This window comes from Pan paniscus, chromosome 1, assembly GCF_029289425.2.
Source record: "Pan paniscus chromosome 1, NHGRI_mPanPan1-v2.0_pri, whole genome shotgun sequence".
Lineage (NCBI taxonomy): Eukaryota > Metazoa > Chordata > Mammalia > Primates > Hominidae > Pan > Pan paniscus.
The window spans coordinates 214,650,967-214,793,673 of record NC_073249.2 but is presented as its reverse complement, the minus strand read 5'-3'; the positions used below and the strand labels follow the sequence as shown (position 1 = coordinate 214,793,673).

The 142,707-nt window shown below is 45.2% G+C and overlaps 6 protein-coding genes, 1 non-coding gene and 1 pseudogene across 8 annotated transcripts; 5 read left to right on the top strand and 3 right to left on the bottom strand.

The window, feature by feature from the left end:
* Positions 1-13,449: 13,449 nt before the first annotated feature.
* Positions 13,450-17,453, top strand: LOC129393928 (PRAME family member 11-like). Its single transcript, XM_055098134.2, has 3 exons — positions 13,450-13,757; positions 14,538-15,119; positions 16,865-17,453. Exons 1-3 carry the CDS (start codon positions 13,465-13,467, stop codon positions 17,424-17,426), a joined length of 1,437 nt encoding a protein of 478 aa, XP_054954109.2. The 5' UTR covers positions 13,450-13,464; the 3' UTR covers positions 17,427-17,453.
* Positions 17,454-45,960: 28,507 nt separating this feature from the next.
* LOC117976383 (PRAME family member 1) lies at positions 45,961-48,740 on the bottom strand. Of its 2 annotated transcripts, XM_034941166.3 has the most exons (3): positions 48,454-48,740; positions 47,464-48,042; positions 45,961-46,519 (listed from the first exon to the last, which is right to left on the bottom strand). In XM_034941166.3, exons 1-3 carry the CDS (start codon positions 48,738-48,740, stop codon positions 45,961-45,963), a joined length of 1,425 nt encoding a protein of 474 aa, XP_034797057.3. The 2 variants fall into 2 exon arrangements, with proteins under 2 accessions (XP_034797057.3, XP_034797085.2); XM_034941194.2 differs by lacking the exons at positions 47,464-48,042; positions 48,454-48,740 and adding an exon at positions 46,988-47,118.
* A 13,040-nt stretch (positions 48,741-61,780) lies between these two features.
* Positions 61,781-64,601, top strand: LOC129393911 (endogenous retrovirus group K member 104 Rec protein-like; annotated as a pseudogene).
* A 7,457-nt stretch (positions 64,602-72,058) lies between these two features.
* LOC134728971 (PRAME family member 18-like) lies at positions 72,059-77,615 on the bottom strand. Its single transcript, XM_063596232.1, has 3 exons — positions 74,686-77,615; positions 73,721-74,299; positions 72,059-72,593 (listed from the first exon to the last, which is right to left on the bottom strand). Exons 1-3 carry the CDS (start codon positions 74,970-74,972, stop codon positions 72,059-72,061), a joined length of 1,401 nt encoding a protein of 466 aa, XP_063452302.1. The 5' UTR covers positions 74,973-77,615.
* A 6,761-nt stretch (positions 77,616-84,376) lies between these two features.
* LOC134728968 (PRAME family member 17-like) lies at positions 84,377-88,076 on the top strand. Its single transcript, XM_063596230.1, is given in 3 exon segments — positions 84,377-84,729; positions 85,126-85,701; positions 86,725-88,076. Coding segments are annotated over 3 exon segments (1,422 nt in total). The 5' UTR covers positions 84,377-84,442; the 3' UTR covers positions 87,284-88,076.
* Positions 88,077-97,913: 9,837 nt separating this feature from the next.
* LOC134728967 (PRAME family member 15-like) lies at positions 97,914-101,927 on the top strand. Its single transcript, XM_063596227.1, has 3 exons — positions 97,914-98,221; positions 98,885-99,466; positions 101,215-101,927. The coding sequence occupies exons 1-3, from the start codon at positions 97,929-97,931 to the stop codon at positions 101,774-101,776; spliced, it is 1,437 nt and encodes a 478-aa protein (XP_063452297.1). The 5' UTR covers positions 97,914-97,928; the 3' UTR covers positions 101,777-101,927.
* A 6,021-nt stretch (positions 101,928-107,948) lies between these two features.
* Positions 107,949-108,055, bottom strand: LOC134730059 (U6 spliceosomal RNA). The gene has a single exon (XR_010111696.1). It is a non-coding gene; the product is annotated as a U6 spliceosomal RNA (small nuclear RNA).
* Positions 108,056-133,095: 25,040 nt separating this feature from the next.
* LOC134729815 (PRAME family member 10-like) lies at positions 133,096-141,196 on the top strand. Its single transcript, XM_063601853.1, has 3 exons — positions 133,096-133,382; positions 133,779-134,357; positions 135,469-141,196. Exons 1-3 carry the CDS (start codon positions 133,096-133,098, stop codon positions 136,052-136,054), a joined length of 1,452 nt encoding a protein of 483 aa, XP_063457923.1. The 3' UTR covers positions 136,055-141,196.
* The last annotated feature ends 1,511 nt before the right edge of the window (positions 141,197-142,707 follow it).

Sequence of the window (142,707 nt, the reverse complement as noted above, 5' to 3'; positions counted from 1 at the left end):
ATCTCAGGTACTTGGGAGGCTGAGGCAGGAGAAACAGTTGAACCCGAGAGGTGGAGGTTGCATTGAGCCAAGATAGCACCTTTGCACTCCAGCCTGGCCACAGAGCAAGACTCCATCTCCAAAAAATACTACTAATAATAATTATAACAGCATGTCCATTCACTCTCCAAAGTGTCCAGGACTGGACAATTAATTGTGAGGCCCTCTTCTCTAGCACCCTACGCTATAGCATATATGTGGATTAAAATAAATACACATAAAAATGCAAGTATATATTCTATATACTTTCCATATACTTATATTATATAAGGTCACATGCAAATTCAAGGCTAGCTCAAAGAGTAGAGTGGCTATATATGGAAAGGGGAGTGGAAGTGAATAATGGTAATAAAAGGAAACAGATAGATATAGATATAAATATGAATAAGTAGACATACACATATATAGCTGCAAGAAAGGGGGTTGTCATGGACCAATGATGACAGTGAGCCGTGTAAAAAGGCTAAAATTCTTGTGATTGTGTTTCCATTTTCAGGATGAGTTGTAGCTTACCTTTTTAGAAAGGCTGATGATGCAGTCATAGCAAATAAGTGATTATAAAATGTGTTTCCTTTCTAGGGCAATTCTGGAGAAATCTCTAATGGTAGGAGAATTCAGTTTACTGGGTAGGTTATCACACAGATAAAATTTTACAGATCCAATGACACTAGCATTAACTTCATTGTCCTTGGTATTCTATAAAGGTTGAGTGAACAAATGGTATCTCTAAACTAAAATTAGCTAAACTGACAAAGAAAATTGGATTATTATTATTTATTTTTGAGACAGAGTCTCTGTTGCCCAGGCTGGAGTACAGTGGTGCTACATTGGCTCACTGCAACCTCTGCCTCCCGGGTTCAAGGGGTTCTCCTGCCTCAGCAACCTACATAGCTGGGATTACAGGCACACACCACCACACCCAGCTAATTTTTGAATTTTTGGCAGAAGCGGGGTTTCGCCATGTTGGCCAGGTTGGTCTCGAACCCCTGACATCGGGATCTGCCTGCCTCGGCCTCCTAAAGTGCTGGGATTAGAGGCGTCAGCCAGCACACCTGGCCGAATCTTTTTTGCTTTTCTCAAAGATGGTGTCATAGTATTGGGTTCCATGCACTTAAGAGAGTGATCCCATCATTCAGTAACAATATGAATCAATACTGCAAGACCTTGATGCAGAATTTCAAAGACTATTTCCAGTAGGTGAAGGAGACTTTCAGTGATGCTTAGATCTTCCTGCCGTAGCATTTGGAGATTGCATTCTTTAGAAATGACACCAAGGGAAATCTGAGCATGAGCAGCAATGGATGGGACCGTACCAGATGACTGAAACGTAAAGATATCCGAGGAAAAGCCTTCCCTAGAAGCAGACATCATCACCTGGTAGACAGCTTTTCCAAGACAATGGAGCAAGACTCCATTTGATCTTCTTCCATTGACTGAGACTTGGTTTTGTTTTGTATTAACACAAAATTCTCAAACCTGTATTTTATATTGTTAGGTACTTTCACCACTCAAAGCAAACACTTTCTAAGGTCTCCTGTTCAAAATGTAGCCACTCTCATTAACCAAAGCAATTGCTGGCTATGGAGTCATTTACATGAAAGGGAAGGATCACAAATAATAGTAGAACCTGCTCTCATACACAGTTGGGTAGGAATTGAGGATGCTAACTTCATGATAAGGTTTGTTATCCTTCCTTTGGAAGGTTGGTTAATATTGATAATTAAATGACTTGGTACTGAGAACAAGCTATAGGTGGAAATGGGTGGCCTATGACTATTATTGATTTCAGTACTGGTAATTTATCTCTATGCCTAGAAAACATTAGTGTAACTGGGTCTAACCTAGATAGTGTTCCAGACTCCCACTGGAATCAAGTTCTTTGGTTTGACACGCATTATGTAGATGGGAATGCTATAGATATCGACATAGACATAGAGTCAGAACATGACCATGTTACCCTCTGCCATATAATCAGAGAACTTAGTGAAACTAGGCACTGGTTCACTGGAAACTCTAGAGGCAAATAGAATGCATCTATAGCTCTACTGTATGAAATAATAGTTTTATTTACTGGATGCATCAATACTCAGGACATATTTGGAGAGGAAACTATTCTTTCTTCAATGGAGATGGCATGCAAGGATTACCTTATAAAACACACAGAAATGTTTTTTCTTCCCACCCCAATTCCAACCATTACCGTGCAACCTGTTGTCAATAGACGTTAAGGCAGTTGAGGCAGAAATAATTAAATAAAGCTTCATTGGAAGCTAAATGTCAGGATCGACTTGGAAGACACACACTGACAAAATCAGTGTTTTCCAAAGTCTGTTACAAGTTGGAATGCTTTTATAAGAAAGGTTGAAAGAAGGGAATGGGACTCCTCCTATCAGTTGTTTTTTTTTTTTTTTAATTTTCTTTTGTTTTATCCTGGCAAGGCTCTAATAGAGTTGAGCTTTTTTGTTTTTGTTTTTTCCATTGGAAGGGACAATACAGAGGTTACAATCATTGACTTTAGATGACAACATGACAGGCAAAAATATTTTCCTTGCAAGACAACCAGCAAAACTTCACGATCAGAATCAAATCAGTGTCCTTCTCAGTGTCACTGGGTGAAGCCTTCATCAGTACTTGAAGAGTCTCAGGCACTCATGAAGTCAAGATCAGATTCTTTACTCAGGGACAGGATGTAAGCCAATCATAAGACCTTCCACAGATGATTAATTTGGAAGTCTACCTAATGTGACCTGCAGGTTTTCACTGGCAATATGCAGGTGCAGATATGACAAAGAATAATCCTGACCTTCATATCACCCCTAGCTGATGAGGATTGGGATTCTTTTGTCCCTTTCTCTCCATAAAACCAGGTTACTCATCTTGTGTGGCAACAAAATATATGGTCTACTTAACAGAGAAAGAGACTCCACAGAAAAAAAAAAGGATTTTTATTATGAAATGAGCAAAGCCATGGGAATAGATGTGAGATTATTCGGGGAGGTAAAGGAAGACAAAGGTTTTGAAAGGAAAAATGAGGAGAATTACATAAAGTTTTTTGAAAGACTCATTCTTGGTCACAAGTATGAAAACCAAGGGAGCCTCAGTGCAATGTTGGAAGGATTCCTCCTCCACCCTCTCAATAACCCCCAACACATTTACCAACTCTTCGTTCACTCCCAGGATTCCATTAAAACACCCAGCTCAACACTGAGCAGCCTCCACCTTCACTTCCCTTTATAATTTTGACATAAATTTGTTACAGGACCATCAGGTTCCTATGCCTGCTGCACAGTAGCTTACCAATATTCTGAGACAGCAGGGTTTGCAGCACAAAGTTTAATGATCACAAGGTGGCTGAATGAGAAGCTGGGAGGAGATCCTCAAATTCATCGCCCCAAGGAGTACTGAGGGTTTCCAGTGGATCCTGGATAGCAAGGGGCTGGAAAGTTGGTGTAGTTTGATGGCAATAAGAGGTATGAAGTTATCACCAAGTCAGAATGGCATTCTTTGGTGAGTGGATGCCTTGCAGGGCCCTTCAGATCAGCTCGCATCAGTAGTTTCACTGACATGCAGAACCTGAAAGAATATCTCAAATGAAAAAGTGAATGTTTCACAATGCTTAAATTGCTGTCTGCAGCGTAGTTAAGGGGAATTGTAGTCTAAGTTCTACATGATTTTGGGACAGTAGGCTGCCAGCAACCATGAGGAAGCAGGTCAGAGGGCAAGCTGACCTCCTGGTGAATGCTGAATGCGCTGCAAGCTTGGTTTGTTTTTGTTCCTCCCCCTCTCTTTTTCACTGATTAAATTTATAAAGTTTAGAGATATGGTTTCAATTTCTTCCAGACAAGCCTTAACCTAAGCCGTGAGACCACTCAAGCCCTCAGTGGCACCTCTCTTCCACCAGCATGAGCAAATAAATTGCTACCTTAGGTGATATAAAACCCACAAGACCATTCGATATATGGAGAATTTTTTTCCTGATTTTGTAGGGATGACTCCTCTGTTTTTATAAAGCTGTTTTAACTATAAAACAATTTTATAATTTTAATGTGGCCAAAGATCTCCCAACACTACTTTCAGGTTTTATTTTTCTGTCTAATATCCGGAACAGATCAAACCCTTCCCTGCCTCAAACTCAGGACTATATAAGTCATATATCAGTAAAATTCCATCAGTGTTTGTGGAGTTCATGAATGAATGAATTCTTTTTTTTTTTTTTTTTTTTTTTTGGACAAAGTCTACCTCTGTCACCCAGAACTGTGTGAAATGGTGCAATCTTGGCTCACTGCAACCATTGCCTCCTGGATTCAAGCGATTCTCCCACCTCAGCCTCCTGAGTAGCTGGATTACAGGCACCTGCCATCATGCCAGGCTAATTTTTGTATTTTTGTAGAGATGGGGTTTCACCATGTTGGCCTTGCAGGTCTTGATCGCCTGACCTCAGGTGATCCAGCCAACTTGGACTCTCAAAGTGCAGGGATTACAGGTGTGAGCCACCTCACCCGGCCTTTAATGAGTGAATTCTTGATTTCCACCCTATTCCTAACACTGTCAATTTCTTGATTCATTAACTTAATATGGATACCTGATATGAATGGATATCTGATTCAATCCAGTAATCTGGGGACAGCCAAAAACCCAATCAAGATTAACTGGGTGGAGCTTCAGAAATGCAATCAGATAGCACTTTTTGACTGGAAGCAAGCACTGAATACATGTAGGGGTGTGGGTGGGAGTTGTGATTAGAAAGATCAATAAAAGTTTCTGAAGACCCACAGGAGAGACCCAAAGTCTTCAAGTCTGGAGTTCCTGCTTGGTTCTTCCTGAGGTCTAAGCACGCTGCAAACTCAGTCCAGATCTAGTAAGTCACTCATTTCTGGAAGGACACTCCCATCTGACCTATAGTCAGCCGGTCTCGGACGGGGACAGTGCAGCCTATGATGGCACCGAGCTATTTCTGTCTTTTTTATATATTCCAGCTAACTGGGAGACTGAGGCAGGAGAATCACTTGAACAGGGAGGCAGAGGTTGCAGTGAGCCGAGATCGCACCATTGCACTCCAGCCTGGAAAACAAGAGTGAAACCCCATCTCAAAAAAAAATTAATAAATAAATACATTATAAATAAATTAATTAATTAATGCTTTAAAGAAAAAAGAAATAAACTTTGCCTACAAGTTTCATATGCAATTGAATACCTCTTAAATTTTGATGTGAACCGACCAGGCATGGTGGCTGAGGCCTGTAATCCCAGCACTTTGGGAGGCCGAGGCGGGCAGACCACGAAGTCAGGAGATTGAATCCATCCTAGTTAACATGGTGAAACCCCGTCTTTACTAAAAATACAAAAAATTAGCCAGGTGTAGTGGCATGCACCTGTAGTCCCGGCTATTTAGGAGGCTGAGGCAGGAAAATTGCTTGAACCGGGGAGGCAGAGGTCGAAGTGAGCTGAGATCGTGCCACTGCATTCCAGCCTGGTGATGGAGCGAGACTCCATCTCAAAAAATAAATGAATAAAATAAATAAATCAATAAAAATATTGTGACAGGAACCAACATTGCTCAACTTGTACACTAATGTCTTACAAAATCCTTTCCTTGTCACCTTCAAATCTCCATTTCAAATGCTACACTCTGCAAAACTTTACCACTTTGTTGCCATTTCCTGATGATGGAGAAGACAATACATGTGTGTGTGGCATCAGAACTATTGACTCCTCCTATTGATGTTTAAGATATTCCATTACACAAACCTGGGTTCATACTTTTTGTTGATAGATCTTATGCCAAAAATGTAGGCAAAAAATGCCAAGCAGGAAATGCTATCAGTTCTGAAGATGAATTCATAGAGATGGAAATTCTTTCAGAATTTATTTTTCCAGCTTTTTTCTTTGTTTGTTTGTTCCTTTGCGTTTGTTCGTTTTCAGACGGAGTCTCGCTCTGTCACCAAGTTGGAGAGCAGTGGTGAAATCTTGGCTGACTGCAACCTCCTCCTTCTGAGTTCAAGCGACTCTCCTGCCTCAGTCTCTTGAGTAGCTAGGATTATGGGTGGGTGCCAATATGCTCAGCTAATTTTTGTATTTTTAGCAGAGACAGGGTTTCACCATGTTGGCTAGGATGGTCTCAATTTTTTGGCATCGTGATCTACCTGCCTTGGCCTGAAGTGCTGGGATAACAGGTGTGAGCCACCACCGTGCCCGGCCTTTTTTTTTTTTTTCTTTTGAGATGGAGTCTCACTCTATTGCCCGGGCTGGGAATGGGACTCCTCCTATCAATTATTTTTTTAAATTTTCTTTTGTTTTATTGACCTGACAAGGGTCAAATAGAGTTGAGTTTTTGTTTTTGTTTTTTCCATTGGAAGGGACAAACAGAGGTTACAATCATTGGCTTTAGATGACAAGATAAAAGAATAAAACATATTCCTTGCAAGACAACCAGCAAACTTCATGATCAGCATCAAATCAGTGCCTTCTCACTGTCAGTGGGTGGAAGCCTTCATCAATACTTGTAGAGTTTGAGGCACTCATGAACTCACGATCAGACTCTTTACTCAGGGACAGGATGTAAGTCAAGCAAAAGACCTTCCACAGGTGGTGAATTTGGAAGCCTGCCCAATGTGACCTGCAAGTTTTCACTGGCAATATGCAGGTGCAGATATGACAAAGAATAACCATGACCTTTACATCACCCCCAGCTGTTGAGGAATGGGATCCTTTTGACCCTTTCTGTCCAGAGAACCAGGTTGCGAATCTTGTGTGGCAACAACATATATGGTCTACTTAACAGAGAAGAAGACTCTGTAAAAAAAAATGTTTATTATGAAGTAAGCAAAGAAATGGGAATAGATGTGAGATTATTTGGGGAGATAAAGGAAGTTGAAGGTTTTGAAAGGAAAAATAAGGAGGATTATACAAATTGTTTTGAAAGACTCATACTTGGTCATAAGGATTAAAACCAAAAGGGCATCAGTGCAATGTTAGATAGATTCCTCTTACACCCACTCAATAACCCCCAACATGTTCAGCAAGTCTTAGTTCACTCCCAGGTTCCCATTAAAAACCCAGCTCAACCCTGACCAGCTCCACCATCACTTCCCATTTGTAATTTTCACATGACTTTATTACAGGACCATCAGTTTCCTATGCCTGCTGCACAGTAGCTTAGCAATATTCTGAGACAGCAGGGTTTGCAGCAGAGAGTTTAATGATCACAAGGTGGCTGAATGAGAAGCTAGGAGGAGATCCTCAAATTCATCTCCCCAAGGAGTACTGAGGGTTTCCAGTGGATGCTGGATAGCAAGGGGCCGGAAAGTTGGGGTAGCGGTAAGAGGGAAGAAGTCAACAGGATGTAGAAACTGCATTCTTTGGTGAGTTGGTGCATTGCAGGGCCCTTCGGATCAGCTGGCATCAGTAGTTTCACTGACATGCAGAACCTGAAAGAATATCTCAGATGAAAAAGTTAATGTTTTGCAATGCTTGAATCGTTGTCTGCAGGGAAGCTATGGGGAACTGTAATCTAAGGTCTATATGATTTTGGAACAGTAGGCTGCCAGCAACCATGAGGAACCAGGTCAGAGAGCAAGAAGACGTCCTGATGAATGTGGAATGTGTTGCAAGCTTGGTTTATTTTTGTTTCTCTCCCTCCCTTCTTCACTGATTAAATTTATAAAGTTTATCGATGTGGTTTCAATTTCTTCCAAAGAAGGCTTAACCTAAGCCCTGAGACCACTCACGCCCTCAGTGGCACCTCTCCTCCACCAGAACGAGCATGTAATCTGCTACCTTAGGTTATACAAAATCCCGAAGACCATTCAATACATTGAGATTTTCATTCTGATTTCGTAGGGATGACTCCTCTGTTTTTATAAAGCTTTTTAAAGTATAAAGCATTTTTATGTTTTGATGTGGCCAAGGATCTCCTAACACCACTACTTTCAGATTTTATTTTTCTGTCTAATGTCGGAAACAGATCAAATCCTTCCCTGCCTCACACTCAAGACTATGAAGTTCACATATTAGTAAAATACCATCAGTGTTTGTGGAGTTCATGAATGAATGATTTTTTTATTTTTTGACAGAATGTCCCTCTGTCACCCAGACTGGAGTGCAGTGGCACAATTCTGGCTCACTGCAACCATTGCCTCCTGGGTTCAAGCAATTCTCCTGCCTCAGCCTCCCAAGTAGCTGGGTTTCAGGCACCTGCCATCATGCCCAGCTAATTTTTGTATTTTTGTATTTTTGTAGAGACGGGGTTTCACCTTTTTGACCTGGCTCCTCTTGAACCCCTGACATCAGGTGATTTACTCACCTTGTCCTTCCAAAGTGCTGGAATTACAGGTATGAGCCACCTCGCCCACCCTTGAATGAAAGTATTCTTGACTTTTACCCTATCCCTAACACTGTCAATTTCTTGCTTCACGAACTGAATATATATATATGATATGAATGGATATCTGACTCAATCCATTAATCTGGGGAGAGCCAAAAACCCAATCAGGATTAACTGGGTGGAGCTTCACAAACGTAATCAGATATTGCTTTTTGATTGGAAGCTAGCAGCGGATATGTGAAGGGGCGTGGGTGGGAGTTGTGATTAGAAAGGTCAATAAAAGCTTCTAAAGACCCACAGGAGAGACCCAAAGTCTTCAAGCCTGGAGTTCCTGCCTGGTTCTTCCTGAGGTCTGAGCACCTTCTAAACTACATCCAGATCTGGTAAGTCACTAATTTCTGTAAGGACACTCCCATCTAACCTACAGTCAGTCGGTCTGGGATGGTGACAGTGCAGCCTACGATGGCACAGAGCTATATCCTGTCCTTTTTTTCTTCATATGAACAATTTGAAGCTTTGAATGTTTTCCTCTAAATGCAGTTCTGTCTTTATTTCAAAAAAGTTGATTGTGCTTTGGTTGATGCCATTTTAAAATTCTTGAAGGGAGCAGTGACTCATGCCTTTAACCCCAACACTTTTGGAGGCCAAAATGGGAGGATCATTTCAGCCCAGGGGTTTGAGACCAACCTGGGCAACATGACAAAAACCCTCCTCTACACAACGTTTTTTTTTTTTTGAGGGTGGGGATGGAGTCTCACTGTGTTGCCCAGACTGGAGTGCAGTGGCACGATCTCAACTCACTGCAACCTTTACTTCCCGGGTTCAAGCAATTCTCATGCCTCAGTCTCCATCCTCAGAAGCTGGTGTCACAGACATCTGAAACCATGCCTGGCTAAGTTTTGTATTTTTAGTAGAGGTGGGGTTTCACCACGCTGGCCAGGTTGGTCTCAAACACCTGACCTCAAGTGATCCACCTGCCTTGGCCTCCCAAAGTGCTGGGATTACAGCTGTGAGTCACTGGTGCTTGGCCTCTACTTTTTATTTTAATTAGCCGAGCACGGCGGCATGCATCTGTAGTCCCAGCTATTTGGGTGGCTGGTGTGGGAGAATCACTTGAGCCCAGAAGGGTGAGGCTGCAGTGAGCCATGCTCACACCACTGCTGTACTCCAGCCTGGGCAAAAGAGAGAGACCCTGTCCAAAAAACAAAAACAAAATCAATCAAAAAGGATCTTTGACCTTAATTTTAAACCAATCACATCCTCTTCCACCCAAATGGAGACATGGGTGTGGGGGTGCATGCCTGTAATCCCAGCTACGTGGAAGGCTGAAACATGAGAACTGCTTGAATCTCTGAGGTGGAGGTTACAGTGAGCTGAGATGGCACCGCTGTACTCCAGCCTGGGCGACAAAGTGAGACTTAGCTTCACCCACACCAAAAAAATATTAGATTATACCACCCAGGTGATCATTAGATACATGAAGATTTCTACTGTGTTTTCTTAGGGACTGTCATCTCTGTCTTTGAAAACTGTTTTAACTCTGAAATATTTTGATAAATTTGACGTGGCCAAGGATCCCTCAACAAAGATACTTTCAAGTTTTTTCTTTCTGTCTAATATCAGGAAGAGATTCAACCCTTCCCTATCTCACACTCAGGACTGTGAAGGACACATATTAGTAAAACTCCATGTTTGTGGAGGGAATCAGTGAAGGAGTCCTGGACTTTCACCCTAACCCTAAATCTTTCACTTTGATGGATGAATATCTAATTCCATCAGCAAATCTGGAAGAAACCCAAAAATCCAATCAGGATTAACTGGGTAGAAGTCGAATCAAATGTAGTTCTCTTTCTCTCTTTTTTCTTTTTCTTTTTTTCTTTTTTTTTCTTTTTTTTTTTTTTTTTGAATCTAGCGTATTTTCCTGGCTGGAGTTCACTGGTGTATTGTCAGCTCACTGCAACCTCTGCCTCCTGGGTTCAAGTGATCCTCCTGCCTCAGCCTCCCTAGTAGCTTGGACTATAGGCGCAGACCACCGCAACTGGCTAATTTTTGTAATTTTAGTAGAGGTAGGGTTTTACCATGTTGGCCAGGCTTGTCTCAAACTCCTGACTTCAGATAATCCACCTGCCTCTGCCTCCCAGAGTGCTGGGATTACAGGTGTGAGCCACTTCGTCTGGCCTTGAATGAATGTATTCTTGTCTTCTACCCTATACCTAACACTGTCAATTTCTTGCTTCATGAAGTGAATATAGATATGTGATATGAATGGACATCTGATTCAATCCGGTAATCTGGGGAGAGCCAAAAACCCAATCAGGATTAACTGGGTGGAGCTTCACAAATGCAATCAGATATCATTTTCTGATTGGAAGCTAGCAGCGGATACGTGGAGGGGTGTGGGTGGGAGTTGTGATTAGAAAGGTCAATAAAAGCTTCTAAAGACCCACAGGAGAGACCCAAAGTCTTCAAGCCTGGAGTTCCTGCCTGGTTCTTCCTGAGGTCTGAGCACCTTCTAAACTACATCCAGATCTGGTAAGTCACTAATTTCTGTAAGGACACTCCCATCTGACCTAGAGTCAGTCGGTCTGGGATGGTGACAGTGCAGCCAACGATGGCACAGAGCTATATCCTGTCCTTTTTTTTTTTTTATATGAACAATTTGAGGCTTTGAATTTTTTCCTCTAAATGCAGTTCTGTCTTTATTTCAAAAAAGTTGATTGTGCTTTGGTTTAGGTCATTTCAAAATTCTTGAAGGGAGCAGTGACACATGCCTTTAACCCCAACACTTTTGGAGGCCAAAGTGGGAGGATCATTTCAGCCCAGGGGTTTGAGACCAACCTGGGTAACATGACAAAAACCCTCCTCTACACAGTGTTTTTTTTTTTTGAGGGTGGGGATGGAGTCTCACTGTGTTGCCCAGACTGGAGTGTAGTGGCATGATCTCAACTCACTGCAACCTTTACCTCCCGGGTTCCAGCAATTCTCATGCGTCAGTCTCCATCCTCAGAAGCTGGTGTCACAGACATCTGAAACCATGCCTGGCTAAGTTTTGTATTTTTAGTAGAGGTGGCGTTTCACCATGCTGGCCAGATTGGTCTTGAACACCTGACCTCAAGTGATCCACCTGCCTTGGCCTCCCAAAGTGCTGGGATTACAGCTGTGAGTCACTGGTGCTTGGCCTCTAATTTTTTTTTTTTTTTAATTAGCCGAGCATGGTGACATGCATCTGCAGTCCCAGCTATTTGGGTGGCTGGTGTGGGAGAATCACTGGAGCCCAGAAGATTGAGGCTGCAGTGAGCCATGCTCATACCACTGCTGTACTCCAGCCTGGGCAAAAGAGAGAGACCCTGTCCAAAAAACAAAAACAAAATCAATCAAAAAGGATCTTTGACCTTAATTTTAAACCAATCACATCCTCTTCCACCCAAATGGAGACATGGCTGTGGGGGGTGCATGCCTGTAGTCCCAGCTACGTGGAAGGCTGAAGCATGAGAATTGGTTGAATCTTGGAGGCTGAGGTAACAGTGAGCCGAGATGACACCACTGCACTCTAGCCTGGCCGGTGAAGTGAGATTCAGCTCCCTCAACACCGAAAAGAATTTCGCCACCTAGGTGATCTTTGGATATATGAAGATTTCTACTGTGTTTTCTTAGGGACTGTCATCTCTGTCTTTGAAAACTGTTTTAACTCTGAAATATTTTGATAAATTTGACGTGGCCAAGGATCCCTCAGCAAAGATACTTTCAAGTTTTCTTTCTTTCTGTCTAATATCAGCAAGAGGTTCAACCCTTCCCTATCTCACACTCAGGACTTTGAAGGACACATATTAGTAAAACTCCATGTTTGTGAAGGGAATCAGTGAATGAGTCCTGGACTTTCACCCTATCCCTAAATCTTTCATTTTGATGGATGAATATCTAATTCGATCAGTTAATATTTAAGAAAGTCAAAAATCCAAACAGGATTAACTGTGTAGAGATTAAGAATTCTAATCAAATGTAGCTCTCTCTGTCTCTCTGTTCAATCTAGCCTATTTCCCAGGCTGGAGTGGAGTGATATAATGTCAGCTCACTGCAACTTCTGCCTCCTGGGTTCAAGCGATCCTCCTACCTCAGCCTCCCTATTAGCTTGGACTACAGGCGGAGACCACTGCATCTCACTGAAATTTTCAATAATGAGGCTGGGGCGGAGGGTCACACCTATAATCCCAGTATCTTGGGAGGCCAAGAGGGGTAGATTGCTTGAGACTAGGAGTTGAAGACCAGCTTGGAAAACATAGCGAAATCCACTGTCTTTACAAAAAGTCAGAAAATAAAAGATGAGCTGGGTGTGGTGATGCATAACTGTGGTCCCAGCTACTTGAGAGGCTGAGGAGGAAGAATCCTTTGAGCTGGGAAGTCAAGGCTGCACTGAGCTGTGATCCCACCACTACACTCCAGGCTGGGTGACAGAGCAAGACCCTGTCAGAAAGAGAGTGAGAGAGGGAGAGAGAGAAAGAGAGAGAGAATGAGAGAAGGGATACAGGGAAAGAAGACAAGAAAGAAAGAAGGGAGAGAGAGGGGGAAAAAAAGAAAGAAGGGAGGGAGAGAGGGAAAGAAGGAAAGAAGAAAGAGAGAGAAAGAGAAAGCAAGCTTAAATAATGAAAAGAAAACAAATAGAACCTGTTCTAGGGATGCCCCATGAATGTTCCCAACAAGCTTATTTGTAGGAACTGAAAATGTGGGCATGTAGGCTTGTGACACTCCCATTCCCATTGTTTTAGAAACTTAAGGAATTAGTAATTTCCCCCAATGGTAGGAGGGGTTCGCTTTCATGTTCCTCCACACTCACTAGTCACTGGATGGAACACTGGATAGAAAGGAAGGGCTAGTGGTGGCCCTGCTTCCTCACTGCTTCGGAGATGCTCATGCTGATGCAGCAGAGGCAGAATGCTGGCTTAATGGCCACTGAGTACAGAGCAGAATTGGAGTAAACTGAGGGCTCTTTCACCATTGCCAGAGCAGTGACTTTGGCCCTGGGAGAAGATGAGATTGCATGGGCTTGTCCTGAGAGTGATGCCTTTTCTCTGGGTTTGTCCTCTGGAAGTTTTCCCTGCAGATTCATGAAGATGAGCATCTGGACTCCACCCAGACTCCTGGAGCTTGCGGGGCGGAACCTGCTGAGGGATCAAGCCTTGGCCATGTCCACCCTGGAGGAGCTGCCCACGGAACTTTTCCCCCCACTGTTCATGGAGGCCTTCAGCAGGAGACGCTGTGAGGCCCTGAAGCTGATGGTGCAGGCTTGGCCCTTCCGCCGCCTCCCTCTGAGGCCTCTGATAACGATGCCTTGTCTGGAGGCCTTCCAAGCCGTGCTCGATGGGCTTGATGCACTGCTTACCCAAGGGGTTCGTCCCAGGTGAGGTGGCCCAGGTGGGCTGGTGGGGAGGGCCCAGGTGTCCAACAGAAGGAACAGCTGGGTCATGAGAAGTGAGGAGGCCCAAAGGGGGGATAGTGGTGGTGAGGAAGCTGAGAGGACTTGGCCATTCACCAGCTCCTCAGGGAAAGCACTGCTCACCACACAAGGTCCATGGAGGTAACAGGAACCTCTCCTCTAATGGCACTGAAAGGCACCATGAAAAGTGAGAACTGGGCCGGGCACGGTGGCTCACAATGTAATCCCAGCACATTGCGAGGCTGAGGTCAAGAGTTGGAGGCCAGCCTGTCCAACATGGTAAACCCCAACTCTACTAAAAATACTAAAATTAGCTGGGCATTGTGGTGGGTTCCTGTAATCCCAGCACATTGGGAGGCTGAGGTCAAGAGTTGGAGGCCAGCCTGTCCAACATGGTAAACCCCAACTCTACTAAAAATACTAAAATTAGCTGGGCATGGTGGTGGGTTCCTGTAATCCCAGCTACTTGTGAGATTGAGGCAGGAGAATCATTTGAACCCGGGAAGCAGAGGTTGCAGTGAGGTGACCTCACACCACTGCACTCCAGCCTGGGTGACAGAGGGAGACTTGGTCTCAAAAAAAAAAAAAAAATGTGGAAGTGGGCAGGATCCAAGGGGAAAACAGGGTGAAGAAAAGTCAGAGAGGGACAAGAAGCAGGGAGGGGAGGAGCTGCTATCCAGGATGTAGAGTTTAAGTTCAGAAATGAGTTCTGAAATTCTCAGTCTCACCTCTATTTTCCCACAGGAGGTGTAAACTTCAAGTGCTGGATTTACAGGATGTCTGTGAGAACTTCTGGATGGTTTGGTCTGAAGCTATGGCCCATGGGTGCTTCCTCAATGCCAAGAGGAACAAAAAACCAGTGCAGGACTGTCCAAGGATGAGAGGACGGCAGCCCTTGACTGTGTTCATAGAACTTTGGCTCAAAAACAGGACTCTGGATGAATACCTCACCTGCCTCCTTCTATGGGTCAAGCAGAGGAGAGATTTACTGCACCTGTGCTGTAAGAAGCTGAAAATTTTGGGAATGCCCTTCCGCAATATCAGAAGCATCCTGAAAATGGTGAACCTAGACTGTATCCAGGAGGTGGAAGTGAATTGCAAGTGGGTACTGCCCATCCTGACACAGTTTACCCCATACCTGGGCCACATGAGGAATCTTCAGAAGCTCGTTCTCTCCCACATGGATGTCTCTCGCTACGTTTCCCCAGAGCAGAAGAAGGAGATTGTTACCCAGTTCACCACTCAGTTCCTCAAGCTGCGCTGCCTCCAAAAGCTTTATATGAACTCTGTTTCTTTCCTCGAAGGCCACCTGGACCAGCTGCTTAGGTGAGGGAGAGTGGTGAGCTTTCTCTGCAGACCACAGCAGAGCCTGTTACAGTAAACACTAGTGGGCATCTACTGTGAGCCAGCCTATGAGGATGAAACAGTGAAGGGGATACTAGAATGTCCATGCATTGTCCTGTTGGCGGCCCTGTCCTGAAATGGGTATCATGCAACCCTCCCAATAGAGGCAGAGGGATCAGCTAGGGGAGATGCTATAGGGAGGCTGCCATGCTAGGAAGCTAGCTACTGGGGGGTTCAGATCTAGTGAGGGTGCCTTTCTGAATTCTTCCTGAGGACGTGTGTCTAAGTTAAGATGAGGAAAATTGGCCAGGGGCGGTGGCTCATGCCTGTAATCCTAGCACTTTGGGAGTCTGAGGCAAGAGGATAGCTTGAGCCTAGGAGTTTAAGACTAGTCTGGGTAACATACCAAGACCCCTGTCAGAAATGAATAAATAAAAGTAAAAACAAACAAGATAACTTTTTTTTTCTGAGATGGATTTTCACTTTGATGGTCCAGGCTAGAGTGCAGTTGTGACATCTCAGCTCGCAGCAACTTCTGCCTCACAGGTTCAAGCGATTCTCCTGCCTCAGCCTCCTGAGTACCTGGGATTACCGGTGTGGGCCACCACACCTGGCTAATTTTTATATTTTAAGTAGAGACAGGGTTTCACCATGTTGGCCAGGCTATTCTCCAACTCCTGATTTCAAGTGATCCACCCACCTTGAACTCCCAAAGTGCTGGGATTATAGGCGAGAGCTACCACGCCCAGCCAACAAGATAATTTTTAAGAAGATGATGTGAAGTAGGGAAGTGAAGTGGGCACTGAAGAGGGGAATGCTCAGCAAACCTGCACATGTCAGAAAATCAGCTTTGTGCCCCACAGTTTGGTGAACATGAATGATCCCATCTCTAATTCCCTGTTGTCAAAGTTTCTTTTGAGCTCCAGGTAAATTAATTACCTAGGAAATGTATGATTCTGAAACAGAGGGTCAGGGAGCAGGCACAAAGAATGGTGAAAGTGATAGATGGTTTGCTGATGATACAGGCGTGTCAGGGACGCCTGCAGCCCGCCCACCCCAGCTGATGTTGCAGGATCCTGTCTGGGTTTGTCCTTTATGCCTGCATCTCCACTGGGCTCCTGTGGCCCAGGGATGTGGTTTTCTGCCTGACAGATGAGGAAAGGGAGCTTTAGGGATTCTGTGAACTTGATCCATTCCTATAAATGATGGTGAAATGACTCAGCCTCAAATGGAATTATTTTTTCTCCTTTTTTTTTTTTAATAGAGTCCCGCTCTGTCACCTAGGCTGGAGTGTAGTGGCATGATCTCTGCTCACTGCAACCTACACCTCCTGGGTTCAAGCGATTCTCCTCCCTCAGCTTCCCAAGTAGCTGGAATTGCAGGCTCCCGCCACCACACCTGGCTAATTTTTGGATTTTTAGTAGAGAGGAGGTTTTGCCATGTTCACCAGGCTGGTCTCAAACTCCTGATCTCAAGGAATCCACCAGTCTCAGCCTCCCAAAGTTCTGGGATTACAGGTGTGAGTTACTGGGCCGGGTCTAAAGTGGAATTGACCTCGGTGGCAAAGCTCTTCATCACGCATCATCCTAAGTGTTGACCATCAGGCCATGAGAATGATCCTGGACTTGGGCAAAATGGTCTCCATCCATTACCTTGAAGCCATTCCCCACCACCCTCCACTCACCCCTATGATTCCGGAGAATTAACTTCTTGCTCTCTCTCCCCAGCTGTCTGAAGACCTCGTTAAAGGTCCTCGCAATAACTAACTGTGTGCTTTTGGAATCAGACTTGAAGCATCTATCCCAGTGCCCGAGTATCAGTCAACTAAAGACCCTGGACCTGAGTGGCATCAGACTGACCAATTTCAGTCTTGTGCCTCTCCAAATTCTCCTAGAAAAAGTTGCAGCCACCCTTGAGTACCTGAATTTAGATGACTGTGGCATCGTAGACTCCCAAGTCAACGCCATCCTGCCTGCCCTGAGCCGCTGCTTTGAGCTCAACACCTTCAGCTTCTGTGGAAATCCCATCTCCATGGCCACCCTGGAGAACCTGCTGAGCCACACAATCATACTCAAAAACTTATGCCTGGAGCTGTATCCTGCCCCGCGGGAAAGTTATGGTGCTGATGGTACTCTCTGCTGGAGCAGATTTGCTCAAATTAGGGCTGAGCTGTTGAAGAGAGTGAGGGACTTCAGGCACCCCAAGAGGATCTTGTTCTGTACTGACAACTGCCCTGACCGTGACGACAGGTCATTTTATGACCTGGAGGCAGATCAAGACTGCTGTTGAATGCCTGCCTATTTGGATGGATATGTCAAACGCTTTCTTCTGGACACTTGGAAACTAAAACCTAGGTCTTAGGTACATCCTAAAGGGATCACAGAACCCATCGTTTCACACATGGGCTCTGAAAGTGGGAAAGGAAAGGTGATCAAGCAGGGGCAGGACTTGGGGGAAATGTTGCCATGGATTCGATGGGACTTTGGGAAACTGTATCCTGTAGAGTCGAAAATGGGAATCTGAATGTCTAGAGTGGAATTCAGGCTTGAGAATACATGAGGGAGTTACTCTTGCATGGATGGTTGTAAAGAAACAATCAGAAATAAAGGAAAACTGAGCAGAATCTGTCTGGTGCCGTCTATTATTAAGTAACCTGTTTTCCAGTTTAAGCCTCAGGAATCTTCAGTTATTGATGGAAAAAACAAAAGGCACTGACTGAGTTGTCCAATCAATAAGATGCAGCCCAAGAAAATCAAGGCATTTAAATGAAATTTGGTTATTGTAACCAGTTTCCTCCCATTCTTTTATTTGAGACAGAGTTTCACTCTTGTTGCCCAGGCTGGAGTTTAGAGTGCAATGGTGCCATCTCAGCTGACTGCAACCTCCACCTGGGGTTTAAATGATTCTCCTGCCTCAGCCTCCCAGGTAGCTGGGATTACAAGCATGCACCACCATGCCCAGCTAATTTGTGTATGTTTAGTAGAGACAGGGTTTCCTCACTATGTTGGCCAGGCTGGTCTCAAACTCCTGACTTTGGGTGATTCATGCAAGTAGGCCTACCAAAATGCTGGGATTACAGGTGTGAGCCACTGTGTCAGGCTTTTTTTTGTTTTTGTTTTTTAAAGGTCTCCTGTCACTCAGGCTACAGTGCAGTGGCACAATCATACCTCATTGCAGCCTCAATTTCCTGGGTTCAAGCGATCTTCCCACCTCAGCCTCCTGAGTAGCTAGGACTACAGCTGTGTGAGCCACCACACCTGGATACATTTTTTTAGTAGAGACAAGGCCTCGCTGTCTTCCCCAGGCTGATCTGGAACTCCTGAGCTTGTGATTCTCCTGCCTTGGCCTCCCAAAATGCAGGGAGTATAGGCGTGGACCACCACGCTTGGCTTGGCCTCCTCCAGTTCTTCACTTCTTTAGATGTCTGTTAACTCCTTGTTAGTTACTGTGACTGTTCAGTGGGTTAATACACACTAGGTGAACACCAAAGGCCTGGAACATTACTGGGCAAGAACAGTGAGCCAATCCACACGGAAAGCACCTTCTTCTCAGGGTCTTTCACCGCTAGCCAGATGCTGAGACCCTGCCCACTCCTTGTGAGTCTCCACATGCTTCCAGAAGCCTTAGTTGGTGGATGTCAGCTTCACTGCACAAGGAGCCACTCTCTTCCCGCTGCCCTGGAAGGGGATGTCCATATTGTGTATTGGCTGGAGACTCTGGGCAGCATCAACCCTTGCTTGTTCTCCTGATGACCAGCAGCCCTTCTTAAACTGGTTGTAGCCAGTAAAGACAGCCACATTCCCTTTAAGTAAAATACTAAAACTATACAGGCATGTAACACTTTTTAAATATTTCCATCTGACATTTTAAAAGTTACATCTTTTTGGGGAGCTAGGTCAGATTGATGAGAGATTTTCTCATAACACCTCCCCTCTCTCCCTATCAAGGAAGAGACTAGTGCAGCGTGTTCTGGAATCTGACATCATCAAAGGGTGGATAACGATCAAGTGCCTGAGGGTGATGAGTGACCTTCCCTGTGCTGAGGAAGCCTGCATAATGGGCACCCAAGTGAAGGATCCTGCTGAGTACTCAGGGGCTGGTGTTGCTGTCAGGGATGTTAGCCAAGAGCCTCAGCTTCCTGTAAAATGAGGATGATGATGTCCAACAGCTTATAGGACCTTGGTAGGATCCAATGAGATGGTTCATGTTTAGGGCTTGGCATGGGGTCTGGCATACAGTAAGATCAATACATCTTGTTCTTTTTTCTCTTCTCAGCAGAAGTCCCAGCATTTTTCATCTTTCAATCTCACCTCCTTTTCCTGATAATAGAGAGGCAACAAGAACTCAGGGCATGCAATGGGGCTCAACTTCTACTCTCTGCCACAATTTCATCATGATTCCCCCAAAGAGCAGAGCCCCAGGAGCCAGCAGGGGGCAGGATGGGCATTTCTGGACTGGATTCATTCATAATAAGATCAAAATTTCCAATCCGTAAGTCTCGGGAGCCATCTGCTGATAGATCCGACCAGATGGTATAATTGAGTGTTGCAAGGATTATATTTTATGGTGTTTTTAAAAATTTACTATTATGAGCCAGGTGCAGTGGCTCATGCCTGTAATTCCAGCACTTTGGGAGGCTGAGGCAGGTGGATCACCTGAGGTCGGGAGTTTGAGACCAGCCTGACCAACATGAAGAAACCCCTTCTCTACTTAAAATTCAAAAAATAGCCAGGTGTGGTGGCGCACGTCTGTAATTGCAGCTACTTGATAGGCTGAGGCGGGAGAATTGTTTGAACCTGGGAGGTGGAGGTTGCGGTGAGCTCAGACTGAGCCATTGCACTCCAGCCTGGGCAACAGTAGCAAAACTCCGTCTCAAAAAAAAGATAAAATAAAATTTATTATTATGGCCGGGCATGGTGTCTCACACCTCTAATCCCAGCACTTTGGAGGCCAAGGCAGCCTCGGGATTTTGAGACCAGCCTTGCCAACATGGTGAAACCCCGTCTCTACTAAAAATACACAAAATTTGCTGGGAGTGGTGGCATTCGCCTGTAATCCCAGGTATTCAGGAGGCTGAGGCAGGACAATCACTTGAACCCGGGAGGTGAGGGTTGCAATGAGACGATATCGCACCACTGCACTCCAGCCTGGGCGACAGAGCATGAAAAAAAATTTACTATAGTGTGAATACTATTAGAGTATAAATATTTGTGTTGTAATTTACGTATATGAAAGATTAGAACTTTTAAAGAATGCAACGTGATATTTTAAGAATGGTTAATGGCCAGGTGTGGTGGTTCATGCCTGTATTCCTGGCACTTTGGGAGGCCGAGGTGGGTAGATCACGAGGTCAGGAGTTCCAGACCAGCCTGGCCAACATGATGAAACCCCGTCTCTACGAAAAATACAAAAAATTAGCCTGGCGTGGTGACAGGCGCCTGTAATCCCAGATAGTCAGGAGGCTGAGGCAAGAGAATCGCTTGAACCTGCGAGGCAAAGGTTGCAGTGAGCTGAGAATGCACCACTGCACTCCAGCCTGGGTGAAAGAGGAAGACTCCGTCCCAAGGAGGGTGAGAAAAAGAATACTTAACTTGGTTTGAAATGTCAAAACAAATGAGATTTTGAAAACTAATTTTAAAGACACTGAACAATAATCATTTCTTCTTTAAAATGTATTTAGAACAACACAATTTTAGCTTTGAAAGGAAACATTACGGTTTTTAAAAATCTTGAGTTTATTTCATTTTATTTTATTTTGAGACAAGGTCTCACTCTGTCGTCCAGATAGGAGTGCAGTGGCATGATCACGGCTCACTGCAGCCTTGACCTCCTAGGCTCAGGTGATCTCCCTGCCTCCGTCCCCCTGGTAGCTGGAACGACAGGCATGCACCATCATGCCTGGCTTATTTTTGTATTCTTAGTGAAGACCAGGTTTCACCATGTTGCCCAGACTGGTCTTGAAATTCTGGGCTCAAGCAATCCACCTGCCTCGGCCTCCTAAATTGCTGGGAGTGAGCCCTTATAGGCATGAGCCACCGCACCCAGCCTTGAGTTTATTTATTTATTTATTTTGGAGATGGAGTCTCACTCTTTCACCCAGGCTGGAGTGCAGTGGTACGATCTCAGTTCACTGCAACCTCTGCCTCCAGGGTTCGAGCAATTCTCCTGTGTCAGCCTCCAGAGTAGCTGGGATTACAGGCATGCACCACCACACCTGGATAATTTTTGTATTATAATTATTATTATTTTTTAGTAGAGACAGGGTTTGTCATTTTAGTCAGGCTGATCTCGAACCCCTGACCTCAGGTGATCCACCCGCCTCGGCTTCCCAAAATGCTACGACTATAGACGTGAGCCACCACGCCCAGCCTTTTTTCTTCTTTATGGCAGCTTTAGATTCACAGAAAACTAAGCAGAAACTGCAGAGTTCTCATCTACCTTCTTCCCCCTTCAATACACAGCACCCCCACAGGATCAGCACCCACACCAGCACAGAGCATTCGTCACAACCAATGAGCCACAGGGACACATCATTATCACCCAATGTCCATAGTTCACATGAGGGATCATTGCTGGTTTTGTACATTCTATGGATTTTAACAAAGGGATAATGACATGTATCCACCATTAGAGCATCATGGAGAGTAGTTTTCTTTCCGTAAAAGTCCTCTGTCCTCTTCCCATTCATCCCATTGTACTCCCAACCCCTCACAACCACTGGGCTTTCTACTATCTCCATAGAAAAAGGCAAATGTCTGACAGGATGAATCTTTTCAGGTTGCCTTCTTTCACTTGTACAATAACATGCATTTAGGAATCTTTCATGTCTTTTTAAGGCTTCATAATAATTCACTGACTGGATGGATCAGTTTGCTTATCCAGTCACTGACTGAAGGCCAACTTGCTAGCTTCCAGGTTTTGGCGATTATGAATAAGCTGCTGTAAACATCCAGGTGTGCGTTTACTCATTTCATTAAATATCCAGGAGCATGATTACGGAATTGTAGGGGTATGGTATGTTTGACAATGATTTCTTCTTTCTTGACAATCTCACTTGTTCGATATTGCTGCTAAAGGTCAGGAACTTTGTCTCCATCATCCTGTGTTCCCACTGCTGAGCATGGAACGTGGCACTTGGTAGCAAATGCTGTTGACCACGTGATGCATGGAAACGTTTATCATTGGTATAGTCACTAAATTGCTACCTTGGCGACCTCAACATTAGCTCACTACCAATAATATAAATAAATTGGATTATGGAAAAAATGGCCCTTGTGATACTGTGGATACTCCATGTGTATCATGAAAGTCCAGCAATTGACCAGGCACAGTGGCTCACATCTGTAATCCCAGCACTTTCAGAGACTAAGGTGGGTGGATCACTTCAGTCAGGAGTTCGAGACCAGTCTGGCCAACATGATGAAACCCTTTCTCTATTAAAGACACAAAAATTAACTAGGGGGTTGAGCCAAGATGGCCGAATAGGAACAGCTCCAGTCTACAGCTCCCAGCATGAACAGTGCAGAAGACGGGTGATTTCTGCATTTCCAACTGAGGTGCCAGGTTCATCTCAATGGAGAGTGTCAGAAAGTGGGTGCAGGACAGTGGGTGCAGTGCACCGAGCGTGAGCCAAAGCAGGGCAAGGCATTGCCTCTCCTGGGAAGGGCAAGGGGTCAGGGAATTCCCTTTCTTAGTCAAAGAAAGCAGTGACAGACGGCACCTGGAAATTCGGGTCACTCCCACCCTAATACTGCACTTTTCCAATGGTCTTAGCAAATGGCACACCAGGAGATTTTATCCCATGCCTGGCTCAGAGGGTCCTATGCCCATGGAGCCTCACTTATTGCTAGCACAGCAATCTGAGATGAAACTGCAAGGCAGCAACAAGGCTGGGTGAGGGGCGCCTGCCATTGCCGAGGCTTGAGTAGGTAGACAAAGCAGCCAGGAGGCTGGAACTGGGTGGAGCCCACTGCAGCTCATGGAGGCCTGCCTGCCTCTGTAGACTCCACTTCTGGGGGCCGGGCATTGCCAAACAAAAGGCAGCAGAATCCTCTGCAGACTTAAATGTCCCTGTCTGACAGCTTTGAAGAGAATAGTGGTTCTCCCAGCATGCGGCTGGAGATCTGAGAACGGACAGACTGCCTCCTCAAGTGGGTCCCTGACCCCCGAGTAGCCTAACTGGGAGGCACAGACCAGTAGGGGCAGACTGACACCTCACATGGCCAGGTACTCCTCTGAGACAAAATTTCCAGAGGAACGATCAGGCAGCAATATTTGCTGTTCACCAATATTCGCTGTTCTGCAGCCTCTTCTGCTGATACCCAGGCAAACAAGTTCTGGAGTGGACCTCCAGCAAACTCCAACAGACCTGCAGCTGAGGGTCCTGACTGTTAGAAGGAAAACTAACAAGCAGAAAGGACATCCACACCAAAACCCCATCTGTACGTCAGCATCATCAAAGACCAAAGGTAGATAAAACCACAAAGATGGGGAAAAACAGAGCAGAAAAATGGGAAACTCTAAAAATCAGAGTGCCTCTCCTCCTCCAAAGGAACGCAGCTCCTCACCAGCAATGGAACAAAGCTGGATGGAGAAGGACTTTGATGAGTTGAGAGAAGAAGACTTCAGATGATCAAACTACTCTGAGCTAAAGGAGGAAGTTCGAACTCATGGCAAAGAAGTCAAAAACCTTGAAAAAAAAATTAGAAGAATGGCTAACTAAAATAACCAATGCAGAGAATTCCTTGAAGGACCTGATGGAGTTGAAAACCATGGCACGAGAACTACGTGACAAATGTACAAGCCTCAGTAGCTGATTCAATCAACTGGAAGAAAGGGTATTAGTGATGGAAGATCAAATGAATGAAATGAAGTGAGAAGAGAAGTTCAGAGAAAAAAGAATAAAAGGAAATGAACAAAGCCTCCAAGAAATATGGGACTATGTGAAAAGACCAAATCTATATCTGACTGGTGTACCTGAAAGTGATGGGGAGAATGGAACCAAGCTGGAAAACACTCTTCAGGATATTATCCAGCAGAACTTTCCCAATCTAGCAAGGCAGGCCAACATTCAAATTCAGGAAATACAGAGAATGCCACAAAGATACTCGTTGAGAAGAGCAACTCCAAGACACATAATTGTCAGATTCACCAAAGTTGAAATGAAGGAAAAAATGTTAAGGGCAACCAGAGAGAAAGGTCGGGTTACCCACAAAGGGAAGCCCATCAGACTAACAGCGGATCTCTCAGCAGAAACTTTACAAGCCAGAAGAGAGTGGAGGCCAATATTCAACATTCTTAAAGAAAATAATTTTCAACCCAGAATTTCATATGCAACCAAACTAAGCTTCATAAGTGAAGGAGAAATAAATTCCTTTACAGACAAGCAAATGCTGAGAGATTTTGTCACCACCAGGCCTGCCCTACAAGAGCTCCTGAAGGAAGCGCTGAACATGGAAAGGAACAACTGGTACCAGCCACTTCAAAAACATGCCAAATTGTAAAGACCATCGAGGCTAGGAAGAAACTGCATCAACTAACGAGCAAAATAACCAGCTAACATCATAATGACAGGATCAAATTCACACATAACAATATTAACCTAAAATGTAAATGGGCTAAATGCTCCAATTAAAAGACACAGACTGGCAAATTGGATAAAGAGTCAAGACCCATCAGTGTGCTGTATTCAGGAAACCCATCTGATGTGCAGAGACACACATAGGCTCAAAATAATGGGATGGAGGAAGATCTTCCAAGCAAATGGAAAACACAAAAAGGCAGGAGTTGCAATCCTAGTCTTGGATAAAACAGACTTTAAACCAACAAAGATCAAAAGAGACAAACAAGGCCATTACATCATGGTAAAGGGATCAATTCAACAAGAAGAGCTAACTATCCTAAATATAGATGCACCCAATACAGGAGCACCCAGATTCATAAAGCAAGTCCTTAGAGACGTACAAAGAGACTTAGACTCCCACACAATAATAATGGGAGACTTCAACACCCCACTGTCAACATTAGACACATCAATGAGACAGAAAGTTAACAAGGATATACAAGAATTGAACTCAGCTCTGCACCAAGTGAACCTAATAGACATCTACAGAACTCACCATCCAAAATCATCAGAATATACATTCTTCTCAGCACCACACTGCACTTATTCCAAAAATTGACCACATAGTTGGAAGCAAAGCACTCCTCAGCAAATGTAAGAGAACAGAAATTATAACAAACTGTCTCTCAGGCCACAGCGCAATCAAACTAGAACTCAGGATTAAGAAACTCACTCAGTGTGTGATGTTCCCTTTCCTGTGTCCATGTGTTCTCGTTGTTCAATTCCCAGCTATGAGTGAGAACATGCAGTGTTTGTTTTTTTGCGCTTGTGATAGTTTGCTGAGAATGATGGTTTCCAGCTTCATCCATGTCCCTACAAAGGACATGAACTCATCATTTTTTATGGCTGCATAGGATACCATTAGGAGGTATACCTAAGGCTAAATGACGATTTAATGGGTGCAGCACATCAACATGGCACATGTATACATATGTAACAAACCTGCACGTTGTTCACATGTACCCTAAAGCTTAAAGCATAATAATAATAATAAAAGAGACTCACTCAAAACTGCTCAACTACTTGGAAATTGAACAACCTGCTCCTGAATGACTACTGGGTACATAACGAAATGAAGACAGAAATAAAGACATTCTTTGAAACCAATGAGAAAAAAGACACAACATACCAGAATCTCTGGGACACATTCAAAGCAGTGTGTAGAGGGAAATTTATAGCACTAAATGCCCACAAGAGAAAGCAGGAAAGATCTAAAATGGACAACCTAACATCACAATTAAAAGAACTAGAGAAGCAAGGGCAAACATATTCAAAAGCTAGTAGAAAGCAAGAAATAGCTAAGATCAGAGCAGACCTGAAGGAAATAGAGACACAAAAAACCCTTCAAAAAATCAATGAATCCAGGAGTTGGTTTTTTGAAATGATCAACAGAATTGATAGACTGCTAGCAAGACTAATAAAGAAGAAAAGAGAGAAGAATCAAATAGATGCAATAAAAAATGATAAAGGGCATATCACCACGGATCCCACAGAAATACAAACTACCATCAGAGAATACTATAAACACCTCTATGCAAATAAACTAGAAAATCTAGAAGAAATGGATTAATTCCTCGACACATACACCCTCCCATGACTAAACCAGGAAGAAGGTGAATCCCTGAATAGATCCATAACAGGCTCTGAAATTGAGGCAATAATTAATAGCTTACCAACCAAAAAAAGTCCAGGACCAGATGGATTCACAGTCGAATTCTACCAGAGGTACAAGGAGGAGCTGGTACCATTCCTTCTGAAACTATTCCAATCAATAGAAAAAGAGGGAATACTCCCTAACTCATTTTATGAGGCCAGCATCATCCTGATACCAAAGCCTGGCAGAGACACAACAAAAAAAGAGAATTTTAGACCAATATCCCTGATGAACATCGATGCAAAAATCCTCAATAAAATACTGGCAAACTGAATCCAGCAGCACATCAACAAGCTTATCCACCATGATCAAGTGGGCTTCATCCCTGGGATGCAAGTCTGGTTCAGCATGTGAAAATCAATAAACAGAATCCAGCATGTAAATAGAACCAACAACAAAAACCATATGATTATCTCAATAGATGCAGAAAAGACATTCGACAAAATTCAAAATCCTTCATGCCAAAAACTCTCAGTAACTTAGGTATTGATGGGACATATCTCAAGATAATAAGAGCCATCTATGAAAAACCCACAGCCAATATCATACTGAATGGACAAAAATGGGAAGCATTCCCTTTGAAAACTGGCACAAGACAGGGATGCCCTCTCTCACCACTCCTATTCAACAAAGTGTTGAAAGTTCTGGCCAGGGCAATCAGGCAGGAGAAGGAAATAAAGGATATTCAATTAGGAAAAGAAGAAGTCAAATTGTCCCTCTTTGCAGATGACATGATTGTATATCTAGAAAATCCCATCGTCTCAGCCCAAAATCTCCTTAAGCTGATAGGCAACTTCAGCAAAGTTTCAGGATACAAAATCAATGTGCAAAGTCACAAGCATTCTTATACACCAATAATAGACAAACAGAGAGCCAAATCATGAGTGAACTCCCATTCACAATAGCTTCAAAGAGAATAAAATACCTAGGAATCCAACTTACAAGGGATGTGAAGGACCTCTTCAAGGAGAACTACAAACCACTGCTCAATGAAATAAAAGAGGATACAAACAAATGGAAGAACATTCCACGCTCATGGGTAGGAAGAATCAATATCGTGAAAATGGCCATACTGCCCAAGGAAATTTAAAGATTCAATGCCATCCCCATCAAGCTACCAAGGACTTTCCTCACAGAATTGGAAAAAACTACTTTAAAGTTCATATGGAACCAAAAAAGAGCCCATATAGCCAAGTCAATCCTAAGCCAAAAGAATAAAGCTGGAGGCATCATGCTACCTGACTTCAAACTATACTACAAGGCTACAGTAACCAAAACAGCATGGTACTGGTACCAAAACAGAGATATAGACCAATGGAACAGAACAGAGCCCTCAGAAATAATGCCACATATCTACAACCATCTGATCTTTGACAAACCCGACAAAAACAAGCAATGGGGAAACGATTCCCTATTTAATAAATGGTGCTGGGAAAACTGGCTAGCCATATGTAGAAAGCTGAAACTGGATCCCTTCCTTACACCTTATGCAAAAATTAATTCAAGATGGATTAAAGACTTAAACATTAGACCTAAAAACATAAAAACCCTAGAAGAAATCCTAGGCAATACCATTCAGGACATAGGCATGGGCACGGACTTTATGTCTAAAACACCAAAAGCCATGGCAATAAAAGCCAAAATTGACAAATGGGATCTAATTAAACTAAAGTGCTTCTGCACAGAAAAAGAAACTACCATCAGAGTGAACAGGCAACCTACAGAATGGGAGAAAATTTTTGCAATCTACTCATCTGACAAAGGGCTAGTATCCAGAATCTATAATGAACTCCAACAAATTTACAAAAAAAAAAAAAAAAACAACCCCATCCAAAAGCAGGTGAAGGATATGAACAGACACTTCTCAAAAGAAGACATTTATGCAGCCAAAAGATACATGAAAAAATGCTCATCATCACATGAAAAAATGCTCATCATCACTGGCCATCAGAGAAATTCAAATCAAAATCACAATGAGATACCATCTCACACCAGTTAGAATGGCGATCATTAAAAAGTCAGGAAACAACAAGTGCTGGAGAGGATGTGGAGAAATAGGAACACTTTTACACAGTTGGTGGGACTGTAAACTAGTTCAACCATTGTGGAAGTAAGTGTGGCAATTCCTCAGGGATCTAGAACTAGAAATACCATTTGACCCAGCCATCCCGTTACTGGGTATATACCCAAAGGATTATAAATCATGCTGCTATAAAGACACATGCACAAGTATGTTTATTGCGGCACTATTCACAATAGCAAAGACTTAGAACCAACCCAAATGTCCAACAATGATAGACTGGATTAAGAAAATGTGGCACATATACAACATGGAATACTATGCAACCATAAAAAAGATGAGTTCATGTCCTTTGTAGGGACATGGATGAAGCTGAAAACCATCATTCTCAGCAAACTATCGCAAGGACATAAAACCGAACACTGCATATTCTCACTCACAGGTGGGAATTGAACAATGAGAACACAGGGACACAGGAAGGGGAACATCACACACAGGGGCCTGTTGCAGGGTGGGGGGAGGGGGTAGGGATATCATTTGGAGATATACCTAATGTTAAATGGCGAGTTACTAGGTGCAGCACACCAACATGGCACATATATTCATATGTAAGTAACCTGCACATTGTACACATGTACCCTAAAACTTAAAGTATAATAAAAAAAATTAACTAGGCATGGCGGCATGTACCTTAGTCCCAGCTACTGGAGAGGTTGAGGGAGGAGAATTGCTTGAACCCAGGATGTGGAGGTTGCAGTGATTGAAGATCGTGCCACTGCACTCCAGCCTGGGCAACAGAGCGAGATGCCATATCAGAAAAAAAAAAAAAGAGAAAAGAAAAGAAAACAAAAGAAAGTCCAGCACGGTAAGAGGTACATAGAGGTACATGTGGGTGAGCTTCATTTGTTTTTCATCCTTTTTCCCTTCTCTGGACAGAATTCTCAATGCAAAACATTCCAAAAACACAGAGCAAATGTCTTCTATAATCTTCCCCTTATCTGTGACTTCCCTTCACAGTGTATGTGCTAGCGTCTTCCAGACTTTTTTGTATGACATGCTATACAGAAGATCAGATCAAATGGGCACATTCCCAGTCCTAATAAGTGGTGATTTGCCAGATCTGGACTCACATTGCAGGGTGCTGGGACCTCTGCCAGAATCAAGCAGTAGCTCCAGGAGCCAGGGCTTTGGGTCTCTTCTGTGCATCTTCAGGAGCTTTTATTGACCTTTCTCACCACGACCCCCTTCTCAATTACCAACCTCCAATCCGAAAATGACATCCAACTAGATCCTGAACTTCCATCCAGTTAACCCTGATTGAGTTTTCAACTTTCTTCTTATTAAGTGATTAAATTAGATATAGATTCATAAAAGTGAAAGAATTAATAATAGGGTGAAGGTCTAAAACTCATTTATTCACTTATTCCATAAACACTGGTAAAGTTTGACTAATATGTGACTTTCATAGTGATACAGGAAAGGGTTTAATCTGTTTCTGACATTAGAAAAAAAAAATATATATATATGTGGTATCTTTATTAGAGAACCTTTGGCCACATCAAAAGCATCAAAATGTTTTAGAGTTAAAACAACTTTAAGAAGACAGTGATGTCATCCCTGAAAAACACAATAAAAATCTCGGTGTATCCACTTGTCACCTGGGTTTTGTGCTACCTAACATGGTAGATCATATGCCCATTCAGGTGGAAGACAGGAACTACTGAGGGTGTAATTTATCTCAAGGTTAAGGTCAAGGATTCACTGAAAGAAATCAGGCCTAAATTACAAAGTGAGGTGGGGGCTGGGCTGGACAGGACTGAGTGTTTTCATGGGACCCTGGGAGGGAAGCTAGACAACATAAAACATGGCAGGTATTTTGTGGGCATTTAGACAAAAGGATTGAAAGACTTCCTTCTAGATTGAGTTTAAAAATTTTAAAAAAACATAATTACAAAAGAGATAATGCAGATTCTTAGAGCATCACAGTGTCTTTGAGGGCAGAGAGAGCAGACACAGTCTTGGCTCCTACTTGAAGGTGAGGCATCATTACTCACAAACGTGTTGGGCTTCCCTCAGAATACCAGCTTGGGAAGAGTGAATGTGAGTGTGTGAGCTGGGGCAGAGCCCAGAGAGGAGCAGTGTGGTCAGACATAAAGAGGCAGACTTTTCAATCTGGAAGCATGAATGGTGGAAGCTGTGTATCTGCAGAATTTGTGAGAGAAATGAACCCCTTGGGGAAATCCTGCACCATCCTCAGGACCCCAGCGAGAATCCTGCAGTTTGGGGGGTCATTCTACCATGTCCTGGTTGCCTGTGCTTCTGAAGGTGCTCCTCTGCTGTCCAGGTCAGTGCAGCCTTTTGAGTCTACCTGAAGGGATGGCTTAACCTCAGTTCCACTCACTGAATTTCTACTGGGATTCCAAAGCTTCTCCAGGCTTTTCATCGGGGGTTCTAAAGTATTTCTGAACTTCCATTTTCCTCCCCCAGCCTGAGCTGTCAGAGAAGCTGAGTCCTCTGCTTCCTGGAAATGTCAGCCGATCTCTCCTGCACCCAGGAGTATGGCCACAAACAATGCTAAGAAACACTCTCCCTGGAATCAGCAGTGACTCATACATTCTCCCCAAATTGTACTGAACTATTTCAGTGCCCACAGCAAGGCATAAAGCAGGGAGCTCCTCAGCTGCTGCTCTGGACCTAAAGAGGCAACCGGGACCAATGGAGGGGAATCTTGTCTACCTTGCACAGGAAGAGCTGACTCCTCTGGTTCTCCTAGAAGTGCCACGCTGTTGGCAGAGCCTGGGATGGTCCCAGTGTGGGGGCCATCCCTTCCCAGGCTCCGCTGTCCCAGCCTTAGAGCTGAGGAGGCTGCACCTGGAATGCAGTGAGTCTGTTTCTGAGTCAGCGCTTTTCCTGTGGTGTTTGCCCTCTGTGCATTTCTAACAGTCAAAAATCTCTGGTCAGGCCCTGCTGGCCTCCTCTAGTCCTCAAGGGGGTTTTATTCCAGATTGCATTTATAACTATCTTCCCCAAGACCAGGGGCTGCCCCTCTTTTTTCCTCCAATAAAGATGTGAGGAGAAGGTCACTCTGAGAGCAGACAGTGGATGTTGAGGGAGGTGCCTGTAGCAGCCTGGGGTCCGGGAGATCCGGGAACTCACTGCCGCCAGATGGAGCCAGGGGGACTCCTGAAAGGGAGTGGCCCAGAGGAGCTGATGGGGGCCAGAGTAAATGAGGAGGAGAGAGATGGCAGCAGCCCTGGGGACCGGGTTCTCTGGCTTTCACAGAGCCACATCCCTGATAAACTGGGAACTTGGATCTGAGACTCTGAAAAGACTGGGGCCTGGATGTGGGGCTGTGAGTTTCCAAGTCCCTTTGATTTTGCCGTGGTCTACATGAGGTTCCATTGGCTGCCCCACCCAACCCCAGGGGCAGAAAGTCAGTCTAGCAGGGAAACCTGGGGAGAGAGGGTCAGTGGCAAGCATCCACCCTGGATGCAAAGACAAGGGACACGTCAGAGGGAGGAAGCCTTGGCATGAGTCCAGGGGAAGGGAGGCACTTTGGATAGGTGCAGTTCTGTTTCTGCACTTGCCACAGCCTCAGAGGACTGTGAGGATTGAACTTTGCAGGAGGGAATGAGGGAGAATGGGGTCTGGACTGGAGTCCCTGTCATCCAAGTGACCCCCTATCTACTCCTGCAAACCAGATGAAGGTATTGCTAGATGTAAGTCAAACCAGGGCCTATCAGGCTAACCAGCACTTTCTGGTGGATCCAGAAGGAGCACAGTGATCCTCGGTCAAAAAAATCTCACATTGTCCAGGGCTGAGGATTGTCAGGTGGCGCTGAAGGGGGAGACTCTGGGGAAAAAACAGAGAAGATTTTGGTACATTTCACACTCTCAACGCCCAATGCTTCCCCCTTCCTGTTAGTCAGGCGTGGTTCCAGGATAATCACTTGAACCCAGGAAGCAGAGGTTGCGGCGAGCTGAGCTAGAGCCATTGCACCCCAGGCTGGGTGGGCAACAGGAGCGAAACTCTACCTCAAGAAACAACAACAACAAGAACAACAACAAGAAAACTTCCACTGAGTGCCTGGGTCGTGCCGCCTGCTATTCTGGGTGCTGCTGAGAAAGATAAACAAGACGCAAGGCAGCTGGAAAATGAGCTCAGCAGAATATACCTGGCTCAGAACTGCAGTGCAGATCAGAAAAAGAATGCCTGTGCAGGATAAAACACGAACAGCCATCTTTTCTTTTCTTTTTCTTTTTTTTTTTTTTTTTTTTTTTTTTTGGTTTCTTCTTCTTTTTAAAGTCAGGGCCTCACTCTGTTTCTAAGACTGGTGTGCAGTGGTGCAATCTCAGCTCACTGCAGGCTCGGCCTCTCAGGCTGAAGTGATCCTCCCATGTCAGCCTCCCAATTTGCTGGAAATACAGTTGTGTGCCTCCATGCCTGGCTCATTTTGTTTATCTTTTGTAGAGACGACGTCTCACTGTTGCCCAGGCTGGTCTTGAACGCCTGTACTCAAGTCATCCTCCCAATTTGAGCTCCCAAAGTGCTGAGATTACAGGGGGGAGCCCCATGTCCTGCAAAGCCATCTTCATATCCATGTGGAAAATGATGGTTATCCCAAATCCTTTCATCACTCTTTGTCAGAACATTCACTACTCTCACTGCCAATTAGAAATGTACAGGAGAATGAAAGAAAAAAGTTAATATTGTCCAGGTGCGGTGGCTCAGCCCATAATCCCAGCACTTGGGTGGCCAAGGAGGGCAGATCACCTGATGTCAGCAATTCATACCAGCCTAGCCAACATAGTGAAACCCCATCTCCACAAAAGTAGAAAAATTAGGTTGGCATGATGGCAGGTGGCTGTAATCCCAGCTACTCAGGAGGCTGAGGCAGAAGAATCTCTTGAACCAGGGAGCCGGAGGTAGCAGTGAGCCGAGATTTTGCCTTTGCACTCCAGCCTGGGTGACACAGTCAGACTCCATCTTAAAACAAAACAAAAAGAAGTTAATATTTATTAAGTGCACCGTAATTCAAAACACTAAGAATTCAAGTGCTTTATTTCCTTGGAAAAACTCACCAAGAAGCGTTAAAACGGTGATGGCCTTCCCCACAGCACAGCACAGAGGAGGCAGCTGACATCTTCCAGGCCTTGGGGCACTGTCTTGCTTCTTTCTAAGTGGGGATCCGCTCCCAACACACTCTCCTTTGTGCCCCTCAGGCCATGAATATCTCTGAGGTCTGTGAGTGCGAGGTCTCTTGCTGGTGGCGTTCCTTCCTGTTTCTTGGGACTTTCTTTTTTGGTGGGTCTCTTGGCATAAGGAATGTGAGCCTGGTGAGAACAGGCTGGACTCTGCATCAGGACACAGAGGCCCTGGAGGGGCAGACAGTGGAGCAAGCAGGGGCTGAATTTACCTGCTTTTTACTCAAAGGAAGCCCCTCACCACTGTCTTCCCTGCCACAGCAGCTCCAATAAAAAGAAAAAAGGTGTTAACTCAGCACATTCCCTGGAACAGCAAGAAGAAAACATCCCTCTTGGTATTCGTATAAGTATTAGGACTAGTGTTCACTGGTTTCTCTCTCCTTTTGACATAATAACTCAAGGTACCCTGGGGATCTCAAGTGCATGGACCAGTGAGTCTCAAGGAGTTTGTTCTTTGGATATGAACCCATGGGAAGTGGATGTGTATTCCGTGGCCAAAGTCACTGGCCTCTTTTATTAGAGGAGACAGAAGTGCCCAGGAACCACCCCCAGGCCTGTGCTTCCAGGGACCGCTCTCTCTCTTTCCATGTGCATGCCTGAGACGGTTCTGGGTCTTCACTCATCACCATTTGCTCTTATAGAGTTGATGCATCTACTGTATACTTGCAGGGGACCCGGTGAAGAAAGAAATCCAAGAACCCACGTGGGTCCACATAGAGTGAGGTTGCCTCCAGACAGGCACAGGAACCCCGAGCCTCTTAGCCACTGCCAGAGCCTGAGACTGGGGCACTCACATGCAGACAAATGCATGGGACTTTAGAAGAAGCAGGGTTGGAGGGAGGAGAGGAGGGCATGGATGGAACGCATGGGTCACTGGAAGCTTCAGGGCCTGAGGCACTTGGGAGGGGGAAGGCATCATCAACAGAAAGGTCAGAGCTCCTTCCATGCCCTGAGGTCACAGCGGGTGTCCTTCTCTCCCAGCTCCTCCCTGGGCTCTTGTGTCTGGAGTCAGGGCTGGCTCAGCTGGGGTTCTTTGGTGAGTGGGAAGGACATAGGGCACTCAGGGTCTCAAGTGCAACTTTTAAAATGATACTCAAATGAGAGGTTTCACACAGTGGCCTCCTGTCCACAGATCCCATGTCTTCTTGCTGGACTCCTGGGGGATTTGCCCAGCCAGGGACATGAGGTATTTTACATTTATCTGCCAAGTGCAAAACATCTTAATCTATATGAGGCCAGCTCCATCCTGGAGGGTTGTGACTTTCTAAGTGCTCACACCACATACACATATATGTACATACCATGAAGTCATTGCAGAGATGCCCTCTGGGCCTGGGGTTCTCTCACAGAACCCAGTTGATAAAAGCCTCCCTTCCACTCACCTGAGACCTAGAGACATCAGCCACCCCCTGCCCCATTCACCCAGCATTTTTCCTAAAGTGGAAACCAACTCAGAACGCACATAAATGAACACAGCCTCTAACTCATGGACTTAGGGGGAACAGACAGAATGAGAAGACCAGGGTAGAAAGTGGCATGTCGTGAAGTGGCACAGGCAGATGAGGCTGGAGAGGTGCAGTCAGAGGCAGGGGTGGCCCAGGAGTCATTGGCAGTTTTGGACTGGGGTGGTGAGGCCACCTGAGGCCTGTTTTCCAGTTCCCCATTATGGCCGAGAGGACTTTGATCCCTGAGAGAGGTAACCAGGAGGCAGGGGCAACAATAAGGTGGCCACTGCAATGCCCAGGCAGGAGGTCTTGGCATCACCTGGTGTGGCTGCAGACAGCCTGGGGACATCCTGGAGGTAGAGTCAATGTGACTTGCTCTTATGGTTTCAGGAGTGGGTGTGAGACCTGAGGAAAAGCGATGGGTTGACGGCACCTCCTAGAGTTTGGTCTTGACTCAGCGAAGTTGGGAAGAGTAAGTGAAGAGCCAACATGAAGACAACAACTCAAGGTCTTTGTAGGACATTTTAAATTCAAGGCATTTATGTTATTGAGAGAAAAAAACCCAAGAACAATATAACACTCATGAAATAACCCTGTTCAATAAAATTGTAAAGGTGTATACAATTTATTCATTCTTAGGACTCACACGATAGATGTTCCCAGATGCTTCCCATGGACTATATATCCTGCTGGTGTAGGTGGGAGTAAGGTGAGAGCCAGGATTCCAATCCCAGCAGTTTTCAAATCCCAGACCTTCAACTAAGGTCAACCTCAGATCTGGAAGAGGAAAGAGGTGCAGTTTCTTTTGTAATTCCATCAGGATCATTCTGGGTCTGGCCACAGGGCACACTGCACTGTTCTCCCATCTCAGAGGAGAGGGTGGGATCCCAAAAGCCAAATGTGTCCAGATATGTGTTGGCATAACGTTTTAAAAAATAGAGTTTCAGTTAGAAAGGAGGAGTGAGTTGAATATCTATAGCATAGTAAGGTGACTATAGTTAGTAATAATATATTATATAATTGAAAATACTGAGACAGTAAATTTTAAATGTCTCCCCATAAAAAGAGTAAGAATGTGAAGTGGTAGGAATGCCAAATAGCTTGATTTCACTATTCCACATTGTAGAGTATGAATATATCGAAACATCATACTGTACCCCATGAACAGATACAATTTTTATTAATAAAATTTTTATAAAATAGACGAAAAAAACCTTATGGGCATCACATAGGAATACCAGTGATTGGTCTCAGGAAGACGGAAAACTGCAAAGATAAAATAAGAACTCAGCAAAGGAACACAAGGTAAAACAAAACTCAATATAAGAGCCAGAAAATGGCAAAAGTCCCGGTCAGAGTGACTTGTCCAAGATTCTTCCAAAGAAACCCAAAGAAGGAAGAAAGGGGTGGTAATTTCAAGTCTCTGAAATCCTCTGCTTTCCTGGAATATCTAATGACTATTCTACCTGCTAATTAAAGAAACACCCCTGTCAATATTAGACAGATCAATGAGACAGAAAATTAACAACGATATTCAGGACTTGAACGCAGCTCTGGACCAAACAGACCTAACAGACATCTACAAAACTCTCCACCCCAAATCAACAGAATATACATTTTTCTCAGCACCACATCACACTTATTCTAAAATTGACCACATAATTGGAAGTAAAACACTCCTCAGCAAATGTGAAAGAATGGAAATCATAACAAACAGTATCTCAGACCAAAGTGCAATCAAATTAGTACTCAGGATTAAGAAACTTACTCAAAACTGCACAACTACATGAAAACTGAACAAGCTGATTCTGAATGACAACTGGGCAAATAACAAATTTAAGGCAGAAATAAATAAGTTCTTTGAAAACAATGAGAACAAAGACACAATGTACCAGAATCTCTGGGACACAGCTAAAGCTGTGTTTAGAGGGAAATTTATAGCACTAAATGCCCACAGGAGAAAGGAGGAAAGGCCTAAAATTGACATTGCAATTAAAAGAACTAGAGAAGCCAGAGCAAACAAATTCAGAAGCTATCAGAAGACAAGAAATAACTAAGATCAGAGCACAACTGAAAGAGATAGAGACATGAAAAACCCTTCAAAAAATCAATGAATCCAGGAGCTGGTTTTTAGGAAAAGATCAACAAAATAGACCACTAGCCAGATAAATTAAGAAGAAAAGAGAGAAGAATCAAACAGACACAATAAAAAATGGTAAAGGGGATATCACCACTGATCCCAGAGAAATACAAACTACCATCTGAGAATCTATAAACACCTCTATGCAAATAAGTTAGAAAATCTAGAAGAAATGGGTAAATTCCTGGACACATAGATGCTCCCAAGACTAAACCAGGAAGAAGTCAAATGCCTAAAGAGACCAATAAAAAATTCTGAAATTGAGGCAATAATTAATAGCCTACCAACAAAACAAAGTCCAGGACCAGAAGAATTCACAGTCAAATTCTACCATTCCTCTGAAACTATTCCAAACAATAGAAAAAGAGGGTCTCCTCCCTAACTCATTTTTATGAGGCCAGCATCATCCTGATACCAAAACCTGGCAGAGATACAACAACAAAAAAGGAAACTTCAGGCCAATATTCCTGATGAACATCGATGCAAAAATCCTCAATGAAATACTGGCAAACCGAATCCAGCAGCACATCAAAAAGCTTATCCACCAAGATCAAGTTGGCTTCATCCCTGGCATGCAAGGCTGGTTCCACTTATGCAAATCAATAAACGTAATCCATCACATAAACAGAACCAATGATAAAAACCACATGATTATTTCAATATGTGCAGAAAAGGCCTTCAATAAAATTCAACACCCTTTCAGGCTAAAAACTCTTCATAAACTAGGTGTTGATGGAATGTATGTAAAAATAATAAGAGCCATTTATGACAAAGCCACAGCCAATATCATACTGAATGGGCAAAAGCTACAAGCATTCCCTTGGAATACCGGCACACTGCATGGATGCCCTCTCTCACCACTCCTATTCAACATAGTATTGGAAGTTCTGGCCAGGGCAATCAGGCAAGAGAAAGAAATAGAGTATTCAAATAGGAAGAGAGGAAGTCAAATTGTCTCTGTTTGCAGATGACATGATTGTATATTTAGAAAACCCCATCATCTCAGCCCAAAATCTCCTAAAGCTGATAAGCAACTTCGACAAAGTCTCAGGATACAAAATCAATGTGCAAAAATCACGAGCATTCCTATACATCAACAATAGACAAACAGAGAGCCAATCATGAGTGAACTCCCATTCACAATTGCTAAAATAAAATAAAATACTTAGGAATACAACTTACAAGGGATGTGAAGGAGAACTACAAACCACTGCTCAATGAAATAAAAGAGGATACAAACAAATGGAAGAACATTCCATGCTCATGGGTAGGAAGAATCAATATCATGAAAATGGCCATAATGCCCAAAGTAATTTATAGATTCAATGCTATCCCCATCAAGGTACCATTGAGTTTCTTCACAGAATTAGAAAAACTACTTAAAACTTCATATGGAAGCAAAAAAGAACCTGTATACACAACACAATCCTAAGCAAAAAGAACAAAGCTGGAGGCATCTTGCTACCTGACTTCAAACTATACGACAAGGCTACAGTAACCAAAACAACATGGTACAGTTATCAAAACAGATATGTAGACCAATGGAACAGAACAGAGGCCTCAGAAATAATGCCACACATCTACAACCATCTGATCCTTGACAAACCTGACAAAAACAACCAATGGGGAAAGGATTCCCTATTTAATAAATGGTGTTGGGAAAACTGGCTAGCCATATGCAGAAAACTGAAACTGAACCCCTTCCTTTCACCTTATACAAAAATTAACTCAAGATGGATTAAAGATTTAAATGTAAGACCTAAAGCCATAAAAACCATAGAAGAAAACCTAGGCAATACCATTCAGGACATAGGCATGGGCAAAGACTTCATGGCTAAAACACCAAAACCAATGGCAACAAAAGCCAAAATTGACAAATGGGATCTAATTAAAATAAAGAGCTTTTTCACAGCAAAAGAAACTGTCATCAGAGTCAACAGGCAACCTATAGAATGGGAGAAAATTTTTGCAATCTATCCATCAGAGAAATGACTAATATCCAGAATCTACAAGGAATTTAAACAAATTTACAAGAAAAAAACAAACAACCCCGCCAAAAAGTGGGTGAAGGATACTAACAGGCAATTCTCAAAAATAAAACGTTTTTCCAGCCAACAAACATATGAAAAAATGCTCATCATAACTGGTCATTTGATTTGCATTTCTCTAATGCAAATCAAAACCACAGTGAGATACCATCTCAGGCCAGTTAGAATGGTGATCATTAAAAAGTCAGGAAACAACAGATGCTGTAAAGGATGTGGAGAAATAGGAACGCGTTGACACTGTTGGTGGGAGTGTAAATTAGTTCAACCATTGTGGAAGACAGTGTGGCAATTCCTCAAGGATCTAGAACCAGAAATACCATTTGATCCAGCAATCCTTTTACTGGGTATATATCCAAAGGATTATAAATCCTTCTACTATAAAGACACATGCACAAGTATGTTTACTGCAGCACTATTCACAACAGCAAAGACTTGGAACCAACCCAAATGCCCATCAATGATAGACTGGATAAAGCAAATGTGGCACATATACATCATGGAATACTATGCAACCATAAAAAATAAGTTCATTTCCTTTGCAGGGACATGGATGAAGCTAGAAACCATCATTCTCAGCAAACTAACACAGGAACAGTAAACCAAAACACCTCATCTTCTCACTCATAAGTGGGAGTTGAACAATGAGAACTCATGGACACAGATAGGGGAACATCACACATCAGGGCCTCTCAGGGTGTGGAGCACTAGGAGAGGGGTAGCATTAGGAGAAATACCTAATGTAGATGACGGGTTGATGGGTGCAGCAAACCACCATGGCATGTGTATACGTATGTAACAAAACTGCACGTTCTGCACATGTATCCCAGAACTTAAAGTGGAAAGAAGAAAGAAAGATAGAAAGAGAGAGAGAGAGAGAAAGAAAGAAAGAAAGAAAGAAAGAAAGAAAGAAAGAAAGAAAGAAAGAAAGAAAGAAAGAGAAAGAAAGAAAGACAAGACAAGACAAGACAAGACAGGAGAGGGGAGGGGAGGGGGAGCAAAGGGAAGGGAAGGGAAGGGAAAAGAAAAGAAATACCCATAAAATAGGAAAGCTGGCTGGTCACAGGAGAAGCATGAAAATATCAAGCAGTGATTTCATACAGCAGCAAGAAAAGAGCTTGTAAAATTAGCTACAAGAATAAGGATAAGCCTTGACCAATAAGACCCAAACAAGCAGGACGGGGCTAAGCTGGCTGACACTGAGTTGGTCAGACATGGCACTGGGTTTGACCCTTGCCCTACCCCAGGCCTAATTATACACCCATTATGACAGTAAATCACACACCAGTGCCAGGACGGTTCTGAGAATGCCCATATTTAGTATAAAAATAGGTGACACTAGCCAGGCCCAGTGGCTCATACCTGTAATCCCAACACTTTGGGAGCCCAAGGTGGGTGGATCACCTGAGGTCGGGAGTTTGAGACCATCCTGACCAACATGGAGAAATCTCGTCTCTACTAAAAATACAAAATTAGCCGAGTGTGGTGGCACATGTCTGTAATCCCAGCTACTCCAGAGGCTGAGGCAGGAGAATTGGTTGAACCCAGGAGGCAGAGGTTGCAGTAAGCCAAGATCATTGCACTCCAGCCTGGGCAACAAGAGCGAAACTCCATCTCAAAACATAAATAAATAAATACATAAATACATAAATAAATAATAGGTGACACTTCAGTTCTAAGAAAACTTCACCATTTTTTCTTAAAATCCTAATGATTATTTCAACCTCTCCTTAGAGATCCTATAAAATTAGAAACCCAAACTCCCTTCTACACAACTCACTCTCCTGAATTGGCCCTCTCTTGAGTATCTACCTTTGCTTTGCAATAGACACTTCTTGCCTTTTGCTTCATTCTGCCTACTTCCTAAACTCTTTCTTGCAGCGATGACAAGAATGTGGACACTGGTTGGTGATTGAGTCTCTGGGTACCTGGAGATGACCTAATCACTATGGCAATAGTCAGAGTCTAAAAATCACACCGGATATTACAATTCACTCTGGTTTTTCTTGGGGGAAAAATCCAGTAACTTTGGCCCCATTTCTCCAAAGGGCATCACTCAGCACAAACTGATAAGCAGCAGTTCTACCACTGGGTTGTAAGTAAATGGCTTTATTTCTGGGTTCTCTATTCTGTTCCATTGGTCTATGTCTTGACCTTCATACTGGCACCATGCAGTTTTGCTTACTATTGCCTTACCATATAAATTGAAGTCAGGTAATGTGATGCCTCCACATTTGTTCATTTTGCTTAGGATTGCTTTGGCTCTTTAGCCTCTTTTTTGGCTCCAAATGAATTTTAGGATTCTTTTTGTAATCCTGTGGAAATGATGTTTGTATTTTGGTGTATGCAATTTTTAGATTGATGTTTGATGTTTGCAATTTTTAGATTGCTTTGGGCAGTGTGGTCATTTTCACGATATTGTGTCTGTCAATCCATCAGCATGGGACGTTTTTCTTCTTTTTTGTCATCTATGATTTTTTTCAGCAGTGTCTTGTAGTTCTCCTTGTAGAGATCCTGTACCTAATGGTTAAGTGTATTCCTAGGTTGTTTTTGTTATTGTCAGTTTTTGTTGTTGTTTTGCAACTATTGTGAAGGGATGGAGTTCTTCATTTGATTCTCGGCTTGCTTGTTGTTGGTATAAAAGGGTGTTACTGATTTGTACATACAGATTTTGGACCTGAGACTTAAGTGAATTCATTTATCTCATCTACGAGTCTTTTGGTGGAATCTTTCAGGTTTTCTAAGCACATACGATCATATCATTGGCAAACACAGGTAGTTTCACTTCCTTCTTTCCAATTTAAATGTCCTTTATTTCTTTTGCTTACCAGATTGCTCTGACAAAAACTTTCAGTCCTATGTTGATTACAAGTGGATAAAGTGAGCATTTTTGTCTTCTTCTGGTTCTTAGTGGGAATACTTTCAACATTTCTTCATTCAATATGATGTTGCATATGGATTTGTCATTTTTGGCTTCTATTATTTTGATGTATGTTCTTTCTAGGCAGAGTTTGTGTAAGTGTAGTCCATTATTTTACAAGCTTAGATTTGTATTCTGTTTTACCTGAGTTCGTTCTGAGATTTGGCATCTATTTTACCTGACATAAGTACAGATGCTCTTGCTGTTTTTTGGTTTCCAGTTGCATGGAATACTTTATTCTACCCCTTCACTTTCCATCTACATGTATCCTTATAGGTGAAGTGAGTTTCTGGAAAACAGCATATAGTAGGGTCTTATTTTTTTACTCATTCAAAGACCCTATGCCTTTCACTTGCAGAAGTGAGATAAATTATATTCATTGTTTTTATTGATAAAGGCTTAGTACTCCCATTTCATTTCTTGTTTTTTTGGTTGTTTAGAGACTTCTCTCTTCCATCCTTTTCTTATTGTCTTTCTTTGTGTTTAAGTAATTTTCTCTTCTGGAATCCTTGGAATGTGACTTTTCTGGCCAGAAACCTCTGTGGCTGGGGGCAGCTTTGCCAGAGTTTTGATGGGGTTCACTGGGTTCGTTCTGCCCGTGCAGCCTGGTAGACTATGCTTGACTCATGTTTTAGGCCTGGAGCACATGCCTATTAAGGGCGGGTCAGGGGTAGAGCAGTGAGGGGTGTGTGAGTGAGCAGGGGGTCTGGCCACTTTGGACAGTCACTGGCTGCTGCTGCAGCAGTGGGGCAGGCAGCTCCAGGTGCCAGCACGGGTGCCAGATTTCTTTAAGGCTGCAAATGAACCAGGAACAGCACAAGCAGCTTCCATGGTTGTCACTGGAATACACAGTGACACCAACACTGAAAGCTTGGAAATGCCAGAAACTGCAGAACCCCCAGAAAGGAGTAACAGCCCTGGCTCAGGAAGCTCCCATGTCTGGGCTCCTGGAAGATTAGTAGCTCTTCTCTTTTTCTCTTCACCTACAACTTGGTGAGCAAGGGCTGTGTTTCAGCTTTGTTTGTGTTATTGCTCTTTTAGTCCCACCATTAGGCGGGTCCCAAGTTCTTGTTCGGTGACCAGGAAGAATGAATTATGCAGACAAGTGGAGGGTGAGTGAGATAAAGAGGAGCTTTACTGAGCAATAGAACAGCTCAGAGACCCACAGTGGGTAACTTCTTTCTGCAGCCAGGGTGTCCTGATGAGTGTTCAGCTCTGAGCAGACAGGAGGTGCTGGAGTGGGTGACCCCTCTCTCCTGGCAGGTTATTCCATCATCACCACTGCTCTCAGTAGAGAGGAGGCCCTGGAGTGGGTTGCTGCTCTCTGCAGGAAAGTCATCTCATCATCTCTACAGCTCTCAGCAGAGAAAAAGACCCAGAGTGGGTTGCTTGTCTCTGCAGGAAAATCATCCCAGTAGTGGGTAGTTCCTCTCTGCCACTGGTCTTCCTGATGTTCTCCCTGAGTCTGGGGTTTTTTCAGCATCAGACTGGAGAAAAGTATGTGCTCATTGGGTCATAGGTGGCCATGAGCAGGCACAGAAAAGGCAACATATGTTCCCATTCTGGTCCGTAGGACTGGTGGCCTAGCCTACGGGCTTCAGGCCCTCCTTGGTCAGAAGGTGAAGCCTCACCAGTGACTCTCACCTTCCTGTCCAGGATTCTGCCTCCCTCCCACCACCAACCATGTTGCCCAAGTCACTCGTACCAAGGAGCATCCAAAGACCAGGGCTGATCTGTCTGCAATCCCCCCTCAGCCCCCCTTCTATACTCATCAGGGCCCAAAGTCCAGTGGGTTCAAGGCAGCCATGGGATGCTGTATTTGCACTGACCAAAATGTTCACAGACCCACCTAGGCTGTGACAGCATCCGGGCTCGACCACAACCACACCCCAAAATTAGAGCAGGTGCCATGAGAGACCAGGCAGTGGGAACAGACACCCTGAAGCTGAAGGAGAAGGGGGGATCTCCTGGGCCCTCAAGAGCACTGGGGGACCTCAGTTGGTAACTGCGACCTGGGCAGATTCAGTTGCACCTTTGGAGCTACTGCCCTGCCAACTCGGGAGGACCAGGACTCCCTCTTGTCCTAGGCTCCCATCAGCTCCAAAGTGTACGCAGCCTTGGCTGTGCCCTCTCTCTGTGTTTCCCCACAGAGAGGACAGGTGAGATGCAGGTTCACAGCAGCTCTGGCCAACCCCGCACAAACAAACCCAATGCTCCTGGGTGTGGTTTAACAAGCCCCAACTGTACTCTCATCAAGGAGCTTGCAGGCTAACAGCAGGCAGTGGGCAGTGAGGTAGAGGCTGTGGTGGAGACTCCAGACCTGGGTCCAGGTTCCATTTTGCCATGAGAGGGTGTGGGTGGCACAGCTGGCTGCCTCAGGGACATGGAGCACAGGCCTGGCTCATGACCCTGCCAAGGGGGGGGGGGCCCAGGAGTGGTTCCTGGTTCCCAGGCCCAGCAATCAGACTCCATGGTCTCCCCTACAGGGGGCAGATATTGGAAAAACAGCCTGGGGTGGATCCGCATGGAACCTCCCTTCAAGACCCGGGAGCTTGACACTGTTAACAGGATGGGCACAGTGGCCAGATAGCTCGACAGGACCTTGAAGCAGGTGCCACTTGTGCTTCTCACCCTGGCCCCCTGATGGATGGCCCCAGCTCTGTTTTCTGGGCCTGGCATCCACACTTCTTGTGCGAGCGGGGCACCACCCCATTCCTATCTTCTCCTTGGGGCCCCTCTCTGCCCGTCCCTTTGTACCAGACCGAGCTGCTCCCTGCAGGCAAAAAAAGGAAGAAAAAAACTGATGACTGAAGAGAAGTAAAGAATGGGTGGAGATCATCTGCACACCTGTTTTCCCAGCACTTTGGGAGGCCAAGGTTGGTGGATCACTCGAAGACAGGATCTTGAGACCAGGCTGATCAACATGGAAAAATCCCATCTTTATTAAAAATACAAAAATCACCCAGGCTTGGTGGAATATGCCTGCAGTCCCAGCCATTTGAGTGGTTGAGGCACGAGAATCACTTGAGCCCTGAAGGACAGGATTGCGGTGAGCCCAGATTGCACCATCGCACTCCAGCCTAAATGACAAACTGAGATTTTGTCTCCAAAACAAAACAAAGAACAAGAATGGGTGGGAAATACTCAAAATGATCTAATTTTATTTGGTTGTTTTGATGTTCTACAACTGAAACTCAATCACAGACAAATTAGTATTTCGTTATTTTTCCATCCGTAACTCGATAACTAGAGATTTCTGATGGATAAATTGCACAACAGGTTAAAAGTTTTCATTCAGGTGCTCTTTATTGCTGATATTCCTTGGTAACCACCCTTGCAGGGATAACATTCTCATCACTGAAGAACTTTAGCTTCTCTTTCCGACTCTAGGACACGGGTCCCTGAAGTTCTCATTGATGTCACCTCAACATTTTCCTCCAGCCTTGCCCCCTGCTGTTATGTTTTTTCCCTCACACTGAGCACTTGCCTGTGCTTCCTTTAAGTTGCATGTGGCCTGGACACAGCCACTCATGCCAGTAATCCCAGCACTTTAGGAAGCTGAGGCAGGAGGATCCCATAAGCCCAGCAGTTTGAGACCAGCTGGAGCAACACAGCGAAACCCTGTCTCAAATTGTCTTTAATAAAAATTTTGGAACTAGTAAAAAAGGAAATAAGAAAAGAGAAAAATAACTTGCACCTACATAGTAGATTTTAGTGTCCAAGTGCCTGGAAGAGAACTTTGGATTTCTCTACCCCGCTAGGCACGCCTTCCCTAGCAGCAAAGATGGAGCTCCAGTTCCTCAGACGGTGATGAGCCACAGGAAGGGCAGGGGGTGGGGCCAATGAAGATCCTCTTGGGCTGCCTGACTTCCCTCGGTGTACACATCAGCTCAGCCCGAAGTGGGGTGAAGATCTCCCAATTGACACGAACCAAGGAATTCAAACTCTCCTCAGGGGCAGGATACGTCTCCAGGCTTAACTTGCTCAGCCCACTGGTGTGGCGCAGCAGGTCCTTCAGGGCGCCCATAGACATACAATTTCTGCCAAAGTAGAAGGTGGTGAGCTGGGAGCAGTGGCTCAGGCCAGGCAGGATGGCACTGAGTTGGGAGTAGTGGATCTGACAGCCCTCCAAGATGAGGGTTTTGAGAGAGGCAGCAATTTTCTCTAGCAGAGCTCCGAGGGGTTCAAGACTGATGCGGAACAGCAGCACGTAGCTGAGATTCAGATGCTTTAGGTAACCGAGGCTTGCGTACTGGGAGAGACACTTCATGTCTTCTTCCAATAGGTAGCCATAAGTTAATTCCAAGTTCTCCAAGGGGTTCTGGAGGCACCTGTGGAGATCAAGAAGTTAGTTCTGGGCAGTGATACCAGTTAGATGAAGGTAGTGCCTTCATCTAGGAAAATGCCTGCGTCAAACAAACACAAGTTTGTTGCCACCATCTGATGATGGTCCTCATGCAAGTTGCTGCATGATGAGGACCCTGCTCATTCAGTGGCTGTCCCATTTTAGCCTCAGCCCTTTCACCATTGCTTGTGTGATTGGTTCAAGGCCATAAAATCTCTAAAGCCTTTTTTTTTTCATCTTTTAGCAGAAAACTTCATCTCTGGGCCACAGGTACCCGGTGGGAGATGTGCACAAAGAACTCAACTGAGCAAGGTCTAGGGACATCAGCTAGGGCTACATGTCGGCAGGGGCTCCCTGACATGCCTGCATCTGCAAACCAACTGTCACTTTTTACCACTCTCACGCCTACTCCCTCAGCTCCATCCCGGAAGCACGCATTTCCCATGTCAATTACCTTTCCTGGAGTTCAAAACAACCTTTTACAGACAGGGAATTAGAGACAGGATCATTCGTGATCACTAAGCTGGTGAGGACAGACCTTCTATTGTGAAATGGACAGGTTTGATGCGCTTTCCCTCCTTTCATACCCTCCTCTATTATCTCTTTGACATCATATCAACTTGAAACACACTTTGTAACAGGAAATTCACACGTGCACCCCCAATAGAGCTGAAACCCCCACTAACTAGCTTGTACATGATGTCCCTCTCTAGCTTCTACCCCAGGTGACCCCTCTCCCCTTATTGGAGCGATCCTGTGATAGCCACTCCAGGACATGGAACACTGAATGGGACAATGTGTTGACATTCTGATGTCCCCTTCACTGTGACGTTGCCACTGGCTGGCACACAGTATACGCCTTCTAATGTTTGCTGTAACAGAACAAGGCTATGCTGTGGTCTGCATACAAAGTGCATGATCCTTTCTCACCTGATCAGCTGTTCCAGGTGCCCACTGAAGAAGGTGATCAATTTTATTTTAAGCAACTGGAGGTGTTCCAGCCTGAGGAACACAGAGCTGAATTTGGCGACTAACCGTCCTTCGAGTTCATTATCTGACGTGTAATGATGGCACCTGGAGTAAACGAGTTTGCCAAGAGTCTTCATCTCCTTCAGGTAACAACGAAGCTTTCTTATCAGACGTGGCCAGGACATGTTGCGAATTTCCTGCTCTTGAATACTATTCAGGTATATTATTTTCAATGACTTTCTGAGATATTTAATTGGTGTTAGATAATTGACCAGCTTACTACAGCACAGGTGTACTAAACCTCTCCTTTGGTAAACCCACTGAAAGAGGTATCTCAGGCATTCATCCTGGGGTATTTCCTTGAGGCAGATGTCTATGAACACCTTTAAGGGCTGGTGCTCTCCCATCCTTGGACAGTCCTCTGCTGTCTGCCCCTTACTCATGGTCTCTGGGGAGGAGGACAGGGCCCAGACTCCAGGCCATATGGCCCAGAAATTCTCATCAACATCCCGCAAATCCAGCACTTGAAGTTTCCACCTCCTGTGGGTAAAATAAGGGAGAGGCTCAGAATTTAGAAGGACTCATCCCTGACCTTTGCTTTCATTCTCATCCCATAAATCAGCTGCTCCTGTCCTCAGTGCTCCCTGTTCTCTTTGTCTTTTCTCAATCCCTGTTCCCTTTTGATTCCCTTTTGATTCTGACTTTTGATTCCCCACTTCTATTCCCTTTACCTTCCACTGAGTAAAGGCAGGTTTCTGTTCCCACAGTGGACCCTGTATGGTGAGCAGTCCTTTTTCTGAGGATCTGGACAATGGCCAAAGCCTCCCTGAGCTTCCTCGCCAACACCATCAGAAGACTCTGGGCCACACTTGGGCTACTTCTCTGCCTGACCCTGCTGTTCTTTCCCTGGACACCTGAGCCCTATCTACCAGCCCTCCTGGGTCACCTCACCTGGGGCGATCCTTCTGTGTAAGCAGCATATGAAGCCCTTCCAGCAATGCTTTGAAGGTCTCCAAATGAAGCGTCTTCATCAGTGATCCCAGAGGGAGGCAGGTGAAGGGCCAGGCCTGCACCATCACCGTCAGAGTCTGGAAGTGTCTCCTGCTGAAGGCCTCCATGAAGAGTGGGAGATAGAGCACCCTGGGCAGCTCCTCCATGGCAGAGATGGACAAGGCCTGGTCTCTCAGCAGGCTCTGCCCTGCCAGCTCCAGGAGTCTGGGTGGGGCCTGGATGCTCATCCTGATAGATCTGCAAGGAAAATCTCTAGAGGACAAATCCAGGGAAAATGTGTCACTCTCAGGGCAAACACAATCATCTGCTTCTACTGGTACCAGGAAGAATGTCTTACAAACACCAAGGAGGGAGGGGTCATGGAGACCACTGACTTATTAATTTTCATCCATTGCTCCACTGAATCCCAGAACCACCGGACAGTGCCACTGAGGATCCTGAAAGCCAAGCTCTACCTCTTTGAGGAAAAATTTCTTGTCACTTACCACCCTAAAGCAATGAGAATGAGAGTGTCCTGTGGGCCCAGACAGCCTTCATTCTCAGTTCACACCATGAACATGCTGGGGGAACACTAAAGGGACTCCCTAAAATCGATGCCATTATTTTTTGTTTTGAAAATTTTCTACCAGAAATGGACCAGGTGCTGTGGCTCATGTCTGTAATCCCAACACTGCCGGACACCAAGGCAGGCAGATCACTTGAGGTCCGGAATTCGAGAATAGCCTGGGCCTACATAATGAAACCATGTCTCTACTAAATACAAAAAAATTAAGAATCATTTGACTCCAGAAGGCAGAGGTTGCAGTGAGCCGAGATCACACCACTGCTCTCCAGCCTGGGTGACAGAGTTGGACTCTGACTCAAAAATAAACAAATTGATAAATTAATTAATTTAAATATTAGCCAGGTGTGGTCATGCATGACTGTAATCCTAGCTACTCTGGAGGCAGAGAAAGGAGAATTACTTAAAGCCCAGAGGCAGAGTTTCCAGGGAGCCCAGCTCAGGGCCCTGCACTCCAGTCTGGGTGACACACTCAGAGTACATCGCAGAAAAAAACAAAATTCACTGGAACTGTAAAAGTGGTGTGATGGTATTCCACAGCATTTGGAAGGTATGTATAGAAATGCTAACTGTAGCTGGGCATGCTGGCTCACTCCTGTAATCCCAGCACTTTGGGAGTCTGAGGTGGGCAGATCTCCTGAGGTCAGGAGTTTGAGGCCAGCATGGCCAACATGGCAAAACCCCGTGTCTACTAAAAATACAAAAATTAGCTGGGCATGGTGGTGAGTGCCTGAATCCAAGCTACTCAGGAGGCTGAAGCAGGAGAATCGCATGTAACTAGGAGGCAGAAATTTCAGTGAGCCAAATCACACCATGGCACTGCAGCCTGGGCAACAATAGGGAAACTCCATCTCTAAAAAAAAAAAAAAAAATTAACCAGAAACTGTGAAAGTGCTACCATGCTATTCTAGAGCACTGTAACTCTAAGATGAAGGTTCCTATACACATCACTTCCACATACTCACAATTACTCACTTTTGGACGGATCCTAGGGGCAAAGATAAATCCCACGATCTGAGCAAAACTGCACTCTTGAGATTGCTGTGTGGGATACCTTTAAGGATTTTATGAAAATGAAAGCATACTTGGAGAATCACAATAACACCAAGTCTATGAACTGTAATTGAAGGGCACAAAAAACAAATAACTTCAAATGTCAAGAAATAAAACTTCATCTCACTGTAAATTTTTAATATATTTTTTAAAAACCTGCTTCGATAAGAATTTTAAAATGACAAAAACCAAGCACAAATCACAATTTGATGGATGAAGACAAAACTACATTTAGAGGAAAAATGAAAGCCTAAATCTGTTCATCTCATGAAACAGACAGAAAAATATCGTGTGCCACTTTGGGATGTGTGTCACCGTCCCTGACTGGCTGGCTGCTGATCAGATGGGCATGACCCTAAGCAGGTGGTGACTTACCAGCGCTGGACTCACTTTGCAGATTTCTGGGACCTCTCAGGGAACCAACCAGTAGCTTCAGGTATGAGTGCTGTGGGTCTCTTCTGGGTACCCTCAGGAGCTTTTATAGACCTTTCTAACCCCACCCTTCCCTTCTCAATCACCAGCTTCTAATCAGAATGTGATACCTGATTAGATCCTGTAGTCACACCCAGTTAATCCTGATTGAGTTTTCAGCTTTCTTCTGACTAATTGATTGAATTAGATACACATTTATGGAAGTAAAAGAATAAATAATAGGGTGAAAGTCCAAAACTCATTCATTCATTTATTCCCCAAATACTGATGAAGTTTGGCTAATACACGACTTTCATAGTGATACAGGGAAGGGATTAATCTGTTCCTGATATTAGACCAAAAAAAAAAAAACCTTAAGGTGTCCTTATTGGAGGATGTTTGGCCACATCAAAATTGTCAAAATGTTTCAGAGCTACAACAGCCTGAAGAAGATAGTGATGTCATTCCCAAGAAAACAGAATAAAAAGCTGTGTATATCGAATGGTCACCTCGGTTTTATGCTATCTAACATAGCAGATCATATGCACATTCAGGTAGAAGAAAGGAACCCCTGAGGGTGTGATCTATCTCAAGACTAAGTCAAGGCTTCACTGAAGGAAATCAGGACAAAGTGACCAAGTGAGGTGGGGACTGAGCGGAGTGAGACTAGTTGTTCTAATGGGAACCTGCAAAGGAAACAAGACAATGTAAAACATGGCGGTTATCTTGTGGGCATCTAGATGTCAGGACTCAAAGTTTTTTGTCAAGATTGAGTTTATTTATTGATTGTTTGATTTTCAGACTGGGCCTACATCTGTCACTCAGGCTGGAGTACAGTGGCACGATTTCAGCTCACTGCAGCCTCAACCTTCTGGGTTCAAGCAATTCTCTCACTTCTGCCTCCCAAGTAGCTGGGAATTACGGGTGCACTCCAACAAGCCCTACTAATTTTTGTATTTTAGTCGAGATGGGGTTTCACCATGTTGGCCCGGCTGGTCTCAAACTCCTGACCTCAAGTGATCTCCTCACCTCGGCCTCCCAAAATGCTGGGATAACATGCATCAGCCATCTCACCCACCCTAGATTGAGTTCAGAAATTAAAAGGAGAATCATCAAAAGAGATAGGGCAGACTTAAACCATAACATTCACTTTGAAAACACAGGGGGCAGGTATAGTCTTGGCCCTACTAGAAGGTAAAGGGTGTTTACCCACAAAAAAGATGGGCTCCTCTCAGAAAACCAGTTTGCAAAGATGGAATCTGAGAATGTGAGCTGGAGCAGAGGCCAGAGAGAAGACTGTGGCTAGATCTGGGAAGGGTGGCTCTCCCAAGCTGGAAGCCACCCAGGTAGAAACTGTGGGCTCTACAGGATGTGAGAGAGAAATGAACGAGGGTCCATATGTCCGTCATTGTTCTATCATCTGGAAACCTTTCCTTTAGACTCTGGGATCTTCCCACAGTGGAACATTTCCCAGCAAGCATTGGCCCCAGTCATTTTCCAGGACCCTTCATCCAAATCTTAATCTCACCCACTCCCTTCCTATTCTAATTTGATAATTCATGTTTCCTCCTTCTTAGAGTCCTTTCCTGTCACTAATATTGAACATAGAGATTCTTATCAGAGCATCACCATTAGGCCTACAAAGAAAGCTCAGACCCAGGCACAGTGGCTCATGCCTGTAACATCAGCACTTTGAGAGGCCAAGGTGGGCTTATCACGAGGTCAGTATATCAATACCATTCTGGCTAATATGGTGAAACTCCGTCTCTACTAAAAATACAAAAAATTAGCCAAGCATAGTGGCAGATGTCTGCACTCCCAGCTACTCAGAAGGCTGAGGCAGGAGAATTGCTTAAACCCAGGATGCGAAGTTGCAGTGAGCTGAGATGGCGCCACTGCCTTCCATCCTGGGTGACGGCATGACACTGTCAAAAAGGAACAAAAGAAAAAGCAAGCAAGCAAGCAAGCAAGAAGGAAGGAAGGAAGGAAGGAAGGAAGGAAGGAAAGAAACAAAGAGAAAGAAAGAAAGAAAGAAAGAAAGAAAGAAAGAAAGAAAGAAAGAAAGAAAGAAAGAGAAAAGAAAAGAAAAGAAAAGAAAAGAAAAGAAAAGAAGGAAGGAAAAGAAAGAAAGACCTCAGGCCTCTAATCCCAGCCCTTTGGGAAGCCAAGAAAGGCAGAGTGCTAGAGCTCAGGAGTTTGTGAGGAATATGGGCAATGTGATGAAACCCTGTCTCTAATACAAATACAAGATATTAGCTGGGGGGAGGCAGTGTGCACCTGTAGGCCAAGCTGCCCAAGAAGTTGAGGTGGGAGGATCACCTGAGCCCAGTGAGGCTTCTACTTCCCATGCCCCACTTTGTAAACCTGAGGCTGAGGGTGAGCTCAGCATCAATAATGGTTGTGAGAATCTGTGTTCACTGAGCATCCACGAGGCACAACAGACGGCTGGTACCGATCATCTCGGACCTCAGCTCTTCTTCATGGAGAATCTAAGGCACGTTGCTATTTTCCCCATTTGTAACCTGATAAACCTGAGATTTGGCCAGAGAAAAACCTGCCCATGTTCTGGCAGCAAATGATTGGCAAACCCCTCAGGTGAGGGGCTCAGTGGAACCCCCAAGGTGTTCAATAAGCTAAATATTGGAAAGAACTGGCTGACTGACTCCCTCTTCCTGCCCATTTCAAGGGGTGCAGTAGCACCCCCAGGACCCCAGTGAGAATCCTGCACTTGGGGTCTTTTCTACCATGTTCTGTCGCCAGTTCTTCTCGAGGTGCTCATCTGCTGCCAAGCTCAGAGCAACCTTCGAAACACATCTCAGGAAATGACCTGACCTATTCTCCACTCCCAGAATCCACACTGGGATTCCAAAGCTCCTGTGAGGCCCTTGCTTAGGCTCTCTAGAATATTCCTGAGCCTCTGTTTTCTCCCCCAGCCTGAGCTGATGGGGCCGGCGTCACTTTATGCATCCCAAGGCCATCAGCCCATCTCTCCTGGACTTCGGAACATGGCCACAATGCAGAGAGACCCAGCAGTAATTAACAAATTTTCCCCAATTTATATTGAGTGATGTTGGTGAACATGGCAAGGCACAAAGCAGGAAACTCCACAGCTGCTGTTCTGGACCTAAAGAGGCACCCTGGACTTCTGGGTGGTGACACTGCCTGGCTTGCAGAGGAAGACCTGACCCCTCTGGTCTTCCAAGGCTGCCAGGATGATGACAGAGCCTTCGACAGGTCCCAGCACAGGGGCCATCCCTTCCCAGGTTCCCCTGGTCCAGCCTTAGAGCTGAAAAGGATGCACCTGGAATGCAGTAAGTATTTTTTTGTCCAAGCCAGGTCTCTTCTTAGCCTTAGGTGAGGCTTTTTTCAGCTGGGTGCTATGGAAGAACCCCAAGCCCAGTGGGCATCACTGCAATGGCCACATGGTAAGTGTGTGTGTGTGTGTGTGTGTGTGTGTGCGGCCACCTAGAAAGGCACAACTCTACCTGACAGAGATGGTTCCATGGAAGAGAAAAGTATAACATCCCATGTCCCTGGTAGGACAACTTCCTCTGGGAGTCCAGCAAGAAGACGTGGGATCTGCGGACAAGAGATCCCTGGGTAAAAGCCCTCATTTGAGGATAAGAGTAAAGTTGAACCTTAGACCCTGAAGGATCTATGCCCTTCCCACAGGGCTGCAGCGGAGCCAGCCCTGACTCCCAGGCACAATAGCCCAGAGAGATCTTCGGAGGGAAGTAAACCTGCTGGGGCCTCAGGGCTCAGAAAAAGCCCTGGACCTATCTCCCAGTCATGCCTCTCCCACTCCCAAGTGCCTCTGGCCCTGGAACTGTCAGAGACCCCTGTGTCTTTTCCATGTGCTCTTCTTCTCCTTTCACTCAGCCCTGCCTTTGCCAATGCTCCCCACATTTGCCTCCATGTAGGGCCCCCAACCCCAAGCTCTGGCAGTGGCTGGGGAGCTAGGGGTTTTTGTGCCCACCTGGAGAAAGCCTCACTCAGCATGGGCCCGTGTGGGTTCTGCAATCTTTTCCTACACAGGGTCACCTACAGGTGTTATAGATGCATCTCCCCTAGAAGAGCCAATGGGGATGGGTGAGGAATCTGAAATCACTCAGGCACCCCACATACAAATGAGAGCCAGGGTCCCTGCAAGCACAGGCCCCGGGGTAGGTCCTGGCCCTTGTTGTTGCCTTCTGATCCCAGAGGCCTTGGGTTTGTGGTCACAGGAGCCCTACCTACTTCCCATGCACCCCCAGCCCAAGATAAACAAACTCCTGCAGACTCCCCGGTCCAGGTACTTGAGATCTCCAGATAGTGCCACTTCACTCCAACCTGGACGACAGGGCGAGACTCGGGGCCAAAAAAAAATTAGCTGAGCATGGTGGCAGGCACTTGTAGTCCGAGCTATTTGGGAGGCTGAGGTAGGAGAATCGCTTGAAGCCAGGAGGCAGAGGTTTCAGTGAGCTGAGATAGAGCCACTACACTGCAGCCTGGGAAATAGAGCAAGACTCCGTCTCAGGAAAAAGAGACAAGAAAAAGAGAAAATCAGAAGCACTGAGCTGTGTTTTTAATGAGGTCCTGCCCCAGGAAGTCAGGCATCCAAATGAAATTTCCTCATTTTTATCAATTCCCTCCTGTTCTTTACTTCTCTTTATAAATCTATTACCTCCTTGCTTTGTTCTGTGGCTGATCAGTGGGTTAATACCCACAAGATGCACACACAGGGCCGGGAACATTCTATGTGGGCAAAGAGTGTGAGTCACTCAAGTAAAGCCCCTTCTCAGGGTCCCTCCCTGCTAACCAGATGCTGAGACCCTGTTCAGTCCTAATGGACAGATTGAGAAGAATCCATTTCTGACCATTAGCTGTGCTGGGACAGAGATTCACTGCACAAGGCATGGCCCCTGCTTTGGAAGGGGACATTCACCTCATTGATTACCTGGAGCTTCAGGGCATCACCAACCCATACCTGTCGTCATGGTGGGCAGTGCTCCTTCCTTAATTAAACTAGTTGTGTCTTATAAAGATATCAAAATTCCCTTTTAGCAAAATACTACCTATAATATATAAATATGACCAGGCGTGTTGGCTTATACCTATAATAGTAGCACTTTGAGAGGCTGAGGCAGGAGAATCACAAGATCAAGAGATTGAGACCATCCTAGCCAACATGGTGAAACCCTGTCTCTACTAAAAGTACAAAAATTAGCTGGACATGTTGGCACATGCCTGTACTCCCAGCTACTAGAGAGGCTGAGGCAGGAGAATTGCTTGAAACCAGGAGGCGTAGGTTGCTGTGAGCTGAGATTGTGCCACCACACTTCAGCCTCATGACAGAGTGAGACTCCATCTCAAAAACAAAACAAAACAAAACAATATATAAATACTAATAATCATATAGACATAAAACATGGTTTAAATATTTCTTTACCACATTCAAAAATCAAGCATGCTTTTTGGGGGCCAGGTCATATTGATGAGAGATCCTTTCTTAACACCCTTCCCATATCTAGCAGACTAAAGAAGAAGACTAGTGTATGCAGGGAAAAGAAAGAGAGATCAGACGGTTACTGTGTCTATGTAGAAAAGGAAGACATAAGAAACATCATTTTGATCTGTACCCTGACTTTGCCCTGAGATGCTGTTAATCTGTAACTTTAGCCCCAACTTTGAGCTCACAGCAGCATGTGTTGTATAGAATCAAGGTTTAAGGGATCTAGGGCTGTGCAGGATGTGCTTTGCTGGCAAAATGTTTACAGGCAGTATGCTTGATAAAAGTCATCACCATTCTCCATTCTCAAGTAACCAGGGGTGCAATACACTGTGAAAAACCTCAGGGACCCCTGCCCTGGAAAGCCAGGTATTGTCCAAGGTTTCTCCTCATGTGATAGTCTGAAATATGACCTCATTGAATGGGAAAGACCTGACCTTCCACCCAGCTTGACACCCATTAGGGGTCTGTGCTGAGGAGGATTAGTAAAAGAGGAAGGCCTCTTGCAGTTGAGATAAGAGGAAGGCTTCTGTCTCCTGCCTGCCCCTGGGAACTGAATGCCTCAGTATGAAACATGATTATACATTTGTTCTATTCTGAGATAGGAGAAAAACTGCCTATGGTGGGAGGCGAGACATGTTGGCAGCAATGCTGCTTTGTTACACTTTACTCCACTGAGATGTTTGGGTGGAGAAAAGCATAAATCTGGCCTATGTGCACATCCAGGCATAGTACCATCCCTTAAACTTATTTGTGACACAGATTCCTTTGCTCACATGTTTTCTTGCTGATTTTCTCCCCACTATCACCCTGCTCTCCTGCCGCTTTCTCCTTACTGAGTTAGTGAAAATAGTAATCAATTAATACTGAGGGAACTCAGAGACCGGTGCCAGTGTGGGTCCTCCGTATGCTGAGCACCAGTCCCCTGGGCCCATTTTTCTTTCTCTATACTTTGTCTCTGTGTCTTATTTCTTTTCTCAGTCTCCTGTCCTGCCTGATGAGAAATACCCACAGGTGTGGAGTGGCTGACCCCCTTCATCTGGCGCCCAACATGGGCCTTTCTCTAGGGTGAAGGTACGCTAAAAACGTGAGCATTGAAGACAGTCAACGAGAGATTCCCAAGTACTTCCATGATCAGCCATGCGGTAAGCTTGTGCGCTCAGAGGAACTCAGGGTAACAATGGGACAAACTGAAAGTAAATATGCCTCTTATCTCAGCTTCATTAAAATTCTTCTAAGAAGATGGGGAGTTAGAGCTTCTACAGAAAATCTAATTATGTTATTTCAAACAATAGAACAATTCTGCCCATGGTTTCCAAAACAGGGAACTTTAGATCTAAAAGATTGGGGGAAAATTGGCAAAGAATTAAAACAAGCAAGTAGGGAAGGTAAAATCATCCCACTTACAGTATGGAATGATTGGCCCATTATTAAAGCAACTTTAGAACCGTTTCAAATAGAAAAAGACAGCCTTTCAATTTCTGATGCCCCTGAAAGCTGTGTAGTAGATTGTGAAGAAGAGGCAGAGACAAAATCCCGGAAATTAATGGAAAGTTCACATTGTAAAAATGTAGCAGAGTCTGTAATGGCTCAGTCAATGCAAAATATTGACTACAATCAGTTACAGGAGGTAGTATATCCTGAATCATCAAAACTGGTGGAAGGAGGTCCAGAATTATTGGGGCTACTAGAGCCTAAACCACCATGGCCATCAACTCCTCCTCCAGTGGTTCAGATGCCTGTAACATTACAACCTCAAATGCAGGTTAGACAAGTGCAAACCCCAAGAGAATATCAAGTAGAAAAGGATAGAGTCTCTATCCCGGCAATGCCAATTCAGATACAGTATCCACAATATCAGCTGGTAGAAAATAAGACCCAACCACCGGTAGTTTATCAATACTGGCCGCCAGCTGAGCTTCAAATTCAGTATGGGCCGTCTCCGGAGGTTCAACACAGACCTCAAGCGGTGTGTCCCATGCCACATAGCACGGCACCTCACCAGCAACCCAGTGGTGTTTAATCCTACATCACCACCTAGTGGACAAGGTAGTACACTGCATGAAATCATTGATAAAGCCAGAAAACAGGGAGATCTTGAGGCATGGCAGTTCCTTGTAATTTTACAACCAATACCAGCTGGGAAAGGGGGCAAGCTGGAGCGTCTGTCCAAACTGAGGCTAGATATGAATCTTTCACCATGAAAATGTTAAAAGATATGAAGGAAGGAGTTAAACAATATGGACCCAACTCCCCTTATATGAGAACTTTATTAGATTCCATTGCTCATGGAAATAGACTTATTCCCTATGATTGGGAAATGTTGGCTAAATCTTCCCTTTCACCCTCTCAGTTCCTACAATTTAAAACCTGGTGGATTGATGGAGTACAAGAACAGGCATGAAAAAATCAGGCTATTTATCCCGCTGTTAATATAGATGCAGATCAATTGCTAGGAACAGGTCCAAATTGGAGCACAATTGGCCAACAATCAGTAATGCAGAATGAGGGTATTGAACATCTAAGGGCTCTTTGCCTCAGGGACTGGGAAAAAATTCAGGACCCAGGCACCTGGGTGCCCCACGCACCGCTTGCCCAGGCATCGCTTGCCCAGGCACTGCTTGCCCTTCTTCTAGTTCAATTAGACAAGGCTGCAAAGAGCCATATCCAGACTTCGTGGCAAGGTTGCAAGATGCGTCTGAAAAATCTGTTTCGGATGATAATGCCCAAAAAGTTATTGTAGAAATAATGGCTTATCAAAAGTCAAATCCAGAATTTCAACCAGCCATAAAGCCATTAAAAGGAAAAGGTCCAGCAGGAGTTGATGTAATTACAGAATATGTGAAAGCTTGTGATGGGATTGGAGGAGCTATGCGTAAGGCAATGCTAATGGCCCAAGCAATGACCGGAGTCACTTTAGGAGGATAGTTAGAGCATTTGGGGGGAAATGTTATAATTGTGGTCAAATCGGTCATCTAAAAAAGAACTGCCCAGTCTTAAATAAACAGAGTAAAAATAAAGAGCCACCTGGCCTGTGTCCAAGACATGGAAAAGGAAAACATTGGGCTAATCAATGTCGTTCTAAATATGATAAAAATGGGCAACTATTGTCAGAAAAAGGGGTGAGGGGCCAGCCTCAGTCCCAACAACAAACTGGGGCATTCCCGATTCAGCCGTTTGTTCTTCAGGGTTTTCAGGGACAGCAACCCCCACAGCAAATACCACCACTTCAGGGAATCAGCCAATTACAACAATACAACAGCTGTCCCCCGCCACAGCAGGCAGCACAGCAGTAGATTTATGTTCCACTCAAAAGGTTTCTTTACTCCCTGGAGAGACCCCGCAAAAGATTCCTACAGGGGTATATGGCCCACTGCCAGGAGGGACAGTAGGCCTCATTTTAGGGAGATGAAGTCTAAATTTGAAGGGAGTCCAAATTCATACTGGGGTAATTGATTCAGATTATAAAGGGGAAATTCAGTTAGTGATCAGCTCCACTGTTCCCTGGAGTGCCAATCCAGGTAATAGAATTGCTCAATTATTGCTTTTGCCTTATATTAAAATTGGGAAAACAAAACGGAAAGGACAGGAGGGTTTGGAAGTACCAACTCTGCCAGAAAAGCCACTCAATGGGCTCGTCAGGTCTCAGAGAATAAAACTGTGTGTACAGTCACTATTCAGGGAAAGCAGTTTATAGGATTATTGGATACCGATGCTGATGTTTCCCTTATCGCCTTAAATCAATGGCCAAAAAATTGGCCTAAACAAAAGCCTGTTACAGGACTTGTCGGTGTGGGCAGCGCCTCAAAAGTGTATCAAAGCACCATGATTTTACGTTGTCTAGGACCTGATAATCAAGAAAGTACAGTTCAACCTATGATTACTTCTATTCCAAATAATTTTTTGGGCCGAGACTTGTTACAACAATGGCATGCAGAGATTACTATCCCAGCCTCCTTATACAGCCCCACCAGTCAAAAAATCATGACTAAAATGGGATGTCTCCCTGGCAAAGGACTAGGGAAAAATGGAGATGGCATTAAAATCCCAACTGAGGCTGAGGGAAATCAAGAAAGAAAAGGAATAGGATATCCTTTTTAGGAGTGGCCACTGTAGAGCCTCCAAAACCCATTCCATTAACTTGGAAAACAGAAAAACCTGTACGGGTAAATCAGTGGCTGCTACCAAAACAAAAGCTGGAGGCTTTACACTTATGGGCAAAAGAGCAATTAGCAAAGGGACATATTGAGCCTTCATTTTTGCCTTGAATTCTCCTGTGTTTATAACTCAGAAAAAATCCGGCAGATGGCGCATGTTAACCAACTTAAGAGCCGTCAATGCTGTAATTCAACCTATGGGGGCTCTCCAACCTGGGTTGCCCTCTCTGGCCATGATCCCCAAAGACTGGCCTTTAATTATAATTGAGCTGAAGGATTGCTTTTTTACCATTCCTCTAGCAAAACAGGATTTTGAAAAATTTGCTTTTACTATACCAGCCATAAATAATAAAGAACCAGCCACCAGGTTTCAGTGGAAAGTGTTGCCTCAGGGAATGCTTAATAGTCCAACTATTTGTCAGATTTTTGTAGCTGAAGCTCTTCAACCAGTTAGAGACAAGTTTTCACACTGTTATGTCTTTCATTATGTTGATGATCTTTTGTGTGCTGCAGAAACGAGAGACAGATTAATTGACTGTTACACATTTCTGCAGACAGAGGTTGCAAACGCAGGACTGACAATAGCATCTGATAAGATTCAAACCTCTATTCCTGTCCATTACTTGGGAATGCAGGTAGAGGAAAGAAAAATTAAACCACAAAAAATAGAAATAAGAAAAGACACATTAAAAACATTAAATGACTTTCAAAAATTGCTAGGAGATATTAATTGGATTCGGCCAACTCTAGGCATCCTTACTTATGCCATGTCAAATTTGTTCTCTATCTCGAGTGGGGATCCAGAATTGAATAGTAAAAGAACATTAATTCCAGAGACAACTAAAGAAATTGAATTAATTGAAGAAAAAATTTGGTGAGCACAAGTAAATAGAATAGATCACTTCGCCCCACTCCAACTTTTGATTTTTGCTACTGCACATTCTCAACAGGTGTTATTGTTCAAAATACAGATCTTGTGGAGTGATCTTTCCTTCCTCACAGTACGATTAAGACTTTTACATTGTACTTGGATCAAATGGCTACATTAATTGGTCAGGCAAGATTACAAATAATAAAATTGTGTGGAAGTGACCCAGATAAAATCATTGTTCCTTTAAACAAGGAAGAGTTTAGACAATCCTTTATCAATTGTGCTGCATGGCAGATTGGTCTTGCTGATTTTGTGGGAATTACTGATAACCATTACCCAAAAACAAAAATCTCTTCCAGTTTTTAAAATTGACTACTTGAATTTTACCTAAAATTACCAGACATAAACCTTTAGAAAATGCTCTGATGGTGTTTACTGATGGTTCCAGCAATGGAAAAGTGGTTTACACCAGGCCAAAAGAACGAGTCATTGAAAATCAGATTCTGCATATGTAGTACAGGCTACAAAGGATGTTGAGACAGCCCTAACCAAATATAGTATGGATGATCAGTTAAACAAGCCCTTTAATTTGTTACAACAAATTGCAAGAAAAAGAAATTTCCCATTTTATATTACTCATATCTGAGCACGTACTAATTTACCAAGGCCTTTAACTAAAGCAAATGAATAAGCTGACTTGCTAGCATCATCTGCATTCATAGAAGCACAAGAACTTCATGCTTTGACTCATGTAAATGCAACAGGACTAAAAAATAAATTTGATATCACATGGAAAGAGGCAAAAAATATTGTATAACATTGCACCCAGTGTCAAGTCCTACACCTGCCCACTCAGGAGGCAGGAGTTAATCCCAGAGGCCTATGTCCTAATGCAATATGGCAAATGGATGTCACACATGTACCTTCATTTATAAAATTGTCATTTGTCCATGTGACAGTTGATACTTATTTGCATGTTGTATGGGCAACCTGCCAGACAGGAGAAAGTACTTCCCATGTTAAAAGACATTTATTATCTTGTTTTGCTGTCATGGGAGTTCCAAAAAAAAATTAAAACACATAATGGGCCAGGATACTGTAGTAAAACATTTTAAAAATTGTGAAATCAGTGAAAAATTACACATACAACAGGAATCCCCTATAATTCCCAAGGACAGGCCATAATTGAAAGAACTAATAGAACACTCAAAGCTCAATTGGTGAAACAAAAAAAGGAAAAAGACATTAAGGAGTAGAACACTCCCCAGATGCAACTTAATTTAGCACTCTATACTTTAAATTTTTTAAACATTTATAGAAATCAGACCACTACTTCCGCAGAGCAACATTTTACTGGTAAAAAGAACAGCCCACATGAAGGAAAACTGATTTGGTGGAAAGACAACAAAAATAAGACAAGGGAAATAGGAAAAATGATAACATGGGGGAGAGGTTTTGCTTGTGTTTCACCAGGAGAAAATCAGCTTCCTGTTTGGATACCCACTAGACATTTAAAGTTCTACAATGAAACCATCGGAGATGCAAAGAGAAACGCCACCACGGAGATGGAAAACCCGCAATCGAGCATCATCGACTCACCGGGTGAACAAAATGGTGACATCAGAAGAACAGATGAAGTTGCCATCCACCAAGAAAGCAGAGCCGCTGACCTGGGTCCAATTAAAGAAGCTGACACAGTTAGCTGAAAAAAGCCTGAAGAACAAAAAGGGTAACACAAACTCCAGAGAACATGCTGCCTGCAGCTTTGATGATTGTATCAACGGTGGTAAGTCTCCCTGTGACTGCAGTAGCAGCCTCAACTAATCATACTTACCGGGCCTGTGTGCCTTTCCCGCCCTTAATTCAGGCAGTCACATGGATGGATAATCCTATTGAAGTATGTGTTAATAATAGTGCATGGGTACCAGGCCTCACAGATGATCGTTGCCCTGCCCAACCTAAAAAAGAATTGATGATAAATATTTCCACTGGGTATCGTTATCCTCCTATTTGCCTAGGGAAGGTACCAGGATATTTAATGCCTACAACCCCAAATTGGTTGGTAGAAGTACCTACTGTCAGTGCCACCAGTAGATTTACTTATCACTTAGTAAGTGGGATGTCACTCGGGCCACAGATAAATAATTCACAGGACTCTTCTTATCAAAGATCATTAAAATTTAGGCCTAAGGGGAAGCCTTGCCCCAAGAAAATTCCCAAAGAATCAAAAGGCCCAAAAGTTTCAGTTTGGGAAGAATGTGTGCCTGATACTGCGGTGGTATTACAAAACAATGAATTTGGAACTATTATAGACCGGGCCCCTCGAGGCCAATTTTATTATAATTGTATGGGCCAGACTTACTCATGTTCACAGCCCCATCCACCTGGCCCATTAATCTGGCCTATGAGAGTGATTTAACTGAAAGGCTGGATCAGGTTTATAGAAAGTTACAATCACCCTATCCATGGAAATGGGGTGAAAAGCGAATTTCATCACCTCAACCAAAGTTAGTTAGTCCTGTTACTGGTCCTGAACATCCAGCATTATGAAAGCTTACTGTGGCCTCACACCACATTAGAATTTGGTCTGAAAATCAAGCTATAGGAACAAGAGATCATAAGCCATATTATACTATTAACCTAAATTCCAATCCTACAATTCCTTTGCAAAGTTGTGTAAAACCCCCTTATATGCTAGTTGTAGGAAACATAGTTATTAAACCAGATTCCCAAACTATAACCTGTGAAAACTGTAGATTGTTTACTTGCATTGATTCGACTTTTGATTGGCAGCACCGTATTCTGCTGGTGAGGGCAAGAGAGGGCATGTGGATTCCTGTGTCCATGGACTGACAGTGGGAGCCTTCCCCATCTGTCCATATTTTAACAGAAGTATTAAAAGGAGTTCTAACTAGATCCAAAAGATTCATTTTTACTTTGATTGCAGTGATTTTGGGTCTTATTGCAGTCACAGCTACTGCTGTGGCTGCTGGAATTGCTTTACACTTCTCTGTTCAAACTGCAGAATATGTAAATAATTGGCAAAAGAATTCCTCAAAATTGTGGAATTCTCTGACCCAAATAGATCAAAAATTGGCAAACCAAATTAATGATCTTAGACAAACTGTCATTTGGATGGGAGATAGGCTCATGAGCTTGGAATATCTTTTTCAGTTACAGTGTGACTGGAATATGTCAGATTTTTGTATTAAACCCCAAGCCTATAATGAGTCTGAGCATCACTGGGACATGGTTAGATGTCATCTATAAGAAAGAGAAGATAATCTTACTTTAGATATTTCAAAATTAAAAGAACAAATTTTTGAGGCATCAAAAGCCCATTTAAATTTGGTGCCAGAAACTGAGGCAATCGTGAAAGTTGCTGATGGCCTCACAAATCTTAACCCTGTCACTTGGGTTAAAACCATCAGAAGTTCAACTATTGTAATTTCATATTAATCCTGGTATATCTGTTTTGTCTGTTGTTAGTCTACAGGTGTATCCAGCAGCTCCAAAGAGAGAGCGACCAGTGAGAACGGGCCATGATGATGATGGCGGATTTCTCATAAAGAAAAGGGGGATATGTAGGGAAAAGAAAGAGAGATCAGACGGTTGCTGTGTCTATGTAGAAAAGGAAGACATAAGAAATTTCATTTTTATCTGTACCCTGAACAACTCCTTTGCCCTGAGATGCTGTTAATTTGTAACTTTAGCCCCAACCTTGAGCTCACAGAAACATGTGTTGTATGGAATCGAGGTTTAAGGGATCTAGGGCTGTGCAGGATGTGCCTTGTTTACAAAATATTTACAGGCAGTGTGCTTGATAAAAGTCATCGCCATTCTTCATTCTCAAGTAACCAGGGGCACAATGCACTGTGGAAAGCTGCAGGGACCTCTGCCCTGGAAAGCCAGGTATTGTCCAAGGTTTCTCCCCATGTGATAGTCTGAAATATGACTTCATGGGATGGGAAAGACCTGACCGTCCCCAAGCCCGACACCCGTGAAGGGTCTGTGCTGAGGAGGATTAGTAAAAGAGGAAGGCTTCTTGCAGCTGAGATAAGAGGAAGGCCTCTGTCTCCTGCCTGCCCCTGGGAATGGAATGTCTTGGTATAAAACCCGACTGTACATTTGTTCCATTCTGAGATAGGAGAAAAACCGCCTTGTGGCAGGAGGTGGGACATGTTGGGAGCAATGCTGCTTTGTTACTCTTTACTCCATTGAGATGTTTGGGTGGAGAAAAGCATAAATCTGGCCTATGTGCACATCCAGGCATAGAACCTTCCCTTGAACTTATTTGTGACACAGATTCCTTTGCTCACATGTTTTCGTGCTGACCTTCTCCCCACTATCACCCTGTTCTCCTGCCACATTCCCCTTGATGAGATAGTGAAAACAGTAATCAATAAAAGCTGAGAGAACTCAGAGACCAGTGCCAGTGCAGGTCCTCCGTATGCTGAGCGCCGGTCCCCTGGGCCCAATTTCTTTCTCTATACTTTGTCTCTGTGTCTTCTTTCTTTCCTCAGTCTCTCATCCCACCTGATGAGAAGAAACCACAGGTGTGGAGAGGCTGGCCCCACTTCAAGTGTATAGAATTCTGGTGTGACAGGTCCCATCAGGTTACTTAAGGGTGCATGTCCCCTGCCTGAACCCTGAAGGCCAGGTGGGAAGCCAAGTCTCTTGTGCCCAGCCAAGAAGCAGGTGTCCCCGAGAACCCAAACATCCCAGACAGTATCTGAGAACCTACCAAGCAGAAGAGGCTGATTGCTCAAAATCAGTGGACAAAGAGCCAGAAAATTCACTTAAAAGCAGTTTAGAGACAGGAGGTGGCACAGATCTTTGAGGCTGTGCTGCTGCTGCCCTGGAGTGCCCTGCATGTGAATCCTAATCAACTCATTATTTGCCAAGCTGGGCTCATCTGAGTCATCCTTTGATCTCTTGGCTCCTTTCCGGTTTGGCGGGGAAAATGATACGGCCCTGGTTTTTCTCAGAGCAAGTGTGTTTTGGAATCGCACATCCTTAGAGGGCAGATAATAGTCAAGTGCCTGTGGGTGATGAGTGACTTTCCCTATGGTGAGAAACCCTACAAAAAGGGCATCCGAGTGAGGACCCTGCTGGGGACTCAGGTGAGAAACCCTACACAAAGAGTATCTGAGTGAGGACCATGCTGAGAACTCAGGGCCTGGTGTTGTTGGGCAGGGACCTTGGGCGAGAGCCTCGGTTTTCCTGAAAAATGAGGATGATGATGTCCACCACTTGTGTGACCCTGGTAGAATCGAATGAGTTGGGGCAACTTAAGGGCTTGGCATAAGGCCTGGCATACAGGAAGAGTGAAATTAATGCATTTTTTCTACTTTTTCCCTCCCAGCAGAAGCCTCCATGATTATTCATCCCTCGTTCTGAAAACTAAAAATAAAATCCTAAGCTCCCCCTATGAACTGAACAGATTCCCTCTCGGCCAAGTGTACCCAGAGAAATCTTTAAAACTGAGTTCCTGGCCATGGCGGGATGGGAGGTTAGACACATCTCATTTTACTTCCTTCCTTTCATGGTTGAGACACAAAAACTGACCAGCATTCATGTTAAAATAGAGATTATAAGGCTGACTGAATTGACTATTTAGGGTAATAAGATACCAAGTTATATACAGGACCTAAGGTCTTACCAGGCAAGGGTTAAGTCAAGGGCCCCTACCCTTAAAGAATGAACTATATACTTTTTTTTTTTTTTGAGGCAGCGTCTCGCTTTGTAGTCCAGGCTGAAGTGCAGTGGCATGATCTTGGCTCACTGCAACCTCTGCCTCCCAGGCTCAAGCAATTCTCCTGCCTCAGCCTCCCGAGTAGCTGGGATTACAGGTGCATGCCACCACACCCAGCTAATTTTTTGTATTTTTAGTACAGACAGGGTTTCACCATGTTGGCCAGGCTGGTCTTGACCTGCTGACCTTGTTATCCACCCACCTCAGCCTCCCAAAGTGCTGGGATTACAGGCAAGAGCCACTGTGCCCAGCTGAATGAACTATATTCTAACTGCCACAGGGTTTTTCTCTCTCTAGCAGCTGAACAAGCACTGGCCCTAAGATAAGCAATATTGAAATGACTGCAGCTCATCCATCCCAGATTCTGACTAACTGACCCCCTGTTCCACAAGCCATGACTCCAGCTTTGATTGGACAAGAGATTGATTCCAGTAACTTTCTGCTGATGAGAGGCCTCTGAGCATTGACTGCTTCTGGCCACTTGAAAGAGACTTAGCACGCGAGCGTCTTCATGTCCCTGATGCACCATTTGATATGGGGGGTCTAGCTGCAATGCATTGAAACATGAAGTCTCGGCGCAGCACGGTGGCTCACGCCTGTAATCCCAGCACTTTGGAACACTCTGGGAGACCGAGGCAGCAGATCACCTGAGGTCAGGCGTTCCAGACCAGCCTGGCCAACATAGTGAAACCCTATCGCTACTAAAAATAGAAAAAGTGGGCCAGGTGCAGTGGCTCACGCCTGTAATCCCAGCACTTTGGGAGGCCGAGGCGGGCGGATCACAAGGTCAGGAGATCGAGACAATCCTGGTTAACACAGAGAAACCCCGTCTCTACTAAAAATACAAAAATTAGCTGGGCGTGGCAGCGTGTGCCTGTAGTCCCACCTGCTGGGGAGGCTGAGGCAGGAGAATGGCGTGAACCCGGGAAGTGGAGCTTGCAGTGAGCGGAGATTGCACCACTGCACTCCAGCCTGGGCGACAGAGCGAGACTCCATCTCAAAAAAAAAAAAAAAAAGTAGCCGGGTGTGGTGGCATGTACCTGTAGTCTCAGCTACTTGGCTGACACAGGAGAATCGCTTGAACCTGGGAGGTGGAGGATGCAGTGAGCTGATACGGTGCCATTGCAGTCCAGCCTGGGTGACAGAGCAAGACTCTGTCTGAAAAAGAAAAAGAAATGTGAAGTCTCCACCCCAAAGTGAACATGGGACATAAGCCACATGTATGTTTATTCAGTATGCATGTGTTAGGCCCCCTTCAAGAATACTCATAGCCCATTTCATGACCTGTTGAGTGTGTATACTTGGCCAACCCACTCAGCATAAATTCCTGCCTCATCACTTCCTCCCTGGAAATACCAGTGAAGGATCTTTTCTGAAAGCTGCGCTTTCAAGCCTAAGGCATGGCGAGCCTACAGGCCATAAGCTACAGAAATATATCTTTTTTTTCCTTTTTAAGTAGAGACAGGATTTTGCTTTGTTACCCAGGCTAGAACTCCTTGGCTCAAGCAATCCACCCACACTGGCCTCCCAAAGTGCTGGAATTACAGACGTGAGCCACCTTGCTTGGCCTATAGAATTATAGCTTTTTTTTTTTTTTGAGAGGGAGTCTCACTCTTTGCCCAGCCTGCAGTGCAGCAGCACGATCTCGGCTCACTGCAATCTCTGCCTCCCGGGTTCAAGCAATTCTCCTTGACTCAGCCTCCTGACTAGCTGGGATTACAGGCACGTGCCACCATGCCTAGCTAATTTTTGTATTTTTAGTAGAGACGGGGTTTCACCATGTTGGCCAGGATGGTCTCCATCTCTTGAGCTCGTGATCCACCCGCCTTGGCCTCCCAAAGTGCTGGGATTACAGGCGTGAGCCACCACACCCGGCCTAGAAATATATGTTATAATAAAATAGAGCCATGTGTGGTGGCTCATGCCTGTAATCCCAATACTTTGTAAGGCTAAGATTGGAGCCCTGCCTGAGCCTGGCCGTTCTGGACCAGCCCGGGTAATATAGACACTCCAGTAACGTGAGACTCTAGCACATGTTGAGTGGGGGTGGTCACATGTGGATGCTCATCGCAGCACTATTCACAAAAGCAAAGACGTGGAATCCACTGGAATGCCCATCAGTGGTGGACTGGATTAACAAAATATGGTACAGATACACCATGGAAACCTGCACAGCCTGAAACAAGAACAAGATAATGCCCTTTCATTAAGTCCTCATCCTCCTTTTGCTGCAACACGGATGGAGCTAGAAGCCGTTATGCTAAGCAAACTAAAGCAGGCACAGAAAACCAAACACCACATGTTCTCACTTATAAATGGGAGCCAAATATTAAGTATACGTGACATAATAATGGGAACAATAGACGCCCGGGACTGCTGGAGAGTGGAGGGTGGAAGGGGAGTGGGTATCAAAAAACTACCGAAACTGGCTGGACATGGTGGCTCACACCTCTAATCCCAGCACTGAGGCAGGTGCATCATTTGAGGTCAGGAGTTCTCCATGTCCAACATGGTGAAACCCTGTCTCTACTAAAAATGCAAAAACTTAGCCTGGCGTGGTAATGCAAGTCTGTAGTCTCAGCTACTTGGGAGGCCGAGGCAGGAGAATTGCTTGACTCTGGGAGGCAGAGGTTGCAGTGAGCTGAGAGCATGCCACTACACTCCAGCCTGGGTGACAGAGTGAGACGCCGCCTCAAAAAACAAACAAACAAAAACTACCAAAATTATTATCTGATAGTTTGTCTATTATCTATAGAACAAACCTGCATCTGTATTTCTGGAACTAAAATACAAGTTTGAAAACCTGCGATTTTCAGTGATTGGTTAGAGACCTGACAAATAGCCATCACATTAGAGTCACCCACTAGATTTCTGCTTTGTCATTTTGGGGAGGTCATGGTTTCCTGTTTGCTCTAGTTTGTTGTAGATATAGATCTGTATTTTTGCACTGAAGGAAGAATGATTTACTCCAGTTTTCTCTGTCTGGCTTGCTTTGGTTTGGACTGAATACATTCCCTTAGTGAATCTTCACCACTAGGTTGCTGCTTCCTTCTTGGCTCCAGGTGGTGGCTTAAGCCCAGGTTTACCTAAGTTTTAGTAAACCGCGAGAGTGCTGCCAGTCCCAAATGGGGAAAGTCCCAAAGGGATTCTCATGGCAGTGTAGGAGCGCTAGCTAGGTCAAGCCCAGGTTTTCCTGCTTTTTGATAAGGAGAGAAGGGAGGTGTGATAGGAAGATCTCTCATTGAAATGAGTTAGTTTCCAAAAGGATGTATATTTCCATTAATATGGGCTGGAAATATTTAGAATGTATTATCCACCTAAATGATTTTAGCATTATTCTAAGAGAAATTGGATATCTTTACTGGACACAATCACTTTAATTCAGTAAACCCCACTAGTCACCATGAGGACAGGTCAGTGCCCTGGTTTTCCCGTTTTCTGATAAGGAGAGAAGGGAGGTGTTACAGGAAGATGTCTCATTGAAATGAGTTAGTTTCCAAAAGGATGCATATTGTTGTGGGCTAGAAATATTTAGAAAGTGTTATCTACCTAAATGATTTTAGCATTTTTCTAAGACAAATTGGACATCTTTACTACACACAATTATGTTAATTCTGTAAAACCCACTAGCCACCATGAGGACAGGCAAGGGTTGGTGATGCCATGAGGCTCCTGCTAGTACACACTATGGCCATTCCCTCCCAAGGCAGGGGGCCGCACCTTGTGCAGTGAAGCCCTTTCCTGACATGGCCAATGATCAGGAACAGATTCTCCCTGATCTGCCCATTAGGAGTGAGCAGGGTCTCAGTATCTGGGGAGCAGTGAGGGCCCCTGACAAGAAGAGGGTTGACTCAATGGTTCATCATCACTGCCCACATAGAATGTTCCAGGTCCCAGGCATGCATCTTTTGTGGATGAACCCAGTAAATAACCACAGGAGAAAGTAAGGAAGAGATGACTGGAGAGGTAAAGAATGGGCATAAATTAATCAAAGTTTAGGCTGGGCACGGTGGTTCACGCCTGTAATCCTAGCACTTTGGGAGGCTTCCTTGAGGTCACTTGAGGTTAGGAGTTTGAGACCAGTCAGGCCAACATCGTGAAACCCCGTCTCTACTAAAAACACAAATTCCCTTTAACCTGGGAGTTGGAGGTTGCAGTGAGCCAAGATCACACCACTGCACTCCAGCCTAGGTGACCAAGCAAGACTCCGTCAAATAAACAAAACAAACAAACAAACAAACAAAACAGGTCACGCTCAGTGGCTCATGCCTGTAATCCTAGCACTTTGTGAGGCCAAGGTGGGCAGATTACCTGAGGTCAGGAGTTCGAGACCAGCGTGATCAACATGGAGAAATGCCGTTTCTAATAAAAATAGAAAATTAGCTGGGCATGGTGGTGCATGCCTGTGATCCCAGCTACTTGGGAGGCTGAGGCAGGAAAATCGCTTGAACCCAGGAGGCGGAGGGTGTGGTGAGCCAAGATCGCGCCATTTCACTCCAGCCTGGGCACCAAGAGCGAATCTCCGTCTAAAACAAAACAAAAAAAGAAAAAAAGAAAAAAAAACCACAACAACAAAATGAAGTTTATTTTGATTCCTTTATTTCCTGCAGATGAACCTAAATCACAGATGAACTAGTACCTCTTTTTTTAATTCATCAGGAACTAAAGATTTCTGATGTATAAATTGCTGAAACAGGCTAATCAATCATGAAGGACAGCAGAGAGTTTCCATTTAGGTTCCCTCTACTTCCGACGTTTCTTTGTATCCATCCTTGCTGAGATAACTCCCTCACTCTAGAACTTCAGCTTTCTATTTCTGACTGTCTAGGACACAGATCCCTGAGTCTCATTGACTCCATTCAACTTTTTCCCCCAGTGCTGCCCCCTGCTGGGATTTTTTGTTTTTTCTTTTCCACTCACAGAAAGCACATGCCTGAAACAGAGGTTTCTCTGCTCCCTTTATAATGCACCTATAGACCCGGCACAGCTGCTTATGCCTGTAATCCCAGAATCTTGGGAGGCCAAGCAGGGGGCTCCCTTAAGCGTAAGACTTTGAGACCAGCCTGGACAACATAGGGAAACCCTGTCTCAAATTTTTAAATAAAAACTGTAAAATTGTAAAATAAGGAAAAAGAAAAATAAAAGACATCCATGTCCCAGATTTTAGTTTCCAAGTGCCTGGAGAAAAAGCTTTTTATACCTCCACCCCACTAGGTGGCCTTCCCCACAAGCAAAAATTGAACTCCAGTTACTCAATGGGCGACGTGCCACAGCAAGGGCAGGAGACGGGACCAAAGAAGATCCTTTTGGGCTCCCTTACTTCCCTCAGTATACGCATCAGCTCAGCCTGAAGTGGGGTGAGGAGCTCCGAAATGACACGACCCCTGTTGTCAAGACTCTCCCGAGGGGCAGGATATGTTTCCAGGCTCAAATTGCTCAGCCTGCCTGTATGGCGCAGCAGGTCCTTCAGAGCATCCATGGACGTGTCATTGCCGTGAAAGCAGAAAGTGGTGAGGTTGGAGCAGCGGCTCAGGGCAGGCAGGATGACCCTCAGTTTGGAGTACCCAATCCCACAGTCCACTAAGAAGAGGGTCTGAAGAGTGGCAGCAACTTTCTCTAGCAGAGCTCGGAGGGGCTCAAGACGGATGAAGCGCAGTGCACCATGACTCAGATTCAGCTGCTTCAGTTGACTGAGACTTGGGTACCAGGGCAGCCATTTCAAGTCCTCTTCTTCTAGGAAGCCATAAGTTAATGCCAATGTCTCCAACGGGCTCCTGAGGCACCTGGGGAGAGCAAGAAGTTAGTACTGGGCAATGGCACCAGTTAGAGGACGATGGTAGAAAATAACATCAAGGGAAGAGCCTGTTTTGCCCAAACACAAGTTTGTTCTCATCATCTAATCATGGTCCTCCTGCAAGGTGCTGCCTGATGAGGACTTGGATCATTCAGAGGCAGTCCCATTTTAGGCTCAGTCCTTTCACCATCACTGGTGTGATTGGTTCAAGGCCATAAAATCTCTAAAGCCTCTTTTCTTCATCTTCCAGCAGAAAGCTTCATCTCGGGGCCACAGGAGCCCAGTGGAAGAGATGCCCGAAGAACTGACCTGAGCAAGGTCTAGGGACATCAGCTAGGGCTACCTGCTTTCAGAGGCTCCCTGACATGGCCACATCTGCAAACTACCTGTCACTTTGTACCACTCTTGTGCCTACTCCCTAGAACTGACCTGAGCAAGGTCTAGGGACATCAGCTAGGGCTACCTGCTTTCAGAGGCTCCCTGACATGGCCACATCTGCAAATCACCTGTCACTTTGTACCACTCTCGTGACTACTCCCTCACCTCCATCCCAGAAGCACGCATTTCCCATGTCAATTACCTTTCCTGGAGTTCAAAACAACCTTTTACAGACAGGGAATCAGAGAGAGGATCATTCATGTTCACTAAGCTGTGAGGACAGAGCTTCCTCTGTGAAACGCACAGGTTTGGTGCACTTTCTCTTCTTTTACACCCTCCCCTCTGTTGCCTCTTTTTGATCATATTAACTTTAAACACACTTCCTAACAAGGAATTCACAAAAGCTATTCATATTTATCATATTAACTTTAAACACACTTCCTAACAAGGAATTCCTAAAAGGAATTCACCCTCACTAGAGCTGAACCCTCCACTAACCAGCTCCCTACACGATGTCCCTCTCTGTAGCTTCTACCCCAGGTCATCCCTCTGCCCTTACTGGAGCGATCCTGTGATACCCACTTCAGGATATAGAGCACCAAACAGGACAATGCATTCTAGTGTCCCCTTCCCTAGACATCTCCAGTGGCTGGCACACAGTAGATGCTGATTGGTGTTTATTGTAACAAAAAAAGGCTGTGCTATGGCCCCCAGAGAAAGCTCACCATCCTTCCTCACCTGATCAGCTGGTCCAGGTAGCCTCTGAAGAAGCGGATCCTTCTTATATAAAGCATCTGGAGGTACTCCAGCCTGAGGAGCACAGAGCTGAATTCAGCAACTAACCGTTCTTGGCTGTCAGAGCTTAGCAGGTAACGACAGCCATCGGAGATGAAGAGTTTGCGAAGATTCCTCATCTGGCTCAGGTAACGGCTAAACTCTACTATCATACACGGCCAGCACACGTTCCAAATTTCCAACACTTGGATACTGTCTGGGTATACTGTTTCCAATATGTTTCTGAAATTTAGAATGTTCATTGAATAATTCACCACCTTAGTACAGCACAGGTGTACTGAACCTCTTCTGTGCTGGACCCACCCAGAGAAGAAGCTCAGATCTTCATCCATGAATTTTTCCTTGAGGCAAACATCCATGAACACCTTCAAGGGCTGCTTCTCTCCTGTCCTTGGACAGTCCTCCACTGTCTGCCTCTTACTCATGGCCTCTGGGGAGCAGGACAGGGGCCTGGCTCCAGACCATATGGTCCAAAAATTCTCATCAACATCTCGCAATTCCAGCACTTGAAGTTTCCACCTCCTGTGAGTAACATAGGGGAAAAGCTCAGAACGTAGGCAAGGACCCACCCCTGACCCGGGCTTTCACTCCATATCAAGGACTTCAGCTGCTTTTATACTCAGTGTCCCTCCTTCTGTCTCTTCTCCATCCCTTTCCCCCTTGGATTCTGCCTGGTACCCACTTCTAGTGCCTTTACCTTCCACTGGGAGCAGGCAGGTTCCTGTTTCCCCAGTGGACCCTGTATGGTGAGCAGTCCTTTCCCAGAGGAGCTGGGCAATAGTCAAGAACTTTCCCAGCTTTCTCATTGGCACCATCAGAAGCCCCTGGGCCACCCCGGGTTCCCAATTTGTCTGACCCAGCTGTTTAGTCCCTGGACACCTGGGCCCTCCCCACCTGGGTCACCTCACCTGGGGCGAACCTTTTGGGCAAGCAGGCAATCAATCCCATCCACTACATAATGTAAGATCTCCAGATCAGGCGTCTTCATCAGGGACCCCAGAGGGAGGCAGGGGAAGGGCCAGGCCTGCACCATCACCCTCAGAACATCGCAGCGTCTGCTAGTGAAGGCCTCCACGAACAGTGGGGGGAAGAGCTCCCTGGGCAGCTCATCCAGGACGGAGATGGCCAAGGCCTGGTCCCTCAGCAGGCTCTGCCCTGCCAGCTCCAGGAGTCTGCGTGGGGCCTGTAGGCTCATCCTGATAAATCTGCAAGAAAACAAATCCAGAGAAAAGACAAACTTATCAGGCCAGTCCTCTCACACCCTGACTTCTCCTGGGCCAAAAGTCACTACTCTGGCAGGTGTGAAAGAGTCCTTAGTTTACCCCAATTCGACTCTGCAATAATTGGCCACAGAGACATAGTTCTGCCCTTCTGGTACCAAGAAGAGTGTCTCCCAACCTCCAAGGAATGGGCAAGATCACTCCTACTCCATGAATTTTCATTAATTGCTCCACCCAACTCTATTAGCTCTGGGAAGTGTTACCAAGAATCTTCAAAGCTCAGCTCCTTTTTTGAGAAAAAATGTCTTCTCAATTTAAGGATCTAAAACAATGGTCATGTGGCTGGGCTTGGTGGCTCACAACTGTAGTCCCAGCACTTTGGAGGCCAAGGCGGGCGGCTCACTTGAGGTCAGGAGTTAGAGACCAGCCTGGCCAACAAGGTGAAACCCAGTCTTTACTAAAAATACAAAAAGTAGCCTGGCATGGTGGCAGGTGCCTGTAACTCCAGCTACTCGGGAGGCTGAGGCACAAGAATCACTTGAACCCAGGAGGCGGAGGTTGCAGTGAGCTGAGACAGTGCCACTGCACTCCAGCCTGGGCAATAGAGTGAGACTCAGTCTCAAAAAAAAAAAAAAAAAACAAAATAAAACAATAAAACAATGGTAATGGGAGTCTCCTGTGGCCCCAAACAGCCTACAGTCTCAGTTCCCACAGTGAACTTGGCTGGGAGAGACTAAAGGGGTATTTTTAATTAGACACCATTATGTTCACTTTCAAAAGAGTAATGAGGGGCCACACATGGAGGCTCATAGCTGTAATTCCAACACTTTGGCAAGCCAAGGCAGAACAATCACTTAAGCCCTGGAGTTGCTGACCAGCCTGGGATACATAGTGAGATCCTGTCTCTCCAAAAAATTACAAAAAATAGATGGATGTGATGACGCACACCTGTAGTCCCAGCTGCTCTGCAGGCTGAGGTGGAAGGATGGCTTGTGTCTGGGAAGCAGAAGTTACAGTGATCTGAGACTCTGCCACTGTACCCCCAGCCTGGGCAGAACAGCAAGACTCTGTCTTAATAAAATAAATAAATAAATAAAATATTACCCACTTTGGAATGGAGTCTAGAGAAACAAATGGATCCCACATTCAGAACAAAGACTCCATTCTTGAAAATGGTGTATGAGACCAGTCATGTTGGCTCATGCCTGTAATCCCAAGACTTTAGAAGGCAAAGTGGGAGGTTTGCTTGAATCTAGGTGTCCCAGACCAGCCTAGGTAACAAACCAAGACCCCATCACTATAAAAAATAATAATAATAGGCCTGGCACGGTGGCTCACACCTGTAATCTCAGCACTTTGTGAGACTGAGGCGGGCAGATCGCCTGAGTTTGGGAGTTTAAGACCAGCCTGGCCAACATAGTGAAACCCTATCTCTATTAAAAATACAAAAATTAGCCAGGTGTGGTGGCACACACCCACAGTCCCAGCTACTTGGGAGGCTGAAGCAGGAGAATCACTTGAACCCGGGAAGCAGAAGTTGCAGTGAGCCAAGATCATGCCTCTGCACTTGAACCTGGGCAACAGAGTGAGACTCTCTCTCAAAAAAAAAAAAAAAGAAAAAAACAAAAACAAAAAAATTAGCCGGTTATACTGGTGCATGCCTGAATTCCAGCTATTCAGAAGGCTAGAACTTCTGAGTAGGGAGGATGGCTTGAGCCCAGAAGGCAGAGGTTGCAGTGAGTTGAGATCACAATACTGCATTCCACCAAGAATGACGCAGGAAGACAATGTCTCAAAGAAAAAAAAAAAAAAAAAAGACTTCAGTCAATTGCATTATTTTTCAACTGCTTGATTCGGAACTCTGAAGCTGGGCATGGTGGCTCACACCTATAATCCCAGCACTTTGAGAGGCCTAGGTGGGCAGATCACGAGGTCAGGTGTTCGAGACCAGCCTGGCCAACATGGTGAAACCGTCTCTACTAAAAATAGAAAAATTAGCCGGGCATGGTGGTGGGCACCTGTAATCCCAGCTACTCAGGAGGCTGAGGCAGGAGAATTGCTTGAACCTAGGAGGCGGAGGTTGCAGTGAGCCAAGACCTCATCATTGCACTCCAGCCTGGTTGACAGAGCAAGACTCCATCTCAGAAAAAAAAAAAAACATTTGAAATGACATAAACTAAACACAAATAAAATATTCGGAGTGAAGAGATAAAACTGCATTAGAGAAAAAAATCAAAGCCTACATCTGTTCATCTGAAAAACATGCAGGAAAATTCTCTGTGCCACCTTGGCCTTCATGTCGCCATCTCTACTGGCTGACTGTGGGTCATAGGAGTGCCCTTGTGAAGGTCCCTGACTTACCAGATCTGGACTCACTTTGCAGTCTGCTCGGACCTCTTGGAGAATCAAGCAATAACTCCAGGTACCACAGCTTGGGGTCTCTTCTGTGGATGTTCACAAGCTTTCTTGGACCTTTCTGTTTTTTTGAGATGGAGTTTCGCTCTTGTTGCCCAGTTTGGAGTAAAATGGCGTGATCTCGGCTCACCGCAACCTCCACCTCCTGGATTTAAGTGATTCTCCTGTCTCAGCCTCCAAAGTAGCCGGAATTACAGGCATGCGCCACCACACCTAGCTAATTTTGTATTTTTAACAGAGATGGTGTTTCACCATATTGGCCAGGCTGGTCTTGGGAACTCCTGACCTCATGACCCACCCTCCTCCTCAGCCTCCCAAAGCGCTGGGATTACAAGCGTGAGCCACGGCTCCCAGCAACTTTCTTGGACTTTCCTAATCCCACCTCCTTTATCAACTTCCAGATTCCTATCAGAAAGTGATGCCTGATTGGATTTCCGAATTCCACCCAGTTAAGCCTGATTGAAGTTTTGGCTTTCTGCAGAATAATGGATTGAATCAGATATCCAATCATGAAACTGAAAGCACTGTAATTAGGGTGGAAGTCAAGAACTCATTTTGATGATTTTGATGTCACCAAAGAACTCCCAACCATAATATTTTCCGGTTTTGCTTTTCTGTCTAATCTCAGGAATAGGTTGAACCCTTCCCTGTCTTCCACTCAGGACTAGGAAGGTCACATATTACTACCACTCCATCTCTGCTTGTGGAGGGCATTAATGATTGAATTCTTGACTTCCACCCTCACAAACACTGATGGAATTTACCAGTATGTGACCTTCTTTGTCCTGAGTGTGAGACAGGGAACTCTCACTCTGTTCCTGACATTAGAGAGAAAAACAAAACCTAAAAAGATTAATGTTGGGGAAATCTTTGGCCCCATCAAAATTATCAAAATGGGCCAGGTGCGGTAGCTCATGCCTGTAATCCCAGCACTTTGGGAGGCCCAGGCGGGTGGATCACGAAGTCAGGAGATCGAGACCAGCCTGGCCAACATGGTGAAACCCCATCTCTACTAAAAAATATATACATATATATAAATTAGCCAGGTGTGTTGGGGCATGCCTGTAATCCCAGCTGCTTGGGAGGCTGAGGCAGGAGAATTGCTTGAACAAGGGAGGCAGACATTGCAGTGAGCCAAGACTGCACCATTGCACTCCACCCTGGGTGACAGAGTGAGATTCCATCTCAAAAAAAACAAAAACAAAAGCAAAACCCTGCAAATCACAGTTGGCGGGCTTCCAAACCAACCATCTGGGGAAGGACTTAGGATTCATGGCTTACATCCTGTCCCTGAGTAAATCATCTGATCATGAGCTTCTCAAACTCTTCAAGTACTGACAAAGGCTTCACCTTCTGACATTGAGAAGGACGCTGATTTGATTTTGATCATGAAGTTTGACTGTCTTGCACTTCAAGCATTTTGGCCTGTTCATTGTCAACCTTGGTCAATGATTGTAACCTCTGTGTTGTACCCATCATTGAAGAAGGACAACTCAGCTATGAGGAGTCCCACTGCTTTCTACACTCTCTCATGAAAGCATTCCAACTTATAATAGACTTTGGAACACACCCACTTTGTTGCTGTATGTTCCTGGGTCAATTCTCACATTCAGCTTCCAATAAACTTGTATCAAATTATTTCTCCCTCAACAGCCTTAATTTCCATTGACACCAGATTGTGTGATTGTGGTTTAAATTGGGATAGAGGAGCAAGCATGGTGGTTAACACCAGTAATCCCAGCATTTGGAAAGCCAAAGTGGGCAGATTGTTGAGTCCAGGAGTTCAAGACCAGCCTGGGCAATGTGGCAAAACCTCATCTCTACAAAAAATACAAAAATTAGCTGGGCATGGTGGCATGCACCTGTACTCTCAGTGACTTGGGGGGCTGAGGTGGAAGGATCACTTGAGCCCAGGAGGCAGAGGTTGCAGTGAGCTGAGATCTGCCACTGCACTCCAGCCTGGGTGACAGAGTGAGAACCTGTCTTATAAATAAATGAATAAATAAATAAATAAATAAATAAATAAGGCTGGGCACAGTGGCTCACACCTGTAATCCCAGCACTTTCGGAGGTCGAGGTGGGTGGATCACCTGAGGTTGGGAGTTCAAGACCAGCCTGACCAACATGGAGAAACCCCGTCTCTACTAAAAATACAAAATTAGCCAGGCGTGGTGGCACATGCCTGTAATCCCTGCTACTAGGGAGGCTGAGGCAGGAGAATCGCTTGAACCAGGGAGGCAGAGGTCGTGGTGAGCTGAGATCACACCAATGCACTCCAGCCTGGGCAACAAGAGTGAAACTCCATCTCAAAAAAAATAAAATAAAATAAATACATAAATAAATAAATGTAGGAAGAAAAAGTATTTTAATGAATTAGATGAAGTAGCCATTGCATGCTATCTCCATTAAAGGATAAGTAGGTTCCTCTACAAAATGCCCTGATTATTGATGCATCTAATAAACCAAACTATTGGCCGGGTGCAGTGGCTCACGCCTGCAATCCCAACACTTTGGGTGGCCAAGGTGAATGGATCACTAGGGCTCAGGAGTTTCAGACCAGCCTGGCCAACATGGCAAAACCTCGTCTCTACTAAAAATACAAAAAATTAGCCAGGTGTAGTGGAGAGCACCTGTAATCCTAGCTACTTGGAGGCTGAGGCAGGAGAACTGCTTGAACCCCGGAGGCAGAGGTTCCAGTGAGCCAAGATCATGCCATTGCTCTCCAGCCTGGGCAACAGTGTGAGACTCTGTCTCAAAAAAACAAAAACAACACAAACAAGCAAAAGAAGCTATTATTTATTTCATATAGTAGAACTGTAGAGACAATCCCTTTGCCTCTCATGTTTCCATTAAACCAATGTCTAGTTTTTTAGTTTTTTGTTTTTTGGATTTTTTATTGAGACGGAGTCTTGTTATGTTACCCTGGCTGGAGTGCAATGGCACGATCTCAGCTCACTGCAACTTCTGTCTCCCAGGTTCCAGCGATTCTCCTGCCTCAGCCTCCCAAGTAGCTAGAATAACAGGCACTCGCCATAATGCCCAGCTGATTTTTTTGTATTTTTTGTAGAGACGGGGTTTCACCACGTTGGCCAGGCTGGTCTTGAACTCCTGACCTCAGGTGATCTGCCTGCTTCGGCCTCCCAAAATGCTGGGATAACAGATGTGAGCCACTGCGCCCGGCCACCAATGTCTGGTTTTAGTAAGACGTTCATTACGTAGTAGAGGGTAACATGATCATGCTCATGTATTGTTTTGTTTTGTTTTGTTGTTTTGTTTTGTTTTGTTTTGCTTTGATTTAGACAGAGTCTCACTCTGTTGCCCAGGCTGGAGTGTAGTGTTGCCATCTCGGCTCACTGCAACCTCTACCTCCTGGGTTCAAGCGATTTTCCTGGCTCAGCCTCCCAAGTAGCTGGGATTACAGGGGCCTGCCACTACACCCAGCTAATTTTTCTTATACTTTTAGTAGAGATGGGGTTTCACCATGTTGACCAGGCTGGTCTTGAACTCCTGATCTCAAGTGATCTGCCCTCTTCAGCCTCCCGAAGTGCTGGGATTACAGGCATGAACTACAACCTCTGACTGTTGTTTTGTTTGTTGGTTTTTGTTTTGCTTTGTTTTGTTTTGTTTTTTGAGATAAGGCCTTCTTCACTCTGTTGCCCAGGCTAGAGTTCAGTGGCATAATCATAGCTCATAGCAGCCTTGAACTCCTGGACTCAAGTGATCCTTCTGCTGCAGCCTCCTAAGTAGTGGTCATGTTCTAATTTTATATCTATTTCCCTTACACATTGGCTTCCAATCTCCATAATGTGTGTCAAACCAAAGAGTCTGATTACAGAGGGAGTCTGGAACACTGCCTAGATCAACCCAGTTGCACTAAGGTTTTCTATGCACAGAAATAAATTTCCAGGCCCTGCTTGGTGGCTCACACGTGTTATCCCAGAACTTTTGGAGGCCGAGTCAGGCAGATTGCTTAAGCCCAGAGGCCAGGAGTTAGTGACCAGCCAGGGCAGCATGGCGAAACCCTGTCTCTACAAAAAAATAAAAAAACACAAAACCTAGCCAGGTGTGGTGGCACACGCCTGTAATCCTAGCTATTTAGGAGACTGATTTGGAGGATTGGTTGAGACTGGCAGGTCAAGGCTGCAATAAGCCGTGATCGTGCCACTTCACTCCAGCCTGGGTTGCAAAACAAGACCCTGTCTCGAAAAAGAAAAACAAAAACAAAGATTAAAAAAAAATGTTTACATAGCCAGCAATTGATTTGCTTAGTGAAAGCAGCTAAACTTTGAACAGTAGAACTTTGAGAATGTTCAGTTTGAGGCCAGGCACGGTGGCTTACACCTGTAATCCCAGCACTTTGGAAGGCCAAGGTGGGAGGATCACTTGAGGTAAGGAGTTCGAGGCCAGCCTGGCCAACATGGTGAAACCCCGTCTCTACTAAAAATACAAAAATTAGCCCGGCATGGTGGCGTAAACCAGTAGTTACAGCTACTTGGACGGCTGAGGCAGGAGAATCGCTTGAACCCGGGAGGCAGAGGTTGCAGTGAGCAGAGATGGTGCCACTGCACTCCAGCCTGGTGACAGAGGGAGACTTTATCTCTTTTTTTTTTTTTTTTTTTTTGAGACGGAGTCTGGCTCTGCCGCCCAGGCTGGAGTGCAGTGGCGCGATCTCGGCTCACTGCAAGCTCCGCCTCCCAGGTTCATGCCATTCTCCTGCCTCAGACTCCCGAGTAGCTGGGACTACAGGCGCCCGCCACCACGCCCGGCTAATTTTTTGTATTTTTAGTAGAGGCGGGGTTTCACTGTGTTAGCCAGGATGGTCTCAATCTCCTGACCTCATGATCCACCCGCCTCTGCCTCCCAAAGTGCTGGGATTACAGGCGTGAGCCACCGCGCCCGGCCGGGGGACTCTATCTCAAAAAAAAAAAAAAAAAATTCAGTAGTAAAACTTTTGGTTAGCCGGGCACACCTGGGTGACCCAGCAAGATTCTGCCTTAAAAAGGAAAAAAAATTTTATTTGTGCTTTGTTTTATGTGATTCCAAAATTCTTAACCAAAGAATTAAAAAAGAATCCAACTGGGCCAGGGACAGTGGCTCATGCCTGTAATCCCAGCACTTTGGGAGACCAAGGTGGGTGCATCACCTGAGGTCAGGAATTTGAGACCAGGCTGACCAACACAGTGAAACGCCTTCTCTACTAAAAATACAAAAATTAACTGGGCATGGTGGCACATGCCTGTAATCCAAGCTACTGAGGAGGCTGAGGCAGGTGAATTGCTTCAGCCCAGGAGGTGGAGGTTGCAGTGAGCCGAGATCACGCCATTGCACTCCAGCCTGGGCAATAGACTCCGTCTCAATTAAAAAAAAAAAAAAAGAATCCAATTAATTAATGTCTCATTCCTTGACATTTAAAATTTGTAGATTGTGTGCCCTTAATTTGCAGTTTATAGAGTATGTTATTATGATTTTAATTTCTTGAGACAAAGTCTCATTCTGTCACCCAGCTGTACTGCAGTGGTGTGATAATTGCCTCAGTGCAACCTCTGTCTCCTGTATTGAAGGGATCTTCTCACCTCAGCCTTCCCAGTAGCTGGGACTACAGACCCACACCATGAGGCCTGGCTAATTGTATTTTTAGTAGAGATGGGGTTGTACCATATTGCCCAGGCTGGTCTGGAACCCCTGGACTCCATGTGATCTGCCAGCCCTTAGCCTCCCAAAGTGCTGGGATTACAGGCAAGAGTCACCCCACCCAAGAATGCTATTGTGATTTTGAAAGATAGGCTTTGTTTTTTACTAAAATTATAAAGATATTCCTTCCACCATGCTCTATTAAATTTTTTTATAATGATGGGGTCTGGCTTTGTTAGCCAGGCTGGTCTGGAACACCTGGACTCAAGCAAACCCCCCACCTTGTCTCCTAAAGTCTTGGGATTACAGGCATGAGCCACCATGTCTGGCCCCATACACTATTTTCAAGAGTAGAGTCTTTGTTTTGAATGCAGGATCCATTTCTTCCCCTAGACTCAATCCCAATGTGTGTTGTTATTATTATTATTATTATTATTAGTTGAGACAGGGTCTTTCTCTGTTGCCCAGGCTGGAGTGTGGTGGCACAATCTCAGTTAACTGAAACCTCTGCTTCCCAGGCTCAAGCCATCCTCCCACCTCTGTCTGCAGAGTAGCTGAGACTATAGGCATGTGCCACAATGCTCAGATAATTATTTAATATTCTAGTAGAGTCTAGTAGACATGGGCTATCACTATGTTGCCCTAGCTGGTCTGGAACTCCTGGGCTCAAGTGATTGTTCTGCCTTGGCTTCCCAAAGTGTTGGGATTACAGCTGTAAGCCGCCATGCTTGGCTTCCCTTTACATTTTTTTTTTTTTTTTTTTTTTGAGACAGAGTCTCACTCTGCCACCCAGGCTGGAGTGCAGTGGCTAGATTTTGGCTCACTGCAAACTCTGGCCCTCGGGTTGAGAGATTCTCCTGCCTCAGCTTCCCAAGTAGCTGGGATTACAGGCAGGGACCACCACACCCGGCTAATATTTTGTATCAGTAGAGATGGTATTTCACCATGTTGGTGGGGCTGGTCTCGAACTCCCGACCTCATGATCCGCCCACTTTGGGCTCCCAAAGTGCTGGGATTACAGGCATGAGCCACCGTGCCTGGCCAAGAAGACATTTTGTTTTCTCAAAAAAGTGGAGATCTGAGCTTCAAAGATCCTTGCTAACACTTTCCAGTGCTATCAGTGTAGTGGTGCAGTGGCTAATAATTCATGGACCCTATAGGAGGGATCTTGCCTGCTCTTTGGAGGTTGGGACACACTCTTCTTGGTACCAGAAGGGCAGAACTATGCCTCTGTGGCCACTTATTGCAGAATGGAATTGGAGTAAACTGAGGGCTCTTTCACACATGCTAGAGAAATGACTTTGGCCCTAGGAGAAGCGGGGGTTGCAGGGGATAGGCCTGAGAAACTTGCCTTTTCACTGGATTGTCCTCTAGAGTTTTTCCTTGCAGATTTGTCAGAATGAGTCTCCAGTCCCCATCCAGACTCCTGGAGCTGGCAGGGCAGAGCCTGCTGAGGAACCAGTTCTTGACCATCTTCACCGTGGACGAGCTGCCCAGGGAGGTCTTCCCTCTGATGTTCATGGAGGCCGTCAGCAGGAGACGCTGTGAGGCCCTGAAGCTGATGGTGCAGGCCTGGTCCTTCCTCCACCTCCCTCTGGGATCCCTGATGAAGACACCTGATCTGGAGACCTTGCAAGCTGTGCTGAAGGGACTTGATACACTGCTGGCCCAGAAGGTTTGCCTCAGGTGAAGTGATTCAGGTGGCCTGGTGGGAAGGGTCCAGGCATCCAGGGAAGGGACAACTGGCTCAGGAGGAGTGGTGGGGTTGGGGAGCTAGGGTGGCTCAGAGGCTTCTGATGGTGCCCATGAGAGGCCTTGACCATTGCCCAGATCCTCTGGGAAAGGACTGCTCACCATACAGGGTCCACTGAGGAAACAGGAACCTGCTTTCTCCCAGTGGAATGTAAAGGTTCTAGAAGTGAGAACCAGGCAGAACCCAAGGGGGAGCGGGATGGAGAAGAGACAGAAGGAGGAGCACTGAGGACAGGAGCAGCTGATTGATGTCCTGGATGTGGAGTGAAAGTTCAGGTCAGGGGTGGATCCTTGCCTACATTCCGAGCTTTTCCCCTATGTTACTCACAGGAGGTGGAAACTTCAAGTGCTGGATTTGCGGGATGTTAATGGGAATTTCTGGACCATATGGTCTGGAGCCAGGGCCCTCTCCTGCTCCCCAGAGGCCATGAGTAAAAGGCAGACAGTGGAGGACTGTCCAAGGATGGGAGAGCGCCAGCCCTTGAAGGTGTTCATAGACCTCTGCCTAAAGAAAAGTACACTGGATGAATGCCTGAGCTACCTCTGTGGGTGGATCCACTACAGAAGAGGCCTAGTGCACCTGTGCTGTAATAAGGTGCAGAATTACTCAATGCCCACTTCAAGTTTCAGAAATTTATTGAAAAGGGTATACCCAGACAGTATCCAGGAGTTGGAAGTTAGGAGAAAGTGCTCTCTGAATAAAACAGGAAAGTTTGCCCCTTACCTCGGCCAGATGAGCAATCTTCGCAAACTCTTTTTAGCCTTCGGTTATGACGATGAATTATATGTAAGCGGCCAACAACAGTTCGTTCCTGACTTGGACTGTCCATTCCTCTGCCTGTCCTACCCTCAGATGCTTTATATAAGAAAGGTCAATAATATCAAAGACCTGGAGCACCTGCTCAGGTAAGAAAGGATGGTGAGCTTTCTCTGCAGACCATACCACAGACTTTTGTTCTTTTTCACAGTAAACGCTAGTGGGCATCTACTGTGTGCCAGCCACTGGTGATGTCACAGGGAATGGGACGCTAGAATGTCAACTCATTATGCTGTTCAGTGCTCTATATCCTGAAGTGGGTATCACAAGCCCGCTCAAATAAGGGCAGAGGGATGGCCCGGGGCAGATGCTACAGAGAGAGACAGGCAGGGAGCTAGTTAGTCAGGGGTTCAGATCTAGGGAGGGTGCATTTGTGAATTCCTTTTTAGGAAGTGCGTTTGAAGTTAATATGATGAAACTTACTCTTCATATAGAGGAGAGTATGAAAGAAGGGAAAGTGCATCAAACCTACGTGTTTCACAGTAGAAGCTCCGTCCTCACAGCTTAGTAAACACCAATGATCCTGTCTCTAATTCTTTGTCTGTAAAAGGTTCTTTTGAACCCCAGGAAAAGTAGTTGACATGAGAAAAGCGTGCTTCTTGGACAGAGGTGAGGGAGTAGGCCGGAGAGTGGTATAAAGTGATAGGTGGTTTGCAGACGCGGGCACATCAGGGAACCTTTGCAGACAGGTGGCCCTAGCTGATGTCCCTAGACCTTGCTCAGTTGAGTTCTTTGTGCACATCTCCCACTGGGCTCCTCTGGCCCAGAGATGAGGTTGTCTGCTGAAAGATGCAGTAAAGAGGCTTTAAAGATTTTGTGGCCTTGAACCAATCACACAAGCAAGGCTGAAAGGACTGAGCCTAAAATGGAGCTGCCCCTGAATGATCTGAATCTTCATCAGGCAGCACCTTGCACACAGACCATCATCTGATGATGGGAACAAACTTGTGTTTGGGTGAAACAGGCTTCCCCATTGCAGTTACTATAACAGCTGTGTGGTAGTAAGGTGCAGAATTACTCAATGCCCACTTCAAGTTTACCATTGAGATGATTTCCCACTCCCCTCCTCTAACTGGCACCATTGCCCATAACTAATTTCTTGCTCTCCCCAGGTGCCTCAAGAACCTCTTGGGGGCCTTTATATTCTGTCATGCTTACCTAGCTGATCGGGACATGGAGTGTCTGTCTTAGTAACCAAGCCTCAGTCAGCTAAAGGAGCTGCATCTGATTCATATCCTAATGGGGACCACCAATCTTGAGCCCCTTGGAGCTCTGCTAGAGAAAGTTGCTGCTACTCTCGAGACCCTCACGTTAAAGGACTGTCAGATCCAGGACTCCCAACTCGGGCTCCTCCTGCCTGCCCTGACGCACTGCTCCCAGCTCACCACCTTCTACTTTCATGGAAATGAGACCTCCATGAATGCTCCGAAAGACCTGCTGCGTCACACAGGCGGGCTGAGCAAGTTAGGCCTGGAGTTGTATCCTTCCCGTCTGGAGAGTCTTGACAACAGGGGTCATGCCAAGTGGGAGATCCTTGCCCCAATTCGGGCTGAGCTGATGTGTACACTCAGGGAAGTCAGGCAGCCCAAGAGGATCTTTTTTGGTCCCGTCCCCTGCCCTTCCTGTGGCTCATGGCCATCTGAGAAAGTGGACCTCCATCTTTGCTCTTAGGGAAGGCCTGGTTAGTGGGATGGATACGCTTTCTTCTGGACCCTTGGGCACTAAAATCTAGGACACAGGTGCTTTATTTTTTTTGATGGAGTCTCGCTCTGTCCCGCAGGCTGAAGTGCAGTGGCACAATCTCAGCTCACTGCAACTTCCACCTCCCAGGTTCAAGTGATTCTCCTGCCTCAGCCTCCCTAGTAGCTGGTGTTACTGGCATGCACCACCACACCCAGCTAATTTTGTATTTTTTTTTCTTTTCTTTTTGAGACAGAATCTCGCTCTGTCACCCAGGCTAGAGTGCACTGGCACGATTTCGGCTCACTGCAACCTCCGCCTCCAGGGTTCACGCCATTCTCCTGCGCCAGCCTCCAGAGTAGCTGGGACTACAGGTGCCCACCACCACACCCAGCTAATTTTTGGTATTTTTAGTAGAGTCAGGGTTTCACCAAGTTAGCCAGGATGGTCTCGATCTCCTGACCTCGTGATCCACCCGCCTCGGCCTCCCAAAGTGTAATTTTTGTATTTTTAGTAGAGACAGGGTTTCACCAAGTTAGCCAGGATGGTCTCGATCTCCTGACCTCGTGATCCACCCGCCTCGGCCTCCCAAAGTGTAATTTTTGTATTTTTAGTAGAGACAGGGTTTCACGATGTTGGAGGAGGCTGGCCTCAAACTCCTGACCTCAAGTGATCTGACTACCTTGGCCTTCCACAGTGCTGGGTTTACAGGCATGAGCAGCTGGGCCCGGTCAGGTGCATCTTAAAGGAAGCACACAGCCATGTGTTTCAGGCACATGCTGACTGTGAGTGGAAAAACAAAGGTGACTCAGCTGGGGGCAGGACTGGGTGAAAATGCTGACTTGGCATCAATAAAGCCTTCAGGGACCTGTTTCCTAGACTCAGAAATGGAACCTGAAGTTCTAGAATGATGCAGGAGTTACCCTCGCAAGGATGGTTATTTAAAAATGTCAAAAATAAATGGAACCTGAATGGAAACTTTCTGGTGTCTTCCATGATTGATCAACCAGTTTTAGCCATTTATATATCAGAAATCTCTAGTTACTGATGAGAGGTACTACGTCATCTGTGATTGAGGTTCAGCTGCAGCAAATCAAGGCATCAAAACTGAAATGTGATCATTTTGATTAATTCTCACTCATTTTTTGCTTTCTTTCAGTCATCTGTTTCTTCCTTAATTTCTCCCATGCCTGTTCACTGGGTTCATTCACAAAGGATGCACACTTGGGGCCTGGAACATTCTGTGTGGGCAGTGATGATGAGCCACTGAAACCTACCCTCTTCTCAGGGGCCCTCACTGCTCCCCAGATACTGAGACCCTGCTCATTCCTAATGGACAGATCCAGAGGAATCCGTTCCTGATCTTTGGCCATGCCAGGAAATGGCTTCATTGGACCAGGAGTGAATTCACATGAAATTCACTGAAAGCTTCACATGAAGCTCAGAAAATTCCTGTGTTAGAAGCAGTCCAAATGACATTTGGACCATTTTTAGGAAAGTATGGCTTTTTATTAAGTGACAACATGGGGATGAGATTTGCTTTCTCTGTTAAGGTGATGCGTAAAGCTTTCTTTGGAGGGAGAGAAAACCCTAGAGTTTCCTGACCTTCCTTAACCTGAACTGCTTGGTTCCCTAGAAGCAGAAATTGATCATATTAGAACCCAAACTCATACCAACCTTGACCTTCATGAAGTACTCAAGTGTTTCTGCTCTTCTTCCTCATGTGATGTAGAAAGTATTAAAAGTGATGAGTGTAGGCCGGGCACGGTGGTTCACACCTGTAATCTCAGCACTTTCAGAGGCGGAGGTGGGTACATCACCTGTGGTCAGGAGTTCCAGACCAGCCTGGGCAACATGGTGAAACTCTCTCTCTACTAAAAATACAAAAACTAGCTGTGTGTGGTGGCCTGTGCCTGTAATTCCAGCTAACTGGGAGACTGAGGCAGGAGAATCACTTGAACTGGGAGGCAGAGGTTGCAGTGAGCTGAGATCGCACCATTGCACTCCAGCCTGGAAAACAAGAATGAAACTCCATCTCAAAAAAAAAATTAATAAATAAATACATTATAAATAAATAAATTAATGCTTTAAAGAAAAAAGAAATAAACTTTGCCTACAAGTTTCATATGCAATTGAATACCTCTTAAATTTTCTTGTGAACCGACCGGGCATGGTGGCTGAGGCCTGTAATCCCAGCACTTTGGGAGGCCGAGGCAGGCAGACCACGAAGTCAGGAGATTGAGACCATCCTAGTTAACATGGTGAAACCCCGTCTTTACTAAAAATACAAAAAATTAGCCAGGTGTAGTGGCATGCACCTGTAGTCCCGGCTATTTAGGAGGCTAAGGCAGGAAAATTGCTTGAACCGGGGAGGCAGAGGTTGAAATGAGCTGAGATTGTGCCACTGCATTCCAGCCTGGTGACACAGCGAGACTCCATCTCAAAAAATAAATGAATAAAATAAATAAATAAATAAATAAAAATACTGTGACAGGAACCAACATTGCTCAACTTGTACACTAATGTCTTACAAAATCCTTTCCTTGTCACCTTCAAATCTCCATTTCAAATGCTACACTCTGCATAACTCTACCACTTTGTTGCCATTTTCTGATGCTGGAGAAGACCATACATGTGTGTGTGGCATCAGAACTATTGACTCCTCCTATTGATGTTTAAGATATTCCATTACACAAACCTGGGTTCATACTTTTTTGTTGCTAGATCTTATGCCAAAAATGCGGCGAAAAATGCCAAGCAGGAAATGCTATCACTTCTGAAGATGAATTCATAGAGATGGAAATTCTTTCAGAATTTATTTTTCCAGCTTTTTCCTTTGTTTGTTTGCTCATTTGTGTTTGTTTCCTTGTTTGTTTGTTTGTTTTGAGACGGAGTCTCGCTCTGTCACCAAGTTGGAGTGCAGTGGTGAAATCTTGGCTGACTGCAACCTCCTCCTCCTGAGTTCAAGCGACTCTCCTGCCTCAGCCTCTCGAGTAGCTAGGACTATGGGTGGGCGCCACCATGCTCAGCTAATTTTGTATTTTTAGCAGAGACAGGGTTTCACCATGTTGGCTAGGATGGTCTCAATTTTTTGGCATCGTGATCTACCTGCCTTGGCATGAAGTGCTGGGATAACAGGTGTGAGCCACCACCGTGCCCGGCCTTTTTTTTTTTTTTTTTTCTTTTGAGATGGAGTCTCATTCTATTGCCCAGGCTGGGAATGGGACTCCTCCTATCAATTATTTTTTTAAATTTTCTTTTGTTTTATTGACCTGACAAGGCTCAAATAGAGTTGAGTTTTTGTTTTTGTTTTTTCCATTGGAAGGGACAATACAGAGGTTACAATCATTGGCTTTAGATGACAAGATAAAAGAATAAAACATATTACTTGCAAGACAACCAGCAAAACTTCATGATCAGCATCAAATCAGTGCCTTCTCACTGTCAGTGGGTGGAAGCCTTCATCAATACTTGAAGAGTTTGAGGCACTCATGAACTCACGATCAGACTCTTTACTCAGGGACAGGATGTAAGCCAAGCAAAAGACCTTCCACAGGTGGTGAATTTGGAAGCCTGCCCAATGTGACCTGCAAGTTTTCACTGGCAATATGCAGGTGCAGATATGACAAAGAATAACCATGACCTTTACATCACCCCCAGCTGTTGAGGAATGGGATCCTTTTGACCGTTTCTGTCCATAGAGCCAGGTTACTCATCTTCTGTGGCAACAACATATGTGGTCTACTTAACAGAGAAGAAGACTCTGTAAAAAAAAAAAGTTTATTATGAAGTAAGCAAAGAAATGGGAATAGATGTGAGATTATTTGGGGAGATAAAGGAAGTTGAAGGTTTTGAAAGGAAAAATAAGGAGGATTATACAAATTGTTTTGAAAGACTCATACTTGGTCATAAGGATTAAAACCAAAAGGGCATCAGTGCAATGTTAGATAGATTCCTCTTACACCAATTCAATAACCCCCAACATGTTCAGCAAGTCTTGGTTCACTCCCAGGTTCCCAATAAAAACCCAGCTCAACCCTGACCAGCTCCACCCTCACTTCCATTTGTAATTTTCACATGACTTTATTACAGGACCATCAGGTTCCTATGCCTGCTGCACAGTAGCTTAGCAATATTCTGAGACAGCAGGGTTTGCAGCAGAGAGTTTAATGATCACAGGGTGGCTGAATGAGAAGCTAGGAGGAGATCCTCAAATTCATCTCCCCAAGGAGTACTGAGGGTTTCCAGTGGATGCTGGATAGCAAGGGGCCGGAAAGTTGGGGTAGCGGTAAGAGGGAAGAAGTCAACAGGATGTAGAAACTGCATTCTTTGGTGAGTTGGTGCATTGCAGGGCCCTTCAGATCAGCTGGCATCAGTAGTTTCACTGACATGCAGAACCTGAAAGAATATCTCAGATGAAAAAGTTAATGTTTTGCAATGCTTAAATCGTTGTCTGCAGGGAAGTTAAGGGGAACTGTAATCTAAGGTCTATATGATTTTGGAACAGTAGGTTGCCAGCAACCATGAGGAACCAGGTCAGAGAGCAAGAAGACCTCCTGATGAATGCTGAATGTGTTGCAAGCTTGGTTTATTTTTGTTTCTCTCCCTCCCTTCTTCACTGATTAAATTTATAAAGTTTATCGATGTGGTTTCAATTTGTTCCAAAGAAGCCTTAACCTAAGCCCTGAGACCACTCACGCCCTCAGTGGCACCTCTCCTCCACCAGAACGAGCATGTAATCTGCTACCTTAGGTTATAAAAAATCCCAAAGACCATTCAATACATTGAGATTTTTATTCTGATTTCCCAGGGACGACTCCTCTGTTTTTATAAAGCTTTTTAAAGTATAAAGCATTTTTATATTTTGATGTGGCCAAGGATCTCCTAACAACACTACTTTCAGATTTTATTTTTCTGTCTAATGTCGTAAACAGATCAAACCCTTCCCTGCCTCACACTCAAGACTGTGAAGTTCACATATTAGTAAAATACCATCAGTGTTTGTGGAGTTCATGAATGAATGATTTTTTTATTTTTTGACAGAATGTCCCTCTGTCACCCAGACTGGAGTGCAGTGGCACAATTCTGGCTCACTGCAACCATTGCCGCCTGGGTTCAAGCAATTCTCCTGCCTCAGCCTCCCAAGTAGCTGGGTTTCAGGCACCTGCCATCATGCCCAGCTAATTTTTGTATTTTTGTAGAGACGGGGTTTCACCTTTTTGACCTGGCTGGTCTTGAACCCCTGACATCAGGTGATCTACTCACCTTGTCCTTCCGAAGTGCTGGAATTACAGCTATGAGCCACCTCACCCACCCTTGAATGAATGTATTCTGGACTTCTACCCTATCCCTAACACTGTCAATTTCTTGCTTCACAGACTGAATATAGATATGTGATATGAATGGATATCTGACTCAATCCATTAATCTGGGGAGAGCCAAAAACCCAATCAGGATTAACTGGGTGGAGCTTCACAAATGCAATCAGATATCACTTTTTGATTGGAAGGTAGCAGCAGATACGTGGAGGTGCGTGGGTGGGAGTTGTGATTAGAAAGGTCAATAAAAGCTTCTAAAGACCCACAGGAGAGACCCAAAGTCTTCAAGCCTGGAGTTCCTGCTTGGTTCTTCTTGAGGTCTGAGCACCTTCTAGACTACATCCAGATCTGGTAAGTCACTAATTTCTGTAAGGACACTCCCATCTGACCTACAGTCAGCTGGTCTGGGATGTTGACACTGCAGCCTACGATGACAGAGAAGTGTATCCTGTCTTTCTCTTTTTTTTTATATGAACAGTTTAAAGCTTGAATTTTTTCCTCTAAATGCAGTTCTGTCTTTATTTCAAAAAAGTTGATTGTGCTTTGGTTGATGTCATTTCAAAATTCTTGAAGGGAGCAGTGACTCATGCCTTTAACCCCAACACTTTGGGATGCCAAAGTGGGAAGATCATTTCAGCCCAGGGGTTTGAGACCAACCTGGGCAACATGACAAAAACCCTCCTCTACACAACTTTCTTTTTTTTGAGGGTGGGGATGGAGTCTCACTGTGTTGCCCAGACTGGAGTGCAGTGGCACGATCCCAACTCACTGCAACCTTTAACTCCGGGGTTCAAGCAATTCTCATGCCTCAGTCTCCATCCTCAGAAGCTGGTGTCACAGACATCTGAAACCATGCCTGGCTAATTTTTGTATTTTTAGTAGAGGTGGGGTTTCACCACGCTGGCCAGGTTGGTCTCGAACACCTGACCTCAAGTGATCCACCTGCCTGGCCTCCCAAAGTGCTGGGATTACAGCTGTGAGTCACTGGTGCTTGGCCTCTACTTTTTTTTTTTTTAATTAGCCAAGCATGGTGACATGCATCTGTAGTCCCAGCTATTTGGGTGGCTGGTGTGGGAGAATCACTTGAGCCCAGAAGATTGAGGCCGCAGTGAGCCATGCTCACACCACTGCTGTACTCTAGCCTGGGCAAAAGAGAGAGACCCTGTCCAAAAAACAAAAACAATATCTTAACCAAAAAGGATCTATGACCTTAATTTTAAACCAATCACGTCCTCACTGTAATTTCTCCACTCGAATGGAGACATGGGTGTGGGGGTGCATGCCTGTAATCCCAGCTACGTGGAAGCCTGAAGCATGAGAATTGCTTGAATCTCAGAGGTGGAGGTTACAGGGAGCTGAGATGGCACCGCTGCACTCCAGCCTGGGCGGCAAAGTGAGACTCACCTTCACCCACTCCAAAAAAAATTAGATTATACCACCCAGGTGATCATTGGATACATGAAGATTTCTATTGTGTGTTCTGGGGGCTGTCAACTCCGTCTTTGAAAACTGTTTTAACTCTGAAATATTTTGATAAATTTGATGTGGCCGAGGATCCCTCAACAAAGATACTTTCAAGTTTTTCTTTCTGTCTAATATCAGGAAGAGATTCAACCCTTCCCTATCTCTCATTCAGGACTATGAAGGACACATATTAGTAAAACTCCATGTTTATGAAGGGAATCAGTGAATGAGTCCAGGTCTTTCACCCTATCCCTAAATCTTTCACTTTGATGGATGAATATCTAATTCCATCAGTAAATCTGGAAGAAAGCCAAAAATCCAATCAGGATTAACTGGGTAGAAGTCGAATCAAATCTAGCTCTCTCTCCCTCCTTTTTCTTTTTCTTTCTTTCTTTTTTTTTTTAATCAAGCCTATTTCCCAGGCTGGAGTTCAGTGGTGTATTGTCAGCTCACTGCAACCTCTACCTCCTGGGTTCAAGTGATCCTCCTGCCTCAGTCTCCCTAGTAGCTTGAACTATAGGCGCAGACAACCGCAACTGGCTAATTTTTGTAATTTTAGTAGAGGTAGGGTTTTACCATGTTGGCCAGGCTTGTCTCAACCTCCTGACCTCAGATAATCCACCTGCCTCTGCGTCCCAGAGTGCTGGGATTACAGGTGTGAGCCACTTCGTCTGGCCTTGAATGAATGTATTCTTGACTTCTACCCTATCCCTAACACTGTCAATTTCTTGCTTCATGAAGTGAATATAGATATTTCATATGAATGGACATCTGATTCAATCCGGTAATCTGGGGAGAGCCAAAAACGCAATCAGGATTAACTGGGTGGAGCTTCACAAATGCAATCAGATGTCATTTTTTGATTGGAAGGTAGCAGTGGATACGTGGAGGGGCGTGGGTGGGAGTTGTGATTAGAAAGGTCAATAAAAGCTTCTAAAGACCCACAGGAGAGACCCAAAGTCTTCAAGCCTGGAGTTCCTGCTTGGTTCTTCCTGAGGTCTGAGCACCTTCTAGACTACATCCAGATCTGGTAAGTCACTAATTTCTGTAAGGACACTCCCTTCTGACCTACAGTCAGTCGGTCTGGGATGGTGACAGTGCAGCTTACGATGGCACAGAGCTATATGCTGTCCCTTTTTTTTTCATATGAACAATTTGAAGCTTTGAATTTTTTCCTCTAAATGCAGTTCTGTCTTTATTTCAAAAAAGTTGATTGTGCTTTGGTTGATGCCATTTTAAAATTCTTGAAGGGAGCAGTGACTCATGCCTTTAACCCCAACAATTTGGGAGGCCAAAGTGGGAGGATCATTTCAGCCCAGGGGTTTGAGACCAACCTGGGCAACATGACAAAAACCCTCCTCTACACAATGTTTTTTTTTTGAGGGTGGGGATGGAGTCTCACTGTGTTGCTCAGACTGGAGTGCAGTGGCACGATCTCAACTCACTGCAACCTTTACCTCCCGGGTTCAAGCAATTCTCATGCCTCAGTCTCCATCCTCAGAAGCTGGTGTCACAGACATCTGAAACCATGCCTGGCTAATTTTTGTATTTGTAGTAGAGGTGGGGTTTCACCATGCTGGCCAGTTTGGTCTCAACACCTGACCTCAAGTGATCCACCTGCCTGGCATCCCAAACTGCTGGGATTACAGCTGTGAATCACTGGTGCTTGGCCTCTACTTTTTTTTTTTAATTAGCCGAGCATGGTGACATGCATCTGTAGTCCCAGCTATTTGGGTGGCTGGTGTGGGAGAATCACTTGAGCCCAGAAGATTGAGGCTGCAGTGAGCCATGCTCATACCACTGCTGTACTCCAGCTTGGGCAAAAGAGAGAGACCCTGTCCAAAAAACAAAAACAAAATCAATCAAAAAGGATCTTTGACCTTAATTTTAAACCAATCACATCCTCTTCCACCGGAATGGAGACATGGCTGTGGGGGGTGCATGCCTGTAGTCCCAGCTACGTGGAAGGCTGAAGCATGAGAATTGCTTGAAACTTGGAGGCCGAGGTAACAGTGAGCCAAGATGGTGCCACTGCACTCCAGCCTGGGCAACGAAGTGAGACTCAGCTCCCTCAACACCAAAAAAAATTATATGTCCCAGGTGATCATCGGATACATGAAGATTTCTATTGTGTTTTCTTAGGGACTGTCATCTCTGTCTTTGAAAACTGTTTTAACTCTGAAATATTTTGATAAATTTGATGTGGCCCAGGATCCCTCAACAAAGATACTTTCAAGTTTTCTTTCTTTCTGTCTAATATCAGGAAGAGATTCAACCCTTCCCTGTCTCACACTCAGGACTTTGAAGCACACATATTAGTAAAACTCTATGTTTGTGAAGGGAATCAGTGAATGAGTCCTGGACTTTCACCCTATCCCTAAATCTTTCATTTTGATGGATCAATATCTAATTCGATCAGTTAATATTTAAGGAAGGCAAAAATTCAATCAGGATTAACTGGGTAGAGATTAAGAATTCTAATCAAATGTAGCTCTCTCTGTCTCTCTGTTCAATCTAGCCTATTTCCCAGGCTGGAGTGGAGTGGTATAATGTCAGCTCACTGCAACTTCTGCCTCCTGGGTTCAAGCGATCCTCCTACCTCAGCCTCCCTAGTAGCTTGGACTACAGGCACAGACGACTGCACCTGGCTAATTTTTGCTGTCTTATTAGAGGCAGGGTTTTACCATGTTGGCCAGGCTCGTCTTGAACTCCTGATCTCAGATGATCCACCTGCCTCGGCCTCACAAAATGCTCAGATTACAGGTGTGAGTCACTGCACCCAGCCAAAGTGGTTCAGTTTGAATATGTGTAAGAGGTGTGCATTGGAAACATCTGTCTTGTGAGTGATGCATAACAGTGTCACATAGCTTTCAGAGCTTCTCACTGAAATTTTCAATAATGAGGCTGGGACGGAGGCTCACACCTATAATCCCAGTATGTTGGAAGGCCAAGACGGATAGATTGCTTGAGACTAGGAGTTCAAGACCAGCTTGGACAACATAGCGAAATCCACTGTCTTCACAAAAATTCAAAAAATAAAAGATGAGCTGGGTGTGGTGATGCATAACTGTGGTCCCAGCTACTTGGGAGGCTGAGGAGCAAGAATCCTTTGAGCTGGGATGTCAAGGCTGCACTGAGCTGAGATCCCACCACTACACTCCAGGCTTGGTGACAGAGCAAGACCCTGTCAGGAAGAGAGTGAGAGAGGGAGAGAGAGAAAGAGAGAGAGAATGAGAGAAGGGAGGCAGGGAAAGAAGACAAGAAAGAAATAAGGGAGAGAGAGGGGGAAAGAAAGAAAGAAGGGAGAGAGAGGAGGAAAGAAAGAAAGAAGGGAGGGACAGAGGGAAAGAAGGAAAGAAGAAAGAGAGAGAAAGAGAAAGCAAGCTTAAATAATGAAAAGAAAACAAATAGAACCTGTTCTAGGGATGCCCCATGAATGTTCCCAACAAGCTTATTTGTAGGAACTGAAAATGTGGGCATGTAGGCTTGTGACACTCCCATTCCCATTGTTTTAGAACCTTGAGTAATTAGTAATTTCCCCCAATGATAGGAGGGGTTCGCTTTCAGGTTCCTCCACACTCACTAGTCACTGGATGGAACACTGGATAGAAATGAAGGGCTAGTGGTGGCCCTGCTTCCTCACTGCTTCGGAGACGCTCATGCTGATGCAGCAGAGGCAGAATGCTGGCTTAATGGCCACTGAGTGCAGAGCAGAATTGGAGTAAACTGAGGGCTCTTTCACCATTGCCAGAGCAGTGACTTTGGCCCTGGGAGAAGATGAGATTGCATGGGCTTGGCCTGAGAGTGATGCCTTTTCTCTGGGTTTGTCCTCTTGAAGTTTTCCCTGCAGATTCATGAAGATGAGCATCCGGACTCCACCCAGACTCCTGGAGCTTGCGGGGCGGAGCCTGCTGAGGGACCAAGCCTTGGCCATGTCCACCCTGGAGGAGCTGCCCACGGAACTTTTCCCCCCACTGTTCATGGAGGCCTTCAGTAGGAGACGCTGTGAGGCCCTGAAGCTGATGGTGCAGGCCTGGCCCTTCCGCCGCCTCCCTCTGAGGCCTCTGATAAAGATGCCTTGTCTGGAGGCCTTGCAAGCTGTGCTCGATGGGCTTGATGCACTGCTTATCCAAGGGGTTCGTCCCAGGTGAGGTGGGCCAGGTGGGCTGGTGGGGAGGGCCCAGGTGTCCAACCGAAGGAACAGCTGGGTCATGACAAGTGAGGAGGCCCAAGGGGGATGGTGGTGGTGAGGAAGCTGAGAGGACTTGGCCATTCACCAGCTCCTCAGGGAAAGCACTGCTCACCACGCAAGGTCCATGGAGGTAACAGGAACCTCTCCTCTAATGGCACTGAAAGGCACCATGAAAAGTGAGAACTGGGCCAGGCACGGTGGCTCACAATGTAATCCCAGCACATTGGGAGGCTGAGGCCAAGAGTTGGAGGCCACACTGTCCAACATGGTAAACCCCGACTCTACTAAAAATACTAAAATTAGCTGGGCATGGTGGTGGGTTCCTGTAATCCCAGCTACTTGCGAGGTTGAGGCAGGAGTATCATTTGAACCCGGGAAGCAGAGGTTGCAGTGAGGTGACATCACACCACTGCACTCCAGCCTGGGTGACAGAGGGAGACTTGGTCTCAAAAAAAAAAAAAAATGTGGAAGTGGGCAGGATCCAAGGGGAAAACAGGGTGAAGAAAAGTCAGAGAGAGGGACTAGAAGCAGGGAGGGGAGGAGCTGCTATCCAGGATGTGGAGTTTAAGTTCAGAAATGAGTTCTGAAATTCTCAGTCTCACCTCTATTTTCCCACAGGAGGTGTAAACTTCAAGTGCTGGATTTACAGGATGTCTGTGAGAACTTCTGGATGGTTTGGTCTGAAGCTATGGCCCGTGGGTGCTTCCTCAATGCCAAGAGGAACAAAAAACCAGTGCAGGACTGTCCAAGGATAAGAGGAGAGCAGCCCTTGACTGTGTTCGTAGAACTTTGGCTCAAGAACAGGACTCTGGATGAATACCTCACCTACCTCCTTCTATGGGTCAAGCAGAGGAAAGATTTACTACACCTGTGCTGTAAGAAGCTGAAAATTTTGGGAATGCCCTTCCGCAATATCAGAAGCATCCTGAAAATGGTGAACCTAGACTGTATCCAGGAGGTGGAAGTGAATTGCAGGTGGGTACTGCCCATCCTGACACAGTTTACCCCATACCTGGGCCACATGAGGAATCTTCAGAAGCTCGTTCTCTCCCACATGGATGTCTCTCGCTATGTTTCCCCAGAGCAGAAGAAGGAGATTGTTACCCAGTTCACCACTCAGTTCCTCAAGCTGCGCTGCCTCCAAAAGCTTTATATGAACTCTGTTTCTTTCCTCGAAGGCCACCTGGACCAGCTGCTCAGGTGAGGGAGGGTGGTGAGCTTTCTCTGCAGACCACAGCAGAGCCTGTTACAGTAAACACTAGTGGGCATCTACTGTGAGCCAGCGTAAGAGGATGTAACAGTGAAGGCGACACTAGAATGTCCATGCATTGTCCTGTTGGCGGCCCTGTCCTGAAATGCGTATCACGCAACCCTCCCAATAGAGGCAGAGGGATCAGCTAGGGGAGATGCTATGGAGAGGCTGCCATGCTAGGAAGCTAGCTACTGGGGGGTTCAGATCTAGTGAGGGTGCCTTTCTGAATTCTTCCTGAGGACGTGTGTCTAAGTTAAGATGATGAAAAATAGGCCAGGGGCGGTGGCTCATGCCTGTAATCCTAGCACTTTGGGAGTCTGAGGCAAGAGGATAGCTTGAGCCTAGGAGTTTAAGACCAGTCTGGGTAACATCCCAAGACCTCTGTCAGAAATGAATAAATAAAAGTAAAAACAAACAAGATAACTTTTTTTTTCTGAGATGGATTTTCACTTTGATGTTCCAGGCTGGAGTGCAGTTGTGACATCTCAGCTCGCAGCAACTTCTGCCTCCCAGGTTCAAGCGATTCTCCTGCCTCAGCCTCCTGAGTGCCTGGGATTACAGGCATAAGCCACCACACATGGCTAATTTTTATATTTTAAGTAGAGACAGGGTTTCACCATGTTGGCCAGGTTATTCTCCAACTCCTGACTTCAGGTGATCCACCTACCATGGACTCCCAAAGTGCTGGGATTATACGTGAGAGCTAACACGCCCAGCCAACAAGATAATTTTTAAGAAGATGATGTGAAGTAGGGAAGTGAAGTGGGCACTGAAGAGGGGAATGCTCAGCAAACCTGCACATGTCAGAAAATCAGCTCTGTGCCCCACAGTTTCGTGAACATGAATGATCCCATCTCTAATTCCCTGTTGTAAAAGTTTCTTTTGAGCTTCAGGTAAATTAATTACCTAGGAAATGCATGATTCTGAAATAGAGGGTCAGGGAGCAGGCACAAAGAATGGTGAAAGTGATAGATGGTTTGCTGATGATACAGGCTTGTCAGGGACGCCTGCAGCCTGCCCACCCCAGCTGATGTTGCAGGATCCTGCCTGTGTTTGTCCTTTATGCCTGCATCTCCACTGGGCTCCTGTGGCCCAGGGATGTGGTTTTCTGCCTGACAGATGAGGAAAGGGAGCTTTAGGGATTCTGTGAACTTGATCCATTCCTATAAATGATAGTGAAATGACTCAGCCTCAGATGGAATTATTTTTTCTCCTTTTTTTTTTTTAATACAGAGTCTCTCTCTGTCACCCAGGCTGGAGTGTAGTGGCATGATCTCTGCTCACTGCAACCTACACCTCCTGGGTTCAAGCGATTCTCCTCCCTCAGCTTCCCAAGTAGCTGGAATTGCAGGCTCCCGCCACCACACCTGGCTAATTTTTGGATTTTTAGTAGAGAGGAGGTTTTGCCATGTTCACCAGGCTGGTCTCAAACTCCTGATCTCAAGGAATCCACCAGTCTCAGCCTCCCAAAGTTCTGGGATTACAGGTGTGAGTTACTGGGCCGTGTCTAAAGTGGAATTGACCTCAGTGGCAAAGCTCTTCATCACGCATCATCCTAAGTGTTGACCATCAGGCCATCACAATGACCCTGGACTTGGGCAAAAAGGTCTCCATCCATTACCTTGAAGCCATTCCCCACTACCCTCCACTCACCCCTAGGATTCCCCAGAATTAACTTCTTGCTCTCTCTCCCCAGCTGTCTGAAGACCTCGTTAAAGGTCCTCACAATAACTAACTGTGTGCTTTTGGAATCAGACTTGAAGCATCTATCCCAGTGCCCGAGTATCAGTCAACTAAAGACCCTGGACCTGAGTGGCATCAGACTGACCAATTTCAGTCTTGTGCCTCTCCAAATTCTCCTAGAAAAAGTTGCAGCCACCCTTGAGTACCTGGATTTAGATGACTGTGGCATCATAGACTCCCAAGTCAACGCCATCCTGCCTGCCCTGAGCCGCTGCTTTGAGCTCAACACCTTCAGCTTCTGTGGAAATCCCATCTCCATGGCCACCCTGGAGAACCTGCTGAGCCACACAATCATACTCAAAAACTTATGCGTGGGGGTGTATCCTGCCCCGCGGGAGAGTTATGATGCTGATGGTACTCTCTGCTGGAGCAGATTTGCTCAAATTAGGGCTGAGCTGATGAAGAGAGTGAGGGACTTAAGGCACCCCAAGAGGATCTCGTTCTGTACTGACTACTGCCCTGACTGTGGCAACAGGTCATTTTATGACCTGGAGGCAGATCAATGCTGCTGTTGAATACCTGCCTATTTGGGTGGATATGTCAAACGTTTTCTTCTGGACACTTGGAAACTAAAACCTAGGTCTTAGGTACATCCTATAGGGAGCACAGAACCCATCGTTTCACACATGGGCTCTGAAAGTGGGAAAGGAAAGGTGATCAAGCAGGGGCCGGACTTGGGGAAGTGTTGCCATGGATTCGATGGGACTTTGGGGACCTGTGTCCTGCAGAGTCGAAAATGGGAATCTGAATGTCTAGAGTGGAGGCTTGAGAATAGTTGAGGGAGTTACTGTTGCATGCATGGTTGTAAAGAAACAATCAGAAATAAAGGAAAACTGAGTGGTAACTGTCTGGTGCCCTCTATTATTAAGTAACCTGTTTTCCAGTTTAAGCCTCAGGAATCTTCAGTTATTGATGGAAAAAGCAAAAGGCACTGAGTTGTCCAATCAATAAGATGCAGCCCAAGAAAATCAAGGCATTTAAATGAAATGTGGTTATTGTAATCAGTTTCCTCCCATTCTTTTATTTGAGACAGAGTTTCACTCTTGTTGCCCAGGTTGGAGTTTAGAGTGCAATGGTGCCATCTCAGCTGACTGCAACCTCCACCTGGGGTTTAAATGATTCTCCTGCCTCAGCCTCCCAAGTAGCTGGGATTACAGGCATGCACCACCATGCCCAGCTAATTTGTGTATGTTTAGTAGCGACAGGGTTTCCTCACTATGTTGGTCAGACTGGTCTCAAACTCCTGACTTTGGGTGATCCACGCAAGTAGGCCTACCAAAGTGCTGGATTACAGGTGTGAGCCACTGTGTCAGGCTTGTTTTGTTTTTGTTTTTTAAAGGTCTCCTGTCACTCAGGCTAGAGTGCGGTGGCACAATCATAGCTCACTGCAGCCTCAATTTCCTGGGTTCAAGTGATCCTCCCACCTCAGCCTCCTGAGGAGCTAGGACTACAGGCGTGTGAACAACCACGCCTGTTTGCTTGTTTTTTTAAGTGGTGACAAGGTCTCGCTGTCTTGCCCAGGCTGATCTGGAACTCCTGAGCTTGTGATTCTCCTGCCTTGGCCTCCCAAAATGCAGGGAGTATAGGCGTGGACCACCACGATTGGCTTGGCCTCCTCCAGTTCTTCACTTCTTTAGATGTCTGTTAACTCCTTGTTAGTTTCTGTGGCTGTTCAGTGGGTTAATACACACTAGGTGGACACCAAGGGCCTGGAACATTACTGGGCAAGAACAGTGAGCCAATCCACTTGGAAAGCACCTTCTTCTCAGGGTCTTTCACTGCTAGCCAGATGCTGAGACCCTGCCAACTCCCTGCGAGTCTCCACATGGTTCCAGAAGCCTTAGTTGGTGGACGTCAGCTTCACTGCACAAGGAGCCACTCTCTTCCCGCTGCCCTCGAAGGGGATGTCCATATTGTGTATTAGCTGGAGACTCTGGGCAGCACCAACCCTTGCTTCTTCCCCTGATGACCAGCAGCCCTTCTTGAATTAAACTGGTTGTAGCCAGTAAAGACAGCCACATTCCCTTTAAGTAAAATACTAAAACTATACAAGTATGTAACACTTTTTAAATATTTCCATCTGACATTTAAAAAGTTACTTCTTATTAGGGAGCTAGGTCAGATCGATGAGAGATTTTCTCATAACACCTCCCCTCTCTCCCTATCAAGGAAGAGACCAGTGCAGGGTGTTCTGGAATCTCATATCATCAAAGGGTGGATAATGATCAAGTGCCTGTGGGTGATGAGTGACCTTCCCTGTGCTGAGGAAGCCTGCATAGCGGGCACCCAAGTGAAGGATCCTGCTGAGGATTCAGGGGCTGGTATTGCTGTCAGGGATCTTAGCCAAGAGCCTCAGGTCCCTGTAAAATGAGGATGATGATGTCCAACAGCTTATAGGACCCTGGAAGGATGCAATAAGATGGTTCATGTTTAGGGCTTGGCATGGGGACTGGCACACAGTTAGATGAATATATCTTGTTCTTTTTTCTCTTCTCAGCAGAAGTCCCAGCAATTTTCATCTTTCAATCTCACCTCCTTTTCCTGATAACAGGGAGGCAACAAGAACCCAGGGCATGCAATGGGGCTCATCTTCTACCCTCTGCCACAACTTCATCATGACTCCCCCAAACAGCAGAGCCCTAGGAGCCAGCAGGGGGCAGGGTGGGCATTTCTGGACTGGATTCATTCCTAAGAAGAGTAAAATGTCCAATCCATAGGTCTCGGGTGCCATCTGCTGGTAGATCAGACCAGATGGTGTAATTTAATGTTGCAAGGATTATATTATATGGTATTTTTAAAAATTTACTATTATGAGCCAGGAGCGGTGGCTCATGTCTGTAATCCCAGCACTTTGGGAGGCTGAGGCTATTGTCATGGCCAGGCTTGGTGTCTCACACCTGTAATCCCAGCATTTTGGGAGGCTGAGGCGGGCAGATCGCTTCAGGTCAGGATTTTGAGACCAGGCTGGCCAACATGGTGAAACCCTGTCTCTACTCAAAATACAAAAAAATTGCTGGGCGTGGTGGCATTCGCCTGTAATCCCAGGTATTCAGGAGACTGAGGCAGGACAATCGCTTGAACCCGGGAGGCAAAGGTTGCAGTGAGCTGTGATCGCACCACTGCACTCCAGCCTGGGCGACAGAGCAAGAAAAGAAAATTTACTATAATGTAAATACTAGTTGAGTATAAATATTTGCGTTGTAATTTACGTATATGAAAGATATAAAACTTTTAAAGAATGCAATGTGATATTTTAAGAATGGTTAATGGCCAGGCGTGGTGGCTCATGCCTGTAATCCCAGTACTTTGGCAGGCCGAGGCAGGCAGATCACGAGGTCAGGAATTTGAGACCAGCCTGGCCAATGTGGTAAAAACCCGTCTCTACTAAAAATACAAAAAATTAGCCTGGGGTGGTGACGGGCCCCTGTAATCCCAGATAGTCAGGAGGCTGAGGCAAGAGAATCTCTTGAACCCAGGAGCAAATGCTGTTGACCACGTGATGCATGGAAACGTTTGTCATGGGTATAGCCACTGAATTGCTAACTTGGGGACGTCAACATTAGCTCACTACCAATAATATAAATAAATTGGATTATGGAAAAAATTGCCTTTGTGATACCATATCCATGTGTGTCATGAGAGTCCAGCAATTGGCCCGGTGTGGTGGCTCACGTCTGTAATCCCAGCACTTTGGGAGACTGAGGCACATGGATCATTTCAGGTCAGGAGTTCGAGACCAGTCTGGGCAGCATGGTGAAACTCTGTATCTATTAAAAACACAAAAATTCCCACCTATACGCTGGGATTACAGGCGTGAACCACTGCGCTCAGCCTCAAGACACTTTATATAGGGTTAAATAAACCCCCTCTGAGGGGACTTTGTGATTTGTAGAAGGTGACTCCCCAGGCCCTTTAGTTAGGAATTGGGGACCTTCATGTCCCAACTTCACCTCTGGATGCAAAGAACCTAATTATAATGCATTTAAATGTAAAGCCTCAACCACCAGGTGAACCTGGGACGTATGTGACATGTATATTTGCTCACCATACATGCATGCATCCCCCGCCCTGTGAATTTTCATAGCTGCTCCAATAACCTGCTGAATATGCACACTTGGCGGCCTACAGGTGCAGCATAGATTCCTGCGTCACCTTCCCTCCCTCCAAGCGCTTGCCTCAGGTCCTGCCTGGAGGCCCATTTCCCAGCGAGCAGGTTGTAAACCTTTAGAAGAAATTACGCTCCTTGTTTCTAAATCTATAGACCCCATAATTTTTAGTGGACCTCATTGGTGTTAGAAGTGGGATTCAAAGGGGACCTCCGATCTCTTCCTGATGCCTCCAGAACCAATGCATCCTGCACTGGCAAGAGCCCCGTGAGCTCTTCTCGATTGCGCCATGGGAAGGCCTCAGGTAAGTCTTCCTGAATTCAGATGTCCAGCTCTTAGGTGGAAGATCTCAGAGACTTTGATTCTTCCCAGCTGGTTCTCTCCAAACAGTTTCTGGAGGGGACCTTCTCCATCAGTTCCAGGTTTTGGGACCTATGGTGCCTTCCCTTCCCTGTTCCCTCTCAGTCCCTGTCCTGGCCCCCTAATTGGGATCTTGGAGGGAATCTCTTTGTTGGTCCTGGGTTTGAGGAGACTCTTCCAGTTCCCTCCATCTGGACTGGATAGAAGATGTCTCTGAGGACCCCTGCCTAGCAGGGAGACATTCAGGTCAGACTTCTTGGGTCCATCAGGTTTGGTGAAGATGCTCGCCCTCTAGTGGTGCTTACAGGGACGCCTGTGGTAGGTAAGTGCAGTTATGAGGGCCCTTAGTTCCAAGGGGACAGACTCAGGCCAGTGGCCATCAGGAACCCTGGTGACTCTTTGTTTAAAGACTGTGTCCTGTATTACATGGGGGGAAATCTATAAAAAACACATGAAGTTCATCCATGTGATGACCGCACTGCCGTGATACACAGGTAGTGACCCCGGCAAAAGGAGGGTGACTTCATCCATATTCAACGTGTTTATATTATTGGTGGCAGCTCATGTTGACTGCCCGACATTTGCATTGTAGTGGCTATAAAGTGATTTCTAAGCACTATGTGATCAATAAGCATTTACAGCCACCTGCCAGGCTCCATGCTCTGCTGTGGGACCACAGGGTGACAGAGACACAGTCCCTCCCCTTGAAGAAGCAATCTCTGTCTACCACATGAGATTGTCCAGGAAAAAAATCATTATCAAACACAACCTAGGCACATGGCCGAGCAGCCACGCTCCTTGGCATTTACCCAAATGAGAAAACCTAAAACCTGGATGTTTTTAACCACTACATTCACAATAGACAAAACTTAATAGGGACCAACATGTTCTTCAGCAGATAAATGGATGAATATACTGTAGCACATCCTGACAGTGTAGATTATTAAGTCCTAAAAGACATAAAAAAAAGTAAATGCACATAACCAAGTGAAAGAAACCAACATGAAAAGCCACATGACATTCTGGAAAAGGCAAATCTATGGACACAGTAGAAAGCCTGGGGGGGCCAGGAGTCAGGGTACAGTGGGATGGATAGAAAGAGAACAGGTGATTTTTAGGGCACTGAAGCTACTCTGCATGATGCTATAAGGGTGAATACTTGTCATCATCAATTCATCAGAGCTCATAGAATATACAGCACCAGATGTGAACCCTTAATGTTAATTATGAACTTTGGGTGATAAGGATGGTTCGTGTGGTTCATGCATTGGAACAAATGGACCACACTGGGGCAGGACGTTGATCCTTTAGGAGTCCGTGCTAGAGTGGGATCATGAAGTATGTGGGAATGCTCTACTTTCTGCTCAACTTCACTGCAACCTTATAACTGCTCTAAGAAAATAAATCATATTTCCCTAAAAATAATTGCACTTCCTTCCAGCTCCAAAATTGTATAAATTTAAATATTTTTAAATAAGAGCATTTCTTATTCATTGATCTTCAAAATCAGTTTTGAAGGTGTCATTTTATTTGAGAGTCAAAACCACATTAAGCATTTTTTAAATCTACTTTAAGTTCTGGGATACATGTGCAGAATGTGCATAGCGATACATAGCGATACATATGCCATGGTGGTTTGCTGCACCTATCAAGCCGTCATCTACGCTAGGTATTTATCCTAATGCTATCCCTCCCCAAAACCCCCACTGCCTGACAGGCGCTGGTGTATGATGTTCCCCTCCCTGTATCCATGTGTTCTCATTGTTCAACTCCCACTTATGACTGAAAACATGTGGTATTTGGTTTTCTGTTCTTGTGTTAGTTTGCTGAGAATGATGATTTCCAGCTTCATCCATGTCCCTGAAAATGACCTGAACTCATCATTTTTTATGGCTGCATAGTATTGAATGGTGTATATGTGCCATATTTTCTTTATCTAGTGTATCACTGAAGAGCTTTTGGTTTGGCTCCAAGTCTTTGCTATTATGAACAGTGCCACAGTAAACATATGTGTACATGTGTGTTTATAGTAGAATGATTTATAATCCTTTGGGTATATACCCAGTAATGGGATTGCTGGGTCAAATGATATTTCTAGTTCTAGGTCCTTGAGGAATTGCCACACTGTCTTCCACAAAGGTTGAACTAATTTACACTCCCACCAACAGTGTCAAAGCATGCCTAATTTCTGAACATTCTCTCCAGCATCTGTTGTTTCCTGAAAAATATGGAACGTGTCACGAATTTACATGTCATCCTTGTGCAAGGGCCATGCTAATCTTCTCTGTATCATTCCAGTTTTAGTATATGTGCTGCCCAGACCAACACAAACATTTTCTTTTTTTTTCTTTCTTTCTTTTTTTTTTTTTTTTTGAGACGGAGTCTCACTCTGTCCCCCAAGCTGGAGTGCAGTGGCACACTCTCGGCTCACTGCAAACTCTGCCTCCTGGGTTCACGCCATTCTCCTACCTCAGCCTCCTGAGTAGCTGGGACTACAGGTGCCCACCACCACACCCGGCCAATTAATTGCATTTTTAGTAGCTACGGGGTTTCGTTGTGTTAGCCAGTATGGTCTCGATCTCCTGACCTCGTGATCCACCCATCTTGGCCTCCCAAAGTGCTGGGATTGCAGGCGTGAGCCACTGTGCCTGGCCCACAGACATTTTTAAAATATTGCACTACATATTTTAAAATACCAAATTGCCATTATAAGTTAAAATTTCAATATATATATTCAATATGTATAAATGTGTTATATATAAATCACAATATTTATTCTCTATAAACATTTACATAACAGCAGATTTTTGGAGATGTCACTCAATATCACCCTGTTTGCATCAATAAATTACACCAGATGGTCTGAGCAACCAGCAGATGGCACATGAGTCTCATGGGTTGGAAATTTTTATCTCATGATCACTAGAGATGAACTCAGTCCTGCCTCACCCATCGCACCCTCTGCTGGCTGCTGAGGCTCTGCTGTTTGGGGGAATCATGATTAAGTGGTGGTGGCATGTAGAAGTTGAGTCCCATTGCCTGCCCTGGGTTTCTGCTGCCTCCCTGTTATCAGGAATAGAAGGTGAGATTGAAGGGTGAAGAATGCTGGGACTTCTATTAGGATGGGAAAAAAAAGAACAAGATGCATGTATTGAGCTCTTACTGTATGCCAGGCCCCATTCCAAGTCCTGGCCGTGCACCGTCTCATTGGGTCCTACGATAGTCTCATAGGGTGGTGGCATCATCATCTTCATTTTACAGGGAAACTGAGCCTCTTGGCTGTTTCGTGCCCAACAGCACCAGCCCCTGAGTCCTCGGCAGGGTTCTACACTTAGGTGCCCTTTGTGTAGGGTCCCTCAGCACAGGTGCGGTCATTAATTACCCACAGGCACTTGATCATTATCCACCCTCTAAGGATGTGTGATTCCTACTACCATGCACTAGTCTTCCTTCACAGGGAGAAGAAGGAGGAGTTAAGAAAAGGTCTTTCATTGATGTTATAGGTATTATATGCCTACGTAATGTCAGTATTTTGCTAAAAGGGAATTTGGATGTCTTTATTGGCCACAACTACTTTAATTCAGCAAGGGCCGCTACCCACCATGACAGGCATGGGTTAATGATGCCCTGAGGCTCCTGCTCATACAGTGTGGAGCTCCCCTTCCAGGGCAGGGCCACGCCTTGGGCAGTGAAGTGCTTTCCCAGCACAGGTAACAGTCAGGAACTGAGAGCTCTGAATCCACCCATTGAGAGTGAACAGGGTCTTGGCATTGGGACAGAATGAGGGCACCTGAAGGGGCTTAACTTCAGGGGCTGACACTCACTTTACACTTAGAATGCTTCAGGCCCTGTGTGCGTCTCTCATGTGTATTAACCCATTAAATAGGCACAGAGAATAGCAAGAAGGTAATAGATGCACAGAGAGAAGAAAAGAAAAGGAGGGAATTGATCCAAATGATCAAATTCCATTTTGATGGCTTGATTTCCAGGAGCTGAACCTCATCAGTCACAGACAAATCAGTGCCTTATTAGCTCGATCAGTAACTGGACTTTTTTAGGTTTAAATTGTTTAATTGTTAAGCCATGTTAAGCAATTATGGAGGACACCAGACAGTTTCCACTCAGTTTCCCTTTATTTCTGACTGTTACTTTACAACCATCTGTGCAGGGGTAACCCTCTCATGTGTCTCTCCTCCCCGATTCTCACTCTAGCAATTCAGATTCCCATTTCTGATTCTCTGGGACACAGGTCTCTAAAGAGCCCATCCACTCCAAGTCAACTTTTCCCCCAGTCCTGCCCCTCCTGCATCCTCATTCCTTTCCCATTCACACTGAGGAGGCATTTGAAACGATGGGTCTGTGCTCCCTTTAACATGCACTCATGGCCTAGGTTTCAGCTGCGAAATGACCAGAAGAAAGCTTGAAATATATCCACCCTGATGGCAGGCATTCAACAGAGGCAGTGACTGGGCTCCAGGTCATAGGAGGCCCTGATGCCACAGCGAGGGCAGGGGACGGTGCAGAACACAATGATCTTGGGCTGCCTTAAGTCCCTCAGTGTCTTCATCAGCTCAGCCCCAAGTTCAGCAAATCTCCCCCAGCAGAGAGCACCCTGGGTGTCATAACTCTCCAGAGGGGCAGGATACAGCTCCAGGCTTAGCTTGCTCAGCCCGACGGTGTGGCGCAGCAGGTTCTCAAGGGCAGCCATGGAGATGAGGTTCCCACAGAAGCTGAAGGTGCTGAGCTGGGAGCAGCGGCTCAGGACAGGCAGGATGGCGCTGAGTTGGGAATCCATGATACCACAGTCCTCTAAGTCCAGGGTCTGCAGGGTGGCCACAACTTGCTCCAGCAGACCTGTGAGGGGCTCAGGGCTGAAATGGGTCAGTGTGACGCCCCTCAGGTCCAGCTCCTTTAATTGACGGATGCTCGGGCACCAAGAGAGATGCTTCAAGTCCGACTCTGACAGCAGGCAGTCGGTCATAACGACCATCTCCAAGGGGGCCTGGAGACACCTGGGAGAGAACAAGAAGGAGTTAGAGGAGAGAGGTGGGGATGACTTCAGGGTGAGAGATGACGCTCTCCATAACCCAGGGCTGCTCTGCTCATCTGAGGATAGTCAGCACCTGGGGTTTGGGAATGGAGACTCTGTTCCTTCAGTGCAGTCCCAATCGAGGCTCAGTCCTTCACCATCACTGAGGTGACTGGATCAAGTCCATGAACTCTAAGGCTCCCTTTCCTCATCTTTCAGGTAGAAAACCACATCTCTGGGCCACAGGAGCCCGATGGAGACACAGGCCTAAATGACAAACCCAGGCAGGATCCTGCAACATCAGCTGGGGTGGCCAGGTTGCAGGGGACCCTGACATGCCTGTACCATCAGCAAACCATCTATCACTTTTACCATTCTTCACTCCTGCTCTTTTCAGATCCAGAGAAAAGGCATCACTCTAAGGCCAAATACGATCACCTCATCTTCTCCTATTGCTAATCTCATTGCTCTGGTGGAGGTGGAAAAGCCCTCAATTCCCCCCAATTCCATTCTGCACTTGGTGGCCACAAATCTGTACCTGTGCCCCTGCGACTACCACAAAGAATGTCTTCCAAACACCAAGGAGGGGACGAGGTGGCCAGTGGCCCATTAATTTCTATGCATTGCTCCACTGAAACTCAGGATTACTGGGATCTGTCACTCAGGATCCTGAAAGCTAAGCTCCACCTTTTTGAGGGAAATTTTTTTGCTACTTACCACCCAAAAACAATGAGAATGACTGTCCTGTGGCCCCACACAGCCTGCATTCTCAGTTTACACAATTAGCATGCTTGGGGAAGACTAAAGTGACTCCCTAAAATCAATGCCATTTGTTTTTATTTTGAAAAATTATAAGAGAAACTATAAAAGCAGTGTGGCAGTATTCTAGAGCACTTGGAAGGTGCGGATGGAAACACTAAGTCTCAGATGAAGGATCCAATACACATCCCTTCCACATACTCACAATCACCCACTTAGGGACAGAGTCTAAGGGCAGAGATAAATCCCATGTTCAGAACAAGACTCGAGAAAATCACAATATCACCAAGTGTGTGAACTCTAGCTGAAGGGCACAGAAACCAGTAACTTCACATGTCAAGACATAAAAATTCATCCAACTGTAAATTTTTAATATCTTTTTTAAAAAACTGCTTCAATAAGAATTTTGAAATGAGAAAAATGAAGCAGAAATCAAAATTTGAGGGATGAAGTCAAAACTATATTTAGAGGAAAAATCAAAACCTACATCTGTTTAATTGAAAAAACAGACAGGAAATTCTCTGTGCCACTTTGGGCTGCGTGTCACCATCCCTGACTGGCTGGCTGCAGATCAGATGGGCATGTTCCTAAGGAGGTGGCGACTTACCAGATCTGGACTCAGTTTGCAGGGTGCTGGGATCTCTCAGAGAATCAAGCAGTAGTTCCAGGCACCAGGGCTTTGGGTCTCTCCTGTGCAAACTCAGGAGCTTTTATTGATGTTTCTAACCACACCCTCCCCTTCTCAATCACCAGCTTCCAATCAGAAAGTGATACGTGATTAGATTCTGAAGTTCCACCTAGTTAATCCTGATTGAGTTTCACACTTTCTTCTGATTCATTGATTAAATTAGATGTGCATTTATGAAAGTGAAAGAATAAATAACAGGGTGAAAGTCCAAAACTCATTAATTCATTTATTCCCCAAACCCTGATGAAGTTTGACTAATATGTGACCTTCATAGTGACATGGAAGGTTTAATCTGTTCCTGGCATTAGAAAGAAAAAACAAAACCTGATGATATCTTTATGGAAAAATCTGTGGCCACATCAAAATTATCAACACGTTTCATTAAGACAGTTAAAACAGCTTTAAAAAGACAGTGATGTCCACCCTAAGAAAATGGATTAAAAAGCTCCTTTATCCAATGGTCACCTGGGTTTTATGTTTTATAACAGGGCAGGTCATATGTGGGTTCAGGTTGAAAAGGGAACCACGGAGGGTGTGATTGATCACAAGACTAAGGTCAAGGCTTCACTGCAGGAAATCAGGACAGAATGACAAAGTGAGGTGGGGGCTGGGCAGGATGGGACCGGGTGTTCTAATAGAATCCTGGAAAGGAACCAAGACAGCATAAAACATGGTGGGTATTTTGTGGGCATCTCCACAGAAGGATTGAAAGACTCTGTCTAGATTGAGTTTAAAAATTAAAAAGGGAATAATTACAAAAGAGACAGTGCAGACTCTTCAAACACGACATTGTCTTTAAGGGCAGAGGAGGCAGATACAGTCTTGGCCTCTACTACAAGGGAAAGCGTGTTTACTCCAAAAAATGATGGGCTCGCCTCAGAAAATCAGCCTGGGAAGATGGAATCTGAGAATGTGAGCTGGGGCAGATGCCACAGGAAGGAAGGAAGGAAGGAAGGAAGGAAGTGAGGGAGGGAGGAAGGGAGGGAGGGAGGGAGGGAGGGAGGGAGGGAGGGAGGGAGGGAGGGAGGGAGGGAGGGAAGGAAATGAAAGAAAGAAAGAAAGAAAGAAAGAAAGGAAGGAAGGAAGGAAGAAAGAAAAGAAAGAAAGAAAGAAAGAAAGAAAGAAAGAAAGGAAGGAAGGAAGAGAGAGAAACTCAGCCTTCCTGTCTTTAAGAACGGTGCACACATCCGGTTGTATTGTGTGCAAATGTACAATACATTTCCCCAACAAAACCTGGAAGCTCTATTTCATGTTAAAAGATCTGCTAAGTTCAGGGATGGCTCCCATCCTAAGCAGGATCACACAGTCATTCTTCTGCTATTTTAGGGCACAAAGTAGCAAGAACGTCCCCCGCCTCCAGAAAGTCCTCCAGGCCTTTCTCTCCCATTCCATATGAAACCCAAACAGCTCGGAGATGCCACTGGCTTCCAAAACTGCAGTACTTTGAAGGATGTTCTCCATCATGGAATATTTCTGTAAATGTTCTTTCTCCACATTTCTGACCTCACTATCAATGCCCTGCTATGTGTGCAATCGAGTTAAACTGAAACGTGCTCAGTGCGGCTTCTACTTCACCTGCCCTCACTTTGTGAGCCTGAGGCTGAGGGTGAGCTCAGCACCAAAGGTCATCCTGAGTGTCTCTGTTGATTGAGCATGCACAAGGCACAGCAGGGACTGGTACCATTCATCCGAGATCTCAGCTCTCCCTCACGAGGAATCTAAGGCATGTTGCTATATTCCCCATTTTTAAAGTGGTGACCCTGAGACTTGGCTAGGGAGAGGAACCTGCCCGTGTTCAGGCAGCAAATGATGGACAGACCCCTCAGGTGAGAGGCTTAGAGGATCCCCTAAGGATTTCAATAATCTAAATGTTGAAAAGAACTGATTGACAAACTTTCCCTTCCTGCCCAAATCAGAAGGTCCAGCACCATCCCCAGGACCCCATTGAGAATCCCGCACATGGGGGCATTTCTACCATGTCCTGTCACCTGTTCTTCTCAAGGTGCTCATCTGCTGTCAAACTCAGAGCAGCCTTCAGAGCCCCTCTGAGAAGATGACCTGACCCCTTCTCCACTCACAGAATCTCCACCAGAATACCAAAGCTCCCCCAGGCCCTTGCTGAGGGTCACTAGAATATTTCTGAGCTTCTGTTTCCATCCTCCAGCCTGAGCTGTCAAGGCAGGTATCTCTTTATGCATCCTGGATACCTCAGCCCAAATCTCCTGAACAACAGAACATGGCCACAATGCTGGGAGACCCTCACCCCAGAGCAGTCATTGAGGAATTCTCCCAAAATTCTATTGAGCTATTTTGGTGAACATGAGAAGCCATAAAGCAGGGAGTTCCTCAGCTGCTGCTCTGGCCCTAAAGAGGCCCCCTGGGACCGGACTGCTGGAGGGTGACCCTGCCTGGCACGCAGAAGGAGACCTGAGTCCTCTGGTCTTCCTATGGGTGCCAGGCTGAGAAGAGGTCCTGGGAAATGTCCCGGTGCAGGGGCCATCCCTTCCCAGGCTCCCCTGGCTCAGCCTTAGAGCTGACAAGGCTGCACCTGGAATGCAGTCAGTCTGTTTCTGTCCAAGTCAGGTCTCTTCTTAGCCTGAGCTGTTCACCCTCTCTGCATTTCTAAGAGTCAAACTCCCTGTTCTGGCCCTGTTGCCCTTCTCTGGTCCTCAACCAGGTCTGATTCCAGGTCAGATTCATGAATATCATGAGCTAAAATAGGGGCTTCCTCTCTTCCTTCCTCCAATCAAGTCTGAGGACAAGGTCACCCTGAAAGCAGACACTTGATGCTGAGGGAGGTGCTCAGAGCCTGGGGTGGGAGGAGGTCTGCACCCTCACTCCAGGCTGGACGGAGCCAGAGGGACTGAAAGTAGGAACGGGGCCAAGAAGGGGAGTGACCAGAGGAGCTGATGGGGCTGAAATAAAGGGGAAGGAAGGAGGTGGCAGCAGAGCAGGCAGCCAGGTTCTCTGGCTCTCATAGAGCTGTGTCTCTGAAAGGCAGGGACTTGTGTCTGAGACCCTGGGGCACTGGGGCTTGGACTTGGGTCTGTGAGTTCCCAAGACACTTTATGTGCCCTGGTCTGCATGAGATTTTAGTGGCTGCCCCATCCTGCCCCAGGGGCACAGAGTCAGGAGAGTGGGGATTCCCAGGAGAGGAAGAGCGGGTGGCGAGTGTCCATCCTGGATCCAAAGACAAGCAGCAGGTCAGAGGGAAGCAGCTGTGGCTTGAGGCCAAGGAAAGGATTCTGTTTGGAAATCGTGCAGCTCCATCTTTTCACTGGTCAGAGCCTTATGGGACAGTGAGGACTGGGCTTTTCAGGAGGGAATGAAAGAGAATGGGGTCTGGCTCAGAGTCCCTGACATCCAAGTTATTCCAAACCTCCTCTGACAAGCAAAGGGAAAATCATGGAGGATGGAAGTCAAACCAAGGCTCATCTGGCTGCCCAGAGCTTTCCAGTGGATCCAGAGAGGGCACAATGATCCTCAGTCAGAAAAATCCTCCAATGTCCAGCACTGAGACCCAACAAGAGTGCCTGGAGGGGACTCTCTGTGACACGTCTGAAGAGAAGATTCTGGCACATGTGACTCCTCCCACACCCTCTGCCTCCCCCTGACTCCTCTCCCCTTGATTCATTCAAAGACCTTCACTGAGCACCTGGGATTGCTTCCTGCAATTCCAGGTGCTACCAGGGAAGATGAATAAAATGCAAGGAAGCTGGAAAATGAACTCAGCAGAGGACACCAGGCTCAGCACTGCAGTCCCGGTCAGAAAAATGTCTGTGCAGGCTGCGCGGTGCAGAGCGATCATAATAACCCATGGGGATAATCACAGGTGTCCCAAATCCTTTAATCACTTTTTGTTGGAATATGAAGAGGTCTCTCACTGCTGAATATAAATATACAGGGAAGTGAAAAACATTAGTAAAACGAACATTTACTAAGTGCAATGTGACTCAAAACACTGAGAAGCCAAGGGTTTTATTTCTTTGAAACAACTTGCCAAGGCAGTTTGAACAGTGATCATCTTGCTCCTGGGCTCAGCACCGCAGAGGCAGCTGGTGTCTTCTCCACCTGGGAGAGTTGTCCTGCTTTTTTTTAAGTTGGGATAGGCCAGTGAGTCGGGAAGTTTGTTCATCTTGGGCTTGGGGTACAGGAGGATTTGGTGGGGTGCCTGTGGCCACTCCACTGCCCTCTGGGATTAGGAGGAGACAGTGGGGTCAGGACTCACCCCCTGGCCTGTGCTTCAGGTGATCCCTCTCCGTCCTGTGGATGTGGGGTTGGGAGCAGGTTTGGGGTCCTCGCCTAACCCCATTGGCTCTTCTTGGGAAGATGAATTTATGGGGCACCTGCAGGTGGCCACGTGTGGGAAGGAATCTCAGAACTTACATGGATCCATGCAAATGAGGCTTCCTTCAGGCAGACACAGGAACTCTGAGCCTCCCTGATGCTGCAGGCACCTGGGTTTGGGGACCGTCTTGGAGACAAATGCATGGAGCGTCCCAGCAAGTTTCCCTGTCTCCCAGCTCCTCCCTGGGCTTCTGCATCTGGGAGTCAGGGCCGGATCAAGAGAAGCCCTGCGGGGAGTGGGAAGGACATAGGATTCTCAGGGTCTCAAGTTCAGCTTTTAACATTATCCTCAAAGGTGGGGTTTTTCCCAGAGGCCTCCTTTCCACAGATCCCATGCCTTCTTGCTGGACTCACGGGAAACTTGCCCTGCTAGAGACATGGGATATTTTACTTGTCTCTGCCATGGAGCCATGCTGGAGAGCTGTGACTTCCTAGCTGACCACACACACACACATAAACATGTAAACACCATGAGCTCATTGTAGGGATGCCCACTGGGCCTGCGGTTCTCGATAGCACCCAGTTCATAAAAGCCTCCCTTCCACTCACCTGGGGCCTGGAGTCATTGGCCTCCTCCTGTCTCATTGATCCAGCATTTGGCCTTGACTGGCCAGTGACTCAGACCCCAGCAAGAAGGACAAAATGACTAGTTCACGTGCTTTAGGGGAAACACAGAGAGAATGAGAAGACCAGTGTCTGAAGTGGCAGGTTGTGAATTGGCTCAGGGAGATGAGACTGGAGAGGTGCAGCCAGGGGCAAGGGTGACTCAGGGGTCATTGGCAGTTTGGGGTTAGGGTTGTGAGGCCACTTGAAGCCTATTTTCCACATCCCCGAGGTGGCTGAGAGGACCGTGTTCCCTTGGGGGATAACCAGAGGGCAGGGACATGCATCAGAAGATTCTTGCACTGTCCAGACAGGAGGTCCTGGTGTCCACTTGAGTGGCCATGGACAGCATGGGGACGTCCTGGAGGCAGAGTCAGCAGGACTTGCTCTTAATTCTTCCTGGGGTGGATGTGAAGCTTGTGTCCTGGCAGAGGGAGTGGCTGGCACAGGAGAGGACTCTGCCTTAGGGCTGAGTTATCCCCTGTGGCCTCAACTGTTTTCCTGATTATGCCTGTTGTCTTTGAATGTCAACAAAAGTAGCCAACATTTATGGAGGGTTTATTATGCCCCATGCTTTGGGCTCAGCATTTTTACCTGAAGATTGAGATTATCCTTCTACACATTTGATGGAGAAAGAGACAGATTCAAAGAGAGAGGGAGAAATTTTCAAGGCCAGACAGCCTGTAAGTGGTGGGACTGGAATGACGGAATGCCTGTTTGTCAACATCTTTGGCGGTGACATGATACTGTCCCAGTCCCTGAAATCTGCTGCTCATTTTCATCCTTTCAAATAAAACTCCACAGTCAGAGGCTTGTGCAAGAGTTGGGGTCCAGAGCATCAGGTTTAATGTTTGCTATGTTTATATTCACTGCCAAATCTGTTATTCCAAAGAAATTTTACTAGTGAAATAGAAATACGTTGTCTGACAGCATTACCCCCTGTGATATGGTTTGGATCGAACCATTGCTCTCCAGCCTGGCAACAGAGTGAGACTCCATCTCCAAAAAAAAAGCAATTAATTATAACAACACGTCCATTCACTCTCCAAAGTGTCTGGGACTGGACAATTAATTGTCAGGCCCTCTTCTGTAGCACCATACACTAGAGCATATACGTGGATTAAAATAAATACTCACACAAAATGCAAGTATATATTCTTTTTTCATTATTATTATACTTTAAGTTTTAGGGTACATGTGCACAACGTGCAGGTTTGTTACATATGTATACATGTGCCATGTTGGTGTGTGGCACCCATTAACTCATCATTTAGCATTAGGTATATCTCCTATTGCTATCCCTCCCCCCTCCCCCCACCCCACAACAGTCCCCGGCGTGTGATGTTCCCCTTCGTGTGTCCATGTGTTCTTATTGTTCAATTCTCACCTACGAGTGAGAACACCTATGAGTTTTCTTCTAGGGTTTTTATGGTTTGAGGTCTAACATGTAAGTCTTTAATCCAGCTTGAATTAATTTTTCTATAAGGTGTAAGGAAGGGATCCAGTTTCAGCTTTCTACTTATGGCTAGCCAGTTTTCCCAGCACCATTTATTAAATAGGGAATTGTTTCCCCATTTCTTGTTTTTGTCAAGTTTGTCAAAGATCAGATAGTTGTAGATATGCGGCATTATTTCTGAGGGCTCTGTTCTGTTCCGTTGGTCTATATCTCTGTTTTGGTACCAGTACCATGCTGTTTTTGTTACTGTAGCCTTGTAGTATAGTTTGAAGTCAGGTAGCATGATGCCTCCAGCTTTATTCTTTTGGCTTAGGATTGACTTGGCAATGCGGGCTCTTTTTTGGTTCTATATGAACTTTAAAGTAGTTTTTTCCAATTCTGTGAAGAAAGTCATTGGTAGCTTGATGGGGATGCCATTGAATCTATAAATTACCTTGGGCAGCATGGCTATTTTCACCATATTGGTTCTTCCTACCCATGAGCATGGAATATTCTTCCATTTGTTTGTATCCTCTTTTATTTCATTGAGCAGTGGTTTGTAGTTCTCCTTGAAGAGGTCCTTCACATCCCTTGTAAGTTGGATTCCTAGGTATTTTATTCTCTTTGAAGCAATTGTGAATGGGAGTTCACTCATGATTTGACTCTCCGTTTGTCTGTTAGTGGTGTATAAGAATGCTTGTGATTTTTGCACATTGATTTTGTATCCTGAGACTTTGCTGAAGTTGCTTATCAGCTTAAGGAGATTTTGGGCTGAGACGATGGGGTTTTCTAGATATACAATCATGTCATCTGCAAACAGGGACAATTTGACTTCCTCTTTTCCTAATTGAATTCCCTTTATTTCCTTCTCCTGCCTGATTGCCCTGGCCAGAACTTCCAACACTATGTTAAATAGGAGTGGTGAGAGAGGGCATCCCTGTCTTGTGCCAGTTTTCAAAGGGAATGCTTCCAGTTTTTGTCCATTCAGTATGATATTGGCTGTGGGTTTGTCATAGATAGCTCTTATTATTTTGAGATACGCCCCATCAATACTTAATTGATTGAGAGTTTTTAGCATGAAGGGTTGTTGAATTTTGTCAAAGGCCTTTTCTGCATCTATTGAGATAATCATGTGGTTTTTGTCTTTGGTTCTGCTTATATGCTGGATTATGTTTTTGATTTTCATATGTTGAACCAGCCTTGCATCCCAGGGATGAAGCCCACTTGATCATGGTGGATAAGCTTTTTGATGTGTTGCTGGATTCAGTTTGCCAGTATTTTATTGAGGATTTTTGCATCAATGTTCATCAAGGATATTGGTCTAAAATTCTATTTTTTGTTGTGTCTCTGCCAGGCTTTGGTATCAGGATGATGCTGGCCTCATAAAATGAGTTATGGAGGATTCCCTCTTTTTCTATTAAGTGGAATAGTTTCAGAAGGAATGGTACCAGCTCCTCCTTGTACCTCTGGTAGAATTCGGCTGTGAATCCATCTGGTCCTGGACTTTTTTTGGTTGGTAAGCTATTAATTATTGCCTCAATTTCAGAGCCTGTTATTGGTCTGTTCAGAGATTCAACTTCTTCCTGGTTTAGTCTTGGGAGGGTGTGTATGTCAAGGAGTTTATCCATTTCTTCTAGATTTTCTTGTTTATTTGCGTAGAGGTGTTTATAGTATTCTCTGATGGTAGCTTGTATTTCTGTGGGATCAATGGTGATATCCCCTTTGTCATTTTTTATTGCATCTATTTGATTCCTCTCTCTTTTCTTCTTTATTAGTCTTACTAGCAGTCTATTAATTTTGTTGATCTTTTCAAAAAACCAGTTCCTGGATTCATTGATTTTTTGAAGGGTTTTTTGTGTCTCTATTTCCTTCAGTTCTGCTCTGATCTTAGTTATTTCTTGCCTTCTGCTAGCTTTTGAATGTGTTTGCTCTTGCTTCTCTAGTTCTTTTAATTGTGATGTTAGGTTGTCAATTTTAGATCTTTCCTGCTTTCTCTTGTGGGCATTTAGTGCTATAAATTGCCCTCTACACACTGCTTTGAATGTGTCCCAGAGATTCTGGTATGTTGTGTCTTTGTTCTCATTGGTTTCAAAGAACATCTTTATTTCTGCCTTCATTTCGTTATGTACCCAGTAGTCACTCAGGAGCAGATTGTTCAGTTTCCATGTAGTTGAGCAGTTTTGAGTGAGTTTCTTAATCCTGAGTTCTAGTTTGATTGCACTGTGTTCTGAGAGACAGTTTGTTATAATTTCTGTTCCTTTACATTTGCTGAGGAGTGCTTTACTCCCAACTATGTGGTCAATTTTGGAATAGGTGTGGCGTGGTGCTGAAAAGAATGTACATTCTGTTGATTTGGGGTGGAGAGTTCTGTAGATGGCTATTAGGTCTGCTTGGTGCTGAACTGAGTTCAATTCCTGGATATCCTTGTTAACTTTCTGTCTCATTGATCTGTCTAATGTTGACAGTGGGGTGTTAAAGTCTCCCGTTATTATTGTGTGGGAGTCTAAGTCTCTTTGTAGGTCACTAAGTACTTGCTTTATGAATCTGGGTGGGGCAACCCGCTCGGGTCCCCTTCCACAGTGTGGAGGCTCTGTTCTTTCGCTCTTTGCAATAAATCTTGCTACTGCTCAAAAAAAAAAAAAAAAAAAGTATGAATCTGGGTGCTTCTGTATTGGGTGCATATATATTTAGGATAGTTAGCTCTTCTTGTTGAATGGATCCCTTTACCATTATGTAATGGCCTTCTTTGTCTCTTTTGATCTTTGTTGGTTTAAAGTCTGTTTTATCCGAGACTAGGATTGCAACCCCTGCCTTTTTTTGTTTTCCATTTGCTTGGTAGATCTTCCTCCATCCCTTTATTTTGAGCCTATGTGTGTCTCTGCACGTGAGATGGGTTTCCTGAATACAGCACACTGATGGGTCTTGACTCTTTATCCAATTTGCCAGTCTGTGTCTTTTAATTGGAGCATTTAGCCCATTTATATTTAAGGTTAGTATTGTTATGTGTGAATTTGTTCCTGTCATTATGATGTTAGCTGGTTATTTTGCTCGTTGGTTGATGCAGTTTCTTCCTAGCCTTGATGGTCTTTACAATGTGGCATGTTTTTGCAGTGGCTGGTACTGGTTGTTCCTTTCCACGTTTAGTGCTTCCTTCAGGAGCTCTTTTAGGGCAGGCCTGGTGGTGACAAAAATCTCTCAGCATTTGCTTGTCTGTAAAGTATTTTATTTCTCCTTCACTTATGAAGCTTAGTTTGGCTGGATATGAAATTCGGGGTTGAAAATACTTTTCTTTAAGAATGTTGAATATTGGCCTCCACTCTCTTCTGGCTTGTAGAGTTTCTGCCAAGAGATCAGCTGATAGTCTGATGGGCTTCCCTTTGTGGGTAACCCAACCTTTCTCTCTGGCTGCCCTTAACATTTTTTCCTTCATTTCAACTTTGGTGAATCTGACAATTATGTGTCTTGGAGTTGCTCTTCTCGAGGAGTATCTTTGTGGCATTCTGTGGATTTCCTGAATTTGAATGTTGGCCTGCCTTGCTAGATTGGGGAAGTTCTCCTGGATAATATCCTGCAGAGTGTTTTCCAGCTTGGTTCCAGTCTCGCCACCACTTTCTGGTACACCAGTCAGACATAGATTTGGTCTTTCCACATAGTCCCATATTTCTTGGAGGCTTTGTTTTTTTCTTTTTATTCTTTTTTCTTTAAACTTCTCTTCACACTTCATTTCATTCATTTCATCTTCCATCGCTGATACCCTTTCTTCCAGTTGATTGCATAGGTTAATGAGGCTTGTGCATTCATCATATAATTCTCATGCTATGGTTTTCAGCTCCATCAGGTCCTTTAAGAACTTCTCTTCATTGGTTATTCTAGTTATCCATTTGTCTAATTTTTTCCCAAAGTTTCTAACTTCTTTGCCATTGGTTCGAACTTCCTCCTTTAGCTCGGAGTAGTTCGATCTTCTGAAGTCTTCTTCTCTCAAATCATCAAAGTCATTCTCCATCCAGCTTTGTTCTATTGCTGGTGAGGAGCTGCGTTCCTTTGGAGGAGGAGAGGCACTCTGAATTTTAGAGTTTCCAGTTTTTCTGCTCTGTTTTTTGCCCATCTCTGTGGTTTTATCTACCTTCGGTCTTTGATGATGGTGATGTACAGATGGGTTTTTGGTGTGGATGTCGTTTCTGTTTGTTAGTTTTCCTTCTAACAGTCAGGACTCTTATCTGCAGTTCTGTTGGAGTTTGCTGGAGGTCCACTCCAGACCCTGTTTGCCTGGGTATCAGCAGCAGAGGCTGCAGAACAGTGGATATTGGTGAACCACAAATGCTGCTGTCTGATCGTTCGTCTGGAAGTTTTGTCTCAGAGGAGTACCCAGCTGTGTGAGGTGTCAGTCTGCCCCTACTTGGTGGTGCCTCCCAGTTAGGGTACTCGGGGGTCAGGGACCCACTTGAGGAGGGAGTCTGCCCGTTCTCAGATCTCAAGCTGCATGCTGGGAGAACCACTACTCTCTTCAAAGCTGTCAGACAGGGACATTTAAGTCTGCAGAGGTTATTGCTTTCTTTTGTTTGTCTGTGCCCTGCCCCCAGAGGTGGAGTCTACAGAGGCAAACAGGCCTCCTTGAGCTGTGGTGGGCTCCACCCAGTTCCAGCTTCTGGGCTGCTTTGTTTACCTACTCAAGCCTCGGCAATGGTGGGGGCCCCTCCCCCAGCCTCGCTGCCACCTTGCAGTTTGATCTCAGGCTGCTGTGCTAGCAATGAGCAAGGCTCCGTGGGCATAGGACCCTCCAAGCCATGTGTGGGATATAATCTCCTGGTGTGCAGTTGTTACGCCCATTAGAAAAGCGCAGTATTAGGGTGGGAGTGACCTGATTTTCCAGGTGCCATCTGTAACCCCTTTCTTTGACTAGGAAAGGGAATTCCCTGACCCCTTGTGCTTCCCAGGTGAGGCGATGCCTCGCCCTGCTTCAGCTCACGCACGGTGCACTGCACCCACTGTCCTGCACCCACTGTCTGGCACTCTCCAGTGAGTTGAACCTGGTACCTCAGTTGGAAATGTAGAAATCACCCGTCTTCTGCATCACTTATGCTGGGAGCTGTAGACTGGAGTTGTTCCTCTTCGGCCATCTTAAGTATATATTCTAAATCCTTGCTATATACTTATATTCTAAGAGGTCACATGCAAATTCAAGGCTAGGTCAAAGAGTAGAGTGGCTATCTATGGAAAGGGGAGTGGAAGTGAATCATGGTAATAAAAATTAAGTATAGATATAGATAGGAATAGATAGACATACACACATATAGCTGCAAGAAAGGGGAATGTCATGGACCAATGATGACAGCGAGCCATATAAAAAGGGTACAATTCTTATGATTATGTGTCTGTTTTCAGGATGGGTTGTAGCTTACCTTTTTAGAAAGGCTGATGCCACAGCCATAGTGAATAAATGATTATAAAATGTGTTTCCTTTCTGGGGCGTCTCTGGAGAAATCTCCAGTGGTAGGAGAACTCCGTTTACTGGGCGGGTGATCACACAGATAAGATTTTTCAGATCCAATGGCACTACCATTAACTTCATTATCCTTGGTATCCTACAAAGGTCGAGTGAAGAAATGGTATCTTGAAACTAAAATTAGCTAAACTAACAAAGGAGACTGGGTTAATTTTTTTTTTTTTTTTTTGAGACACAGTCTCTGTTACCCAGGCTGGAGTTCAGTGGTGCTATCTCAGCTCACTGCAACCTCTGCCTCCTGGGTTCAAGTGATTCTCATGCATTAGCCTCCCAAGTAGCTGGGATTAGAGGTATACCACCACACCCAGCTAATTTTTGTATTTTTAGTAAATAATGGGGTTTCACCATGTTGCCCAGGCTGGTCAACTCCTGGCTTCAAGTGTTCCGCCAGCCTCAGCTTCCCAAAGTGCTGAGATTACAGGTGTGAGCCATCATGTCCAGCAAGACTGGATTACTTTAATGAAATTTTTACCACCCCCTATGGGAAAACACAGCCAGATCCCCCATAAGGTATTTTATTTTTACCAACTGCAATCAGAAACACTGATAATTAAGTATTTACTGGAGAACCTATGCCTTTGATAATAGAAACTCATGTATCCCCTGCACTTTTTAGCTCTGATCATGTAACCAGAGGATCAACTCCAACAGATTAGTCATTGCTTAAGTTGTTACAGGTGATGACGCAAAGCCCAAATTGCTCAGGCATGTCCGATGGGAAAAAGGTTTAACCTCTTAACTATTAACACAGCCAGGCAGACTGTTTGAATTGGCATCATCTGAAACCAGTTGGAAAGATGATGCAAGCTTGCTGCACCATCCCCAGATTGGGGAGACAGGTTTAGAACTTGTCTCCTATCTGCTTGTCAGTTAACTCTTTTTTATTTTTATTTTTACTTTTTTCTTTGAGACAGAGTCTTGCTCTGTTGCCCAGGCTGGAGTGCAGTGGCATGATCTCAGCTCACTGCAACATTGGCCTTCTGGGTTCAAGTGATTCTCCTGCCTCAGCCTCCCCAGTAGCTGGGATTACAGGCATGCACCACCATGCCCAGCTAATTTTTGTATTTTTAATAGAGAGGGAGTTTCACCATATTGGTCAGGCTGATCTGGAGCTCCTGACCTTGTGATCCGCCCACCTTGGCCTCCTAAAGTGCTGGGATTACAGGTATAAGCCACTATGCCCAGCCCAGTTAACTCTTAATAAATTTTTTTTCCCAAAATGGAGGCTTGCTCTGTCACCCAGGCTGGAGTGCAGAGGTGCAATCTCGGTTCACTGCAACCTCTGCCTCACAGGAACAAGCGATTCTTCTGCCTCAGCCTCCTAAGTAGCTGGGATTACAGGCATGGGTCATCACACCCAGCTAATTTGTGTATTTTTCATAGAGACAGGGTTTCATCATATTGGCCAGGCTGGACTCGAACCCCTGACCTTGTGATCCGCCTGCCTTGGCCTCCTAAAGTGCTGCAAATATAGGTGTCAGCCACCATGCCCAGCCTTTTTTGCTTTTCTATGCGCTTAGGAGAGTGAGCCCATCGTTCAGTAACAATATGACTCAGTACCGCAAGACCTTTCAAAGCCTATTTCCAGTTGGTGAAGGAGGGTTTTGATGATCACTGGACCTTCATGCCCTACCATTTGGAGACTTCATCTTTTATTTTTTTATTATTTTTTTTAATTGATCATTCTTGGGTGTTTCTCGCAGAGGGGGATTTGGCAGGGTCATAGGACAATAGTGGAGGGAAGGTCAGCAGATAAACAAGTGAACAAAGGTCTCTGGTTTTCCTAGGCAGAGGACCCTGCAGCCTTCCGCAGTGTTTGTGTCCCTGGGTACTTGAGATTAGGGAGTGGTGATGACTCTTAACGAGCATGCTGCCTTCAAGCATCTGTTTAACAAAGCACATCTTGCACTGCCCTTAATCCATTTAACCCTGAGTGGACACCGCACATGCCCCAGAGAGCACAGGGCTGGGGGCAAGGTCACAGTTCAACAGCATCCCAAGGCAGAAGAACCCCTCCCAGTACAGAACAAAATGAAGTCTCCTATGTCTACTTCTTTCTACACAGACACAGCAACAATCTGATTTCTCTATCTTTTCCCCACCTTTCCCCCTTTTCTATTCCACAAAACCGCCATCGTCATCATGGCCCGTTCTCCATGAGCTGTTGGGTACACCTCCCAGAGAGGGTGGTGGCCGGGCAGAGGGGCTCCTCACTTCCCAGAAGGGGCGGCCGGGCAGAGGTGCCCCCCACCTCCCTCTCGGACTGGGCGGCTGGCCGGGCAGGGGCTGAACCCCCGCCTCCCTCCCGGACGGGGTGGCTGCCGGGTGGAGACGCTCCTCAATTCCCAGACGGGGTGGCTGCTGGGCGGAGGGGCTTCTCACTTCTCAGACAGGGCGGCTGCCAGGCGGAGGGGCTCCTCACTTCTCAGATGGGGCGGCTGCCGGGCAGAGGGGCTCCTCACTTCCCAGATGGGGGCGGCTGGGCAGAGACAATCCTCACCTCCCAGACGGGGTGGCGGTGGGGCAGAGGCGCTCCCCACATCTCAGACGATGGGCGGCTGAGCAGAGACACTCCTCACTTCCTAGACGGGATGGTGGCTGGGCAGAGGGGCTCCTCACATCCCAGACGATGGGCAGCCAGGCAGAGACGCTCCTCACTTCCCGGACGGGGTGGCGGCCGGGCTGAGGCTACAATCTCGGCACTTTGGGAGGCCAAGGCAGGCGGCTGGGAGGTGGAGTTTGTAGGTAGCCGAGATCACGCCACTGCACTCCAGCCTGGGCAACATTGAGCACTGAGTGAACGAGACTCCGTCTGCAATCCTGGCACCTCAGGAGGCCAAGGCTGCCAGATCACTCGCGGTTAGGAGCTGGAGACCAGCCCGGCCAACACAGCGAAACCCCGTCTCCACCAAAAAAGTATGAAAACCAGTCAGGCTTGGCGGCACGCGCCTGCAATCGCAGGCACTCGGCAGGCTGAGGCAGGAGAATCAGGCAGGGAGGTTGCAGTGAGACGAGATGGCAGCAGTACAGTCCAGCTTCAGCTCGGCATCAGAGGGAGACCGTGGAAAGACAGGGAGACCGTGGGGAGAGGGAGAGGGAGAGGGACTGCATCTTTTAAAATTACACCAAGGGAAATCTGCCCATGAGCAGCATTGGATGGGACCATACCAGGTGACTTAAAATTAAGGATAACCAAGGAACAAAGCCTTTCTTACAAGCAGACATCATCACATGGTAGACAGCTTTTTTAAGAAAATGGGACAAAACTCCATTTGATCTCCTTCCATTGACTGAGACTTGGTTTTGTTTTGTATTAACACAAAATGATCAAGCCTACATTTTATTTTGTTACGTACTTTCACCAGTCAAAGCAAACAATTTCTAAGGTCTCCTATTCAAAATTTAGCCACTCTCACTAACCAAAGCAATTACTGGTTATGGAGTCATTTAGATGAATGGGAAGGATCACAACTAATAGTAGAATCTGCTCTCACACGTGGTTGGTTAATATTTATAATTAAATGACTTGGCACTGAGCAGAAGCTATAGATGGAAATGAGTGGCCTATAACTCTTGTTAATTTCATTACTTGTAACTTATCTCCATGCATAGGAAACATTAGTGTAACCGGGTCTAATCTAGGTAGTGTCCCAGACTCCCCCTAGAATCAAACTCTTTCATTTGACACACATTTTGAAGACTGAAATGCTAAAAGTATTGACATAGACACAGAATCAGAACATGACCATGTTACCCTCTGCCATATAATCAGAGAACTTACTGAAACTAGACATTTGTTCATTGGAAACTCGAGGCAAATAGAATGCATCTATAGCTCTACTATATGAAATAAACAATAGTTTCATTTATTGGATGCATCCATACTCAGCACATATTTGGAGAAGACCCTATTCATTCTTCAATGGAGATGACATGCAAGGATTATTTAATAAAATTCATAAAAATATTTTTTCATCCCACCCCAGTTCAAACTGTCACCATGCAACCTGGTGTCAGTGGAAGGTAAGGCTCTTAAGGCAGAAATAATTAAATAAATCTTCATTGGAAGCTAAATGTGAGAATCAATGTGGAAGACACAGACCAACAAAGTGGGTGTGTTCCAAAGTCTGTTACAAGTTGGAATGCTTTTGTGAGAAAAGTTAAAAGAAGGGAATGAGACTCCTCCTATCAGTTTTTTTTTTTAATTTTCTTTTGTTTTACTGACCTGGCAAGGTTCAAATAGAGTTGAGTTTTTGTTTTGTTTTTGTTTTCTCCATTGGAAGGTACAATACAGAGGTTACAATCATTGACTTTAGCTGACAACATAACAAGTTAAACATTTTCCTTGCAAGACAACCAGTGAAACTTCATGATCAGAATCAAATCAGTGTCCTTCTCACTGTCAGTGGGTGAAGCTTCATCAATACATGTAGAGTTTGAGGCACTCATGAACTCAAGATCAGATTCTTTACTCAGGGACAGAATGTAAGCCAATCATAAGACCTTCCACAGGTGGTTAATTTGGAATCCTGAAAAATGTGACCTGTAAGTCTTCACTGGCAATATGCAGGTGCACATATGACAAATAATAACCAGGACCTTTATATCACCCCCAGCTGGTGGGGAATGGGATCCTTTTGACACTTTCTCTCCATAATACCAGGCTACTCATCTTGTGTGGCAATAAAATATATGGTCTACTTCACAGAGAAAGAGATTCTTTTTAAAAAAAGGATTTTTATTATGAAATGAGCAAAGCAATGGGAATAGATGTGAGATTATTCAGGGAGGTAAAGGAAGACAAAGGTTTTGAAAGGAAAAATCAGGAGAATTACATACACTGTTTTGGAAGACTCATTCTTGGTCACAAGTATCAACACCAAGGGGGCCTCAGTGCAATGTTGGAAAGATTCCTCCTCCACACCCTCAATAACCCCCAACATGTTTACCAAGTCTTGGTTCACTCCCCGGATCCCATTAAAACACACAGCTCAACCCTGACCAGCCTCCACCTTCACTTCCCTTTGTAATTTTGACATGACTTTTTTACAGGACCATCAGGTTCCTATGCCTGCAGCACAGTAGCATACTAATATTCTTAGACGGCAGGGTTTGCAGCAGAGAGTTTAACGATCACAGGGTGGCAAAATGAAAAGCTGGGAGGAGACCCTCAAATTCATCTCCCCAAGAAGTACTGAGAGTTTTCAGAGGATCATGGATAGCAAGGGGCTGGAAAGTTGGTGCAGTTTGGTGGCAGTAAGAGGTATGAAGTCATCAGGATGTCAAAACTGCATTCCTTGGTGAGTTGGTGCCTTGCAGGGCCCTTCAGATCACCTGCCATCAGTAGCTTCACTGACATGCAGAACCTGAAAGAATATCTCAAATGAAAAAGTTAATGTTTTACAAGGCCTAAATTGTTGTCTGCAGGGCAGTTAAGGGGAACTGTAATCTAAGGTCTACATGATTTTGGGACAGTAGGCTGCCAGCAACCATGAGGAAGCAGGTCAGAGAGCAAGCTGACCTTATGATGAATGCTGAATGCGCTGCAAGCTTGGTTTATGTTTGTTTCTCCCCCTCCCTTCTTCACTGATTAAGTTTATAAAGTTTATAAGTATGGTTGCAATTTCTTCCAGACAAGCCTTAACCTAAGCCCTGAGACCACTCAAGCCCTCAGTGGCACCTCTCTTCCACCAGCAGGAGTGAAAAAATTGCTACCTTAGGTGATATAAAACCCACAAGACCATTCAATACATGGAGATTTTTATTCTGATTTTGTAGGGACGACTCCTCTGTTTTTATAAAGCTATTTTAACTATAAAACATTTTTGTGATTTTGATGTGGCCAAAGATCTCCCAACAATACTACTTTCAGATTTTAGTTTTCTGTCTAATATCTGGGAAAGATTAGACCCTTCCCTGCCTCAAACTCAGGACTATGCAGGTCACATATTAGTGAAATTCCATCAGTGTTTGTGAAGTTCATGAATGAATGAATTTTTTTTTTTCTGACAAAGTCTTCCTCTGTCACCCAGAGTGGAGTGCAATGGTGCAATCTTGGTTCACTGCAACCATTGCCTCTTGGGTTCAAGCGATTCTCCCACCTCAGCCTCCTGAGTAGCTGGATTACAGGCATGCGCCATCGTCCCTGGCTAATTTTTGTATTTTTGTAGAGACGGGGTTTCACCTTGTTGGCCTGGCTCGTCTTGAATGTCTGAACTCAGGTGACGCACCCAACTTGTCCTCCCAAAGTGCTGGGATTACGGGAGTGAGCCACCTTGCACGGTCTTGAATGAATGCATTTTTGATTCCCACCCTATCCCTAACACTGTCAATTTCTTGATTCATGAACTTCATATGGATATCTGATATGAATGGATATCTGATTCAATCCATTAATCTGGGGAGAGCCAAAAACCCAATCAGGATTAACTGGGTGGAGCTTCAGAAATGCAATCAGATATCACTTGTTGATTGGAAGCTAGCAGTGGATACGTGGAGGGGTGTGGGTGGGAGTTGTGATTAGAAAGGTCAATAAAAGCTTCTAAAGACCCACAGGAGAGACACAAAGTCTTCAAGTCTGGAGTTCCTGCTTGGTTCTTCCTGAGGTCTGAGCACCCTGCAAACTGAGTCCAGATCTGGTAAGTCACTAATCTCTCTGTAAGGACACTCCCATCTGACCTACAGTCAGCTGGTCTGGGATGGTGACAGTGCAGCCTAAGATGGCATAGAGTTATATCCTGTTTTGTTTTTTTTCTCATATGAACAATTTGAAGCTTTGCATTTTTTCCTCTAAATGCAGTTTTGTCTTTATTTCAAAAAATTGGATTGTGCTTTGGTTTATGTCATTTCAAAATTCTTGAAGGGAGCAGTGACTCATGCCTTTAACCCCAACACTTTGGGAGACCAAGGCGGGAGGATCATTTCAGCCCAGGGGTTTGAGACCAACCTGGACAACACAGCAAAAACCCATCTCTATAAAATATTCTTTATTGAACGGGGGATGGAGTCTTGCTCTGTTTCCAAGGCTGGAGTGCAGTGGCATGATCTCAAATCATTGCAACCTCTGCCTCCCCGGCTCAAGCAATTCTCATGCCTCAGCCTCCTGAGTATCTGGTATTACATCCAACTGCCAACTTGCCTGGCTAAATTTTGTATTTTTAGTAGAGGTGGGGTTTCACCATGCTGGCCAGGTTGGTCTCAAACTCCTGACCTCAAGTGATCCACCTGCCTTGGCCTCCCAAAGTGCTGGGATTACAGCCATGAGCCACTGGTGCTTGGCCTCTACAAAATATACATATTTTTTAATTAGCCGGGCATGGTAGCATGCATCTGTCTTCCCAATTGTATGGGTTGCTGACATGGGAGAAACAATTGAGCCCAGAAGATTTTGGCTGCAGTGAGCCATGCTCACACCACTGCTGTACTCCAGCCTGGGCAACATTGTGAGACCCTATTAAGGAAAAAAAATCTTAACCAAAGAGGATCTTTGACCTTAATTTTAAACCAATCACATCCTCATTGTAACTCTTCCACCCAAACGGAGACATGGGTGTGGAGGTGCATGCCTGTAATCCCAGCTACATGGAAGGCTGAAACATAAGGATCACTTGAACCTGGGAGGCAGAGGTTACAGTGAGCCGAGATGGCACCACTGCACTCCAGCCTGGGTGATGAAGTGAGACTCAGCTCGCCCGACACGAAAAAAATTAAATTATACCACCCAGGTGATCATTGGATTCATGAAGATTTCTACTGTGTTTTCTTAGGGACTGTCATGTCTATCTTTGTAAAACTGTTTTAACTCTGAAATATTTTGATAAATTTGATGTGGCCAAGGATCTCTCAACAAAGATACTTTCACGTTTTTTTCTTTCTGTCTAATGTCAGGAAGAGATTCAACTCTTCCCTATCTCACACTCAGAACTACAAAGGACACATATTAGTAAAATTCCATGTTTGTGGAGTAAATCAGTGAATGAGTCCTGGACTTTCACCATATCCCTAAATATTTCACTTTCATGGATGAATAACTAATTTGATAGTTAATCTGGAAGAAAGACAAAAATCCAACCATGATTAACTGGATGGAGCTTAAGAAGTCTAATCCAATGTAGTTCTCCCTCTCTCTCTCTTTTTTGAATCTAGCCAATTTCCCAGGCTGGATTGTAGTGGTATAATCTCAGCTAACTGCAACCTGTGCCTCCTGGGTTCAAGCGATCCTCCTGCCTCAGCCTCCCTAGTAGCTTGGACTATAGGCGCAGACCACTGCACCTGGCTAATTTTTGTAATTTTAGTAGAGGTAGTGTTTTACCATGTTGGCCAGGATGGTCTCAAACTCCTGAACTCAGATGATCCAATGCCTCTGCCTCCCAAAGTGCTGGGATTACAGGTGTGAGTCACTGTGCACAGCCAAAGTGGTTCATTTTGAACATGTGTAAGAGGTGTGTACTGGAAACATCTGTGTCTTGCGAATGATGCATAACACTGTCACATAGCTTTCAAAGCTTCTTGCTGAAATTTTCAATAATGAGGCCGGGAAGAGGATTACGCCTGTAATCCCAGTAGTTTGGGAGGCCAAAGTGGGTGGATTGTTTGAGTCTAGGAGTTCAAGACCAGCCTGGACAACATAGTGAAACCCACTGTCTTTACAAAAAGTCAAAAAATAAAAGATTAGCTGGGCATGAGATCCGAGCTTCAGAGATCCTCGGTAACATTTGCCAGTGCTATGAGTTTATTGCAACAGTGGCTAATAATTCATGGACTAGGAGGGATCTTGCCTGCTCTTTAGAGGTTGGGACACACTCTTCTTGGTACCAGAAGGGCAGAACTATGCCTCTGTGGCCACTTATTGCAGAATGAAATTGGAGTAAACTGAGGGCTCTTTCACACATGCTAGAGAAATGACTTTGGCCCTAGGAGAAGCGGGGATTGCAGGGGATTGGCCCGAGAAACTTGCCTTTTCACTTGATTGTCCTCTAGAGTTTTTCCTCGGAGATTTGTCAGAATGAGCCTCCAGTCCCCATCCAGACTGCTGGAGCTGGCAGGGCAGAGCCTGCTGAGGAACCAGTTCTTGACCATCTTCACCCTGGATGAGCTGCCCAGGGAGGTCTTCCCTCTGATGTTCATGGAGGCCTTCAGCATGAGACGTTTTGAGGCCCTGAAGCTGATGGTGCAGGCCTGGCCCTTCCTCTGCCTCCCTCTGGGATCCCTGATGAAGACACCTCATCTGGAGACCTTGCAAGCTGTCCTGAGGGGACTTGATACACTGGTGGCCCAGAAGGTTCGCCCCAGGTGAGGTGACTCAGGTGGCTTGCGGGGAAGGGTCCAGGCATCCAGGGAAGGGACAGCTGGCTCAGGAGGAGTGGTGGGGTTGGGGAGCTAGGGTGGCTCAGAGCCTTCTGACAGTGCCCATGAGAGGCCTTGGCCTTTGCCCAGATCCTCTGGGAAAGGTCTGCTCACCATACAGGGTCCACTGAGGAAACAGGAGCCTGCTTCCTCCCAGCAGAAAGTAAAGGTATTAGAAGTGGGTACAAGGCAGAATCCAAGGGGGAACAGGATGGAGAAGAGACAGAAGGAGGAGCACTGAGGACAGGAGCAGCTGACTGATGTCCTGGATGTGGAGTGAAAGCTCAGGTCAGGGGTGGGTCCTTGCCTACATTCTGAGCTTTTCCCCTATGTTACTCACAGGAGGTGGAAACTTCAAGTGCTGGATTTGCGGGATGTTGATGAGAATTTCTGGACCATATGGTCTGGAGCCAGGGTCCTCTCCTGCTCCCCAGAGGCCATGAGTAAGAGGCAGACAGTGGAGGACTGTCCAAGGATGGGAGAGCGCCAGCCCTTGAAGGTGTTCATAGACCTCTGCCTAAAGGAAAGTACACTGGATGAATGCCTGAGCTACCTTTGTGGGTGGATCCACTACAGAAGAGGCCTAGTGCACCTGTGCTGTAATAAGGTGCAGAATTACTCAATGTCCACTTCAAGTTTCTGCAATTTATTGGAAAGGATATACCCAGACAGTATCCAGGAGTTGGAAGTCTGGAAAGAGTCCTCTCTGAATAAAACAGGAAAGTTTGCCCCTTACCTGAGCCAGATGAGCAATCTTCGTGAACTCTTTTTAGCCTTCGGTTATGAGCGTGAGTTATACGTGAGCATCCAGTGGCCGTGCATTCCTGACTTGGACTCTCCATTCCTCTGCCTGTACTACCCCCAGATGCTTTATATAAAAAAGATCAGTAATATCAAAGAGCACCTGGAGCACCTGCTCAGGTAAGAAATGATGGTGAGCTTTCTCTGCAGACCATACCACAGACTTATGTTCTTTTTCACAGTAAATGTTAATGGGCATCTACTGTGTGCCAGCCACCGGTGATGTCACAGGGAATGGGACGCTAGAATGTCAACTCATTATGCTCTTCAGTGCTCTATATCCTGAAGTGGGTATCACAAGACCAGTCAAATAAGGGCAGAGGGATGGCCTGGGGTAGATGCCACAGAGAGAGGTGTGTAGGGAGCTGGTTAGTTGAGGGTTCAGATCTAGTGAGGGTGCATTTGTGAACTCCTTGTGAGGAACAGTGTATAAAGTTAATATGATGAAAACACATTCTTCATACAGAGGATGGTATGAAAGAAGGGAAGGTGTGGCCGGTTGTGGTGTCTCATGCCTGTAATCCCAGCACTTCGGGAGGCCAAGGCAGGGAGATCATGAGGTCAGGAATTTGAGACCAGTCTGGCCAACACAGTGAATCCCCGTCTCTACTAAAAATACAAAAAAAAATGTCACCGGGCATGCAGACAGGCATCTGTAATCCCAGCTGCTTGGGAGACTGAGGCAAGGGAAGTGGAGGCTGCAGTAAGCTGGGTTGGTGCCACTACACTCCAGCCTAGGTTACAATGTGAGACTGTCTCAAAAAAAAAAAAAAAGAAAGTACATCAAACCTGTGCATTTCACAGTAGCAGCTCTGTCTTCAGCAGCTTAGCAAACTGCTCTAATTCCCTGTCTGTAAAATGTTGTTTTGAACTCCAGGAAAGATAATTGATATCAGAAGTGCATGCTTCTGGGATGGAGGGTGAGGGAGTAGGTGTGAGAGTGGTACCAATCACACAGGCAAGGGTGAAAGGACTGAGCCTAAAATGGAGTGGCCCCTGAATGATCTGGGTCTTCATCAGGCAGCACCTTGCACGCAGACCATCATCTGATGATGGGAACAAACTTGTGTTTGGGTGAAACAGGCTTCCACATTGCAGTTACTATAACACCTGTGTGGTAGTAAGGTGCAGAATTAATCAATGCCCACTTCAAGTTTACCATTGAGATGATTTCCCACCCCCCTCCTCTAACTGGCACCATTGCCCATAACTAACTTCTTGCTCTCCCCAGGTACCTCAAGAACCCCTTGGGGGCCTTTATATTCAGTGATGCTTACCTAACTGATCGGGACATGGAGTGTCTGTCTCAGTACCCAAGCCTCAGTCAGCTAAAGGAGCTGCGTCTGATTCATATCCTAATGTGGACCACCAATCTTGAGCCCCTTGGCGTTCTGCTGGAGAAAGTTGCTGTTACTCTCAAGACCCTCGTCTTAAAGGACTGTCGGATCCAGGACCCCCAACTCAGGGTCCTCCTGCCTGCCCTGAGCCACTGTTCCCAGCTCACCACCTTCAACTTTCATGGAAATGAGACCTCCATGAATGCTCTGAAAGACCTGCTGCGTCACACAGGTGGGCTGAGCAAGTTAGGCCTGGAGTTGTATCCTGCCCCTCTGGAGAGTCTTGACTACAAGGGTCATGTCAATTGGGAGATCCTCACCCCAATTCGGGCTGAGCTGATGCGTACACTCAGGGAATTCAGGCAGCCCAAGAGGATCTTCTTTGGTCCCGTCCCTTGCCCTACGTGTGGCTCATGGCCATCTGAGAAAGTAGACTTCCATCTTTGCTCCCAGGGAAGGCCTGGTTCGTGGGATGGATAAGCTTTCTTCTGGACACTTGGGAACTAAAATATTGTACATGGGTGCATTTTTTAAATTTTTATTTCATTTTTTATATTTTTTATTTTATTTTGTTTTATTTTATTTTTATTTTATTTTATTTTTTGGGACAGAGTCTCACTGTGTCCCTCAGGATGAAGTGCAGTGGCACAATCTCAGCTCACTGCAAGCACCACCTCCTGGGTTCAAGTGATTCTCCTGCCTCAGCCTCCCAAGTAGCTGGTGTTGTGGGTGTATGTCCCCACGCCCGGCTAATTTTTGTATTTTTAGTAGAGACAGGGCTTCACGATGTTGGCGAAGGCTGACCTCAAACTCCTGACCTCAAGTGATCTGACCACCTTGGCCTTCCACAGTGCCAGGTTTACAGGTGTGAGCAGCAGGGCCCGGTCAGCCGCTTCTTCAAGGAAGCACACAGCCGCGTATTTGAGGCACGTGCTCACTGTGAGTGGAAAAACAAAGGTGACTCAGCCAGGGGCAGGACTGGGTAAAAATGCTGACTTGGCATCAATGAGGCCTTCAGGGACCTGTGTCCTAGACTTAGAAATAGAACCTGAAGTTCTAGAGTGATGCAGGAGTTACCACCACAAGGATGGTTATTTAAAAATGTCAAAAATAAATGGAACCTGAATGGAAACTTTCTGGTGTCTTCCATGATTGATCAACCTGTTTTAGACATTTATACATCAGAAGTCTCTAGAAATCTGCCTCCTGGGTTCAAGCAATTCTCCTGCCTCAGCCTCCTGAGTAGCTGGAACTACAGGGACCCGCCACCATGCCTGGCTAATTTTTGTATTTTTTATAGAAAGGGGGGTTTCACCATGTTGACCAGGCTGGTCTTGAACTCCTGACTTCAGGCAAACCATCTGCCTCAGCCTCCCAAAGTGCTCAGATTGTAGACATGAGCCACTGCACCTGGCCTGAAATTCTGATATAAGCATAAGATGTGTAATGTTCAAATCATGGTAACAGGGATAGCCACCATCTCAAGAATTTATCATTTCTTTGTGTTAGCAACATTCCAATTCCATTGTTTTAATTATGTAGAACTAATTACTATGTTTACTATGAACTATTGTCAACATGATTTGCCCTATTGTGCTACTGAACCCTGGATCTTATTCCTATCTGTGTTTTTATTCCCATTAACCATCCCCTTCTTATTATCTGTTTCCCAGTACCCTTCCTAGCTTCTGATAACAGTCATTTTACTATTTTTAAGTTTCGTGTTTTTAATTCCCAATTATGAGTGAGAAGATGCCATGTTTGTCTTCTATAGCTGGCTTACTTCACTTAACATAATGCCCTCCAGTTCCATCCATGTTGTTGCAGATGACAGGATTTCATTCATGTTTATGGCTGAATGATATTCTATTGTGTGTATTTACCACATTTTCTTGATCCATTCATCTGTTGATGGACACTTTGTTTGATTCCACATTTTGGCTATTGTGGATAGTGCTGCAATAAATAGGGGAGTGCAGGCTGGGTGCAGTGGTGTATGCCTGTAATCCCAGAATTTTGGGCGTCTGAGGCAGGTGGATTACTTGAGGTCACGAGTTCGAGACCAGCCTGACCAACATGGTAGTGTAGATATCTCCTGGATGTATTTATTTAATTTTGGATATATATCCAGCAGTGGGATTTATGGTTCATATGCTAATCCTATTCTTATTTTTTGGAGGAAACTCCATACTGTTTTCCATAGTAGCTGTACTAATTTACATAACTACCAATGTTGTACCAGGGTTCTCATTGCTCCATATTCTCTGTAGTATTCATTATTTTCTGTTGGATTTTTATTTTTATTTGTTCAGAGACAGAGTTTTGCAATGTTCCCCAGGTGGGTTTTGAACTTCTGGCCTCAAGTGATCCTCCCACCTCAGCCTCTCAAAGTGCTGGGATTACAGATGTGAGTCACTGCACCGATCTACTGAGTAAATTAGAATCCTCGCAGGAGGCTGTGACTGTGGGTTACCTGGTTTATATCAGTTGACACAAATGTATTAGGACCTGGGAAAGCCTAAAAGTGAATGACTACAGCAGGGTGGAAAAAGCCTGAGGAAAGTTTGAATATTGTGTAACATTCTATTACACAAACCTGGGTTTATACTTTTTGCTGATAGATTTTATGCCAAAAATGTAGGAGAAAAATGCCAAGCAGGAAATGCTATCACTTCTGAAGATGAACTCATAGAGATGGAAATTCTTTCAGAATTTATTTTTCCAGCTTTTTTGGGGTTTTTTGTTGTTGTTTTGTTTTTGTTTGTTTGTTTTGAGATGGAGTCTCGCTCTGTCACCAGCTTGGAGTGCAGTGGCGCGATCTTGGCTCACTGCAACCTCCTCCTCCTGGGTTCAAGCGATTCTGCTGTCTCAGCCTCTAGAGTAGCTAGGACTACGGGCGGACACCACCATGCCCAGCTAATTTTTGTATTTTTTAGTAGCGATGGGGTTTCACCATGTTGGCTAGGATGGTCTCAATCTTTTGACCTCGTGATCTGCCTGCCTTGGCCTCAGAAAGTGCTGGGATTACAGGCGTGAGCCACAACCGCGACCGGCCTTCTTTTTTTTTTTGAGACGGAGTCTCACTCTGCTGCCCCGGTTGGAGTGCAGTGGCGAGATCTCAGCTCACTCTAAACTCCGACTCCGTAGTTGAAATGATTCTCCTGTCTCAGCCTCCTAAGTAGCTGGGATTACAGGCCTGTGCCACCATGCCTGGCTAATTTTTATATTTTTTAGTAGAGATGGGGTTTCACTATGTTGGCCAAGATGGTCTCCATCTTCTGACTTTGTGATCTGCCTGACTTGGCCTCCCAGAGTGCTGGATTACAGACATGAGCCACCGCTCCCAGCCTATTTTTCCTGTTTTAAAAGTTGGTTAATTCTGTTGCGTTTATTTTAGAGTTTATATCAGAACAATTTACAGTAAGATACACCCCTACTAGAGCTTGTCATACAGTCAAAGACAAAGTAGTTAGTACTTTTACAAATAGTAGATATGCCTTTGGAGTGATTCATAATTTTAAAAGGTTATGTAAACTATGAGAATTTCTCACTTCTAGTGGAAGCACATTAAATATACACCACGAGTGAACAAGGTTTTGTCCTGAAAGGACGTGTGTGTGTGTGTGAGAGAGAGAGAGAGAGACAGAGCCTCACTCATTCACCTAGGCTGGAGTGCAGTGGTGCAATCTCAGCTCACTGCAACCTCCACCTCCCAGGTCCAAGTGATTCTCCTGCCTCAGCCTCCTGAGTAGCTGGGACTAGAGGCACACACCACCATGCCTAGCTAATTTTCTTTTTGTATGTTTTGTAGAGAAGGCGTTTCACTGTTTCACCAGTGAGCCACTGCAACTGGCCAACATCTCTTTATGATAAAACTCTCTACAAAAACCTCAGAATAATAAAGAGTATTTTTCACACACCCACAGCCAACATCATACTGAATGGAGAAATTGAAAGCCTTTTTTTCTATGATCTGGAGCAAGACAGCAAAAGTTCTTAATAAAATGTCAGCTAATAAATGCAACAGTGCATTAAAAAGTATTATATAGGCCAGGCATTCTGAATCTCGCCTGTAATCCCAGCACTTTGGGAGGCCAAGGTGGGTGGATCACCTGAAGTCGGGAGTTTGAGACCAGCCTGACCAAAATGGAGAAAACCCATCTCTACTAAAAATACAAAATTAGCCAGGTGTGGTGGTGGGTGCCTGTAATCCAAGCTACTCAGGAGGCTGAGGGAGGAGAATCCCTTGAACCCAGGAGACAGATGTTGCAGTCAGCCGAGATCACGCCATTGCACTCCAGCCTGGGCAGCAAGAGTGAAACTCCGTCTTAAAAAAAAAAAAAGGAAAAGAAAGTAATATATAATGGCCATTCCAGGAATGCCAGACAATCTCAGAAAAATCTATGCATAATTCACCACACTAACAAATTAAAGGAGGAAAAGCAAGGTTCCTAAAAAATGCAGAAAAATCAAAGTAAATGTATAATAACATATTTTGGGAAATGAAATGTTATATATTAAAAATTTGCATTAAACATCAGATGTAATGGATAAACATTAGCTCCCTTCCTACTGAGATATGAAACAAGGTAAGACCCTCAGCAGCTTAGGATTTAGAGGCATATAGGTATTTTGGTCAGTAGGAAAGATTCCAGATCCAGATTGATTAATTTAGGTTCAAATCTGGCTCGGTGGCCAATGGCTGTATGATCTTATCCAACTTACTTAACCTCTGTGCCCCAGCTAACTCACCCATAAAAAGGAATAATCACAAGATTGACTTCACAGAGTGTTATGAGTTAATCTATTTAAGTACTTTAAGCTGGATTTGACATAGGGCAAGCAATACTTTTATTCTTATTATATTTGAAAGATATATTAGTTAAAAATTTGGTAAGAGACCAAGGTCTATAGTTAAGTTGATTATAAGCCTTCATTCACCCTGTTGTTCTGAAAATCTGAATTACAACAAGGACGGACAAGATGGCTCATGCCCGTAGTACCAGCACTTTGGGAGGCTGAGGTGGGTGGATCACCTGAGGTCAAGAGTTTGAGACCAGCCTGGCCAATATGGTGAAACCCCATCCTAATAAAAATACAAAAAATAGCCAGGCATGGTGGCGGGCGCCTGTAATCCCAGGTAGAGTGGAGGCTGAGGCAAGAGAATCACTCAAACCCAGGAGGTGGAGGTTGCAGTGAATCGAGATCATGTCATTCCATTCCAGCAGCCTGGCAACAGAGTGAGGCTGCATCTCCGAAAAAAAAAAGAAAAGAAAGAAAATTAACTATAGCAGCATGTTCATTCACTCTCCAGTGTCCAGGACTGGACAATTGTCAGGCCGTCTTCTGTAGCACCATACACTATAGCATACATGTGGATTAAAATAAATACACATATGAAATGCCAGTATATATTCTATATACTTTCCATATACTTATATCCTATAAGGTCACATCCAAATTCAAGGTTGGTCAAAGAGTAGAGTGGCTATCTATGGAAAGGGGAGTGGAAATGAATCATGGTAATAAAAGGAAATAGATATAGATATCGATATGAATAGATGGACATACACACATCTAGCTGTAAGAAAGAGGAATGTCATGGACCAATCATAACAGTGAGCCAGGTAAAAAGGCTACAATTCTTGTGATTGTCTGTCTGTTTTCAGGATGCGTTGTAGCTTACCATTTTAGAAAGGCTGATGCCACAGTCATAGCAAATAAATGATTATAAAATGTGTTTCCTTTCTGGGGCATCTCTGGAGAAATCTCCAATGGTAGGAAACCTCAGTTTACTAGGCAGGTGATCACACAGGTAAAATTTTACAGATTCAATGGCACTACCATTAATTTCAGTATCCTTGGTATTCTGCAAAGGTATTCAAGAACAAATGGTATCTTGAAACTAAAATTAGCTAAACTAACAAAGAAAACTGGATTATTATTATTAATATTCTTTTGAGACTGAGCCTCTGTTGCTCAGGCTGGAGTACAGTGGTGCTACGTCAGCTCACTGCAAAATCCACCTCCGAGGTTCAAGAGATCCTCCTGCCTCAGCCCCCTGAGTAGCTGGAATTATGGGCGCACCCCATCACACCCAGCTAATTTTTGTATTTTTAGCAGAAACAGGATTTCACCATGTTGGCCAGGTTGGTCTCGAACCCCTGACCTCGTGATCTGCCTGCCTCAGCCTCCTAAAGTGCTGGGATTATAGATGTGAGCCACCACATCCAGCTGAATCTTTTTTCTTTTCTCAAAAGATAGTGTCATAGTATTGGCTTCTATGCACTTAGGACAGTGAGCCCATCATTCAGTAACAATGTGACTCAATACTGCAAGACCTTGCTGCAGTATTTGAAAGACTATTTCCAGTAAGTGAAGGAGGCTTTCAGTGATGCTTAGACCTTGATGCCCTAGCGTTTGGAGATTGCATCCTTTAGAAATGACGCCAAGGGAAATCTGCGCATGAGCGGCAATGGATGGGACCGTACCAGATGACTTAAACTTAAAGATATCCGAGGAAAAGCCTTCCCTAGAAGCAGACATCATCACCTGGTAGACAGCTTTTCCAAGACAATGGAACAAGACTCCATTTGATCTTCTTCCATTGACTGAGACTTGGTTTTGTATTAACACAAAATTATCAAACCTATATTCTATGTTGCTAGGTAGTTCCACCACTCAAACCAAACACTTTCTAAGATCTTCTGTTCAAAATGTAGCCACTCGCACTAACCAAAGCAATTGCTGGCTATGGAGTCATTTAGATGAAAGGGAAGGATCATAGCTAATACTACAACCTGCTTTCATCACAGTTGGCTAGCAATTGAGGATGCTACATTCATGATAAGATTTGTAATTTTGGCATGATTTTATTACAGGACCATCAGGTTCCTATGCCTGCTGCACAGTAGCTGACCAATATTCTGAGACAGCAGGGTTTGCAGCAGAGTTTAATGATCACAGGGTGGCTGAATGAGAAGCTAGGAGGAGATCCTCAAATTCATCTCCCCAAGGAGTACTGAGGGTTTCCAGTGGATCCCAGATAGCAAGCGGCTGGAAAGTTGGTGTAGCAGTAAGAGGTATGAAGTCATCAGGATGTTGAAACTGCATTCTTTGGTGAGTTGGTGCCT

Excerpts from the sequence above, each read along its gene's own strand:
- LOC129393928 (XM_055098134.2), top strand. The coding sequence starts at position 13,465 with ATGAAGATGAGCATCTGGACTCCACCCAGACTCCTGGAGCTTGCGGGG. Across the intron at positions 13,758-14,537 it reads ACCCAAGGGGTTCGTCCCAG|GAGGTGTAAACTTCAAGTGC; the intron begins GTGAGGTGGCCC and ends ATTTTCCCACAG. Across the intron at positions 15,120-16,864 it reads CACCTGGACCAGCTGCTTAG|CTGTCTGAAGACCTCGTTAA; the intron begins GTGAGGGAGAGT and ends CTCTCTCCCCAG.
- LOC134728971 (XM_063596232.1), bottom strand. The coding sequence starts at position 74,972 with ATGAGCCTACAGGCCCCACGCAGACTCCTGGAGCTGGCAGGGCAGAGC. Across the intron at positions 74,300-74,685 it reads GCCCAAAAGGTTCGCCCCAG|GAGGTGGAAACTTCAAGTGC; the intron begins GTGAGGTGACCC and ends TGTTACTCACAG. Across the intron at positions 72,594-73,720 it reads TACCTGGACCAGCTGATCAG|GTGCCTCAGGAGCCCGTTGG; the intron begins GTGAGGAAGGAT and ends TGCTCTCCCCAG.
- LOC134729815 (XM_063601853.1), top strand. The coding sequence starts at position 133,096 with ATGAGCCTCCAGTCCCCATCCAGACTGCTGGAGCTGGCAGGGCAGAGC. Across the intron at positions 133,383-133,778 it reads GCCCAGAAGGTTCGCCCCAG|GAGGTGGAAACTTCAAGTGC; the intron begins GTGAGGTGACTC and ends TGTTACTCACAG. Across the intron at positions 134,358-135,468 it reads CACCTGGAGCACCTGCTCAG|GTACCTCAAGAACCCCTTGG; the intron begins GTAAGAAATGAT and ends TGCTCTCCCCAG.
- LOC134728967 (XM_063596227.1), top strand. The coding sequence starts at position 97,929 with ATGAAGATGAGCATCCGGACTCCACCCAGACTCCTGGAGCTTGCGGGG. Across the intron at positions 98,222-98,884 it reads ATCCAAGGGGTTCGTCCCAG|GAGGTGTAAACTTCAAGTGC; the intron begins GTGAGGTGGGCC and ends ATTTTCCCACAG. Across the intron at positions 99,467-101,214 it reads CACCTGGACCAGCTGCTCAG|CTGTCTGAAGACCTCGTTAA; the intron begins GTGAGGGAGGGT and ends CTCTCTCCCCAG.
- LOC117976383 (XM_034941166.3), bottom strand. The coding sequence starts at position 48,740 with ATGAGCATCCAGGCCCCACCCAGACTCCTGGAGCTGGCAGGGCAGAGC. Across the intron at positions 48,043-48,453 it reads ACACAGAAGGATCGCCCCAG|GAGGTGGAAACTTCAAGTGC; the intron begins GTGAGGTGACCC and ends TTTTACCCACAG. Across the intron at positions 46,520-47,463 it reads CACCTGGAACAGCTGATCAG|GTGCCTCCAGAACCCCTTGG; the intron begins GTGAGAAAGGAT and ends TGATCTCCACAG.